At 38.8% G+C, this 144179-nt stretch overlaps 4 protein-coding genes across 14 annotated transcripts; 2 read left to right on the top strand and 2 right to left on the bottom strand.

Annotated features, from left to right (window-relative positions):
• The first annotated feature begins 44646 nt into the window (after positions 1-44646).
• On the top strand, positions 44647-63397 carry IVNS1ABP (influenza virus NS1A binding protein). 2 transcript variants are annotated; one of them, XM_080622889.1, is made up of 15 exons: positions 44647-44985; positions 51305-51560; positions 52328-52454; positions 52783-52952; positions 53035-53110; positions 53823-53996; positions 54383-54508; positions 55871-55978; positions 58091-58217; positions 58769-58993; positions 59134-59255; positions 59433-59559; positions 59640-59771; positions 59927-60100; positions 60586-63397. In XM_080622889.1, exons 3-15 carry the CDS (start codon positions 52344-52346, stop codon positions 60837-60839), a joined length of 1926 nt encoding a protein of 641 aa, XP_080479015.1. In that variant the 5' UTR covers positions 44647-44985; positions 51305-51560; positions 52328-52343; the 3' UTR covers positions 60840-63397. The 2 variants fall into 2 exon arrangements, with proteins under 2 accessions (XP_080479015.1, XP_080479016.1); XM_080622890.1 differs by lacking the exon at positions 44647-44985 and having other exon boundaries at positions 50009-51560.
• Positions 63015-99822, bottom strand: SWT1 (SWT1 RNA endoribonuclease homolog). 7 transcript variants are annotated; one of them, XM_080622883.1, is made up of 18 exons: positions 99283-99817; positions 98624-98698; positions 95112-95170; positions 92667-93414; positions 91121-91177; positions 90420-90549; positions 90197-90295; positions 88405-88593; positions 87737-87830; positions 86342-86478; positions 85374-85525; positions 83900-84038; positions 82680-82825; positions 81084-81292; positions 79310-79438; positions 70648-70714; positions 69686-69750; positions 63015-64087 (listed from the first exon to the last, which is right to left on the bottom strand). In XM_080622883.1, exons 2-18 carry the CDS (start codon positions 98687-98689, stop codon positions 63982-63984), a joined length of 2592 nt encoding a protein of 863 aa, XP_080479009.1. In that variant the 5' UTR covers positions 98690-98698; positions 99283-99817; the 3' UTR covers positions 63015-63981. The 7 variants fall into 7 exon arrangements, 6 of the variants coding, with proteins under 6 accessions (XP_080479009.1, XP_080479007.1, XP_080479005.1 ...); XM_080622881.1 differs by having other exon boundaries at positions 90197-90298; positions 99563-99817; XM_080622879.1 differs by having other exon boundaries at positions 90197-90298; positions 99283-99816.
• Positions 99823-99970: 148 nt separating this feature from the next.
• Positions 99971-122254, top strand: TRMT1L (tRNA methyltransferase 1L). 4 transcript variants are annotated; one of them, XR_013957380.1, is made up of 17 exons: positions 99971-100142; positions 103322-103474; positions 104631-104693; positions 107064-107177; positions 108888-108952; positions 109485-109614; positions 110816-110939; positions 111988-112067; positions 113725-113971; positions 114916-115128; positions 116368-116558; positions 117866-117944; positions 118709-118875; positions 119500-119559; positions 120003-120129; positions 120268-120639; positions 121480-122254. XR_013957380.1 is itself a non-coding variant. In XM_080622885.1 (16 exons), exons 1-16 carry the CDS (start codon positions 100013-100015, stop codon positions 120578-120580), a joined length of 2256 nt encoding a protein of 751 aa, XP_080479011.1. In that variant the 5' UTR covers positions 99971-100012; the 3' UTR covers positions 120581-121311. The 4 variants fall into 4 exon arrangements, 3 of the variants coding, with proteins under 3 accessions (XP_080479011.1, XP_080479012.1, XP_080479013.1); XM_080622885.1 differs by lacking the exon at positions 121480-122254 and having other exon boundaries at positions 120268-121311; XM_080622887.1 differs by lacking the exon at positions 121480-122254 and having other exon boundaries at positions 100137-100255; positions 120268-121311.
• A 2967-nt stretch (positions 122255-125221) lies between these two features.
• Positions 125222-132136, bottom strand: RNF2 (ring finger protein 2; the record flags this gene model as incomplete). Its single annotated transcript, XM_080623044.1, has 6 exons — positions 125222-125323; positions 127749-127920; positions 129063-129335; positions 130096-130311; positions 131504-131664; positions 132050-132136. 6 exons carry the CDS (start codon positions 132134-132136, stop codon positions 125222-125224), a joined length of 1011 nt encoding a protein of 336 aa, XP_080479170.1.
• Between the last annotated feature and the right edge of the window lie 12043 nt (positions 132137-144179).

Raw genomic sequence — 144179 nt, 5'->3', positions numbered from 1 at the left:
GGGACTGGAGCACCTCCCGTATGGAGACAGGCTGAGAAAGTTGGGGCTGTTGAGCCTGGAGAAGAGAAGGCTGCGTGGAGACCTCATAGCAGCCTTCCAGTATCTGAAGGGGGCCTACGAGGGTACTGGGGATGGACTCTTCACTAGGGACTGTAGTGACAGGACAAGGGGTAACAGGTTAAAACTTAAACGGAGGAAGTTCAGGTTAGACATAAGGAAGAAATTCTTTACTGAGATTGTGGTGAGGCACTGGAATGGGTTGCCCAAGGAAGTTGTGAACACTCCATCCCTGACGGTGTTTAAGGCCAGGATGGACAGAGTCTTGGGTGACACGATTTAGTGTGAGGTGTCCCTGCCCATGGTAGGGAGGTTGGAACTACATGGTCTTAAGGTCCTTTCCAACCCTAACTATTCTATGATTCTATGATTCTGTGATTCTTTCTGCAGCTATTATAGATTATCCCATAGCTGTTTCTGGACACTGGTTTAATATTTCTGCCTAGAATGCAGAGTAAGCAGAAATATGGTTTATTCTGTTTATTGGAAGAATTTCGCAAAACCACTAGGCAGGTTCAGTGTCCTGAACATCTGATGAATGGCAGAAATCCAAAATACTAAATACAATCGGATCCACTTCAATGCTAATTGAACTGTGCTACCCACCACAACTTGTTTTGTATACAAGATATATAGTATAAATACTTTCGTGGAGTTGCTATGGGAATAGTCTATTTCTGTTACTCTTCTCAAGGCTGCGCAGATTATTCCCTCAGATTCACACTTAACCTACTCCTTGTGCTAACATTGTGTTGCTGTTTTTAATCACTTGAAAGTTATTTGTTTTAATGACCCGTATTCTGATGTCAACCTGGCCAGAAATCAAACAAGTTCATAAAAACCTGCTTGGAAATAGAAGGTAGGAGTTAAAAACTAGGAATTTGGTTTTTTTTGCCTTGTTTAAGGCTGTGCAGGCAAGCTTCCAGGGAGCAATGGCTGCATCTTGTTGACACAAAGCTGAGCAGACAACCCCCTCCTGCCATTCACGTCTGAAAGCCTGCTATCAAGTGGGGAGCAAGGGGGAGCAAGGCAGGCTGAGACCTGTCCTCTGGAAAGGTCGTTTTTCCCATAATCAGGAGGACAGATAAGAACTGCCCCTCCTCCACATGTTTTGTTTTCAGTTTGAATCAAAGTGCCAGATCTACTCCCGGAACTTTTAAACACTCGTATTTCCTTTTAAATATTTACAGCAGAGCAGAACACAGCACAGGTTTTGGTCACTCTGTTCCAGAAGGGTGTACAACCACTGCACAAACTGTCATGTACAACATTCATGCAGTTTTGGATGCTCCTCACTCCCAACCAGGACATAGCACTGTGCAGTGCTTTTTACAAAGAGCTGGGCTAAACCGTTCCCTTATTTTACACAGATCATTAGATGTGGCCCATCTGATAAAGTACAATACGTGTTGTGTCCCTTCAGAGATACGGGCTGTTTACCTAAGCTTGCTAAAACAGGATTTGATCTGCAGCATGTTGAGCAAATATACCACTGTCTTTAAAAAAAGGGTAAAGGGGAATCTGAGGTAATGTATCAGTCAGCCAACCTTTAATCCCTTAAAAACTCATGCACAAACAAATATGAAACAAGAAGACAGGTTAAGTTTAAAAAGGCAACAAATTATGTCAAAGTAATGTGCTCATTTTCTTGGATGGGGAAATGGTCCATTGGCAGAAGAGGAAGCCATGGAGGTTTCTTCCTCTCACTTGGTAAAGCACGTTCTCACAGATCATTCTTATAAGGAGCTACTGTTGATTAGTACTTTGTGATTCTCTCTATCAGCCACAATTTCTTTGCTGCTGAACAGCTTCCTTGGTGCATGTGGTCAAACTAAACCTCTTCTAATCAAAATAAATGTTGAGGGTTCTAAAGTCAGAAGTCCCCTTTTCTTTTTTTTTTTTTTTTCCAGGGGAAAATAACACAGACAGTTATAAGTATGTTTGATGGTATAATTGTAATGTTGTACAGGGTTGGCAAATACTGCTGCTTTTTGGGTACCAAAGAAAGTTTGCTGGTTTACATAAGTGGATGCATCACTGCGCATACAGTCTATTTGGCAAAATGAAGCCAGTGCAAAATCACCAAGATGCATACTCCTAGAACCTTCCTTGTGTGTGACATCTCCTTCAAGCACCTGCATAAACCTGACTAGTCCTGATCTTTTTTGAATCAAAGTGACACCCTGCTTACCAAGGAACTTGATTCAATCAGTACATGTCATCTCACTTCAGTCAACAACCTCTCCCCTCCGGTCTTTCAGGAAGACCTTTGTACAGCTAGTGACTCCTTTGATCCCTAAGCTATCAGCTTTGGAAAACAGCTACATAACCCAGGTCAAGTAAGGTAATCTGAATCTTTAGATCTTTTACCTTGCTGCTGTTTTGAAGAGCATTGTTTGGGAGGCTCCTTATTAAACATTATACTGCACTGGCTGAGAAATTTCCTCCCTTTGCCTGGGCTTTAAGCATGCAAGGGAATGCACAAGATTTCTGCCTCTATCCCCTTGGTCTTCCTGTCCTGCACTTTCATTCCTTTCTTGCTTTTGTTCCCTCTATTCTCTTTTACTCTCTCTTCCTCTTACTCCCTTCCTCTCTTTCCTTCCTCTCTCTCCCTCTGTTCAATCCTATAAATGCACACACCCAGCCCGTATCCACCATATGTCTTACCAGCTACAGCTAATAATAATAAGCCCAGTATGTTAAAGACTCAACTATGCAGACTTATGTTCTATGAGCCACAGCAAGCAAGCATCATATTTCCCATTTTCAGGGAGATCAGAAAGTCAATGCTTTAAAAGCCCACAGGCGTTCTTGGCAAATACTATAATTCCATTTTCAGATGGGATTTCTACTCAATTAGAAATAAACAAGTATGCAAAACAGCTCAACACTCCCACTCCTACCCCCCAAGTCACAACATCACCCATCTCTATTCCTGCTTAAAATCTACATACATTACTAGAGATGTTTTGCAAATGTGTGCACACAAGCCTCCAATCCTATACTTGTCTATCTGATTTATGGAAGAGTGATGTATATAAACATAAGAATTTCCACAATTGTTGTTATTGACCAACCTTCTACAGGTAAAAGGGTCGTTCAACTGCTGTCAGCTTGAGATGACTAATAATTTGTCAGCAAGAGCAGTAAAGGGAGTGCAAGGGCAGTAAAGGGAGTGCTAACCCTGAAGGAGAGGGAAGGCTGGAATAAGGTCAGCCTTCCAGTAATCCACCACTGGGCTTCACTGGACTGACATTTCTAAGTCACACAAAGTCACCAATGACTTAGGAGGTGGCAAATCATGAGAAAGTATCCACATGAATTTGTACTCTATCCAGTTGCCAAAGTGAAGAAAAAATGCATGATATAAACCACAAAAAGAGCTTCTGAAGGTTCCTCAGCCAAAAGCTTTCCAACAGAAAAGCAGACTTCTAGACATTTCAAATCAGATCAATCAAATAAGAATTTAGCAAAAACTGAAAGATATTAAAATTTCTATTTAAATCTTTTCTTGCCCTCAAATATAATGAAAATGTCAATTTGATGAAAATGTCAGTTTGCCACTTCTTCACTTACCTCTCTTTTCCCAAAAAAAAACTTGTTCCAAATATCTTTTCAAATCTGTTAAAGTAATGATGTTAAAAAGAAAACATGCACAGAAAAACATGTAAGAGACCTAAATATCATTTGGGTGCCTCATCCCAGCTTTTCTTACATTGTTTATTTAGTTAGATCCTAAGATACTGTGAACCTGTCAAAAGACAAAAACTTTTGGTAAGCATTTAATTGTTTAATATTATATTAAAACTGCAAAACTAGTATTTTGATAAGCGCATCTAAATTCCCATAAGGACACAGTCCTTGTTCATCATTAATACATGACATCTTCCTCTGTGTTAGAAGTAAACTACTTAAGACGTGATTAAGGGTATCCACATGGTAAATTATTTGGCTTACTTCAGAGTAATTTTCCCACCTGGGCAAGTCCTAGGTTTCACTGTGTTTTCTTCTTCATGTGGGTAATTGCAGTGGGGTTTAAAAAATAATTGGTATCTCTTTTGCTAGAGATTTCTTTTTTGTTGTTGTTTTTTGCTAGAGAATCTTTTCTATTTTGCTAGAGCAATTTTAATAATGATGAACTCATTTTCTAAGCACAACAGGTTCTATGGTTCTATGATTATTACAAGTAAAGGTTTATCTACATTGACCATTTCTGATGTAACAACTGATAATTCAGTAGGAAATTACAGTGATGTAGATACCTATGTGTGGGCTTCTTGAACGTCAGTCTTACATCTTAAGAGCTTTTTAAGAGCATTTAAGCAGACACTCTGGGTGAAATAAAGCAACTCAAAAGTTGCTTAACCTGTCACTAGGAAATACTGTAGTCTACATTTATAAATAAACAGAGAATTGAAAACCAATTTGAGTTTATTAACTGGAATCAAATTATTGTGTGATTTTCAAAACATATATAAAATCCCATAGTGTGACAGCCATTTAATTGTAACTGGTACTTAACTGTAATGGCATATAGGGTAAAAGTTCTGCATTTCAGGTAAATAGGACTTTACTCATCCAAACAAGTTTTTATGAATGTTATTAGGGACTTTGTGAAACAATCTTACTACAGGATGATGTTCATACACTGAACACAGCATGTTAGTGTACATGCCTTGCTCTTTGTATCACCTCCCAGTACAGTTATGACATGACAATATCTCCAAGCCCTATAGTGCCCCAGGAAATAGAGACACAGAAAGTACTCATGCATTTTATTGATTTAGAGACAACAGTTGCAAACCAGCAATGACAACTGGAGATAAATGTAACCTATATCTGGCAAAGGACACATCAAAAAAAAAAAAGAGAAGTAGGGCAACAAAACCCCATCTCAATTAGCTTTTATTGACCCTGTTGCATAAACAGACCAGATAGTAGCATTAGTGTAGAGCTCTAGATGCATTTTTGTCTTTGTTTTGAGATTGTCTAATGCAGTAGAGGTACCAAGACTATTACATCCTAGCTACATGTGCAACACAGCACAGAGCCAAGCTTAACACACTTAGAACATAGAGCCTAGAGAGAAGCTGAATAATAGTCTGAACACAGGATTCCTCTGGGGAACAAATAACAAATACATACTCAAAATTTAATCTCTAAAGAAAAGCTTTCATCAGCTTCCACAGAATTTTCAAATGCAGACTCCATTTTTAACATTTGTTCCTTTACCAAAGAGAGAGTCCGTCTCTAATTTTTCCTGTCTACAAGATGGCATTTCTAAGCAGTTCTCTATAAGAGCTGTTTCCTTTAAGGAAAGACTAGCAAAAAAAAAAAAAAAAAAAAAAAATAAAAAAAATTCAAAGAAGTACTGAGTTTTCAAATTGATAAGAAGGAGCTAACATTCCTGATCAAAAATGGCACAACACAAGATGTAAACACAGATAAGCAATCTGATCTAGTTCAAGATGTCCCTGCTCATTGCAGTGTGGTTGGACTAGATGACTTTTGAAGGTTAAACTAATCATTATCTGCAGAAGCATTATGACCAGTGCAGAGAGGCTTCACTTCTGTCTACCAAGGGAATGCTCACTGATCGAACACTGTGCCAAATTGCCACTAAAACAACAATATGACCAGAAAATAGTGAAAAGCCAAGAGCAGAAGTGGTGATAATATTTACTGTTCTGTATACAACAGATAACTCCAGCAAGTGGAGTTTGAAAGAGTCACTGCCACTACTTAAGACAAACAACTCCTGACGTGCTGTAGCCAGTATGTTGTTGAAAATGGGCACTGAAGGTGTGACACACAACAGTGCTGAGAATTATCCCCTGTTGGTAAGGAAATCAGCAGGAACACCTGAGTTGCCATACAGTTTAGTTGGCCAACCTGGCAAACCAGTTTACACTTAATGTAAACACAGAAGAGATGCTCACCAGGCAGCTGCAGCAGAGAAGGGGAAGCACAAAGGATGGGTTTTGCTGGCGCAGAGAGCAACAAAGTTTTTAATCTAAGCAAAAATCTGAACTGCAACAAGCTAGCTGAATCTGATACATAAATTACCCTTGTTTTCTGTGCACTCGGGTATATGTTGTCTCCATTTGTTAGAGACACGAGAGAAGTGCTTATCTGTTCTGTGTCTGGAAACAGCCGTGCTTTTCACCTTGTCCAGAAGTTCTTTGGGAAAGATGAATATCGCCTTTTTTAAGGCTTTTTCATGACTTTTGTATTAACCAGTGTTTTCGCTCTCCTGGTGGAAAGTGCATTTCTAGGCATCCATTGAATCTTGCAGCACTGGCCATGTTTCACCTCGAATGTGTCAAGTGTCTATGATACATCAAGCGTTCTACAGCCTTTTGTCATGAAGAAACTGCATGGGATGAATCATTTCTAATGCAGAAAGGAAGAAACAGCTGTTAATCTCTTCAACTGTTCTGAGGTGTATTAAACATGCCAACTTGCCTTTCTTTAAAGCCACTGCTGCTGCAATCACTGTCAGAAATTTGCCTCAAAAAAAGCTGGCAAATTCTATTTCCTTAATCCTCTTACTGAGATACTTTAAGCATAAAGCACTGATTTATTGGCAATATGAGCATTTTCAAGAAATTACAGTAATAGTTATTTGGAAATCCAATATAAAATCACACTCTACAGAAAGTAATCCCAGAGCCCAGTTCTAATATCGTACTAATAAAAATTAAATAAATTTAATTAAATAAATAAAAATAATAAAACTCTGATAATAGCTCTTTAATGATAACTGACTGCTGGAGAATTGTAGATGACTCACACGAAGTGCAAGACCAGAATCAGGAACTTAAATCAATGACTTGATCACCTATCAGAATATCATTTGTATGTAACAGATAGGCAATGTTTTGGCTCTTCTTCTAATAAATATTATTGCAATAATCCTGTAAGTGGTAAGGACCATTACTCATCATATATTACAAATATGGAAAACAAATGCAGCAGTAAGAACTGAAGTTTATCCACACAGATGCACTACAGACAAGCCACGTTTCAGTCCTATCCATTTTAATTGTGCCTTCAGCAGACAATTTCATCAAGGTTAGGCCAGTAAGAGCATGGAAACTCACCAAATTTCTAGGTTTGGTCCTATTTTGTATCCTATTATGAGGACTCAAAACCGTATAGTTGCTTCCACTGAATGTCTGTTGCTGGTTCTGGTACAGAAAGAAAGGTAAAATCTCAAAAAGCAAAAATGGTAAGGGAGAAGGGAATCCAGTATTTGACATTTGTAGTCATCTAGCACTGGAGGACACAGTTCATCCAAATAAGGGCAACTAAAGAAACTGAAAAGATTCAGAAACAAATTGGTGAAATTAGGAAGCCTTCCTGCCCACAGCGCTAATGAGCTTGCTAGACAACTTTTCAACAGACCAAAATCCATGCTGACAGAAGGAAGTTCTTCACATGCAAGCCCAAGCAGCCAACACAATGAAAACTGTGAAATTATTTGCTTGCTATACCTCATTTTTTTCTCACAGCAGGCAGCTGTAGGGCAAAAAGGCCATCAGCATTTGTGATGTAGGATCATGTCCGGCCCAACAGCATGGCTCTTCTTACTGTGTTGCTCCGCCTTTTGGGACTTGAGACAAATTCCCCCAAACTCCATCCCTGCTGAAATACCCAAGTGAAGGACCATTCCTCCACCTTGCAACTCCTGCATCAGCTACCATCGCTGCTCACAGATTCTGCCACTGCAAGACTTCCCTTCAGACTAAGTTTATCTTATGTCACCATCTTACAGGCCCAACTCCCCTGTCATGGACAGAGACAACTCACACTAAATCATGTCATCCAAGGCTTTGTTCAACCTGGCCTTGAACACCGTCAGGGATGGAGTGTTCACAACTTCCCTGGGCAACCCATTCCAGTGCCTCACCACCATCTCAGTAAAGAATTTCTTCCTTATATCCAATCTAAACTTCCCCTGTTTAAGTTTTAACCTGCTACCCCTTGTCCTATCACTACAGTCCCTAGTGAATAGTCCATCCCCAGCACCCTTGTAGGCCCCCTTCAGATACTGGAAGGCTGCTCTGAGGTCTCCACGCGGCCTTCTCTTCTCCAGGCTCAACAGCCCCAACTTTCTCAGCCTGTCTCCATACGGGAGGTGCTCCAGTCCCCTGATCATCCTCATGGCCCTCCTCTGGACTTGTTCCAACAGTTCCATGTCCTTTTTATGTTGAGGACACCAGAAATGCACACAATACTCCAAGTGAGATCTCATGAGAGCAGAGTAGAGGGGCAGGATCACCTCCTTCGACCTGCTGGTCACGCTCCTTTTGATGCAGTCCAGGATATGGTTGGCTTTCAGGGCTGCGAGTGCACACTGCAGCCAGCTCATGTTCATTTTCTCATCGACCAACACCCTCAAGTCCTTCTCCGCAGGGCTGCTCTGAATCTCTTCTCTGCCCAACCTGTAGCTGTGCCTGTGCCTGCTCTGACCCAGGTGTAGGACCTTGCACTTGTCATGGTTAAACTTCATAAGGTTGGCATCAGCCCACCTCACAAGCGTGTCAAGGTCCCTCTGGATGGCATCCCTTCCCTCTGGCGTATCAACCGAACCACACAGCTTGGTGTCATCGGCAAACTTGCTGAGGGCGCACTCAATCCCACTGCCTATGTCACCGAGAAAGATGTTGAACAAGACTGGTCTGAACACTGATCCCTGAGGGACACCACTCATTACTGGTCTCCAGCCAGACACTGAGCCATTGACCACAACTCTTTGCGTGTGGCCACCCAGCCAGTTCTTGAAAGCTTATGTTCTTCTACAGTCTCCTTTCCTCTATGTAACACAATCCTCATGCTTTCAGACTGCCTCATACACTTCATTTTCCATATCCCTGAGAACTCTTACCACCGGCATCTGGACGGCTTTCTTTGGTCCATTTCATTCTTAAAATGCATATTTCAAACACTGAAAACTGAACACCTCTTTCGACTTAAGGCCTTGCCAAAGATAAAAGCTTCTTCCTTGGGACCACTAAGCAAACTTCTGTTATGTGAAAAAGACACCCAGATCTCAGGTGAGATAGACTGAAGGAAAAGTTATGATCAATCGTGTAGTCATGAAACAACACCCAACCAAACAAACAAACAAAAAATTAAATTGCTTTTCAATTCCAGATTTCCTTGATTAATCCTAAGTGTACGAATATATTTTCAAGTATCTGAAGGTATCTCATTAATTATCCATTAAAAAGAATGTGTAATTGCAGATGTCATAACTCTGTTTCACATATTCTGTTACACAGCTATGATTATGGTGATCCCAGACTGCCACAGCAAGATATTTAACTCATTTCAGGCCAAATGTAAAGAAAGATATTAAGATGCCTAAAGATACAAATAGAAATTATTCATATCATTAAAGCTTATGAAATTCAACATGCATATACAAGTATAAACTTGTAAGTGGCTGTAATGAAATATATTATTCATGAGTTCTGGGATTACTGAATCAATATGAACACATGAAAACAGGCACAGCAATAACTAGGGTTTAGATGAAGAGTTTCATAAAATTGTCAACTCGATGGTTGGCAGTTGTCAAAAAAGACAGCCAGGTCTTAGGAGTTGTTACAAAAGCAGTACAGCATGAAACAGAAAATAATGTTATGCCATTACATACATCCACTGTTCTTTCACACAGAGTACTCTGCAAAGCTTTGGTGAAACGTAAGACATTAAAAGTGGAAAAAGCTCCTAAAAGAGCAATGAGGATGATCAAATGTATGAAACAACTTCCATAAGAGGGATGATTGAGTGCAAACTATACAGCACAGAAAGTATTTTATTTAAAGGGGATATTTCAGATGCTTATGTATTAATAGCCTCGAGGAGGTGAATAAAAACCAACCGTTCATCTCTTGCATTGGTTCTTGCGCTGGAAAAGGAGGTGAAGCCAACAGAAATCAGGTTCAGATCAAACCAAGGTTGTCAGTTCTTTCCAAAGCACTTATTCATCTCTTTCTCAAACTATTGTAAAATTTTGTGCATTTACAGCATGCTTTGGTAAAGAGTTGTATAGGCCTACCACAAGCTGTGCAACAAGTTGTCTCCTTTTGCATTTGGTTGTGGAGTTCTACTCAATCAAACCTCACACAGATGTTGTTCTGTACCTTTTGTCCTTTCCATTTGTTACCCTTTCCATTTTTAATAAGCAAAAAGCTTACATGAGATCACAGGGCAACTGGACAAATGCTTATTAAAGAGCTGCAGCTGGATTTTGCAAGATTACAAAATTGACAAATTCCATCAGCCTTGCCTGGAAATGCCTGGGGGGAGGGAAAGCAGACGGGAGAAGGCAGAAGAAGAGAGGGAGACAAAAAAGTATAATGTGCATTCACTCCAGTTTTACTTTTTTCTTGGCATCCATACACTTCTGGCCAGTATAGGAGTCAAAGTAGTGAGCCACACAATAACTCAGTCCAAATCCGCATGTTCATTCTTCTGATGGCTAAAATAAGAGCGAAATCTAAAAAAAAAAAAAGTATATATAGACTTTTACCCTAAAAATTAAATAGCTTTTACTGTTCTGTCTTGAGTTAAGATGTTTTCAGCACCATGCTTAATGGTAGCTAGTAGTTAATAATTAGTAATTGGTAAACAATATGGATAGTATTGGGAATCTTGCTGAACAGTTTATGATTTAGCAAGGTGTTTTGTGAAGATGCATTCTTATGACTCAGTTTTCCAGGACAATTTTTTCCTTCAGGACTCCTTAAGTTTGTTGTGATGACTCATTCCTGTTTACTTATTCTTCATGCTAAGGGCAAAATTGTTTTGTGAGAACAATTGACCAGACTGACAGATTGCCATCAAGATCTAAACAAAAGGGGATGGATGGCTTCAACCTTTCACAGTTTTAATGTTATTAAACAAACTGCCCATAAACTGATCTAAAAGACACAAACCAAGTCACTCCAGAATTTGGGGTGTGTCCAATGTTCTGACATGTATACGTTAAAAGACATCTTACTACCTACCTTTGATAAGGCAAAGGCCAGAAATGTGTGATTTTGTGTTGTAAAAAAGCTGATAAGCACACACAGATGCTTCCTGCTTAATATTGCCAGGGTCTGAAAAAGCCCTCAGCGACAGCAGTAAGACCTAATACTGGCAAACAAACTTTTATCTTTGCTGATATTTTGACTCCTTTGATCCTTTTATTTGAAAACTGGATCAAAAAATTCAAATTTATCTTTATTTTAGGCTCCACTGAGAAAAAACAATCTTTTAAAAGCCATGAAACTTCTCAACATTATATTCTGAAAATAGTTTTTTAAATCCAGACTATTCAGAGGGCAAAGTCTGACTCAATAACAGGACTACTGCACATGCCAGCATTTTTAAAGAAAATGAGGTTCCCCATTGCAGCAATATAAGCTAAAAGCATGTTGTTGACCTTTTTGCCTCTAGCCCTGCACAGAGCAGGTTCATTTCAAGTACCAGACAAGCCTTACAGATCTTAGGACTCTGTCAGATTTACTCTGCCATTTTCACACCAAGAATTTCCATATTCAAAAGGGTAGTGTGAACCACTGCTCCAGTGTTTTTCTATCAGTTAATCAAACACTTTTGCTCACTTCTAATGTTTTCATTTTACTACATTAGATTATGTGTCAGTCTGCTGCATTCATAAATTCTTTCACATGGCAATATTTGGGAAGCAGAAGAATGAAAACTTCCCATAAACAAACAAGCTCTCTACAATCAGGAAGCTAGTAAAACCTTGCCATGGAAAAACAACAACATAAGCCACATAAACACTCTGGTATTTCAAGACTGTGATAAACAAGAGAATTTCTTCATTTAGAAAGAGAACAACTAACAGATCAAAGTGAATGAAAAATATATTTACTGAATGCCCTTTGGAAACTTCCTGTAAGCCTGCACATGAACTTACCAACAGTCATTCACAGTGAGCCAATTGCCATTATGTACAAGTCAATGGTAGCAGCATGCACCTCATAAAACAGGTTGTAAGTTAAATTCTTGCGAGGTCTCATCAGATTCCATAAATTTATAAGGAGACTAAAACAAGTAAATCAAGCTCAAACCCATTAGAAGCAAGAGCTTATTTCAAGTATAAACATCAGTGAGTGACATCGCAGAGGAGAGACTTCATCACAAATCCAATTTACATTGTCTGATCTTCTCCAGAGACAAACACTCTTAATTCCTGGAGAGGTAGCGTCAAAGCAGTTTCCAAAGAAGATCACCTTGTCTTTGCAGGCCAGCCTATCTTTACTAACCCCAAGAGCTGTGATACTAACCTTATCTGTAAATCTGGGTCACTTCTAATTTGCCTTTGTGGTTATACACATTTCATTTATTCTACTTCATGAAAAAGCAAAGCGTAAGAGACCAACAGCACCTCTCTCAAAGGAGGGAAGTAGGAAGGGGCTGCTGAAAACAGTGAGGGAAAAGAGACATTTACTTATAAAGATCATTCTGTAATGACGCTATAATGTAGATTGGCAACAGAACAGATGTTAGCAGAGAAATAGATTGTATGGTATACTTTTTTACAGAATGTGTGATTTTTACATAGTCTTTTTATGCAAGTATTGTGCACTATGTTTTTAGCAAATTTAAAAGCTTAAAATTTGATATTTTTCTGAGCTGCAAACACAGTATTTTGCCACACTATTTTTTGAACCTACCATAATCAAAACTGTTGCTTTCTGTGGCCAGACACTTTGGAAATACAGCAGTTCCCAAAAGTCTGTGGAAAGGTTTATTTTTCCTTTGACTACTCAGACAGTATTTTCTTTTAGCCCTGTCATACTGCTATTTCCACCAGATGGTTTGCTAGTTTGTATTCTAGCTAAGAAGGATTTAACCAGCTTGAATTGATCCTTACAGTTGTCATCAACTAAGTGTTAATGCTCTGACACTGATCTAATCCTTTGGGATTTCTTTCCTCTCTGCCCCTGCCATGCGTTTTGGAAAGGGAGGGAGGAGAACGCTTGTGGTCTTGAGCTGACCAAAGACAACACAACACTGTGCTCCGTTTCAGCAGCAAGGTTACTGGTACTCACCAGGCAATGCCTATCCAGGTACATTCATATGGTGATAAAAATAACTGGGAAAGAGCTTTTTTTATCATAGGAAAACTCAATAATTCAACTGAGGATATGTAAGCTAATACACATGTAAAATTTGGTTTGTCAATTTTTAGATTACTCAGGCTATTTTGTCTTTCAAACTGTCCAAATTTTAAAATTTTCATCTTTTAATACATTCCCCTCTTATTTTTCAAAACTACAATCTCTTTTAAAATAGTTTTTACTCTGTTTCCTTTCTTTCTATAGTCCATATTTCCTATTGTACTCCTGAGATTAAGAATTCAATACACATGCATGCCCTCTGTGTGCATTAAGAACAACTCTTGGAATTTGGGTCATTAGCATATCACTAATCTCTGGAGACTAATTATAAAGTGCATGCCCAATTTATACTGACCTTTTCATCATGAGACTTAGAATCCAACTGAACAATTGATAGGCTCTTACTTTTCACTTCTCACTATCCCTTGGGAAACGAAGGACAACTGAATGCTTCCAGTAAATACAGGTATCATCTGGTGGGCATTTAACATTCTATAAGAGATGGTAACATTTGTTGCTTACCAAGGGAAACTAATATTCAGGGAAAAAAAACCCCTAAACAAATAGAAGAAGCTTCTTTGCTACTAATGGAGCCCCTCCATGGTAAACCTTGCCTCCAGAAAATATTTTAGATCTTTCTTCAGACTGCAGCATTTCCGCTACAGATTGCAATCTGGAAAGCATCTATTTATAAGCAGGATGATAATTCAGAGGCAACATTCCTGCTGTCCTTGCAGGAAAGCTACACATAACAGAGAAATTATTTTGACTATTATTTTTTTATCAGAAGCAGTTTTCTGAAGGATTGATTTAAAACCATGAGCATTATAGAATCATAGAATAGTTAGGGTTGGAAAGGACCTTAAGATCATTGTTTAATTGAGATCATATCTTTTAAGCAAAAATGGACAGTCTGCCACCCCCAGGTTTGAAAGCAGTTGTGTTTGAAATTATTTGCAAATGCTTTGGTTGGTTTAAAATCTTCCTTAGGTAAATTGTCTGAACAAAACCAGACAACCCTAGACATGCTAGCTTTAGTAAATTAATATGAAGCAATTTCGCAGAATTTAGACTGTGATCTCACATCTACTGACTTTAATAACCATTCACCGGTGTGAAAGTAATAGCTTTAGGTGTTTGCAGGTGATTTGCAGGATGAAGTTTTAAAATAAACATTTCCAAGTACTGAATGAGCAATTTCAAAAGGAAATATAAGCGTTCTCTGGTTATGGCTGGGATCCTGAAAGAGCCATTCATATTTTCAGTTTTATCTTCTCTGTCAGTTGTTTTTTCACTTCTTGCTTTAGCATTTTAAGGAGCATAACCAAATATTTTCTTACAATAGGTGAAGTGTATATTTATTCTATTTTCCTGCAATGCTTTTAAGAACCGTCAATAGAATTTTTGCTCCAATTTTCTAACACTAGTCTTCGAGCAGCAACAGGCCATGCAGAACTTCTACCCAAAAATGAAGCAGCTGAAAACATGTTGGTATGATGGAAACTTCAGCAAGACTGAAGCTGTTATGATGAGTTTCCGGTTTTAGAGTTTAGGGTATATTTCTATTCCTATATGTATGAGATTTCTAAGTCCTCTCTTATCCCTCCGCATGTTCATACACGTTGTGTATTCCCTTTTTGTTTTATGCCATACTTAAACTGAACCACTTTTCTTCCCCACTGCAATGCCTGGGCTCTGGCTTCTCATTCCTTCCACAAAGAGGACAAGCAACCACAACTTTTCAATCCACTGCTGTGAATTATGGTTTCCAAATTTACATAGCATAGTTGTTTTTAAGCATGCTCTTGAACAGGGATACTAGAAGATAAAAAGGTAGTGCAATTACAAATGGGGTGAAGGTTTAGTGTGCTAGGACAGCTTTTCTCCATTTTCACATTACACAGAAGTTTCATGTGTACTTTTAGCTCAGAATGACTTTTTTTTTTTCCTGCTGCAACTCTATTCCAAATAATACCTTACAATGTAAAGATCCTCATTGAACTGGGGGTAGGAGGAGACCAGTTTTGGTGGGCTTTGGATCAGGCTGGAACTGTTAAGACTGAACATTTTTATGCCTTAGATCCTTTTTTCCTCCTTCACATAGTAGAAAGTTTGCTTAAAGTCAGGAGTTGTCTCTCCCATCTCAGTTTTTGTGTTCAAGGGCCTTTTGTTATTGAGCAGAAGCTCAGGCAGGGTTTGCAAGGGTCCCAGCTCTGTACCATTCATTCAGTACCCTGCGGGAAGCATCCAGAGACTGAGGCCTGAAGGAAGGTGGAAAGACTTTGTGTTTTAAAATGGCACCTTTCACGTGCCTTTTCTAACCCAAATCTACTCCCAGTCTGAGGAGGAAATATCGCTTTGGGAGGCACTCCCTCACCTGGGCCTTGAGGGTGCCCAGCACTGACCCCTCTCCTCAGTAGGGCTGGCTGCCTGGGGCAGGGGCTGCAGGGGGCCATGGTGCCACAGGAGCTCTACCCTGGCATCACACGATGGAGAATAAGCTCCTTCAGAGAAGGCAAACATGTACCTAGCATCAGGGCAGCTAGGCAAAGGATGTACACTCTGGATAAATCGTTTAAAAACACGGGCATTTTGCTCAGATGCAGATTCCTTGTGGGAATGTGAGTTTCACAGAAAAGCAGATGAATTTCAGGCTGTTCTGTCTGCTGAGTTTTTATTAATGATACCTTTGTTCACCATTTCCATGCGAGTGATGTGCTGGTTGAGTGCTTTCGTGGCAGTTCCTGGAAGGCACATTTTCCATACATACACAGCAGAACAATTTATGGAAAAGGCTGGTTTTCTCCTCTAGGTCTCTGTGCTGTGCCCCTAAACCCCCCACCGCATGAATGCCTGTATGCAGATAGCATGTCTGCTGCTGACTGATGGGTGCTGATACCAACCTGTCCTAAAACAAGTGCTTTTCCCCCTTTATTCCAATGAATAACAGAGTAGATGCTGTCAATGTCAATGTCAACAGCAGGGACAGTCCTACCTAATCTATAATTAGAAACATTTCTAGCTCTTAACAGTTGTTCAACAGATATGATTAGTTACTACCTCTATTTTAATAATCCATAATATCAACTGTTGTCAACTTATTTTATCCCCTTGAATATGCTTATGTAGATATTCACCATACCTCCTGCCACTGAATTCCCCCTGTGTTCATTATGTACTCTAAGCCTATAAATAGAAACCAAACAGTAGCAAATAATCACATGCCAAATAATCATTAGTGTTGGATCTCCATCATTTATTTTATTCAGTGCTGCTGAAAGCCTGGGCCAAAGAGCTCAACTCTTCATGGTAGTAGCTTTGTCTGATGAAATGGTGTTGACCCCCTGATTGATGTATGGTGATCTAATATTTATGGTTTCTCTAATGCAGTGATGGAACTAGCATTTCCCTTAGGAGGAATACTTTCTTATGGTTATGCCCCATCTCCTTAGATTGAGTACCTAGCACTTGTTTCTCTCTGCTCTGCTCCATAGGTGGAGCAGATTTACTTTGGTTATATACAGTACATTTACTTGAAAATGCTTTCAAAGTCATATCCATGATTCTTAATCCCTAAAGACTGTTAATTAAAAAAAATTACTCCTTAACATTGCAGCATTACTTTACATGATGTCAATGATTACCTCTGCTATTACTCAGGACAACATCTTGTGTAAACCTGTTTCCCACAGTTAATAAGATAGTAACTCCTGGTCAAGAAGGAGAGTGAGCAATTATTTTAGTCATATTCTTCACTGAATTTAAGCCCTGACATGTATACTTGCTCATGTTGAATACCACTATGGTTATGGTCTTTTATTCAAAGTAAGTATAAACACATATTATTTTAACCAAACACAGAAATCTGGCTAGAACATGTAGTAACTAAGATTCCTGGTCTTGTTATAACCTGTAACAATCACCAACAGTCTGGTTTAATGTTTGCTTTTATGAATATTCTCCCTTCTGCTCACTAGTTGAAATAGAGAGTTCACCCATACTAGTGGTTGCATGTTGATCTACACAAAAGGAGCACGTGTACAGGATTGTACAGAAAAGAAAAAAGCACTCACACATGGTAAAAGATGTTTTTATCTTTTTATACTCAATGCTGCAGTCTCCCACTTCAAGCATCCTCTGACAGAAAGCAAAAGAAAACACTTCACGGAGCAGCTTGCTTCCCTGCAGGGGGACAAAAATCCAACAGAAAGCAGAAGTGGAGCTATTTCTGCACTGCTGAGAGTTAAAGCCTGTTTGTCTCAATTGTCCCTCACTGGAGGAAGTTCTTCTCCATTAAAACTGTCAACCTGATCTTTACATATCCATTAATGGACTCCAGTATAAAGGAAACAGGGATTCTGCACTCTATACCATAACCCTTTTGTCTGAAAAGTCCTGTGCCTGGAATAGCCGGCAGAGCTCCAAGCACAGCACAGCAACACATACTCTTCTGTGTAAAAAATTCCAGTGGACTCAACAAGTATTGTTTGACTTAAACACTTTTCCAGACCTCTGTCCTTTCTCACCCCTCTAAGACTTGAAATAGTCTCACAATCTCAGTGTCAGTTTAGGTTGATAAGTCCTATGTGGCTCTGAACTAACTAGCTACCCACAGGACCAGAGCTACCTAAAGCCTCTTTTAGAGGTCCTGTGCCAAAAAATATCACAAGTAAATTAAAATACATCATTATTCTATATCCCACTGCAGATACTAATAGGCTATTTTAAGTTTATTCTGGTGAAATGTGCTGTAACTTAACCATTTCAGATACCTTGTTTTGTAAAGTCAACAACAGGCTTTTACATCCATGGCTTTGTTACAGGAATCTAGAGCTCTGCTTTCAAAGGAAATAGCTTTAGGCTGCATCACATGCCATACCTCCATATGGCAAACAGTTATAAAACCCTTTTCTTACACATATCCAGGAAAACTCAACATTGCTGTCAAGGCTGACATAACAGTCTGCTTTATCTCCTTAGTGGATGAACAGATTAAAATAGCCTTTTTCTCACAGAATGCTAACACAGTTCTGTTTCTGTATATAAGCCCATGGATTTATTGCAAATCTACTGATAAAACTAGCACTGTAATAAACTCAGCAGACTAGTGATTTAATTTTTTTTCTCTTTAGAACATTTTAGTATACACTTGGTACCTCTCATTTTACATATTTTTTAAAGTTATTTTAGGAAAACAACTGGTTTTCAGTGTACTCCAACATTTTCTAATTTGACAAACACATCAGAAAACAGACATGAACTGAACAATGCTAATTCATGTATTTGGGCTGAATCTGCAAATTAGAGAAGTGAAATTTGAGTTATATATATGCCTTAACTTCTCAGATGTGCATCTAATAATATCATGCCCAAAACAATTGCCAGCTTTTTTGGCAGTGGTAATGTCTAACAAAAAAAGAAAAAGGGGGGTTATTTATGGCAAGCTTTCAGCAGTTTTTATTCTAATTTCTTCTTCAAAAATTCTTCTTTCTCTCTGCTGTAGCTACTGGCAGGTTCTAACTGTTTTCCCACTGCAAATCCAAGTTCAAGATCTGATGTAATTCTGACAACAATAGACCACACCTTTCTGTGGAAAGTTTCTAAGGTGTGGTAACAATTACTGTGTCTTGCACTTGGAGGGATGGGTAAATAAGTAAAATGCAGCTGAATAGGTAAGTGCTAGTATATAACGAACCCAGATTGAGCTCAATTATCTCGTAATGCTTTTCCTGGAGTACGTTAGATCAACATAGGTTTTAAATGTGAGACTCTTCCTTTAACTCTATTCAGCAACTCTTTTCCATTTTCTGATAATTAGTAAATCCTGGCCTAGATTTGCCAGAGCTAGAGCAGAACAAAGGCAGAAGAAGCCTTCCATAAAGCTAGAAGGAAGGTGTACTTTGTCTTGTTTTCTGTCTCAATGCTTGCTTATTGTACTCCTTTCTTTTTTCATTTGTATGTGGGTTTTAGGGGTTACGTTTTTTAAAAAATTACTTAATTTTCCCTAAATATTGAAGCTCATACAATGATACCACGTTCCTAGGCAGTTGTGCTGACCATCACCTCTACATGATTACACCAGATGTAAGTCTGCACACAAAAACCTTGGCTAGCCAGACATCTGAAGCAGGTTGAAATTCAGGAGAAGGTGGGGTGGATGTTGCGTGTCAGATCCGGTATAGTGATGTTTGCATTCTCCTTTATTACTCATGTACTGACTACCCAGAAATCACTTTAAATTCAGATAATTATAACACTGTTCAGCTCTGATATTTTGCTTTTTAATCCTCCTGTATCTTACCTCCATTTACTGAGGTGATACTGTTTTTAAAGAAAGTCAGTTTAAAAATTGTCACAGAAACTGAAGCCGAGCCACCCAGGAAAGTCAAGATGTTCCATTCCCTAAAAACAGCAAGCAGAATAAATATGAAGAACAGATCTGGCAGCACATTTTGCATTTCCCAGTATTATTCACACTGTCAGCATGTTGGAGATAGTAAGAGAAAATAAACTGCTCTGAAATCTCTTTTCATTGCTTCAGAATAGTCTAGTTTTTCTGTGTATTCAAACTTCTCATTATTCAGACAGACACTCCTAATATTTCACCTCCTTTCTTTGTTTATCCATGATAGCATGATTGAGTATATTTCTCACTTACCATGCAAGTAGGTGGTTTGATTTATGCTTTGCTTTCTGAAATAACTTCCTATGATAGGCTCCTTCTTCAAAACACCATCTCCACTGCACTTTTTATACACAGGCATCAGGTTAGGTACAATTCACATAGTCATTTTTCTAATCCCAGAAAAGGGGCAGTCTGGGTAGAACTGAGCAGTACTTACTCAGCACTTACTGAGCTGTCAGCCACAACCTTGATGTAAGAAGCTGATTGAGAGCCATGGAGAGAAAGGAAGAGTCCAATCTTCAAATCTCTTCAATCCTTGTCCTTTTTACTGAAACATTTGGGAATAGAAATACTTGTTCTTCCGGAATAGAACAGAAATCACATTTCTACATGGTCAGGACAAATTGTAAGTTTTTTTAGCTCATGTCAACTTGAGTGTGAACTGACACTTTTACAGATTAAAGTAATAAAATCTCATCCTTCAAACCAATGACTCTTTACTACTAATCACTACATTTTCAACTAATAAATAAAATTAAATAATTGTGTTTTGCATATGTCTGCCCATAGCAATTTCAGGTTGTAAGTAATATTGCTGATGACTTTGCTGTTTTACAGGTCAAAACAGCAGAAATCTTCCATGATATGGTACAAGAATTTCCAAACCATCTAAAAAATATGTACCTTTGTAGATTAAAAGAAGTATTACATTACTTCAGACGAAAAAACTTACTTGACAGCAACTGCTGAAATAAAGCAGTATAAATACAGGGGGACTAGAACACTGCACTTACTACTGGATGCACACTTCTTGATTAGATCTGCTATTTTCCAAGTACATGGATAGTATTTACTTTACAGATTAATTATGCTTGGAGTGAAAACTTTCTGAAAATTTATCTCTAGTTAAATATCTTAAGTTAAATGTCTAAGTTAATTTCAAACTCTTTTCTCTAGTTATTTCATCACATCCTACTGGACCATGTTTTTCTATTACACATCTTTCTGAATTGGTTTTGCTTTGCTTCGTAAATCTTAAGCAATCTCTAGAGGAAGTTCACAGGAAAGGGATTTATCATGTCTTTTCAAATAAAAACGCCTCTCCTAAACTCTGTTGTCATAACAGTCACAAGGACTCCCAGCCCAGTTAGTGTGCATGTTGTAAAAACAAGAAAAATACTGTACTTAAAAGCTTATGAACTTATAAACACAAAGAGACAAAGCAAATTGTAGGCTTTCTTAATTCGAATACCCCACACAGCTTGCCTAGGAAAAGATATGCTCTGCCACAGCTAAGTGCAGAGATCTGTGTGGGAAGCAGATATTGAGATGAAGTATTTTTATTTCACTGCTCTTCATCTTCAGGTGAAACCACTTGACCTTCTTTGTAGGAGGCCACTTTATATTCTTGTGTATAAAATAGGGAAGATGCAAGTTCACTCTGAGTTTGTCATATACAGAGGCTGTTTTGTAATATAACCTCATCAAAACTCTGCATTTGAGGAATGAAAAGAAAAGGTTGTAGTAGTAAGGCAGATTTTTTTTTTTTTTTTCTGATAGAAATACCTAGCAAGTTCATATTGCTTCATCAGTATGAGACAGCTTCTACTTAGTTAGAACTTTTGTAACCCAAGCTATGTTCAGGTTTTTGTTTGCCCTGCAATCTGGAGCCTTTAGCCTATCACAGATCTGGGTTTTTTTTAACATATTAATAGTTAATTACACATTAATAGTTAGATACCTCTGTTCTCTGATCAAGAGAACTAAATTATATATACTACGTGACATCCTGTTTGCTTTAAAAATCTGAGAGCTCTTCATCTCTTTTGCAGTTGTATTTTCAATATTGTCATTATAAAAATGGATATGTATTTCAAAATGGGTCATGTAAAAAATAAAAGAAGACATACCAGCAATTATGCCCCAAGTTATAATCAAAACCTTGAATGTCTGTATTTCAATGTGTTCAGTGGAGCTATAACGACTTCAGTAATACTTTTTATGGTATTCAATGACTAGAAAATATTTTTTTCATATTCATTCTTCATCATTCATTCTTTACATGCTGTAATATTTTATTTTTCAATTTATACTTACAAGTTTCATCTCAGGGGGCTAGTGGTATTTTCACGTATTCATATAAGCTCTTAGTTTCATAAAAGTAATGTCATGAATTCATGAATAATTGTCATCACCCAAGAGGGATGTGAAGCCTACTAAGTTCTTTTTTTAAAAATTGAATAAACCTTATCTCACACCAGGGATTTTCTTGGTTTTAAGTGTCTCCAATTAATTATTGTTACCTAGAAGATTCATAAGCTATCCAGTATTTCCTGGAGAGACACAGAGGCAGAATTCTTTCAGACAAGGACAACCAGAAAATAACATTTGCTCACTACAGATAATGTTTTTCACTGATTGTGTTAACAGCTAATGCTTCTGACATCTTGAATAATTAGAGTCTTGAAAGTACTTAAAATGTTTCTTTTTATCTTACCTTTTTTCTCTCCTCTTCCATGGTGTCATATGAGATCTGACTATGTATCACTGACTTTTTGAAATGTCCTGGATATGATTTGAAGCCAGGCTGTTTTCACATGAAATTATTTTAATGGATTTCAAGTAAGAGGCTCTTACTACATCTACTAAATATGGTGTATGTTAGCTTCACCTTTCAAACTGCCTGAATGCATGAAGTCTCCTGCAAATTTACAGTGTGTATAGTATGAGGTGATACCTAATTTAGTTTATGCTATGGAAGTCTGATCCAGTTCCCATAGAAATAAAAACATTGTGCTGCCTTAATGAAAATTGGATTCAACCCTAAAAGGGTAGGGCTCTGCTTTTATGAACAGAGTGGAGGTTATGAACAGAGTGGGATTGAGTGCACCCTCAGCAAGTTTGCCGATGACACCAAGCTGTGTGGTTTGGTTGATATGCTGGAGGAAAAGGATGCCATCCAGAGGGACCTTGACATGCTTGTGAGGTGGGCTGATGCCAACCTTATGAAGTTTAAGCATGCCAAGTGCAAGGTCCTACACCTGGGTTGGAGCAATCCCAGGCACAGCTACAGGTTGGGCAGAGAAGAGATTCAGAGCAGCCCTGCAGAGAAGGACTTGAGGGTGTTGGTCGATGAGAAAATGAACATGAGCTGGCAGAGTGCGCTCACAGCTCAGAAAGCCAACCGTATCCTGGGCTGCATCAAGAGGAGTGTGACCAGCAGGTCGAAGGAGGTGATCCTGCCCCTCTACTCTGCTCTCATGAGACCTCACTTGGAGTATTGTGTGCAGTTCTGGTGTCCTCAACATAAAAAGGACATGGAACTGTTGGAACAAGTGCAGAGGAGGGCCACGAGGATGATCAGGGGACTGGAGCACCTCCCGTATGGAGACAGGCTGAGAAAGTTGGGGCTGTTGAGCCTGGAGAAGAGAAGGCTGCGTGGAGACCTCAGAGCAGCCTTCCAGTATCTGAAGGGGGCCTACGAGGGTACTGGGGATGGACTCTTCACTAGGGACTGTAGTGACACAGGACAAGGTGTAACGGGTTCAAACTTAAACAGGGGAAGTTTAGATTGGCTATAAGGAAGAAATTCTTTACTGAGATGGTGGTGAGGCACTGGAATGGGTTGCCCAGGGAAGTTGTGAATGCTCCATCCTTGGCAGTGTACAAGGCCAGGTTGGATGAGGCCTTGGGTGACATGGTTTAGTGTGGGGTGTGCCTGCCTATGGCAGGGGGGTTGGAACTAGATGATCTTAAGGTCCTTTCTAACCCTAACTATTCTATGAGTCTACAATTCTATGAATATGGTATTTCTTTCAGTGTTTAAAGGAAGAATGAAAGTTCAGGAATCTCTTAGTAGAGAGAAAGAGAAAAATAAAGACATAGTATCAGTGAGGTCTGCAGAGATAAAATTATATAAATGCTTTCAGATTAATTGTATCATTCTGACAAATTATGCAAAACCATAGTAGCTGTTACAGCCTCAGGTTAAAATCAAGACACAAAATAAAGATATTTTGTGTGATAGAGACTCTACTGCATTTATGAGCATAACATATATTCAGCTCAGCATTTTCATCTTTTTCATTTTATACCCACCTTTATGATCTCATCTTGGTTTCCCACCCTTGCTTTCTTAACAGTCATAAACCTGCTATACTATATGCTTAGGGACTTTGTGAGGTAGTATGGATTCTGCTTGGAGAGTATATGTTTCGATATCTATGGCACACTGCATTAGTGCTACAAGATAGATGGCTTTTTTTTTTCTTTTAACTCATATGCTGCAGCTTTCATATAGTACTTCATGTAGGGATAAGAGTTCCTGGGGGAAAAAAAACCAAACCTTGGCCACCTCAGTAGAGGTCTAGAGGTCTTCCTGTGCTTTGCATACAATGCAAGGGAGAAAACGGTCTTCCTGAAGTTTCTGACATGCTTTTGCTCCCTTGGATCTTCTAGAGGGAAGTGTAGCTGCTGAAAAAGTTGAATTATTCTCTGCCATTAAGACTGTGTGTGACTGGGCATGTTGGGCTAACTGTATTTAGCTATGAAACCCTTTATGGCTTTCACATAGCATGGACCATACTGAAGCTGTTACCACTCAGTGAGTATGAAATGAAGTGGCATTCATTTGTTTCCTTCTTATCTATAGCTCTCTGCAGCATTAATTAATAAGATAATCAGTGTGTATCCAGATCAACCCTGTAACAAAGCTGGCCCTTAAAATGTGAATAATCATCACTTATGAAATGCTGAAGGAGAATCTATGAAAGCTTCTAATACTTTTGTATTTACAAAAGACAGTGCAGAAAACTTATCCAGAATCTGGATTTCTGGAAAATCATGCTTAAAAAAGACTAATAGCCACCATTAGAGAAAATAAAGTTGCTGAAGCTACAGGAATATACATATTAACTTTAGAAGAAATGCAAACAAGGCACTAATAATAAAGACTGAAAAAGGAAACATAGCTGAGATGGATTTGATTAATACATTAAGAATAACAAAATAATCCAAGTACTGTTGAGTGTTAAGTAATCTTGATTATAATCTACTTCTCTAATGCAGACACACATGTTTACCACTGAACAGCTGTGTTAAACTGTGGATAGTGAATAAAATATCCACTACGTCGAACAGTGAATTTATGTATTTATATAATTCTCAATATTAGCAGTCTATTTTAAAAGAAAAGCTAAGGTAATGTAATGTTTTGTATTTAGGGTCTTTTCTATAGTCCACTGGAGTCAGATGCAGTCTCCCACTGAATCCACAGCACTAAACTGAGCCTTATTAATGTTGTGAGATGTTTCGTACTGGAGAGTGTAATTGCTCTCAGGTCTGTCTACCGTCCACTGAAACAGTGCATTTATCATTTTTCGGTAGGTGAGAAAGTGAGTACCAAAATTTTGACTTAAGCTCTCTACCAGGTTTTACAACTCTGTATTGCTGGGAGGTTGTGGAGAGCAGCGATGACCAGGAAAGATTTGCTGCTGCCCAACCCTCAGCAGCCCAATCTCAGCAAAATCAGAAGCAAATGCAAATTGCTCTGAATTCTCCCACTTGCATAAGGCCAATAATGAGTTTTATGCCATGGATATTGTGTGTGATGGAGCCAGGGAACCCACTGGTGCTTCCCAGCTGTGCTGTGTCTTTTGCCCCTCCAAAGGGAGAAGGGTGGCCAACCTGATACTGCTGATTGTGCAGCTCCAAGCATTTGCCTTCTATCTTTAGCAATGGCATGCTGCCAGTTACTGAAGACCCAAAACCCAAATGAACTGCTAAAGGATAAAGAAGGACAAGGTAAGAGCTGACATGAAACATTTGAAACCATACTCTATTTGCAAATTCTTCATATATTTTGCTCAATGAAAATGATTTTTGAAGAGAAAGAGATAATAGCTGTTTATAAAAATGCAGTATTTGTTATCACTGTGAAATAAGAACAAATCCTGGAAAAAGTAAAATTATTTAAATTATGAGAGAGAAAGTTGAACCCCACAGTTGTGACATTTAAAACTGTAAATATGGGAATGAAGCAAACAAGTGAATAATGCCTTTCCACAAAACCCTGCTCATAATAACTAACATTTTCAGTCCCAATTACCATGCTTTATGTTTAATACTATTGCCACATTAAAATATTAATTTCAAGTTTGAAATGTTACAGAAATAACTCCTTACTATCTGGAGGAAAGATGTTAATTTCAAACAAAATTAACTCACCAGTAAAAAATGGCTTGTCTTCTGTTATGGATGGACTGAAAAGAAATAAAGAAGACATTTTACAGAGGTAAACCGATTTGGAGTAGGGGATTATAGAACCTTTCTGGAGGAATCTGCATGTATTATTATTATTATTATTATTATTATTATTATAAATTATATTTTTTCTGTGTTGCATTAAGCCTATCAACTGTGCATCCAGTTTTGGGCAGCAAACATCTGAGTCTTACTAATAAGAAATACTTCGAATATTTGCTCTGCAAAATGCAAAAGCATTTCAAAGGGAATCATTGTACATATGCCCTCATTAAACAACCTATTTTTCAGCTGGAGACATGTCTCATATTTTGAAGTGTTAATATTTAAACCTATTGTTTTCTTATGTTGAAGATATTACCTGCTGATTGAAACAGGGATCCACCTAAACTGGTCAACTTACTTCAAGTCTCTTTAAGATGTCAGCAATCATAAGATGAGACTGGTAATACCTGCCTCCTTCATGCAAGGATGGGGCAAGGTTTACTAGTTCTTTGTAAAGTATAAATGAAGAATATTAATGGTGCAATGTGAGGAAGACCTTCTTCTTCCTCCTAACCTAACGTAAAGTTCACATTTTGCAGTCTGAAGCTGGGGTGCTTCTGCAGTAGCCTATTGATCCACTGATTCACTCAGACATTAAGGTAAAATAAGCAGCACATATCTGAGTATTTGAACATCAAAACCTCTGCTGTAAAGGGTATATTGATGCCAGATTAAGTAGCCCCCATGAAGTTCAGCTTTCACACTACATAATGCATCTCACATATGAGGCAGACCAGCTCTTTTAGAGTTTTTGCTGGTTTGGATGGCTTTCCTCAGCCTGTCAGCACCCTGAAGGGGAAAATGTACTGTGACATTTTTAGGGCTTAACAGATTTTTTTTTAATATTTTTATTATTTTTATATTCATTCTCAGGAAGTATTTGCACAAGATTTTACAAGCATGTTATTTTCCGCTAAGGAGGTATATTTGTTTATACTCAGATTGCTTTTCAGACTTACAGATCTTTTCCAGCTCAACAGTTAAATCTGAATTACATTCCTCATTCCAAGCTTAAGCAGAACAAGCTAATTGCTAAGAGTTTTCATGAACACAGAGCTGTTAATTGCAATTAGAGTATAATATACAGGAAGGCTGACAAATTAAATTTTGTTATCTGGCCTCAATCAACCCACATGGACTGGGGTTGTAAACTTTATGTCCCATCACATGACTTCTTTGCATATTCCTTGATAGTCAGCCTTGAAAGGCACCAGTTATAATCTACAAGCCAAATTAAATTTTCATAACTATTAAACTTTGGTGGTGATTTGCTGAGTGCCCTGTGCTTGATGCTGTCTTTCACCCTGGAGTAATTTCCCTTGATAAACATTGATGAAAATGCAACCAAAGTTAATTGACACAATTTCCCTTTTTCATTCTGAGTGTACTTGGCTCTGTTTCACTCTGCACATGCAGAAAGATCAGTTGTCTTAGAGACGGACTCATTTTGCCTGAGAAAGAAGGCTCCCTGTTAACCACAACATCTTTCCGCAGGCATTTCCATGACAATCTCCTCCAGTCGTCCAGAAGTCTTTTGCCAGCCATTTCTTACTCAAGGACAGCATTAATCTTGTGGTGGAAAACCTTATAAAAATGAAAGCTCTTGTCACTGCTGGCAGTCAAGAAGCATTCCTTCCCTTTCATGCAACCTTGTAACTTCCCCCTGAAAAGAGGCTTCCCAGAAAACAGATATTTATAACTCTGTTTTAACCAGAAATATTTAGGAGTACTTTTTTTGAAAGGTACTTTTTAGAGGTTTAGTTTATCTCTAAGAGATGTGGTATCAGGAGCATGATAATGAAATGACAGAGTTTCCTTCCTAAACAGAATTGATAGCACTGATCTGTCTGATCAAAGCCCGCCCAGTATTTAGTAACGGTAACAGCTTTATTTGCTTCAAAGTAACAGCACCAGTCGCTACATTCCTGAAGGGTTCTACAACGTTTCCTATTGAGACTTCAAAATAGGAAGATAACTTAAAAATATAAAGGTATTTTTTAATGTATAACTTTGTTTATGATAGCATTACACACAGAGAATATTTTCTGCAGGCATGCCTCCAGCTAATGTATTATTTCCTTGCTCAGAGCCCTCCAAGAATTAGAATGTCAATATTGACTTGTATGAAAGCAGCCTCCAGGGCCAAAACGTGATGCTTGTATAGTTGGAAATTCTACAGTAAAAACATCTTAAGCATTTGAGTGTGTTGCTTTATTTTTTTGGAAGTTAAAAAGCATCATCATCAATTAAGAACTTCTAACGTTTCCCTTCTGTTTTTCAGGAAACTTATTACCATGCTCCTAAAGATTCCTGGGTTTCAGCAATTTTTAAAAGCTTCTATACAAAAATTTCTGATTTAGTTCCCTTCCATTTGCCAGGCACTTATTCCTGTTTTCCTTTTTTGCTGTAGATGAAGGAGCCAGCCTGGTTGCCTTTATTTTGCATGAGCAAAACCACACAGAGATATCAGACAAATGAACTTGCTAAGGAACCAACAGAGTCAAAGAGCATCAAGAAAATTTAAGCATTCAGTTCTCTCTGATCTCATCTGTCAGTTCATCGATCACTGCAACTCCACTGAGTTCCTTCTGCTATGGGAATTAAGATGTCTGGGCACCTTGCAACACTGGGCTCATTGTTTGTAAGCTAAGGGAAATCAGCACTGAGGCATTTTTGAGGGAAAAGAAGTACAGTTTCTAAACTGTAAAAATATAGTAAACTGTATAGCTAACTAGTCCATTCCCTATTTACTGGATCTTCTTTTTTGTTGAAGAAGGCACAGGGGTCATCCTCTCTGCCTCAAAGTTTCTAGATCAGGATATAAAGAAAACAGTAGGGCTTGCCTGTCTTGTTCCTCATTTGGTGGAATTCTCCCTCATTTGAGGAGAATTTATGCTTCTTGAGACAGATATTGGGCCATGATTAGATGTATTGCAGTTTAAAAATAGAGAGATGCATACAGAGATGCACACAGAGATCAGTCCATAGGGATTTACCCTACAGCTAGACAGGGAAGTGAAATGTCGGGGGAGCATTTGTACATTTTCAGCAGGCTGTAGTAAAAATTCCACATTATAAAGCACAGAGAAGGAAGCAGAAACCATGTCTTGGGTAGTACATATTCCCAGATGAGCAGGTCGTGCCAGGGATTCTCTACATCCAGGGGATGAGACAGCAGTGAGCAAATGAATGAAAGTGGCAAAATAGTTGTTTGTGTAACTGAGAGATGATCTGTTCCAGATTAGGGTGTGCAGGCATCACCCTCAGAAAGGATCTGCTCCCTTCAGCCTCTCCATACCATTTTCTCCAGAGCACAAACCAAGGGGCCCGCCACTTGTAATCACTTGCATTCAAGGAGTTATTTCTATATCGTATAAACTAAATTAGAGTAAGAAATTACCAGTTTAGCTACCTTGCTGCTCTCTCCAGTCTAAGCTGGAACTTGAGGGTGGGTGCCCTTCCATGCAGCAATACAAGATTTTCTGTTCAGAGATACAAACTTGGTACAGTTTAACAGTGTAACTGGTAAAATACAATAGCCTGATTCAAAACCTCCAGAAGTTAGTAGAGTAACTCCCATGGATTTCAAGGGGAATTTGCTCAACCTCAGTTTTTTCAAACTTATTTAGGTGCCTAATGGGATTTTCAAAAGTACCTTAAAACATTAAGCATCTAGTTGTGCTGAGAGTTAGGCACCTCCTTTTCTTTTCATTAGATTTTCTTTGGAAAATGAGATGTCTGGGTGACAGCTGCATTTCTAGCGATACAAAGATCTCTGAAAATTGGACTCAGCAGTTTTCAGAGAGCACATGGTATGTCAGGAGGTAAACTCAAGAGCACCAGCACTGTAGTCTGCTGGCTGCAGCTCTCTGAAGCTCATCTGATCAGACTTAGACTTTAATGAATTTTCAGTGCATGAGTACATTTTTCTGACATGATTAAAAATAACTGCAAATAAAGATAACAAAACCAACTCATATCCTCTCAATTCCACGTTAAATTTTATGGAAGAAATAACACATTTCTAATTATTATTTGTGGAATTTAAATTTAAGTAAGTTTAAAGCCACTTTAAATTTTGGCTTTACAAGACCAAATTAATTTATTTTTAAGGTCTTTTTTCATTTTCCATTGTAGCTGAAGATATCCTGTGCACTGTATTTATCTCCTATTTATTTATTTTTTAAATCCCTCCTTTAAAACTCTGTATCCTACACTCTCATTTTTCATGAAAATTTATCATGAAAAAAAAGAGGAGCAGACAGAGTTAGGGTAAATGACACTACTTTATTTAGCTTGGCCTCTACGTGGACCTACATATTTGCATATGATTTGTGAGGTTCCTGCTTTTATCCAGGAACAAAATGGTTGCTAAGCAGCAGCATTGCTTTTTAAAAGGCAGAGCCAGGGCCTGATCCTGCACTGGCTTGTTCATGTGGTTACGCCCAAGGAAGGTAACTTATACATACCTTCCACCTATGCACAAATATATCTGTCTCTGTATAACTCACATAGGCATGTACATGTGTGTATATATATATATGTACATACAGAGATAAACAAGAAATTAAGTTTGTGTTCTTGTATGTATTTCTGGGTGCATTGGTACAAATTGACTTAAAAACTGGTATCTGTCCTTTTAAATGAATTAATTGTTGCCTAAACTGTGGTGGTATGAAACTGGTTCACTTATTTTTGCCTCAGTAAAATCCATCATAAAGATCTTGCATCAGGCCTGTTTTTTTTTTGAGTTTCTCACCAGACTTCAAATATAATGGACAGAAGCTTTAAGCAAGCCAGAGAAGTTAATAATATATAAAAGAACTATCAAGTAATGTCTCAGCCTTTCTTGCATTATCATGCCTCTGCCAATATTTTTATAAAAATTACTAATTTGTTGAAATCTATGCAAGTATGTGAGATGCATGAAACTGTAAAAACTTTTGAAGATTTCGCTCATTAATCCTTCACTGAATTTTTGCATTTAATCTTGAACACAGAAGTCAGGAGAGTGCATGCTGTCTCTCGGCTCACAAACCAGACAAAAGGCCTTAGAGGAGACGAGTGCAGATACACAGATTCCACATATTTGCTGTACAACTAGAATATAATATGATATGTGGATATCAGATGATTTTAGGTGTACAAGTGAGGTGACTTCAGTAAATCCTCTCTAAATTGCTGTAAAGCCACTGCTCCCACATAATACCTAGAACCAGTGGGGTTTTAATCTGCAGAGTGCTTTATACACTCCACCTAATTCTCAGCATTGCTCTGGAGAGACAAGTCAAGCATCTGGGTGCTCGTACATCACCTGGGAAGCGGTCAAAGCACTGCAGTGGCTTTTTTAAACCCATAAGAGGGAGTTAGATTGAGGAGAGGCATCATAAATTCCTTGCTTCATGAGCCTAGCAGTAAATAGGCTGGGCTTCAACACATAAAACTAACTCATAAAATTCCCCGGATGTGGCACAGGTTGCCTGCCAAGTGACTTGGGGAGAATTGCATAGTTTATCCACATCTTGTTTTCTTTGTGTATATTATGCAGTGGTCTGGCTAGGCTCTGTAGGTTCCCGGGAGATACTGTGATAACAAACAGGGTGACATGCATGTACCAAATCACTTCATCTCGGGATCACAGCAGGACTACACATGGGCACACTCTTAGATAATTGTTTTCAGATCATTGTGCTCTCTCTTTTCTCCACCACCACCTGCATCTTTGTGACAAATCACATAGTCACTTGCATTAAATGACAGGGAGGTGAGCATTTTCAAGTGTAACCATAATGTCTGACAAAGAACAGGTAACCTCTAAAACAAGCTTCTGTTGCACTGTCTTTCCCTGTTATTTTTATAATAAGAGACTTAGTGAATGGTTGAGAGGACTGCAGCTTCCTTGTACGACTGGATAATTTTCGGGCATCTGTATTGGGTCTGGCTGAGATGGAGTTAATTTTCCACATATATTATTTCTTCAGTATCCTATAACATTGTGTCAATATTAGAATTTAAAACAACTTTGCAACACAGCCTTCCTAGCATATGAAAACTTTGCTTTGCCCAAATCTCTGGTTCTTGGGAAAACTTACTGCTGTTTCTTTTCGGTGTTGAAAAGCAAAATTGATTTAAAGTATATTTTTCAAAAGCTGGTGGGAAGTTAAAAAGAGAAGTCATACACGTGACTCATGGTCCTGGAAACAGCTGTACTGCTTTTGGTGACAAAGGGCTGGGTTTATGCCTTATGTAATTTCGGGAGAATCAATATGCAGCAAATGTACTGAGTCAGAAAGGAATCTGACCCAAAAATACAAAAAACACTACAAGCTGCCTCATATCTAAATGGGTGTTCTTTGTCTCTCCAAATATCTTACTTTCTGTGATGTCCTCAGAAAAGGGTGAGTGATGCATTTGCAGTAGATTGGGCTGCTTGGAAACAAGTATATTCAGAACAGGTTCAAAGTTAACCACTGCTATATCGTAACAACGTAAAAACACTGTTGGCCAATAAAAAGCTGCCAAAACTCCAAGTTGCACCCAGCCTAACAGCCGGCATCTTCATGAAAATAAAATCTGTAGAGCAGCTATCTTCCTCCGAAATTAAATCTTCAGAGATCTCTGTAAGTACTCTCAAAACTGCTCATTTCTACACCTCCAAAGTCCTAAGGAAACTGAACCAGGAATGTTGGTTGTCTCTCAGACACAAATTCTATTTGATACAAAAAATGTTGGATAGTAGAGTAGCCTCTTCTTCAGTACATATTTGAAATGGTTATATTTGTGCCTGGTTGTAGTTTGTTTCCCAATACTCCTAAACAATGTTTTATCCTGTGTTTACTGTTATAGCATTCTGTTCACATATATTGGGTACTGTGCTACTCAAAACTAAAGCAAATCCAAATATCTGAGACATATATTTAGCAACCCCAGACCCATTTATATAGCAGGTATAAGAAATGTCATTAGGCCAATGGTCCATTCTGCCCAGTTTTCTTCCTCCAACAGAAAACGCTGGTTTGGGAGAGCCCATGCGCCTGACCATTTTCTGTGGTCTTTCCTACTACCAAACACTCACAGCTGTGTTTGGGATATTAGAAGATACAACTCTGCCTATTCCCTATAGCTGCTATTTATGTATCTGGCATCCATGAATTTGTCTAAGTCCATTTTAAATTGGCCTCCATCACCTCCCATGGATACAAATTCTAGAATGTTATTGCACGCCATTTAAAGACTTTCTGCAATTAAAGTGTTAAACCTACCTCTTACTTGTTTGAACATATGCTCCCTACTACTGAAGAATTTAGTGAATAACAGTTCATCAGGTACCCACTGCTGCATTACTTTGTACTTTTTTTTGCCTTACTGATAATGAAAGAACTACAAGTAGACACTTCCTATGGCACTGCTTGTTCTTTCTTCTGGTCTTCTTAAATATCAAGCCAGTCATATCTAGGGATACACTGTATATAGTACTGCCATCCTGAGACTGCAGCCCATTGTAGGTGTAAGTCTTGCCAGTCAGTTAATTGGCCATTCCCAAGCTAACTCAATCTGTTGAAACATTCAGGTTGAAAAAAGTCTTCAGGAAAAAAAAAAAAAAAAAAAAAAGGAAAAAAAAAATATTGTTTTTGTCTTAGGTAATTTTATTCTCCTGCATTACTGCATGTCCCAGCAAGTAATTGCATTGGTGTGATGGGAGGAGGGATGAAAAACAATGGTGAGGCCATAGAGGTTGCTCTTCTCAACCACTTGTTTCTTCAGCTGGATTTGCAGAACTACAGCAACAGTGGTTACGTATAATGAAGGGAAACATGCTTGCCATATTTCTGTTTTGCTATCCAGATCATCATGAAAAAACTCTCTCCATTCTTCCTTATGAATGGAAGTACAGATGATTGTAGAATATGTCCCCTTCACTCCTTTTTTTAACCCTAATTTGCAGAACCCCATAACTCTGTGCCTAACAGAGGTATGTGCTGAAGTGCTTGTCTTATCAAACTCTCAAAGTTTCTGCAGTTTTGCTCCCGAAAAAGATGAAAGGTATTCCAAGTGATCCAACAGGCTCTGCAAGGAGCTATTGTAGATTACTACTCTGTTGTAGTGCAGTAGAGTACTGCACAGCAGCACGAAAGGAATCCCTTCTTGTGACAGCTGATATTGTTATCCTTTCCTGTTCTCCTGAAGGGAAAGTTAGTACAGCTGCAGCTTGTATCTCTTCCTCTTTAGCTCATTCTCTGTATTTCACCAGTTTGAATCATGCATCCACTACTGAAATTATAATGTCCAGAGAAGGACACCACCCATCCAAAATCACATGGCAATGACATGCTACTCCTTGAAACCTGCAGTGTATCTGATTCTCATCCAGTACTACTAGTATTACATCATAAAGAGGAGGCAGAAGGTGAAAGATGCAGGATTATTCTGCAGAGCTGACTTTCTTCAATGACACAGATTCAGGATACCTGTTGTCCATATCTAGGAGTAGTTTTTCTGCCTCTAGATATGGCAGCAGCTGCATCCACAGAGCAGGTGGTCTGAGACAGGAGAGCAAGTGTTTCTGCATCTGTCAGTGAGTTTGTGGAGGAATAACATCCAAATTTAGCAGCTGCTTCTCTGACCTAAACTCTGAGTAAGGGAGGGAGGAGGCAGCAAGGAGCTTAGGAGCATGCAGACAGTTCAGAAGTGATTGGTGTTGAGAGGGCTGGTAATAAATGAAGGGCTTTCAGGAAGTGGAACTAGAGGTGTGCCTGGGCATATGCATGGAGACTGGAAAAAATGACTGGGCATAACAGTGAGCTAAGCAAGTCCTAAATTAGGGAGGAGTCAGGACTGGCAAAGTCAAATTCGTCACAACAGTTTGCGGATGAAGGTGAATTTAGTTTGTAGGTGGAGAAGGGTAAAGGAAAATCGCGGGAGGGCTACAGCTGAAAGGGAAGATGCCACAGTGTTAAACAATATCTCCTTCATTCTGCTATTTTGGTTTGGTTTAGTTTTTTAATTCTGAAATTCAGAAATCCTAGAAAGCTTGAGAGTGTTCCCTTCTTTTATTTCCTCCACCAGACTTTTCATTATGATCATGCCATGATCCATTCTTTCAATAAATATAGTTTCCAGTTCTGTCACTGCATTTTTCAAAGAGGTATCTATGAAGTATAAGAAGATACTACAACAATACTTGCAGCTAGCCAGTTATTTAGCCATCAGCTTTCACTGTTGACTTTAAAATACTCAAGTTTTTAATCTTCTCCAACTGATAATACATCTGTCTGGATATTTTCTGCTTAAAACCATGCTGGGTTATTAACATTCATAAGATGGTCCTCTTCTAAATGGCTATATAAAAAAAGAGTATACATGCATGAGTTACATTATCCTTTTCATCACAACAGGACAATAGCTTTAGGGTGAAAGTGTTGATATAGAACTTGGGTGGTCCAAATTTAACTCACAATTTTGATGCATTCTTCCTTTGGAACTTGAACCAACAACAGCCTTTTTGAGCCTCAGTTTCTTTATGAGATCTATAAATCATTATCAGTTTTGGTGGCAGGATCAGATGTTACAGAGGGGAAAACTTCAAGAAAAGTAACTATGGTAGAATTCCAAATAACAAGAGGGTACAACCTTGATTCACTGATGAAAAGGGAATGACTACAAAACCAAAATGGATCTGACTTCTCTTAGAGATTTTAAAATTGTTTTTGTTTTCAACATTGTGGCTGCAAGTTTTATAAATGGTTATGCCGCTTCCTCTTTCCCACAAACATATTTCAGACCTCATTTCTTTATAAGTGAAAGGAAAAGAAAAGGCATCCCATAAAATTACCACACGAGTAAAGCCACTGGTCATTGTTCTCTCTAATGAACAGTCTGCAATTTATCACCTTGGGTTTTGTCAAGTGACATAAAAGCAGACAATAAATATTACTGAAGGAAGGACATACAGAAGACCATAAATGAACACAAGAAAACAAGAGAGATGAACAAAAGGCAAAACTTATGAGATGAAGACAGATTATCAGTCAACTTCTTTTGGGAAAAAACAAGACAACATTTTCAATTTCTTTTCAAAACTTCAGGCCTCAGCAATGCAAAGTGAAAATGTTTCTTTGAACTGATATAAAATGTGCATTTGCTTTCTTTGCTCCAGTAACAACTAGAATTCACAGAAGTTGAATACACAGTATATATTTTGGAGTGGCTGTATGGTTTTCTTTGGTCTGTGTGTCTTATTTGAATATTGCTTGTAGAAAACCACTGATACATTTTTCTTTTTTTCCTAAATATATATAATTTTTAATGTTAGAGACTTGCATGATAATTAAAAATGTAAAACTGTAAGTAAACCATGATACAATTACCTAAGTAATTTGGTACAAATCAACTCACAGGGTTGATCAGATGACTGAAGTAAATGTTACTAAAGGATATTATTTCATACAGCTACCCAAGGGGCCCGTTCTTGTTCCCACAGAGTTCAAAGATAAACATGCTTTTAACTACAATAGGAGTACGAACTTGATGTTGACTTGTAGGGATGACTGAAGATCTTTGAAGCTGGAACAAAATACACATGGCTATCACACATCAGTAATTATCTTGGCACTATAAACATTTATATATCAGCATGTTACAAACTTTTCATCTTATGTATGATAACAAAGTAACTGAGAGCTTATTGTGAGGGCCAAAATACAGTATTTCATCTTAATAAAAATTGAGTTTATTGCAATAACTTCCTCTCCTGAGTGTCCTAGCATGTTAATGTACAACACATAAGGATGGCATTATGAAATGCACATATGCCTATGTATGCTTAAAGAAATAAGCTGTTTATTTTACTGCAGTGTTTGGCCAGATAACAACACTGTTAATACTCAAGTGTAACACAAGGCAAGCTGTAGCAGTTATCATTCTCTGGAATGATAAAGATGGATGGAGCCAGAAAGTGAGATGTATGACCTTATAATGGAATTTGCAGTCCTTGGGAGACCAGATATATTTGACACTGAGTGTACATTACATACTCTTGTTGCATTTAGTTTATTCCCATCAGTACCCATTATGTTGGAATTTTAAATCTCTGCAGTATTTTTGTTTCCTCTCAAGATTGTTGAAGGGACACTGGTGTTGCAGGAAAAGTATTTCTTGCTTTAAACATGCTCCTTTACAATTTCCCCCTATGCTGCTCTATCTTCCACAAGCCTTTCAATGCTCATCCTATTTACACTTGTGTGCATGTCTTCAAAGTGCATGGTTATTTTGATTATGCAGATTTTCTGTGACTGCATTACAAGGTGTTGGCAACCTAAGGTTGCTTCTGTGCATGAACTGGCTCTTGATTAAATCAATATGTGGGCTGACTAGCTCTAAAACAAGACCACTTTGTTCCTCTTTACTTGTGTTTAAATTGAATATTCTCATTAAGAAAAAAATTGCAGTTACCTGTGTCTTTTTGTTTTAATGGTGACAATTTCCCTAAGTATAAACATGTCACGCTACAGATATTAAATGTGAACATCTCCCATTTAAACTGTTAGGGATTTGCTTCTATTAGCATTGCAAACAGAAGCTATCAGCTAAAAATGAAAAAAGAAAAAGAAAAAAAAAAAAGGCTGGAAACAATGACCTGCTCAGTTTTCAAAGAAAGCATGCAAGCTGGAGAGCCTTAGCTGCCTTAGTCATAATTTTGGCCCAACCATTAAAATGAATCCCACTGCAATAAGGAGAATAATGTAGTCCTTCTAGCCACAAGCTATTGTAGCATTCTTTACATAGCCCTTATCCACTATATCCTTTCCAGTTAGCCCTAGCCACCTCAAGGCTCCAAGGAGAGGAGAGAGATACTCAAGACAAAGGCAGTTACCACCCTGCAGAATGGAGGAGCTGTAGGCAGCAAAGATCCAGCCCCCATGCAGATCTCAGAAGGGAGTGTTTGGGTTGATACACTAGAATTGCCAAAGTTACAGTTAGGGCTGCACTGGAAGCAGTTCAGTATGGCTCAGCACAACCAGCTGTTAAAATCACAGACAGTTCTCCAACCTGCTCTTAAATGTCATTCCTATCATTTGCTTTCTGCTGCAGCTCCCTCTCTATTCTCTCCCAGGTATTTCATCCGTAGAATAGTGTGTAGTGTGCCATGCATTGGACACACACCATACACACATGCAGAACACCAACAAAAATTCTGATGAGTGCAGATTGCCCTGATTTTTATTTTAATGTATTCTCTCTAGATTCAAGAATTAGGAAACTTAGTTTCTGTCAGTGTTGCCAGTTTTCGCACTTTTGTGATCTCAGACAAATCAGACAGTTCTCTTCATGCAGTCCGCTCATCTGTAAAAACAAACAACTACAAAAAGCAAAGCATAAATATAAAATAGTTATCTCCTTCTACACATTTCTATGCTGCTGAATTAATTTACATACAGTTTGAAGGTCTTCAAACAGAAAGTGCTACAGAATTGCTAAGTAACGCAAGTCACATGAAAGTAATCATTTCAAGACAAACTCTAACAGCTAAACTCTACCTTTGGTTCAAAGAGATTTTACTTCTGTGGAAGTGTTCCTCAGTCCTATCTAAACCTACAGTCTATGCAAAGCCATTGTAGGACTTGTCAATGTTTTCAGAAAGAAATCCTTCCAACAAAAGAGACATGTCAGAGATGTTAAACAAAAAAGCCCTACGTTGAATGAACTCATTGGAAATCAAAGAGGATCTACATGTAAGAGGGTTAGTTTTTCAGACACTATCAAGCTGCAGCATAATACAGGGTGAGGACAGTTATAAATTTCTGTGGTTTTTTTTTTTGAAGTAAAGGGTTAGTTTTTAAGATTAATTTATTGCTCTTGATTAAGAACCAATAGAGTTCATCTTTGTCTTGTTCCTATGCACATCTGAAAAACAATCCTAAAGGAGGCTTTCTCATTAACCTTCTGCCTTCCTGCTAGCAGGGATATACAATGGGAATAGCTTTCCTTTCACAGGACATAAAGGTTTTCTATGTTTTTCTTCTTCTTTTTTTTTTTTTTTTTTAATTAAGATAGTCATTACATTATTGTGCCTAAAACATACAAGCAGAGTTAAAGTGCCTTTAGAAATGATGCTACTCTTCTGCTTGTGCAGAGATTTACAAATGCATAGTCCAACACAAATCAAATTTCTCATTAGTTTAAGATGTTAGCATAAATTAAAAAAAAAAATAAAATAAAATTGAAGGCCACTGGGATTTTCCTGCAAATCTGAAAAAAAAAAGAATGTGGCTTGAAAAAGAAAAAACAAACAAAAACACAACACTGAAACAGGAGCTTTGGAACTGCTAGTATAAATCTTTCGCCATTGCCTAGAACATTAAACGGGGCATTTAATTCTCTTTCATTTTCCCAGAAAAGCAGATAATTCACTACCTGGTCATTCCTTCACTCACAGATTTCCATGTTATTTTGAACGATAAACTGTCTTTGAGATGGAGATGACAGTGTATTCCTCACAGCCACAGGAATGAAAGCAGTCTGTCCTGGAGAGCACACATGATCTCCCAATCTGTTAGGATGGTGCTGTGCCTGTTACCAATGTTGTATTCTAGTGTTTCTAATTACAGTCATCACTTAACGACGAGATTAGGGATACAAAATTCTGCAGAACCATAAGTGACAAATCACTGGCAAGAAGCAGCCTTTCCCAGTTGCAGTAGCATAACAGGAGTCACTGGGTCTTTAGCACAAGGGATTTACATATCTCCCTTTCATTCACCTGCATGACCCCACACTAACACAGACTTTTTTTAATTAGAGGCAATTTGGTGTTTGTTTGTTTTCCAGAGATTTCCTAGCAATATTATTCTTAATATTTGAAAAAAAAAAAATTATTATAACTGAAAATTTCTTTTTTTTTTTTTTTTTTTTTTTTTTTTTTTTATGTTCTGATTTTTCATTAGGACCAGAGTGAAAGTAATGATGTAGTTGGGGGGGGAGGGTGGGGTGGTGGTGAAAAAAAAAAGAAGAAAAAGCAAATTGAGAGCTACTGGACTGCAGAGCAGGCAAGAAACATATTTTGTGAATGCAACACCCAAGACAAATAGTACAAAGTTCTTACTTGGATGCACAGTCAGAAGCTGGCAGAAAGCTTAAGGGTCACAAAGGCAAACAATTTAAGAGCAAACTGTTTTACAGCCTTTTATTGTAACACTCTGAACAGGATGTTTCAGCCAAAGAAACTATTATCCTTATGGAAGCAAGAAAGACATACAGGTGTACCGAACAAGTCAGTGTTTTTACAATGAATAAGTAGGATATATTTGCGAATATCACCAGCCAGCAACCATAAATTAATACAGCTGGAAATCATGGGAGCATTCGTTTAATTTAAATTAGTCTCCAGTCCTAAAGAATCAAAAAAACCCCTTCCAGTTCTACAAGAAAGCCATGAACTTGATACTTTTTTTAAAGATTGATTCCTGATCAGAAGCCCTTGAGCACACATAGTCCAAAGGATCAGGCTTTAAGGAAGTCTCCTTACAGTGTCTTCTCTTTTGATTTGTTTGCTCAGAGAATGATAGGACAGATACTGCTTTGTGAACGTGATTATGCAGTTTACAGACACACATCCATACTTTCAAATTGGTGTTACGTCTGGGTTAAATACTGTTACAACTGTCCCAGCCAAAGTAAAAATAATTTGTAACATAAATAAAGATAGTATATCCATGCACTCTGCTAAGAGTTGCCTGGTGAGAATTATCTTGAAAGCATTATAAAAGCTATAATTTTTCAAAAATTGTAGCTATTTTCTCTATGCAAGATGTATTTGCAGCTGAGAGCTCCCATGAGGCTTCATCCTGAAAGCTGTGTCTTTGAGATTGCAGGATTGATCCTTCAAGGACAGGTAGTCAGGAAAAGGTTGGGGTTTTTTTTAAGACATTAACTAGCAGCTCTGTCAGAATCCTCTGTACGTTTCCTATGGACTTAATCCAATTGAATTAATAAAAAAAGACTTCTGTTTGCTTAATGGAAATGAGACAAGACATAATTTATAACCTTGGTGTGAAAGACAGCCTCTGGCTTTCTGTCCAACACAAAACTATTTGAAATCAAGAAAAGTCACTGTAGTGGAAGAGTAGTGTCTTCTGAAATGAAGAAAAAAAGTTGTTTACATTGTTTAAGAAAGATGAACAGACACTTGAGAGAGAACCTGCCTTTAAAATTTAAGCCCACAGCTATTAAAATTGGGTCTTTAAATACTCTTTCATACTACATGTAAATTTCCTACAATCTTTGTTCCTAGGTGAAGAATTCATCCAAGATTATCATTGCTTTGTCCAAGAATAAGGGAAGGAAAGGAGATGACTGCCCTCCTCAGAGTAGCTCTTACCAGACAGCCAGATGGCAAGCGATGTGCCAGAATTTACAGGAAAGAGTCCAACAAAGATTATTAATTCCAACACAGCCTCTACACCCCAAACACCATTAAAATGTCACTGCTAAGGACTCTGAGAACCAAGGCACCAACAAAACATATTCCACAGAAAGATTTCTGTAACCTTAATGAATTATTGAAAACCCTTCCAAAATGCAGTGAGGAAAAATACGGAATGAGCAGATCAGTATATGTGATAATTATGAAGAATACAAATAGCCTTTAACTGCAACGTATCTATAAATATCTATATATGCAATACATATATATAATAAATGATATTTCTCTAAATTGTATTTGGTTTCACAAAACATTTTGTTCATTCAGAAAAAAACAATTTTCTTTTTAGAAGGAAACCGTGAACCAAATCCTTGGCTGGTAGCATACTTCACTGAGCTATACTAATCTGTGTCCAAACAGAAATGCTACGTGAAGCTACATGAAGATTTAAAGAAATTGCGGAGTGGCTTAGGTGAAAAAAGGTCGTGTTCTTACTTCTAGCACCAACATATTTCTTTTACATTTTCTCCACTTTTAGTGCAGCAATCCAAGCCACATATTTTGCTCTCACCAAATGTAGTATTTCCCCCTCTCAGGTAGTCTTCATGACTAAGCTTTGGTGGAGGCAGAGTTTGATGTTATGACATTAAGCCCTTGCAATATCCAGAGTTAACAAATTCAACCTTTTCTTTAGACATTAGATATTTAGATGAGACAGGGGGAGTCCATTATAATGAGACAGGGCCCAGCAGAAAAGCCACATCAGAGTCAGGGTCACCTACAAAATGCCTGACTTAGGAGTAACATACTATTTGGAAGACAAGCAAGAAGGCTTTCCAGGAGAGGGCTTTCCATTCATTAATTGGGAAGACTGTATTTTCTGTGGTGGGAGACAAAAGGTATGCAGAACATCCAGAGCCTCCACAAGCGCAACTTTATTATTTATTTAGTTTTTTTTAAATACAGTGTTGTTAGATGAGTGATTTTGTTAAGGAAGTGTTCTTGACGTTTCACAAACACTGTTACAAGGAAGGACAGTTGTCAAACCAGGAGATCTAAAACCCTAATGAGCATCACTGCTCTGGTGGCTGCAGATGTTCTAATTAGTTTTTCTGGTTCAGCTCCCAGTGATTTAACTGTGTAGTATCAACCCAATCCCACCTTTCAATAAAATGTTCTTCAGAAATAAATTAAGGTTTAGAATAAGTTTCATTGGGAAGTATTGCAAAATATCTAGCAAATTGAAATTCGGGTATTTGCATGTTACAGAAGACTTTTCCATCGTCACAGGAAATACAGTCTCATCTCAGCTGCAACAATGGTGTTTTCATGATGTAAACCAATTTCATGTTGATTACAAAGCAAGAAGCAGATAAAAAAAACCCTTCTTTTTTCAGTGGGAAGTGAATTTGGGTGATTGGAATGCAACCAGCTCAAATGAGACTCTGCCTGAGCTCCCAGCTTTGCCATAGTTCACAAAATCCAAAATGTGTTCCCTGTCATAGCGATCTATGTGAAAAGAACTGGAAACACCCATCTGTTAACTCTGTGCTGTCAGGAAGATGCTACGCTTGCTCTCTGATATCACTTGCAGTGGCCAATAATGAAAATTGATGGTGATTCATACAGATATCTCCTTTCCTAAGAATATTTAAACAGCAGCTTGCGTAATCCTGAGATTTACTTAATTAAGAAACATCCTGAGCACTGTTTTATTTGATCATAGTTCCTGTCTCTTGCCTTCACCTCCCTCTCAGCTTTACCACAATGCCTTTCATTTAATGCCTTTCATTAGCAAGGCCCTAAATAAGAAGGTTCATTCAAAAAGAAAGCAGAGAGTGGAAAGGTAGGCACTGAGGTGTGGCTAGTGATTTAAAAACCAAAAGGAGAAGGGAGTGGAAATGTATCAGGGAGAGGTGGGACGCTGAGACAGTCCTGTTTACCTCCGGCAAAAAGGGAAGCTGAAGGCAGGGGCTCAGCTGCAGCATGGGCACTGTGCTATCATATATGTCTCCAGAGACGGAGGGATTCATGTAGGTGAGGAATATACCTAAAGCTTAATGCCTCTGCTAGCTTCTGGTGAGACAAGACCACTAATTTTAAGCATTTTGAAGCACTTTCTGCTTGAAACCTCAGTATCATCCAACTTCAGTGTTTTGAAATATGCTTCTTCAGTGAGATTCTTGAAGAATGTTGAGAAATGGTGTATGACATATATGATAATATTTACCATTTGACAGCTGAGATGCTAAAGCTGTATCTAACATAATCTCCTACAGGTCTCTCTGTTTCTGACCAAGGCAGCCTCTGAATAAGGAGAAAGCACACAGGGAAATGTACCACTGCCTTCCAGGTGACCTTGGCATTTTAAATCAGGAAGCAAGCAAGAAACCTCGGACTTCATCCAGCTCTAGCTTGTTTTATTACAATATTGCAGCAGCACTCAGGGCCCCAGCCAGGAATCAGAAACCCATTACACTGTTTAGCATGCAAGTGTATAACTAACAGACTTCAAACACCCCTTATTTATCAGCAGTGATGCTTTAAAACAACTTTGCCCGGCAAGACAGGATTTATTGTGAAAAAGGGTGAGATGGAATTGTTCATCCAGAAATGCCTTCTCCAGAAGGATTCAGGGGTGCTGGAGCCAGAGGCAGGATGGAGCACAGTCTAGCCGCCCGTGCACACAGGACAGGCTGCGCATTAAATATGGTAATTTTTGATTAGCCAGATATGACTCCTTGAACCACAGTTCTGAGCAGTGAGGAAGCCATCGCCGAGGAGAAAAGGCAACACTAGTTTATTAAACCAGACTGAACCGGCAGTAACGAAGGCGGCGGTGGTTACTCGCAGCCACGTGGCCCCGCGCGGCACGGGCGGCTCAGTTCCAGCGCCTCCCGAGCCGGCACATTCTTCCCCTCAGCCGCACCGAGCCCTTCCAGGCCCGTCCCGTTCTCCCGCCCCGAGGTCGCCAGTAACGGGGCCGCCAACGACGGCTCCCTCAGGAAGGCGGGCCGCGTACGCAGCGCCCCCTTCCGCCCCTCCACCGTCCACCGACCCACTTCGGCAGCGGAGGGAGGGGCGCGGCCGGACTTATTTCTCGGCGGAGCGATGCCGCCCTCTTGAGCCTGCCGGTCGCCCCGCCGGAGGCGGAGGGTTACGGGGCGCAGTGCTGCGTCGGCGTAGGCGGTGTGGCTTCAGCTGTCGCGGCGGCTACCTGGGTGTCGTGCTTGTGCTTGCCACCTCCGCTGCGGTTCGCTCCCGCCGCCCCGCCAGTAGCTCTGCGCCTAGTTCCGCTGTCTCTGCGCTCTCCGCTACCGCTTCCCGGCGGGCTGGGGCTGCGTCTGCGTCTTCGTCTTCGCGTCGGCTTCCTCCTTAGCCTGGAGGCTCCCAATATGTACAGCATCGTCTGTGCTGAGAGGCACCAGGTACGGCGGGACACCCCGGACGGCCGGCCCAGACGCGGCCCGCACCGGCTGTGAGGGGACGGGAGGCGGTATGGGGGGACAGCGGGCACTGTGGGGCCGGGGGCAGCTGGCGCTGCGCCGCCACGGCCCCGCTGCTCTTTGTTCGCCGCTCGGCGCAAGGGTGGCGGCGGCCCAAGGCTGCCGGCGGGTGGGGCGGGCCCCACGGTGGCGGGCCTGGCCCGCCGCACCGTGCCCTCTCCGCGCCCTCGGGGGGGGGGGGGCGGGGAACGCGAGTCCGGCTGGCTCCGCGGCTTTTTGTTGCTTATTTGGGCCCGTTTCTCAAGGGCTGGCCACATTTCTAAGTTGCCGTGCTCTTCAAGGCGAAGTTGTGTGAATGCTCTGAGTGGTGTGAGATGGATCCCCTCACAGCTACCTGCCTTCGTCCCACGGGGTGTACCGCGAGGGGAAGTCGGCGTTGCTGCCGTTTCCCCGCATGGGCACCGGCAGCTGGTTGGGAATGCCGTGTAGCTCCCAGGCCGGAAATTCAGATGTTCCTCATGCGGGTGGTTACTGTTCCAAGGTCAGGCGTTGCCTGCGCGCCTTTCCAAGCCACGTAGTGGCACCTTCCTTAAACCCTTTATAGTAAGGGTAGGAGGGGGTAATGGGAGAAAGTGGCAGAAATCCTGGACTTTGGAAAAAATAGTTGTTTTGGGCTGAAGAACATGTGCAGACAGCTGGTTGCCAATGTCATGGTCCTCCCTGCCATCTATACCAGTTCTAGGAAGTAGGCGATAACACAGTGAAAACAGTGGATGTCAGTCCACCTGAATGCTTCTGGAGAAAGGTGATGAGTATGAATTCCCAGAAGGGGGTTGGGGGGGGGGGGGCGGGGGAGGAGGGAAGGAAGAGGTACAGTATTTTTGCCTGCATACACAGAGTTTGAGCTCGTTTTTAGAATTTTTCAGAGGTGTTTCAAGGTAGAAAATATCTTTTAATGGGCATCTTCACTGCTCCTTCACCTGGGGTTCCCATAGACATAAAACCTGAATTGGTTACAGTTTTATGCAGGGTGGAAAACTGTTGATGAAGTGAGAGGTGAGGCATCTGAGTTATTTAAAAAGGAGAAGAATAGCAAAACTGAGTGGTGGTAGATTAGTGGAAATTCAGTACCATTTCAGTCACTTTCCTTGTTTGTTGTGAAAGGGAGGATTTTTTTTATTATTATTTTCCACTGATGGGTGTGTAGACACCACATTTATTCTCTTCTGGTAAGAAACCAGGCAGGATGTGGTGCTTTGATGGTGAGATGGGTTTAATTTTAGAAAGCAGATTTTGTAGCCACAAGCCTAACTCTTGGAGCAGAGAATGCAACAGTCAGGGAATACTTTCCAGTTAGGAAATGGTACTTTAGCTACTGTAAATAATTTTGTTTGTCTAACTTTATTTTCTTCAGCTAAGTTCTTAAGGAGCAGGAGATGGTAAGATGGGCAAAACCTGCCCAGAATGGGGGGTGTGAGACAACACTGACACAAACAAAAATCCACCAGTTTGGTGGTTGTGTGACAGAGGTTTGAAGAAGGTGTGTTAGTAGAAAAACAAACAGAAAAAAAAAGGGGGGGGGAGGGAAAGAGCTCAGATTTTAAGAGTGCATATGAAGCAGAAGGCAGAAAAAGAGGTATATATAAAGACTATGACGACACCAACAAAAAAGTACTACGTGGGAAAGGAGAAGAGGAAACGGAACCAGTATGGAAAAGTGGTGTAATGAGCAGTAGTAAGACTCGGTGAAACAAAAACGCAGTATCAAAAGAAGAGGGTTGGGAGGGGAAGGGATAGCATTGGAAGCTGTACTGAATGGGCATGTGGTGTGCTACAGGTCAGAGTTGTAGTTGGAACAGCAGTAACATTCAAACATGAAACCTGCTTCTCAATTTTTTTTAAGTCGACATACACAGATGTGTGTTTGATAGATCTTTCTAGACTTGCTTTCTATGGAGGATAGTCCAAGAATTACATCTTCTTGGACTGCATCTAAAAGATTTTGAAAGATGTTCGTAGTTCTTCTTCCTTCCCCTTCAATTCTTAACCAGTGATAGCAAATACACTTTCCCTCTCCCCTCATGGTTGAGGTGGGAGAACAACTAAGCCTTGAAGTGAAATAGAACAGTTTTGTTTACAAGTCACAGTTATCAATGAGACTAAATCTTTAGTGGATAACAGTTGAAAAGTGAATATGCGAAACAAAAGTTGTATAAATTCTGTGAGTCTTTCAATCACTGGTGTAAAGAAGGTGAGCCTGTTTAGTGGTGTAAAGTATGTTGTTATATGTCTTGGTCCATGGTGTTTATCTAGAATGCAAATCTGGACATGAAAAGATTGTGTGTTTTTACCATAAATAAATGCTAATGTATAAAAGAGAAATTTTGAGGATGCCTGGTTTTATCTTCTGATAGAAGTAACGGATTATGAGTAGTTGTAATTGTGACCTACGTTTCTTCTGAACTGGGCCACGAAAAGCCAGAAAGTCCACAGCAACTAAAAAGCACAAAGTGTGTTAAAAGTATCTCCCCTTGTTGATCTATTACTTGTGAGTTGAAGAGATACCAACCTTTATCTGACAAAAAAGTTTGGGCAGAATTGGTACAAAGCAAGGCTTTTGTTTACTTTTATAATGAAATACTACACATGGAAAGTACCAATGGACTATATTAAAGACGAGAGTTATCAGATGGGAGGAAAAACAAATACTACCTGTGGTGTTAGGTCATGGCCAAGGTGACTTTTGCCTTAGTATGTGGCTCTGGGACCTGTTGTCTTGGCATCTCACCTGAGACCACAGCTCATGTGTCTCCTGAAAGTGGCTCTGCAGTGGAGAGTCCTAGGGCAGGTTTTAGATCTCGGAAAAATTCAACAGTAAATCATCTTGTGGCAGGTTTCTTAAATGTCGAAATGTTTTCTGCAGTAAACAGCTGTTCAAAAAAAATCGCAATGAACACATCCTAAGTTTTAAACACATTAATAATTAATGTGTTTAAACATGAAATATAACAATTTAAAGTGTATTAATCATGACATTTACTTGCCCTTATAACAGAGCTAATCATATTTCAATAGTATTTGCAAGATATGTGTAAGAGGATAGCATAGTGAACGATGAGAAGACTTAGTATCGTTATTTAGGTGAATCTTCTTAAATGTACCTCTAAATGTATATACAGTGAAATGGAAAGATGAGCTTAAAGGGAGAAAAATCCTCTTCTGGAAGTCAGTTATATGTAGTGAATTTATCTCTGAGTATATTATGAGCCATGACTCTTTCATGGTCCAGAGGTACATACATATAGCAAGTGAAAATATCAGTCTGTGGATAACAGTGTTTAGGAAACACAGTTATGTTTAAATCAAGCAACTGGCCAGACATTTGAGTACTGCATTCCTTTAGTTGAGTACAGCTGTTATCAGTGCAACGCACTACATGAATGCTTCATGGCTTCTGGCCTGTCTCAGTCCTTTGCATTGTTAATGCCTAACATGATTTTACACCTAGCTTTCTTTACAGTGAGGGTAGTAAAATACTGGCACAGGTTGCCCAGAGAGGTGGTGGATGTGCCGTCCTTTGAGACATTCAAGGCCAGGTAGGATGTGGTTCTGGGCAACCTGATCTAGTTGAAGATGTCCCTGCTCATTGCAGAGGGGTTGGACTAGATGACCTTTGAAGGTCCCTTCCAGCCTAGACTATTCTGTGATTCTATGATCAACTCTTGATTGAAGGTGGCTCAACAGGAGTATCAGTCTTAAATATTAAAACTAGAATGAAAATCCGAAGTTTATATATCACACTTATTTTTTGCTTTATTTTAAAAAATAAATACAGGAAATAGACCTGCTCTCCGGAATTTTCTGAAATGGAATGTGTTGTTTCCATTCTGGAATGCTAATTCTCTAGCTTTAGCATGTTTAAATAAGCATGTTTTGATTGAGCTTGAAAACTAATGATTTCAGAGGCATCAGACTTCATACTTTGTTTGGCAGTGATCTGTAAACATCATACTTGGTTTAAAAATGTAAAACCCAGGAAAATTACTAAAAAAGCAGCTGGCAGTTCTTGATGTGGTGAGCTAGAAGGGATTATCAGCAAGGGGGCGGGGGGAGGTAATTGCAAAGTGAGTTAGAGTTTTGAAGTAATTTTAAGAAAGGAGTTTGTTTGCCATACTTGTTTATAACCTTTAATGCAGAAAAAAATGCAGCATTCTTGGCTTTTCATTGAATTTTGGCTTATTGTCTGGCTCTTGTTTTGGCAGTATATACCAAACTAAACAGAATGCACAAAGTAATGAATATGCTTGTGCTATTTAATGCTATTTTGAGTAGGAATATTAGCTATGGGTCACATGTAACAGTACTGAAACTTTTTGGCAATAACTAAGACACTCAAATTCTTAGATACTCACATTGGACAACATGATTAGGTGCATGAACGCAGGATGTGTGGGATTGACTTCATGCACAAAGGAGGGCTTTAAAAGACAAATCTTCCATTTCAATCCAGAATTATTTTGGATGTCTTTTTTAGGTCTTGAAGGTTGTAAGCAAGTACATCAGGCAAAGTTAAAACACTGCACTTGTTCTTCTGTTACAGCAGAATGTGACAAAACATGCCCAGAGATGTAAACTGCAAGAATGATTCTGGAATTTAGTTGAAATTGTTGGAATAATTGTCATGTAACTCAGTGTTTCAGTTGAGGTGAATCTTTGGGGAAAGTGCGGACATGAGACTGTTTCTGGTTTTGAGAAGTGAAACTTCTTTAGAAACTGGAATGGTTATACCAGTTGTACCAACAAGAAAAATATTGACTTCCAAATGCTTAGTTAAATATTTAGTAAACAGAACTTGGTTTCAGTTTCATGACTTGCCTGTAGGATTATAAAAAGAATATATATTTAATCCATGAGATTATTATTTTTTTTCCTAGCAAAGTATGCTGACATTAAAGTATGTTGTAGAAAGTTGTAATCCCCAGGGTACTGTTCCTATAGTCCGTCCTACATTTCAGGGGTACTAAATCCAGACAGACACCACTGTTGCTCTGGAGCAGTTGTTTCCTTTGTACGTGTTGTGTCTGTTCTAGTAGCCAAACTTAATATTAATTCTTTGTACAAGGTACTTTCAGCATTGCAAGAAGCTGTTAAGGATAGAAGCAGTTTTCTGATAGACCTGGTATATAGTGGGATAATGCCCCCTGCAGCTCTTGACAATCAGCCTCCTGCTTGAGCTGCTGATCTACTTCCAGACCAAGGGCAGTGCAATTCCTGCCAAAATGATCCCCACATGTAAGCGCTGGCCAGGCAGTAGGGTCATGAGGCTGACTTTTCATTTTTGACGAGGAGAAAAGAGCTGCACCTCTTCTTAGGAAACCTGATTCCCAGTGTGGCATTCATTCTGCAGATACAAATATAGGTTTGAAACTGCAGTGGGAAACTCAAGTGGATGAAGTGATTGATGTTTTCGTGAGGTGGCATCAGGGTCATGGAAAGTTCCAGAGTGGGTGTTTGTTGCCTGTTCCCTCCCCACTGCTGCTGCTCCTCCTCTTCTCTCCTCCACCCAAAAAAACCCAGCATAAACAGCCCATCTGCAGAATCCCAGCAAAGCTACTCCAGTTGCAGAACTTGACCAGAACATAACAGTGTCTGTTTGCAGGGTAGGAAAGAGACTTTTTTTTTTTTTTTTTTCTCCAAAAAAGTTATCATTGAAATAGTGATTTCTGACTTTATAAGGGTTTTTTTTTTTTTTTTTTAATTTGGAAGTACTGGAGATATGCTTAGTCATTTCAGACATGTCCTTAATCCATCTCCAGTCCATTTTAGGCATTCAGCAGAAGAAGGATATAAGTAGATGGGTACAGGAAAAGCAAAAGGTAAGAGGCATGTGGATTGGTTTCTTTTTTTAAAATGTAGTAATTTTTTGTTGTGTTACTTAAGAGTTATCTACTATTGTAAGCAGCAATAATGATCTGGATATAGGAAGTGCTGAAGATTAGAGTTGTTAAGGAATTATCTAAAAATGGAATTCAGCTGTTAGAACTTTTTCTCTAAGCACAAATTTAGCCACTTTTGTCTCTGTGGGTATAAAATTGGTGTGGTTGACTTCTCATTAGGCACAAGAATGTATTGGTGTCAATAGCGAATTTTCAGGCTTTTTTCTGGGGGGTGTGTGTGTGTGAAGAAAACCATGTTTGTTTGGGCCAGGAACTTCTATTTAAGACAATATTAAAGTTTCACCTGAAATACATGATAGTATTCTCTACTGTCCTTTTACTTTATGCCTTCTCTTTTATTGCAGGTTATGATGCATGATTATCACAGAAGAAATTCATGTCTATAGCTTTTAAGGACTTTATTACATCATCTTCAAGCCTGATAGTTTTGGAATCCATATTGCATCTTCAAAGACGCATGTGCAAAGACACATCTGCTTTTGCATTTCAACAAACATCTTCCCTGTTAAAAGATACTGAAATTAAAGTGCTCTGTTTAACAAAGTAATACCATTATATTAAGATCTCCCAGTTAAAATTTTACTATCATACATTTGCTAGGTAAGTTGATACTGTTAGCTGTGTATAAAATAGTTAATACTTTTTCTAAAGTTCTGGACTTTAAAACCTTTCTAAACTAAAACACAACAAAAGAAAGTGTATACAAGTGGATAATGATCTTTGTAAGTAATATTATTGTTGCCATTTTAGGGTCAAATGCTTTCAGTAGTAAGTGAATTTAAAATAAATGGATTAACACTAGAACTGGGATGGGGGATGGTGTTGCCATTTTTGCTACTGATTTTTGCTCTCCTCTTTTTCTGTTTTGGGGTTTTCTTGTTTAGTCTCATCTTAAGAATTTTCTTAGACTTCAGGTGGAAATCATTGCTGGTAACATTATTAGTATCCTACGTGTACTTTCCTTTTAAAATGTTGATGAAAGTATACTTTTGCATATATTAGCAAAAAAAGAAAATCTGCCAAATCTGGTCTTTGTTGAGGGGAATGAAGCTTCTTGTGTAATCCAGTGGTTTTCAGCTGGCTCCTATGGAGATAGCAGAGATTCAGCATGTAGTTTTGAAGTTGGTACCTACTGAAGTGATGTGAATATGTTAAAAGTTGTGGTTTCAGTTGCTGGAAACTATTAATCCAGCCAATCCAAAGGTGATCAACATGAGCTGATCAGCAGTAGGACTTCTGTAGGCTTTTTGAGATGATTTTTTTTTTTTTCAGTTCCTCATGAATATTTGTTTGCAAGCAATGTGTTAATAGTACTTCGATACTAAAGCAAATGTTGTATCTGTAAGCTTTATATGTTGTGTTTTCAGCCATACCAACACAAAAATGATTCCCAATGGATATTTGATGTTTGAAGATGAAAACTTCATCGAGTCATCTGTTGCCAAACTAAACGCTTTGCGCAAAAGTGGTCAGTTCTGTGATGTCCGTCTCCAGGTACTTTTTTTCTGTCAGGGCATGATGATTGAATGCGTTGGGGTTTTTTGTTACGTTGTGTAATGCTATGTGCCTCATTGACTGTGTGGCATGAGATTTTAGAATCTGATTTTTATGAAAAATGCATACTTTAAAAATCCCAGACACACTTTGAGAGAAGCAATGCTAATATTTTTTCAGGTGATGTAAATTGGAGACAGTATCGATTTGAAAAATTTATTTGAACTTTGACATTCACTTGGGTAGGCCTTTATACTATTATAATACAAACGTAGTTTAAGAAAATTCTTACCAGCATGTGGGTTTCTTACTTGTGTTTTAAATAAAGGTATGTGGACATGAGATGTTGGCGCACCGAGCCGTACTAGCTTGCTGCAGTCCCTACCTGTTTGAAATCTTCAATAACGATAGTGATTGTCATGGAATTTCCCATGTTAAATTTGATGATCTCAATCCAGAAGCTGTTGAAGTTCTGTTGAATTATGCTTATACTGCTCAGTAAGTAGTTTGCATAGAAAGTAAACAAAGCAGACTTTCATTAAGAAAAATCAAAATAATAAATATTAATTTTTTTTAATAGGTTAAAAGCTGATAAAGAACTGGTGAAAGATGTATACTCGGCAGCAAAGAAGTTGAAGATGGAGAGAGTTAAGCAGGTATAGTTCCCACTTCTTCCAGAAATGTATTCCTCTTTCTCAAGCTGACTGCATCATGCTTTTTGGTGTTAATGAGACAAAAAATTATGTTTCTGTTTAAAATGTGCTCAGTGGATAAGCTTCTTTAGATGTTCATTAGAATTACATTGTTTAGAGTGGCATCACTATGTATTATTTCCACTTGTGTTATCTTTGTGCTGAAGGATTCTCTGAAGTTGTGTATTTGTGCACCTGTATAGTCCTGGCTGGTTACTTACTTTCAGGTTTGTGGAAGCAGTGGTGTGCTTGGTTGCATTGGGGTCATAATTAAACCTGTAAATCTGTGGCAGTATGTGGAAAAAGAATAATTCACACACTCCTGAAGGTATGCTTGATAGCGCCTGACTTTAAGAATACTTTCTCTTGCTGCAAATGGGGATACCTTTGACAAGGAAATAGGGATTCTTATCTTCACTTGACTGCAGATAAGCAGTTTTGAATAGTGTTCAATAGAAAGGCATGGGGGTCAATGTATGCGTGAGAACTTTTAAATGTGCATATCTGTATGGAAGGTAACATTTTGTTTACAGCTCTAGCGCAGGGAGAGGATGACAACAGTCAGTCACTATTCCGCAGTTAGAAATAAGATATTGTTATATGTTGGGAAGGATAATTGAAATGTATAACAATCTTATCTATGTATAAACTAAGATGTGGCCCTTTTTTGTAAAAGGTTTGTGGTGACTATTTGCTCTCCAAGATGGATGTTCAGAGCTGCATCTCTTACCGCAACTTTGCAAGTTGTATGGGAGACTCACGTTTGTTGAACAAGATTGATGGCTACATTCAGGAACATCTTTTACAGATTTCAGAACAGGAGGACTTTCTCAAACTTCCACGGTTAAAGGTTAGCTTAAGCTTGTAGATGTCCTTCTGGTATGCAATTTCCAAAAAAGCAACCCAAGGAGCAACTATTACAGCTTCCTTTTGGGGAACAGGAACAGTAAAAGTCAGTAGGTGCACTGACTTTTACCAGCAATGTGGATATTCTGGATCTGTTAACCTTAACAGCAGAGAATACATACTATCATCCTTTCTGAGCATAAAATGTAACTGCAGATGTACATAAATGTGCTTTCTAGTTTCAGTGGCATGGGCTGAAATCTCCTTGTAGCTGGTGTTTTCTAGCTCTCTGGTAAAGCAAGAGTAACGTTCACTATATAAAGTACAGTATGCAACAAATACAAGGGTAATACCTATAGACTAAATCATCTTTCTCTCTTCTAATTAAAGCTTGAGGTAATGCTGGAAGACAATGTTGGCCTACCTAGCAATGGCAAACTGTACACAAAGGTAATCAACTGGGTACAGCGCAGCATCTGGGAGAATGGAGACAGCCTGGAAGATCTAATGGAAGAGGTTAGTCTTTAAGAAAATGGGATTAAACATTAAAAAAAAAAAAATTAATATGAAGGATGATCCCATGATCCCTTTTTTTCTTTCACTTTTTTAACTATGACCCTAAAGAATTTAAATTTTACTGTAGGTACCCCTAAGCTGAGAAACTGGGGGGGTGTTCAGGTGAGCTGAATGAACTGTTCAGTCTGGTCTTCCTCTTTCCTTTTTTTTTTGCTCACTATGTGCTGTATAGTAACCTCAAAGTGGCATGTATCTTGCTTTAGAACTGGGGAGGTGGTACTGAAAGTTGCTGTAGATTCTTGATGTTTTCCTTTGCAGGTTTTGCTTGTAAATGCAAAGTAGGTAAAAGCTTCTAATGGTTGTTCCTCCCCATTGATTTATCTCCCCATAGGTTTATTAACAAAACTAGGATACCAAGGCTGAAGAACCAAGAAGAAACCTCAAGTGTATTGACACGTACAGAAGCAGCAGTCCTGCCCCAGTTCTCCTAAGAAAATCCGCTGTGGGCAGAGAACGATGATGATGCTTTAATGGTGTTTACTTACTCCTTTACAGGATACATTATTTTGAAAGTTGTGTGTTTATTAAATGGCTTTGCTCATGAATACTTATACTAGATATAGCCTGGGCAGTGTTTAATGGAAAACTTAGTGGGGAATCTAAATTTTTAATTGGCTAGAGACAATGGACCTTACAAAATCCCCTGAAACATCAACATTTTCCAAGTCTGTTACTAGAGGCACAAGTGATCTTCGGAAACACTTGTATAGGCAAAAGTACATGTTGATACTGTCGTATATTGTCAAGTGTATATTTCCTCTTGGAAAAACTCATTTTAAAAGCTTCAATCATGTTCAGATGCGTTTCATTGAAACAGTTGCATCTGATGTTTATTTGTGGAAACAGTTTCCTCAAGAACTTAAATTTATGTTGTTTTCTCTCATTCCCATACCTTTCTTTTAGAGTCCACTCTTGGCTTCTCTTAACATCTTTTGATTGAGATAAATGTGTATTTTTCAAAGCAGAAAACTTGTTTGCGGGGATAGTGAAAATGCTTGCATGAGATTGTGAATTTGTGTAATTCTGCAAATTAATGTGCTTTTTGCTTGTCTAATGTTTCTGTGCTGGAAAACCAGTAGAAGTCCTTGGAAAATGAAGATTTCTCTCAAGCTGAGAAAGTAAGGAACCTCATCCCATGTTTGAAGATTGCCACCATGACATCTGCTTCCTTTTAGTTTTGTCATTCTGCTAGATTGAGATGAGATGACAAGAAGTATGCTGGCGACTGCCTTTTGTAATCTGCCTGTAGCTAATAGCAGTGGAGACAGTAGCCATATGGGTATTCTGTTGTTGTTTTTGCAGGTTCAAACGCTGTACTACTCAGCTGATCACAAGCTGCTTGATGGAAATCTGCTAGATGGACAGGCTGAGGTGTATGGCAGTGATGATGACCACATTCAGTTTGTGCAGGTACAAATTGCAGACAGTCTCAGGTAACCCCAGATAGACTGGAGCAGTTTACAATACACCTGAAGTCTTGTGTACTGTTAGCAGAGAAAGCAGCAGTAGCTTTAATGAAGAAATAGGTGATGAGAAAGTATTGTTCTCAAAACTGCTGGAGGCAATGATTTAGTCTGTGTTTCTAGTTTTTCAGCAGACTGACTGTGCAAGTCTTTGCAAAACAGAGTGCTTGAGGTTTGACTTCAAAATAAATCTTAGGCTGTTAGAAGAAAGAAGAGGTAGAAAAGCAGCCAGCTGTAGCAAGTCAGCTGTGGCTTTGTAGACATATTCAAGAGACTGTAAAGAATCACGGAGTGCTTGGCTTGCAGTGGAGAATGCATCTGTTAAATTTTGGCACAGAAAAAGATCCCAGACGTAAGTTCTAATGCTTCAGTTGTCAACGTCCATTTCTTTTGTTCAGCTGCACTTTAATGTGCAAGAGAGATTTTTAAAAGCAGCAGTTAAGTAACGTCTCATCTGGAGATAGCCAGTAAGTCAGTGTTGTGCTGAGGGTTTTTTTGGTCTGTTTATTATACTTTTTTTTTCCTTCCTAGCCAGATATAATCATTCTCTACTCTTGAAAAACACACAGCTTAGCACTACAGAGGCTGTTTAGGAAACAAAGAATAATAATGGGCTAATAGATGCAAATTGTCAGTTGCTTTATACAAATTAAGGTTGTTTAAATTCATGGAGTTAGAAGCAAATATGTTGTAATATTTTAAAGCATGACAGTGGAATATATTGATGCAAAAGTGATTTCTGAAATTTTTAGCTAATGTTTATGTAAAACACTATCCCAGAACGTGGATTTTAGAAGTGAAAAGAGAGGAAAATGAAAAGGCAGTTAATTTTCCGTTTCTTACTAGTAAGCCTTCACCACCTTTGGCTACTACTTGCAATAGATGCTGAGACATGAATGGTCAAAAAGTTCGTTTTCAGAAATAAGGCCAAGAGTTCTCAACTTTTATACAATCCTTAATGATAGTAAGAATTGCCAACTTCAGCCATTCTAAACAGTTGAGAAAACTAATGCCAGAAAACCCATAGATGACAGCCCTGAAAAAATTGTAACTCTTAAATCTTTTAATTACAAAGGTTTATAATTTCTGTAATTGTCGAGGCAATTTAAGGATAAGAATAAGCTGTTAATTGGATGAAGATTCGGACATAACAAAAATTTCATCCACAAAGGAACTTATTTTCATGGTGAGCTGAGTATAGCAATCAAACTCCCATGTATAAGCTTATCTATGAGTTAGATGATGTATTTCAAAAGTGATATGACAGTTTCTATACAGATCAGACTCCAGGGAACTGCAAGCATTGCAGACTTGATATTGTTGTCATAAACTTTGCTGCTAAACCGAGTAGACAGAACATTAAAATTTTGTGTTTGGTTCTTATGATTCAAGAAAAAAATGAACCACCCAACCAACTGTGCAGTGTGCTCTGAAATGTGAGGGGGGGGGGATGCGAGAGGGTGGGATGTCATAGTTGAGCAAAATAATGTAAGCTATAGTATAAATGTAATTGAAGAAGAAAAGAAAGCAGAAATCTTCTGTTAGGTATCAAGGGTGTATAAACCAAGAAACAGCTAATCTGAGCACAGAGAGCAACTGAGGCGAAATAAATTTGTCTTCAGGGAATGAAGAGAATAGTTAATTCACTTCCAAATAGCATTATATAATTAACCCAAGTTCCAGAAGCAGAGCTTGTGAGTGAGGCTTCTAGTTTGTATCTCAGTTCTCTCCAAATGGATGTAGGTTTTTCCTTCCATTTGAAAACCTTGCCAGTAACTCATACTCTCTTCTAAGAATTTGAAATGATTTCTAGTTAGACACCAGCAGTATAAAGCTACTGTCACAGGATGGAAGGATTACCAGGGTAAGATGTAGGGTGGTTTTTGGCCACTGTTGCTGAGTAGGCAAGATGTTCTGTTGAAAATGTAGGTGTGCTATAATTGATGCTCTGCGGAGGTGGTAGCCTAAGTGTTCGTTTGAATAGTTATGTTAGAGAAGCAAAGGAGGAAGGAGGTGTAGTCTTTGGCTAGGTCTCTGTAGCTGCCTTTTGATTTTGCAGAAGAAGCCACCACGTGAGAATGATCACAAGCAGATTAGTAGCAGCTCCTCTGGAAGTCTTTCTCCAAATGCTACTGTTCAGAGTCCTAAGCATGAATGGAAAATCATTGCTTCAGAGAAAACTTCAAGTGAGTAACTGGGGCAGGGTTTGTCTAAAAGATGCATCTGGTGTTGTATACCTACCACTTCCCCCTCCCTGGGCATTCTCTTCAACATCTGTAAGGAATGCAGAAGTACCTTTTCTTACTGATGATGCAAGTCAAATTTGCCTAGTAATCTGTGGGATGTTTCTAACATAACTGGGGCCTAACTGGGATCCCTTACATCTTGATTACTTATGTGCAGGCTGTCCCAAATCCCACGGTGTATGTAATTTACCCAGAAAGTCCTAAGGAGCTAGGCAGCCTCTAATTTATGGAGCTATTTGGTGTATGTGCGCAAGGCACCTTTCTTTTAGCACATCTTTAGATTGCTGTCTTATGTCTTTGAACACTATATTAATAAGCTAAACCACATATTTTTCAGTAGCTATGCCAATACTTGGAACCAGTAACAAGAAGAAATAAAGTTTTCACACTTACAAGGGGAGAAGCATAATCTGATGACTCTAGTTAGTATCTACTTAAATTCACCTAAAATTTTATTATATTGGTGGTCTCTCCTTTGCTTCTGACAACAGGTAACACCTACCTGTGTCTAGCTGTTCTGGATGGTGTGCTGTGTGTGATATTCCTGCATGGCCGTAACAGCCCACAGAGCTCTCCCACAAGCACACCACGACTGCTGAAGAGTCTGAGTTTTGAGCTTCATCCAAACGATGTCATTGAGAAGCCCATGTCTCCAATGCAGTATGCTCGCTCTGGACTGGGCACAGCTGAACTTAATGGCAAACTGATTGCTGCAGGTAAAAGAAATAGTAACAATTCTTCAAACAACTTACTGGGTTGGGAGTGGGAGGGCAGTTGCTATACTGGAGTCAGGGTTCTTCAGTGTCAAAACAATTGGTCTTTGGAAGTGTGATATCATATAACCTTTTGCTTTTAGGTGGATATAACAGAGAAGAGTGTTTGCGCACAGTGGAATGCTACGATCCGCAAAAGGATACTTGGACTTTCATTGCACCAATGAGAACACCCAGAGCTCGGTTCCAGATGGCAGTTTTAATGGTGTGTGTTGGGTGGAGATCAGATGAAATGTGACTTTATGTAAATACAGGTGGGACAAACAGGGCAAACTTTACAAAATGGTAACAGATGTTGCTTAACTGTAGTTACATAGTTACTAAAGTGCTAATGATTTTTGTTGTGTACTTAGATGTGAAGCATCTTATTTTTTCCATTTAGGGGCAGCTGTATGTTGTGGGTGGGTCAAATGGTCACTCAGATGACTTGAGCTGTGGAGAAATGTATGAGCCAGAAATAGATGACTGGACTCCTGTTCCAGAACTGAGAACCAATCGCTGTAATGCAGGTAAACATTGGTTGATTGAATGGGTTTTTTAAAATATATCCATTTATTAGCTTACCTATTATCTTTTCCTATATGAATAGGAGTATGTGCCCTGAATGGAAAACTGTACATTGTTGGTGGTTCAGATCCTTATGGCCAAAAGGGACTTAAGAACTGTGATGTGTTTGATCCCATAACAAAATCTTGGACAAGCTGTGCTCCCCTCAATATCCGTAAGTTTGTTGTGTAGTAGGGAGGGGAGGAGTGATTGCAAACCTGCAGGTTTAAAACCAACCAACACAAAAAACTGTTTAAATATCAGCTGCTGTGGCATGGTTTTAGTGCATGACTTCTGTGCTGGGCTGTAACTCCTGGCATTTGATCATAGGGAGACATCAGTCTGCAGTGTGTGAGCTGGGTGGATATTTGTACATAATTGGAGGAGCAGAATCCTGGAACTGCCTGAACAGTGTAGAGCGTTACAATCCAGAGAACAACACCTGGACACTGATTGCACCCATGAACGTGGCTCGGCGAGGAGCTGGAGTGGCTGTCCGTGAGGGTATGTTTCCATGTGCTTAAACCTCTTGCTTGATGCTTAATGAATCTTTCATGTTAAGCTGTGATACAAGTAAAATACAAAGCTTCCTTCCTTTCTAGCAAGGAAACAATACAGTAAGAACCTGGCTATGTCTGCCTCCAATTTTAATTAAAAATTGTAACCAGAAAAACAAAAAAACTCTGGTTTTTGTTCTGGGGCATTTACCCCTACCCGTTTTCTTTTCAAAACATCACTGTGCAGTTTCTAGAGCTGCATCTGCCTGACTTTGAACACTGCACTTACTCTGAAATAACTTGCAGTCAGCTTGAATGATCCAAAGCAGATCAATACTGTAACTTCAAACTTTAAGTAAGGCAAAGGTTTCTAACAGAAAACCTGAAGTTCCTTCATTTTGGCTTAGTTTGTCTGCCCTGAAAGGAGGGGCTGTGTTTGGTGACACAGGTGGTGTTTAGCAGTGAAACATTCAATTTGCTTCCTTTTGCTAGGAAAACTCTTTGTTGGTGGAGGCTTTGATGGCTCTCATGCGGTGAGCTGCATGGAGATGTACGACCCTGCTAAGAACGAGTGGAAGATGATGGGAAGTATGACTACTCCAAGGAGCAATGCTGGGATTACGACAGTGGCAAACACTATTTATGCAGTTGGGGGATTTGATGGCAATGAATTCTTGAACACGCTTGAAGTCTACAATCCAGAGGCAAATGAATGGAGCCCCTACACAAAAATTTACAAGTTTTAAGCAAATTAAATTCTCTCTTCAAACTAACAGGCTTAGTGATGTAATTGTGTTTTAGTTGAGGTACACATGTGAATAGGGTTGGGGAGGGCATAGATGTTGCCAACAGCAACACAGAGCTTTTGCATATTGCATATTAATGTGCTGTACATATTTGTTTCGGAAAGAATATCAAGATGAAGGGGGTTTGTGTATTTTTCAGCTTTGGTTTAGGGTTGAGTTTTTTTAAGATTTTGAAGATAACACAGGAGAAACTGGACTGGGCATATCATTGCAGGAGCTTCCCCCAGTGTTTGTTTTGTCACTTTGCACATTAGATGACTTTGCCTGTAGGATGTGTTCTCGGGGCAGGAAGTGTAAGGTTTATGGGGGATAGTTTTTTTTCCATCAGGCCTTGTTTTCCTTCAGTAACTGGAACAATCTGTAACAAGAAGCCTTATTTAAATAGATACAATGGCTATTTTTTTTATTGAAAAAAAAAAAAGCTGACATACCTGCCAATACCTTATCTTTTATGATTGCCTTTTTATAACAGTTTTTATATACTCAGCAGAGTATTTTATCTGTTGAAATGAAAATGGCAGATAAATGGTTACTGAAGCAAAAAGACAACCTTGGAGTTCATAGAGACTGAGTGGGACAACTGATTTACCACTGTATGTGAGCTTCAGAGCTTTTGCCTCTGCTACAATATTGTAACTTAGTATGCAACACCTTTGTTAGAGCTGAATAGAGTTTCTGAACATAACATAGCTGTGACTTTCTAGGGTGGGGAAATTATTTTGGCTCCAAATATTTTGACAAAAAGGCAGAGGGTGTTTTCTGTACAGCAGTTTTGTTACTCTGGGTGAGCTAACCTTTGTAAAACAAAAACTTTGGTGTGCGGGTTTTCTCATGGTTATTAAACTGGCCAGTTGGCAATGAAAATGTGTTCATCTGGTTAGTAACTGTCTTAAGTTTATTTTTCTAATATTACAAGCTGAAAGGGTGATAGAACACAACTTGACTCTGTATGTGCTCAAAGTACTATGTTTTAGTTCACTTTCTCTATTCCTATGGATAAAATGTTGGTTAGGATGATGTCTAATGTGTAGTGCTGCACATCTAACTCTTGGTGCCAAAACTAGCACTGACTGCTTGCTGCTGATGCAAACACATTAAAGGTACCTTTTGGGAAATCCTTGCACCACAGGACTGCAGTGGTGTGTCTCTGTCCTCTTCTTTAACAAGGTGTAATTTTCAATAAGAAGGTTGCAGTGCTGTAACAGACCTTTCAAATGGATGTAGCTACAGCACAAACAATGGATGTTTAACTGAATCCTCTTCCTCAAAGTAGAAGAGGGTTAAAGTGTGATGTACACCTCCTACCAGCAACTTGAGCATTACACTTACTTCTGGAGGTCAGAAGGCTCAGCTGTTGGCTGAGGGGGATCTACCCCCTCAGAGGCTGCTCTCAGGCTCAGTTTACTAAAAGCTGTGTGCAAATGAGTGTGGTGCTCCACAGGTGAGATGAGAAAGGGGCCAAAGTGAACTTGAAGAAAGTGCATTAGAGTATGATGAAAAAAAGCACCCCATACTTTTATGAGGAGCTTGATCCTGTGGTCCTCAGCATTAAGTAAGTTTAGGAAATTAAGCTACACCAGTGACAGCACTAATTTCAGCAACCATCCCATTCTTAGTTCAGCTTTCTGATCCCAACTCTAGTTATTTCACATAACACCAGGCAGTCCTGCTGAAGGGGAAGGAGCATGAGCAGACCACAACATCTCTACTGGATGCAGGAAACCATCAGACCAAAGAAATGTACTGATTATTCCAAGGTGTAAAGCTGGATGCATTTGAACAGGAACAGTCAGTATGGGAGTAAGTAATACGGTACTTTTCATCTGTCAGCTGTCCTCCCATGCAGTGTATCAAAAGTAGATGTGACAGACATCCATCATGTGGTTAAGCTGATCCAGCTTCTTAGATTTGGGATACAAATTACCAATGTAAGCTTATTTGTGCATAACTAACTTACCTCAATGCTGGAGTAAGAACTTGGATGGAAATAGCCCTTAAAATGCTTTTTGCTCCAACAATAACTCCACTAAGCTGCTTCTGTCTGACTTTGAAGTGTCTGGGGGCAAGAACTGTATCCACAGTAATTAGGCAAAGTGAAAACAGCTACTCAGAGTGTAGAATTAACAGCCATTTACTGTAACAATAAATAATATGTTTTCAATGAAGATTTTACAAATACATCCAAAAGTTAGTATCAAAATGCTTCTAGAACTCTGCAGTCATCTCATCTCTGTACAAATACATAGAAGAGGTAGCTTCAAAGGCCACAGAAGCACTGAAAATGGCTTTTAGAAAGTTTCCATGGGCTTAAAGCAGTTTTGGAAAGCAACAAAATCAGTTCAAAAGAGGGTGGCACCTGGAGAGCAGATTTCTGCTGTATGAAGATTAAGCAGACATTTTAACAAAGGAAAAACATCCATTTCCTCCAAAAGAGGACCAGGACAAACATACCTGCATGACAGTGGGGGTTTGTTTTGGATTAAAAAAAAAAATAAAAATCTCTCTATATAAATATATATTAGCATAAATCCATTCCTTTCTTTCCCCATCTGCTATCATCTCTTTAAGTCTTATGTATCCTGTAGTTCACTACAGAGGCTACATACTGCATCTGCATGTTAGCCCTTCATGTCTGCAGGGTTAGCAAGCATTATGGGTATCTGGCCTGGTATTCAGCTGCTTTCCTTTCTGTCCTTTCAGAGCCCCAGGTGTCACAATATATTTTTTTCTCACTTGTCACTTCAGCAAACAAATGCCTTACATGGATTTTCCTATACAACAATTAACAGATCTAGCTCCAAATGTTTGGAATTCAGAACACCAGTCCAGCACATCTGCTGTGCACCAATTCCATTAGCTGGTGATTCTTAGCAGAAATCCTTTTATTTCATGTACACCTGTAACTAGTTGCTTGGGTTTTTTCCTTCAAATTAAATACAAAACAGCACCATCGAAAAAACAGAAGGCAGATTTTTTTGGGTCCTCGAATATTTCCCTCACATAACCCCAGAGAAGTTAGACTTTGCCTGGACAAGGGAAGCGCAGGGGGTGAGCAGCACAGCTCCAAACCTTCACCCAGGTGTCACAGCCAGCCCCTGTTCTTGGCTTCCGTCTGAACTGATGCATGGCACTGCTTAATGGTGTGTTCCAGCTGGAGTAGCTGGCAACATCCAATTTCTAACCTTTTCCTAGGGAAGAGAAGATAGAAAGGTTATCAAGACCCTATGGACCCACTTTATAGACAGGAATCTGGCCCTGTATTCCTTTAAAACAAAGTTCAAAGGGATTCTAATACTATGCTTTAATTCTGTCAGAAACAGAGAACACTTGGTGCCTCTGGAAATCCAGACATATTTTTATCTTTATAACAAATGATCAAGTTTATTATGGAGCTGAGTAATCATTACGTGCTCCCAGCTGTATCCTGCAATGAAATCTTTAGAAAGGAACAATTGAAGGGCCACACTGCAGTCATCAGTTCAGTCTTCTTAACCCAAACCTGAGCCTTTAATTATAAAAAGTTACTGGTTTTTACCCACTGTGTTTACACCGAAAGTCAACTACACATTTCCTACAGGTTTGTGTGTTGCAGATAGATAGAAACAAGTTCTCTCCACAGTTACAACATTGTCAGAGACTGATTTAGGCTTCAGGAATAGTGTGACTTCAGTATTCATTGGGCGCAGCTAGTCCTGTTCCTCTCGCACTTGCTCGACATCTGTCATTTCCCTGATAATCTGTGGAGTGTCACCAGTCAGAGACAATATTTTACAAGCTTATGCTTGCACAAGTTAAATATTGTTTAAATTAGCTGGTCATAAAGTGACTTATGGTCAACTATTCAACATGGGACACTGACAAAAAAGTATTGTAACATTTTTTTGGAAACTGAAACCTCCCCTAAGCATGCATTTACAGTAACCACAGGGATTCCTGCCTTGGAACATATGTGAGGCTGGCAAACGGTGCCAAATGTTTAAATAGCAGCCGGTCTAGTTGAACGCATGAGAAACCTCTCTAATTTCAATGTTCTTCTGAAAGAAAGCAAAACAAAGCTTCCATCCCTCAAGAGTGCTTCAATAGTTGTTGGCATAATGACCAGATCCATGATGTTGTTTCCCTATGTCCAATTTCATAAAAATCAGTGGGCAGACACTGAACTGCTGCAGGCCCTGGTGCATTTTTATTTACTCACACAGACTGACCAGTCTTCCCTGTGCAGTTTTGCCTATTTCCCCAGCTGTGAAACGGCCAAAATACCTGCTGTTGTTTTTCTATTTGAACTTGGAATTAGATGGTAAACTAAAAATGGTTAATGATAAACAGCAAGAAAAAAAAATCCCAAATCCTCATTTCTATACTTAAGCTTGAGTATTCTGCAAACATATTTGCTATTGCAATTGGTGAGGGGAAAAGGAAAATAAATCAAAACTTGCCACGCAACCGCAATATTATACATATACATATATATTTAATACAATTCAAATTAAAGGATGCTTTTAAAAAGGAAATGCACTATCTTCCCAGTATGTTTTGGCTCTCACAAGTAACGGAAGCTTGGCAGATCAGCCCAACAGAGCAGATGAATTCTATCACAAGCAGCAGTCTAAATGTGTATCATTTCTCAGGCAATAATCTACAGCACTGGCACAGCTACACTGACAAAAGAACATCTGTCCTCCTAATCACAGAATCACAGAATCCCAAGGGTTGGAAGGGACCTCAAAAGATCATCTAGTCCCACCCCCCTGCAAGAGCAGGGTAACCTAGAGTACATCACACAGGAACTTGTTCAGCCGGGCCTTGAATATCTCCAACGTAGGAGACTCCACAACCCCCTGGGCAACCTGTTCCAATGCTCTGTCACTCTCACAGTAAAGAAGTTTTTCCTGATGTTCACATGGAACCTCTTATGCTCCAGTTTACACCCATTACCCCTTGTCCTATCACTGGACTTCACTGAAAAAAACCTAGCTCCATCATCCTGACACTCACCCTTTACATATTTGTAAACATTGATGAGGTCACCCCTCAGTCTCTCTTCTCCAAGCTAGAGACCCAGCTCCCTCCTATGTCATTCACCAGCTAAAAACTGTACCTTGACTCAGTTTTGACACAGGAGAGTTAAGTACCACTGAGCAGCCAGTAGTAAGCACACAGTGTACTTGGGCTATCAGTCAAATCTGAATACAGAGTAAGAGAGAAAAATCAAGATGCCTCAGTAATACAAGTTATAAACTCTCTGCAGCAGTGAGTGCCTTGAAAAGCTTTCACTAAGAGCTCTTAAAACTAGCACAGAAAAATATCTCATCAGTTTCATTACCTTTACCTCAATCAAAATTTTCCCTACATCATTCTAGTGGCCACTGAGTAACAGTTAAAATGATAAATAGTATGATACTACATGCAGACTTTTATACCCAAGAACAGTACAAGAGGTGAATCAAACGTAGCTACTGCATTAACTAGAAATAAAGCCAATCAGGCCAAGACAGGCTGCTCTTGTACCTTCAGTAACACACTGGTGCATGCTGGATTGTGGATAACTTCCATTGAAACACGTGACACCACTGTGCGACACCTAGCTATGCCAGGCTGGAAGAAAGCGGCATACACAGGCACTGAAAAGGGCTCTCAAGAATCAGGAAAAAGGATGAGGTTTGCAGCTGATGCAGCTAGTACTCTCAGAGGGCAGTCCTGTGCTTCACTGCCACAGCCTGTGTATCACGACAATATACTAAACCATTGCTCTGACAACACCACACTCAGAATCTGGCCTCACGGCGGTATGGCAAGGAGAGGCACAAGGTGCTCTCCCTGGCTAGCAGGGAATGCCCGGCCATAGGGATCGAGCATGCTGGCAACCCTGTGTTATGCCCATTTCAGACCGGAGGCATTGGCATCTTCCCAATCGCCAGCTAACACAGTCACCTCAACCTCCTTTGCTAGTTTATTATAAGACAGATGCATCAGGTGGAATAGCAAGAAGAGCAGTACAAGAGTCATGCATTACTTTTAAGCAATCTACTTGGACACCCAGGCCTCTGTAAAATAGATTTTCTCAGTTCTGACAAGATCATAGGTTTGCAAAAAACATTTCTTTCTACCACTTACATCAAACTGTCCACTGCTCAACAGTGTACCCTGGGTAACTAAGTCTTCACATTAGCTGCTTGCCATGCAAGCTACAGCGATCTCTCTGAAACTTCCCTTGCAACCCAGCAACCCTACTGCTCACAGTGCCCACTTGAATGGGGAGGGAAGGAGGGAGGGAGGAGGAAACAAGGGCTTTAACTAAACCTCCCTTAGTCTACGTAATTCTTCTGCTGAAGCAGCTCAGGACTGCAGCATGTTCCCACTATTCAGAAGGCAAAAATCCAATCCAATTAAGATTCTCCAGGCTAGGATTTTCATGGTTTAGCACGAGGTGTCTCTACCCATGGCAGGGGGGCTGGAACTAAATGATCTTAAGGTCCTTTCCAATCCTGACTATTCTACAATTCTATGATTTATCAGGCCTGAAGAATCTGGACTGAGGAAGGAATCAGTGGCCAGGCCTGACCTTTGCCACCTTTGTATAATCCTGCCTCTTTCCTCACAGGCTACTGCCTTGCCCCATAACAGTGACGTGAACTGTGACAGATCTAACTCAGTAAAGTGGGTGATTTTTCTCTTGTTAGATAATCTCACCAGATCTCAGTCTCTACCAATGTAAAAGACAGGGGACATGTGAAAGCAGGGGGGTAGGGAGGGGAAAGAAAAGGGAGACACAGGGATACAATGTCCCACCAGAAAAGGAGAGGTGGGTCAACACTACCCAGATCTACGGAAGAAGACTGAAATCTACCAGGCAAGTTCAGAAAAAATTAAAATGAAGTCAATTAAGAGTTTCTGATGGAAAAACTTATTTTGTGAATTTGCTGAAGATGCAAAGAATTGTTACAGTGGATCTCTGGGGCACTTTGTTCCATTTATATCCTAATGATCTGGACTCTAGTCCTTAGCCAGCATCCTCTAAATGCTGCTATGATACCAAAGCCCATAGTAACCCTTAGGGATACAAAAGCAGTGAGAACTCTGCATGCAGCTTTGACTATTTAGCTCCAAATAGTCCCCTTCCTTCTCCAGACAAGGAGAAACCCTTTGGATCAAATTCTCAAGATGAGAGCACCTTCGCATTTCCTGAAAAAGGAACAGTGAGAGTACAAATATTCTAGACAGGAATTTATCTCAAAGAGAATTAACAGGCCAGGCTGAAGTAAAAACGTTCACTGGTAATTAAAGCAAGGGGAAATGCTTTGTTCAGCATGTTTCTGCCAAAGCACAAGTAATTCAGCCTGCCTTAAAGCAGTCTCCTTTCCTGTGCTTTTGCTCTTGGCACACCTCTTTTTAATTGAGTGCTTTTAAGATTTCATTTAGCATCTCTGTTTTACTGGGTGAAGTAATATTTTATTTCACTTCTGTAATACCAAATAGGTTCATTGCTGTAAGAACTAAGAACAACAATTAGACATAAGTAGTACTTTGAAAATCTGTGGACTGAATTTATAGCAACAGATCTTAATCTTTGCTTTATTTCCTTTATATGTTTTCAAAGGACATTACTTTCATGTAACAAAAATGTCATCGTCACTCTGTACCACTCTTCCAGAAAATCAAAGCTCTGGTGAGAATGTTTGTTTTGGCCATGAAACCTACTGTGGCACACAAAATTCACAACAATGGTCCAAGTACTCAGGTTTTCTGATAAAATGCAGACCTAGGGGCATCTTTCTTTTCAAGCATCCAGAAACTCTAGCTCCCTGGCTACCCTTAGTACAATACCAAACACTGTATGTACGCTGTAGATTTAATACAGACATGATGGAGTTGTCCACAAATGTTTGAAAATATGAGAACTACAGAAGTGCTGGTCATCAGCTCAACACAGTTAAGCTTCTGAACTATTTTTCTCCATTGATACATAGTTGAATCACTCCCTCCTGCATAACTTTTCTCTCCTGACCTTGCAATTTACTCTTTCAAATTCACAGAAGATTTAGGAAATCAGTATCAATGCAGGGAAAGGAAAGCTTTTTAGAATCATTTGCCTACTCAGATTAAAATAATCTGCAAGCCTTTCACACAGAACCACATTTCAAATCCTGGCAAATTACAACTTGCTCATATCCATGTAACAGCAACGTCAAAGAAAATACTTACCTGCCTTTTATTATCCACTTAAGATTTATTAAAGAAAATCTTACGGCATTTTAAGAACCTCACAGGACCTGGATTTACAAGCTCTCAATTACACAAATTCAGAAAAAAGACTCTGTATGAGCCAGAACCTTTACTGTAAAGAACTGTAATGCTTGCATGCCACTCATTTTTAGATTGCTTTCAAAGCCTTTAACTCAGCTCTACAACAGAACATTTATTTTCCTGTGGCTGAATTGTGAAAAAGCCTCATAAAATGGAAACAAGGACTTGGAATCTTATGTTTGTTTCTCCTTTTATTCTAACTGTACTTACAAATGGCTTAGTAACACACAATGGCTTAACTTACGACTTTAATAACGATGGCCACAATGTAACACAGCAACTGCACAGCAGATATGCCTAGTTTTACTTGAGAATCATTTGGCTTTTTACCTCACTCATCCCCACTCATCTTCCATATGCCCCTCCTACAAATGACAGCTTTTTATTTATCAGAATTATTTCTCTTATGGTACTTTGGTTAATCCAGTACACGCTAAAATGTTGTCTCAAACCCCATTGGATGAGGTCAGTAACTGGCTTACCGATACATCTCGTGCGAAACACACTCATAAAGCTCCTCAGCAGTGAATTTCATACTGTTATTTACCTAAAACAAAGAACAAAGAATTAACATAGTAATTTACCAAGTATCACATATAGATTAAAATTATACAGCTGGTGTAACAGATGTGGTTAACATATTATCTAACAGGCTCTCAAGTTGAGACACTACACAAAAGTCCTGCTATGTATTATAAAATCTAATATTACGAACATAATCGCATATAATGGGTGTGATAGATATTACTCCAGCTCCATTTTCTAACTATTCTGCAGGAATCTAAAAGACCTTAAATAAATAAATAATTCTTTTCCCCTTCCTAATTTACCCTATAGCATATTAAGTAAATTCTGACTTGTGTTAATTCCATAAATATAAGTACATGCCCAAACCCCAAATATATTTTCCTGTGTAGGAGAGGACCGCAAATATGAATACATAATATACTGAATAGAAAAATACCTCTATTCTACTGCAAACATTCATTTCAATTTCTCTTCTTAAAATCTTTAAGCACAGATTAGTTAAAATTTCATGAATAACTGGTAATTTCGATTTATATTTTTTCCTCTGAACTGCAGCCAATATTTTCCACAGAACTACTTAATGCAGTGTGCTCTCTCTCTTCTTGAAGTGACTAGATTAGGGATGTTTTGATGACTCCAGCTTCGCGGCTTTTTACTCTCAACAGCGAGTCATTCAGAAGAAATGAGCGCTCAGAAAGTCACGCAAGCGACTCAAATACCAGTACAGATTCAAATACCTTTTGGTAGGTGCCAACCAAAAACTGTGTTTTTATGTCCAATGCGTAATAAATGAGAGCAAATCTTCAAAATTCAAGCTTAGTGGAAACACAATGATGAGACACCCAAGCTCATAACTACTTTAAATAAAAAACTATAACTTAAGTGTATCTGACAAAACTTGAAGAAAACTTCATACCTCATTGCTTATAAGGAAGTTATAGAGGGCCCAAATATCTTGGAAACTACTGGTTGGGGTCAAAATTCTGAAAAATAAAAGGTTTGGGGTATTTTAAGCAAGTATAAAAGAATTCTATGGCAGAGGTAAAAACAGTCAGAAATGCTTCATGGGAAAAAAAACCCCAACTAATTACTTTCTTTAAACAAAAAGTAAATTATGATCATTGAAGAATTTTCCCTTCCACCTATCCCTTTCCACTCCTCTAAAAGAATTAAATGAGCTTATTATATCTGGGAGGACTTTCTATGAGGGTTTTTCCTAATTAAAAATTCAACTGATGTTTTTATGACCAATTTCTCCATACAGACAGGAAGAAAACCAGCAATAATTAAAAGCCTTTTGTTTCACATAAGCAAAGCCTGCTGTATTGATGTGGAACGACAGAAAAGTGGCTCGCAACACAAAACTTTCCCACACTAGCTAAAGCTTTAACTCATTCCCTTCAGTATTTTGATGTGCAGCTCAAATGCTACAATTTACATACCATTTTTGCTACTTCTAATAATAACCAATTCCCACCCACTGAGAGGTGAAAGTGGGATTTGACAGTTGAAGAGAGGTGTCTTTATGAAGAACCCAGTATCATGTGAAATACTGCTATTTTATTTAGCCACAAATGCACACAGCGGTCAGCGACATCTCAGCCTTCCCCAAAATGTAGTCCTCGTTCACCATATTAAACCCGAGACACCACCCAAAGAAAAAAGCATCAGCTTTGGTGTCTCTGTAAGGCGTTGTGAAGTTCTGAGACATGTACACTCTTTTCTGCAAGGCTTCATAAGTGACCCAATAAGGAAATTATTCTCTCAAGAATTAATTATCCCAATCTATTCCAGCAGATGTGATTCAGTTATACCTCAGCATAACTTCATTTGCATACACTATGAAAAAAAGAACCCCCCAAACATTCAAAATGTACATTAGAATCTATATTAAAAACAAGTAACACTTTACATATATTAAAAAATAATGATAAAATGCTGCCTTAAGTTTTAAGTGTAATTAAAGACTAAGAAAATTATTGGATTTGGATTGGGGGGTGTGTGTGTGAGGGGAATAATCTAATAATTTTTTTGGGAAGCTCTATTTACTTTCCTATAGGAAAGTACCCACATTCTCCCTACCCTCCCCTTTACAAACTGTAAGTCTTCATAAATGAATTAATTACGAATTGGAAAACAAAACAAAATGCAAACAAACCCACACAAAAAACCCCAACATAAAACCCCAGAAAACTAACAGAATAAGTTAAAAATCCCAGTTAAAAAAGAAAAAGGCACTGTCTTTTAAACAGGCTGGAAGACTGACACACCACAGGTTTTATCATAACTAGTAAGTCCACTGCTTATTTTCATCATGATTTTACATAGGAATCACTGTTACAAAAATCAGTCCCACATTCTTTCCCCCTTCATAAGAACATGCACTCGGAACTTTTTTTCTTAAACTAAAACACTTAACCTGCCAACTAAAAATCAGCAAGAGAACCAACTGGCCACTTTTCCTATAAATACCTCGAAGCCTTCAACCGCTGCCTCAGTGAGAAAGCCATCAACTTTGACAGCATAAAACCCCAGCAGAGACAATCTGGCAAATATCCTTTGAAATGCTGGGAATCTTGGCAGCTTGAACTGCATCACAGCTAAGATTCCCACTGACCAGCTCCGTGTAGCCATTAGCCAGCAACCCTGTCTGTATGTGACAATACATCAGCTTTAGCTATCAGACCAGTCATCCGCAACACAAACGAGTATACCTAAGCCTGGGAAAGTGAGATTGCTATTGCTGATGATTTTTGTATCACTATTTCATGCCTTCCACTTTATGAAAAAGGAGGAAAACTTGCACACTTGTTTTAATAAAACTGAATGCAGAACCATAAAGAACATTAAAGGTAAGATATTACTTTACTGATGCCCATTACATGTTGCTACACAATATGCCAGGGCAAAATATGTTCATCACTGTATTTTTCCTGATGTGCACATACGCAAGACTGCTGGATATGTAAGAGTGCTGCCGTAGTTGAGCAGCATAGTTGGGAAACCGAGCCAGGTTAAGTTTTCTATAGGAAGGATGGAGAGTGAGGGGAATGAGCAGCTGGTGAGAGAAGGACCTGTATTAATTATGGGCTTCTGGATTTTGTTGACGGAAAACGTACATGCAAGCTACAAAAAGGTGAAGAAAGAGACTGAGTGCAAAGGCAGGATTAAATTGTGCTGCCCTTCTCTTTGACTATAGGGCATCTCCACATGGCTACTTCTCTGTTCACCTGACTTCTAACCTTCCAGGAGAGAGAAGTGGCTAGAAACTTCAAGTTTCACTCCATAGTTCTTAGCAAGGCTACATTTAAAGAAAACTAATTTGAAAGCAATTTTCAAAGCATATTAGACTATAAATCTAAGGTCATATTTAGACCCCTGGTTTTGCACAGATCTTTAAATGTACTGTATGAAAGCAGCCATATGCTATCTACGTGTTCGTTCCCTTAACACCATGAAAGCACCAGCACTGCACATGCTCTATTTGATCTTTTCTCACTAAAGGGAGCACTTTTCAATACTAGAGAACCGGAATCTTGACACCAGTTAGGATGCTGCAGACTTAAAAAATATTCCATTGAATTTTCCTAAACAATGCACCTTAGATACTCAATAAGGTACCCTTCTCCACTCTTCTTATTCATTTTTCATCAGGGCATCAAATTGAAAAATCATACTTATTTTTCTACTGATGATCAAAGCATATTAGCAAACAGCTAACAATACTGGTTGAGCTCACTGTAAGTTAGCAGACCTCAGGTGGATGTACAAACCAGCTGTGCTTTTGGTTCTTTGGGAAACGAACAAACAAAAACTGAAGTAAAATAAGCATACAAGTAACAATGTTAAATCCTGTGACTTATTTCATGGTGTTTGCTGGGATTATGACAACAATTGCTTCTGCGTAACATGAAATGAGAAGTCTTGACGTTTGACTCAAAGTATTCCAATATTTTCAAATAAAAGACATGCTGTTTTCAAGGAAGAACCACTGCTACACATGGAGTACTGAAAAGAAGCTGGTTGAACGAAAAGCTTGCACCATAACTTCCCCCACAAATTCTTAACAGGTCAGCATTCATAAAGCATGCTTATTGCCGTTTTCAACTAAATAGGAAGTGGAAGACAAGCTCCACTCTTCAAATATACTTTTCTGCAGAAATCTGCAACACATTTCTGTTTGCAAAGAAATGACTTCACACCGCCACTGCTGTCTACTGGTTTTAATAATTTTGTGTTCCTTTCTTCTCCAGTAGCCACAATTCTGTGTTATGTGAAACAGAAATTTTAAGAGATTATGTACATTGGGAAATCCGGACGTGATTGCACGCACATCAACTCTGCATTCACCACTTCATTAAATCAAGTTGATCTCATTTTCACCAAAGTTTCTTAGTGAAATCCAGTCTGCCTCAGCTATAGAACTATGACAAAAGAACACCCTCTAATAATACATGAAGCAAATGGGCTCTTACGTAAATGCTCCTAATGAGTAATGTAAATCTCAGTATTGTGACCACTGCAATATTAGCCATTGCTTTTTCTTCTCTCAAAACATGACATCAAAAGGATTTCAAAAGCAGAGAGCAGAAAACCACTTTGCCTAGCTGTTGTGGTTTAAGCCCAGGCCGTAAATTAGAACCACGCAGTCTACTTCCCCCCCACCTTTTTTCCCCCCACTCCTGGAGGGACGGGGAGGAGAATCGAAAGAATGCAGCTCCCACGGGTTGAGATAAGAACAGTTTAGTAACTAAGGTGTAATACAAACCACTACTGCTACCACCAATAATAATAATGATAAAGGAAATAACAAGGAAGAGAATACAACCGCTCACCAACTGGTACCTCACCCCCACCCCGCAGTGATCTAGCCCTTCCGGGAACTCTCAGTTCTACATCCTGGGCATGACGTGCTGTGGTATGGAATACCTCTTTGGTTAGTTTGGGTCAGGTGTCCTGTCCCTGCTTCCTCCCGGCTTCTCCTCCTCCCTGGCAGAGCATGAGACTCACAAAGTCCTTGGTCAGTCTAAACATCGGTGTTATCAGCTCTGTTCCCAGGCTGAAAGTCAAAAACACAGTGCTGCAACAGCTACTAAGAAGGAGAAAAACTGACTGCTACTGCTGAACCCAGGACACTAGCCTACCAGCACAGCCATGCAAAACCAAACTACAAAACGACTCCATGTTATGTACTTCAACGCTGATTTAATCCAAACATCACGCACTGAGCAGGTGTTGGCAAGGATGCTGGCTGACATGAAATCTGAATTACCACTAAAATGCAATTTGTTGATCAACCTAAACCTATAGCATGGTTCCAAGCAGTTTTCTTAAAATCTTTAGCATGAGGTATTGAAGAGCGTGTCATAGAAAGACACAAAAAGTTACTATGGGTATCAATGGCTACACAACAGAGCTTAAGTATTGTTCTTGGGACAGAAGGGACAATGGATAGAGTCAGACTTAATCACTTTGATCTCATAAGCAGTAGAGCTTTCCAAACCACTCAGAATGGTTCTTTACCTACTGTCCTGTTACTAATTGGATGCTTAAATGCATGTATGGAGAGTAATACATGATAAAAAAATGGAAATTAATAGGAAATAGCTTATGATGTGATTCCTCACTTGTGCATTGAGAAGAACTAGGAAACAAACAAAGCTTATTCAGAAAGGATCAAAAAAATAACTTATAAAATAGAAGGGAAAAAAAAAAACCCTCAACTTGCAAGACAATCTGGCAGTGAAAGCAGGTCAGCCTGCCAGCTGCTCACAAACACTAAAATCCTGGGCAATGACAAGTAAAGCATATGGATAAAAGTCCTATGAGACTATGTGATAATCACAAATCTGGGCAAACCCCTGTACCTCAGCATTTGCCACTGAGCCATTCCTCTTTAACAGTTCTATGTAATTGCCTGTGGCATAAGACTAGTAAGACTGTCATAAAGCATTAACCAACTCAACAAATCCATGTAGATAATCAAAAAGGCATATGGCTTAACTGTATAAAAGTCAATTCAACCTGTTAAAAACCCTATTTAACCTCACTGTCAGAATATCAGGAAGCAAAAAAGATGAGAAATGGAAAACCAACCTTCTATGTAGCTTACTAACAAATTCTCATGACACTGCACTGCAATAAGGGACTCAAACTGGCGTTACAACGATCGATACATGCCGGAGTGTTTTTTCAACATCAACCTATTGGGGAATAAGGGATTTTTTTCCAAAATGAAGTCAAGCTCATGCTTTCTTCTATTGTGGAAGTACTTCAGATGTCAGATCCTAGTGCTGCTTTGTCTAGATGCCTATTCTCTAGCTTTACAAGGTCAGAAAGGACTGTAGCTTTTATAACACTAACTCATTTATTCAAACTTTTCTGCTTTTTGGGATGGTTTAAAGGCAACAAGGCTTAAGCAGCTGCCACAGCATCACCTCTGCCCTGCACCTTGCTAAGTGCTGGCCAATTTCAGCTGTATTTGACAGAGGCAGAGTACTTGAAACTTTTACACTTCTTACAGCTTTCATTAAAATAGGAGGAAGTGTGAAGGACAAATTTCGGCCCTGGCAGCAGAGAAGGCTGTAGGCAAGATTAAATATAAAAGGAGATGGCAAAGAATCCATGTAGGAAAGGAAATGCTAGAACTAGGAGAAAACCTTTTGTCAGATACTACACATGTTCAACTTTGTCAGACATGATAATTAAACTAAAGGATACAATACTACAGAAAGATGAGCTCTGAAACTGCTATTACTGATGTAAACTGGTTGATTTCTTAGTAACTAAGAGGATGTTTCTGTATCAGTGCTGACACCTGGGAATGGACATTTCTACACACAACACTTCTCCACAAGATGCTTTACGGCTCATCTAACCGTAATCCTGCTCTCAGTAGTGCCAGTCTGTGTGGTTAAAAAGCTCCATGGACACCGTAAAACCTCCTCTTGCTCACAATTCACAAGTTACACAAATTATCTTACACATCCTGTTCAGGGATCAGAAGATAGCTGATGGGTAGGTAGCACTGTCAGCCATATCTACCCCTAAGAAAAGGAAGAGTGAACCATGGTCCATGCTGTATAATGATTCAATGTGGTATTTCCAACAGTCAATTACTCATTCATATCAAATTGTTTACTATGGGACACTGCACAAAGCCCAGCACTTTGAGGTTGAAATTTACATGTGAAGTAATTTAACTGTTCTTCTTTAGTGGGTCAAGAACATTTCAGGTTTTACCTAAGTAAATAAAAAAATAAAAATCAAACAACTACTGATAGGAGAGTCTGATACTTTTTGAACTAGGAGTTAAACTCCATTTTATTTCCAGAAGGAGACTGCATGTGGAAGTAGAGCTCTTAATCTAGACTTTATGAAAGGAATTACTAAATGCCACGGCAGTCTGAGAGAAGGAAGACAATTCTCTAACTAGACACCATGAAAATAAAATATTAGTTCCTTTACTGATCACCTGAATAAACAAAGAAGAAACAGTTTCTCTGCATCAGTAGAATTCTGTTTTTAAATTAGTAAAACTGTAAAGCTGATTTTAAATTATTTAATCCCAAAATATTCAATTTAGTGATCGGTTCTGGTACAGTAATGCTTTCCTGCACTACTGAGATCTTATAGGATAGTTTTAATACAGGTGATGCTGTATTAGTACAAATATTTAAAAGTATTGTAACTAAGAATACATGCGGTAAATTGTGAGTGATTTTAAAGTTGGCTTGTGAACAATTATTTCTGACAGCAGATGAAAAAAACCAAACTATAAATAGCTATCAATTCACCGAAGACTAAACTTTCTTTTTCTTTTCTGTTAACAAGGATTTCTTATCTAAAAGTAACTTGAGCAGGAAACATGACAACACATATAATTCCCTAGGGGTGCACCCAGACCTTTCAATCAGAAGTTATATTTACCCAAGCGAAGACAGAGGCTGGTTACACACAGTTCATAACCACACTAGTTATTGTCTTCATTTTAGAGCTGAAATAATGTAAAACATTTATGGCATGCAGTATTCTGCAGTATAAATACCATTCTGCTACCAATGTTGTTAAAGGAAGAAGCAAAGATAATAGTATGACAAAAATACAAAAATAGGGTAAGACGCAAAAAGCCATTAATAAGACTTTTTCCACAAAATAGCTTTTTTAAATTATTAATTTTTTTTTTACTATCTATATTTGTCATAAACATGGTCTCTGACAGAGGCTCGATGACCAGATTTGTCATAAACATGTCTCTAGTCATGAAGAACTGCTGCATTAGTTTCACTGGCAGTACCACTAACGTAGGTTTGTTGGGGTTTTTTTAATGAGGAAAGGTGTTATTACACACATTTATCTCAAAAACTGTGATTGTGCTTTTCTAACAATCTGGAAATCTGAATTTTTAATGCAGTTGCACTTTCAATGTAACTGATTTGTAAAACTTCCAAACTTTCACAAATCAGTTTCTCTCTCCTTTGCTCTGGACAGCAAGGAATAGAAGGTAGAACAAAAAACAGTTTTATTTTATCACCAAAAGCTGTATTACATCCAAATATTCCAGCTAGAGCTTCTTCACTACTTTTTCTCCAGATACCTCCTTTTCTGCAATCATACCATTAGACTGACTATAAGCCACTGGAAGGTACTTTTCCAAAATTCAAGAAAAATAAGTATACTGTAAGTTCAGTTTTAGAAAAGCTGAATAACTCAGGCAAAACGAGCCTCACCCTTCCTTTTGAGAATGTCAGACTTGTTTAAATACTCTGTAATACATACAAACCTACAATGATTCATAAATATGACTTCTGACTCTCGGAAAACCTACCCGGAAGTCTGGAAGCTAAATATCTACACTCAAGACGAAACCAGAAGGGTACGTGTTACAGTCTCTTTGAATTCCTTGCTCCACGATGCCACCTACTGCAAATCTGAGGAACAAACTCGAGGCAGGCATTTCCAAATGCAACCGTGCAGGAAAATTACTCCACTCTGAGAATCCTCCTGGATGCCTAAATAATATATTTCAGTTTACGGGTACAAAAGAAAACTTTAAAGAGTACTAAAGGAGTTTTTAAAGCTATTTCATCAGTGTTACTGAGTGTCATGGGAATCACGTGGAACAGAAAATAGTCTCTCCATTTCAAATAATGTCACTTGACAGAATCCTGTTTAGCTTTGATCCAGGTATTCTAATGGCTCTTATCAATAATATATATCTTTTGTACAATAAATTTCTCCAATATTTTTACTTTTACAGAACTCTTGCTTAAGGTGAAATACAGGAGTTAAGTGGCTTTCACCAAAAAGAAATACAAAATGTCTTCTGGTATCACCACCATTTCTCTTTGAAATGATTTATCCCACTATTAGTGTACTGTACAGAAAATAATCAGACCTAGAACGCAGGCTATAATGCTACTGATGCAGGGATGGTCTTTTATGCCTTTTTTTAATTACTGACAATCATGCAACCACACATAATAAATTGTAGTTTGGCATCAAAAGATTTCAGTGACTTTTATGACTTTAGGTGACTCTTACTATTGCTAGCTGCTCTGAGGAGCTTAAATGCTTACCTACTAATTCCTTCACGGATATCATTAACAGCTGACATCAGTTTCTGCAGACCTAAAAGAGCTTCTTCAAATGAAGACTTTGCAGTGACAGTTAACGTGCCAGGGCTCAACTTTTGGAAGATTTCAATACTAATATTAAAAAGAAACAAAGACATTGAAAAGCTATTAATAAAAATTATCAAAATACAGAGAAACCCAGTATCTACTGTATGCACTGTATTTTGACTATTAAAAAAACCCTCCAAGGTCAAATGTAAATGTATAATAAAACCACATTATCTAAAATAGTCTTATAATAAATGGTAGAAAGACCACACCCTACAACTGTACTTCTCTGTTTAAAATTTTCCTTAAATTCTAAAAATTTTTCCTATTCTGTAACAGTATTTTACCTCTGACTTATCATTAAACTTCACTTCAGAACGAAAGTCTTAAGGCACAACCTGCATACAACTAACTTTGCCTCTTTTAGAAGTGTTAGGTTAAAGCAACAAAGTTTCCATCAGTTTTTCAAGCAGCTTCATTTTCCAGATTTACTCGAATGGTCTTGACACCTTCCCTGCAATGGTTACACTGGGAGGATGAGCTCCAGTGCACTCATGAAGGATTATGCCCACAGGTGCAAGGTAAGTAGTACTTTCTTGACATGAGCAAGAAGAGTGTGAAGTGACCTCTGATTCTAAAATTTTATCCTCTTTTCACAGTATGGTCCTTAACAGGTAGTAAGAGCCAACAGTTCAGTCGCCTTTTCATTATAAAGTGGTACACTTGAAAGAGCTGTTCCTCAATGCCTATATGAAACCTTCAAATTCACAGTTAGTATTCCAGTAATAGACCACATTAAGACTGATCTGTGCCATACAGCTGACCCAAACACCACACCAAGCTGACATCAATTCAGATTTATTTGCACTGGTGTAAGCCAAGATGCTGGTGCAACTGTATAGTACATTCAAATGCCAGTGTAGAAATGGCATTGGTAGAGTTATTACCACTGTTTATTAGGCGAGTCTGTAACAGACGACTAAAAACAGAGCTCCTCTGTGAACCCAGCCCCTCCTTCAAAAAGATTTCAGATTAAGACTACAAAAAGAAAACACAGTATCTATTCAGATTTTGTGAGAGTATCCAAAAGTATGGCATCTCAGTGATTTTCAAGCAGATTTTTCAAAAATAGCCAAAATAAAAATAATAGTAAATCATCTACAGTTTAATTTCCTGCAATTTCAAGTTTATATGAGAAAGGAAATTCATCACTAGATTCTGCATGTGGATTTTATAGAGTGAAAGATTTTGCTTAACAAGAAAATATACTGTATATCAAATTGATTAGTTTTTTTTAAAAAAGTAAACTATTTTGCATAAGCTACTATACCTTGACAGGACTCGGAAAGAAAATAACCACAAGAAAAACTTAGAGCTTGAATGCCTCTTTATCAATAAAGATGAGATTTCCATAGATGAGCCATTTGTGGCTCTTACAGAGTTTTCAACACCATCCTCTCAGGTAACTTATTTCAGCCACTGTCCAGAAAAAGAGCAGTAGACTAGACAAAACACTGGCTGTATCCACACAACAATTTGCATGCTCCTAACTCCTTTGTGTGACAAGATGAATGATTTTTTTTTTTTTTTTTTTATAATTTTGATTAATTACATTACTAACAGCATCTTCTCTAAAACGGGGGGGGAAAAAAAGGCAATTTCTAAAGTGTGCTTTTTTTAAAATTATCTAAGGTTACATACAAGTTTCAACTTCTTCAGCATAACATACCTGTACAAGTTTATTGTATTCCATACACCTTCAAGGACTGACCAGATTTCCTGGTGCCTGCTTTCTTGAGATGCATGAAACCTTGGAAGTAACTTTTTTTCTTCAGAGCTTTGTAGATTTGGTGTCATTGCTTCCATTTTTTCACATACAGCATTTTCTGAAAGAACCATGATGTCTTCTGATAAATCCTGCTCACTGTCTGACCTCACCTTATAAAACAGTTTAGCAAATAAATAATGAATGCATTTGGCTCCCAATTTAAGAGAACTTGAACACTTCTACATCTTTTTTAAAGCAATGCTCAAGAAAGCAAGACTGAACTCTTCTCGGCATAACCATCTTTACTAAAAGATGGTTATGCCAAGAAGATATGGTCTCTGCATCTAAAGCATCTTTCAGTCTTTCACTAAGTCCTTCTTCTATATGTACATATTGGTATTTATACAGATAGGAAACTGAAGCAAAGGGAAACCCTATGCCAAAGGTTCCCAGGCATGGCAAGCAGGCATAAACAAGAATTGCTTCTTACTCTACTCTGTATCACACAACATTTTCCTCTGCAACAGCACAAAGTATTTACAGTATGTTATCATTTGGTAAACTGGTTCAGAAAATTTGTCCAGCTTAAACAGATCTGGCACAACCTAGGCTGTATAAGAGCAGTTCGTTGTGAAGTCAAACAGTTGCCAAGACACGTACAGGACAAAACCAGTTTTCAGACAGAAAGCCTGCTTCATATAGCAGCACAGTTCACAGAACCGTGGATTAAGTGACTGACTGCAATGCACGCTGAAGTTACACACAATAGGCAACCAAGATTCCCCAGATCATCCTTCATCTCCTTGATCACCTTCTTCCTTTCCCTTGCAGCTTTCTCCAAAACTGAAAAGAACTTTTTACGATATTCTGACCTGCATTCTTTCCCATATACATGAATATTTCAAGTCATCCATGCTCATTATCCCATTTTCATGCCATTACATATGAAACTAACAGTAACCACAAACCAAGACACCAAAATTTCTTCCACATCAACTCAGAGATCAGCTGGAAGTAAAGACATGCTTCTCAGAACACAAAAGGTGTCAGGACATCCCCCCAACTGACTATCACAAAGCACATGATAGAACAAGTCTTTTCTTCATGCGTAGCACCAGAGCTATCAAGACAACAAAAGCTGAAATAGCACACTGGAACATATACTAGGAATAATAGTATTGGACCAATGTCAGAACTAGAAACAACAATTTTAATCTTCAACATCCTTTTCCATCAGCTATAAATGCAATAGAAAACTAAGACATTTTTCCTGAAAAGAGCTAAATAATGTTTTTCAGTCACCCTCCCAGTACTAACACATTTATATTAGGGGAAAAACCCAAACCAGAAAGTCTACCAACCATATACATAAAGGCAGATATCTGCTACATTAAAAAGTTAAATTTGGAGTCTAGAGTGAAAACACTCTAGAAACAATATTTCCTGCAATAATTCATTGAAATTACAGAAATAATTTAGAAATCTAAGCTAGGTTTATAATACAAACATAGAGCAATTTGAAGACGTTAGCTGAACAAATACTACAGCTCCCCTTACCTCTGTAAGTGTTTGGTATAGCTTATTCACTTCAGCATAAGCTTGGGGAAGTACACCATTGTAGTCTGACCTTGAACTGAAAGCATGGAATAATTTTTTGGATTCCTGGAGCAAGATACGCACTGTTGAAGGGTCAGCTGGTTTACCTGGTATTTAGACATTATTATGGGGAGTGGAAAAAAAAAAAAAAAAAGAAAGGCATATTTAATAATCATTTAGCTGAACTGAAGCACATAAAATGCCTTGAAAATAGCTTAAGTATTACATAAAACATTCTCAAGAGACATGTGTGAAACATATCACTTCTTAATCAAGTCTTCACCACTTATCCCAGGATCTGGCAACAGGATCAACTGCCATATCTGAAATAATTCTGCAGAACATATCCCCAAAGCAGTATCTAAAAAAAGGTGTGTCTGTTCAAAGCAAATTCTTAAAGACACCTTTAAACAAATGAAAGGGTTTGTTTCAGGGTTTTTTTGTTGGCTATTTTTGAAAACAAACCTCCCTACCCTCATCTACCATATTTAAGCAGTCGTTACTTCTCCATAATTTACTTGGCAAATGCAGATCATTTTGCCATACATAACATTGCGGCAAAGGAGAGAGAAAGATTATTTGCTGTTTAAAAACAGTTTAGAGATTTTGGTTACCATTAATATATATATTTATTATATATATTTATATAAATGTTTATCCCCCAATTTTTGCAGGTATATAAGAGACGTTTGAAATAAATTCTCACATGCCTGATAATGTCCATCCAAACCAAAGCCAACAAGAAACCCACAAGCATTTCAGAGATTATTTTTTATTATTATTTTTGCAGTCATATTTGGACCATCTGGGACCAGAGCCTGGATACACCTGAACTTGGCATAAGCTCTCTCTCTTTTTAATACAATTCATAGCTCATCAATTTCAATTCAATTCTGGCTTTAAGGCTACAAAAACAGTGTTGGGATTTTGTCACCCATCCAGGGAATAAATTGCGGATCAATGGAAAAGTAGATGAGACTGCCCAAGGCATGGCTCCATTTGGAGATTCTTACATTGAAAAAAGAAAAAAAAAAAAAAAAAAAGCCATAGAGAATGGAACACATTACTATTTTAACATACAGAAGTAGGTACTTTGAAAAGACACATACTTTCGTACTTACTAAAACCAGAACAGTGTGACTTTTTTATAAGTCACAATTAACATTCTCAGAGATTCTTACCTGTACAAAGGTGTTTATAGAGACATTCAATGGTTGAAAGCAAACTCCTTGGCACAATATAACCAAAAACAGCCACCCAGTGTTTTCTGTAACACTTCAGCAAGTTTGCTAATGTCCATGGTGGCTTCAGATACAGTATCTGAAAGATAGTATGTTATAAATTCAAAGGCTGATTTTCATATAGACATAATCCTATACATTTAACAGCTGCTCTGTTCTTCAATAATATTATGATTTGTGCTTGCTGGAGTAGAACTTCAATGATTCCTCAGAAATATGCTATATTCAAATTTAAGAAGTTTATTATTAGAAAAGATTTGATTCAGCAGCAGCATGGATTAAACAGTGATGCTCATATAGAAGCATTTAGTGTACAATCATTTTCATGATTTTTGGTTCCCCTTTCCTCAAAAGCTCCAAATATTCCAGTTATCTCTTGAAGTGATTTAATGTGTTATTTGTGTACAAAAGCCAGAACAGTAAATATGCCTTCGATTGTCCTATCGCTACAGTCCCTAATGAAGAGTCCATCCTCAGCATCCCTATAGCCCCCCTCAGATACTGGAAGGCTGCTATGAGGTCTCCATGCAGCCTTCTCTTCTCCAGGCTGAACAGCCCCAACTTTCTCAGCCTATCTTCATAAACGAGGTGCTCCAGCCCCCTGATCATCCTTGTGGCCCTCCTCTGGACTTGTTCCAACAGTTCCATGTCCTTTTTATGTTGAGGATGCCAGAACTGCACACAAAACTCCAAGTGAGGTCTCACGAGAGCAGAGTAGAGGGGCAGGATCACCTCCTTCGACCTGCTGGTCATGCTCCCTTTGATACATTCCAGGATATGGTTGGCTTTCTGGGCTGAGAACACACACTGCCGGCTCATGTTCATTTTCTCATCAACCAACACCCCCAAGTCCTTCTCTGCAGGGCTGCTCTGAATCCCTTCTCTGCCCAACCTGTAGCTGTGCCTGGGATCGCTCCAACCCAGAGCAATCCGACCCAGTATCTGCATTGTAACCAATTTTGCTGTGAACAATTTTATCTACAGGGTATCTAAAAACACACATTCCAAGGAGGAAGTGCCTGAAACAACAGTACCTCAATATTACATAAAATGTGAGGGAATAACTTCTTGAAGGACGTATTTACAATGCAGTGATTTAACCATACTAAAAAAGCCAAAATAGAAATTTAATGCAGCTAATAAAAACATTTCTGAAAATTCACACTGAACAGCCACCATCTCCATTACAATATTATTAAAAGACTATTATACTATGCAGTCATTACTGGTCACATAGAATAATCTTGTCACAGAATGAAATAGTAAAACTGAGCACAGAGCTATTTGCTATCACTGAACAGGTATGTTAGTGAACTAGACGATTTAACTGTTTGGCTTAGTAAGGGTATCAATATAGCTAAAATACCAAGGACACTCAAACCTCTTAATATAGTAAGATGACATAAGAAACCACCTCTATCCATAGGTTTCCAAATGCGATTTTCATTTCAGTCTCCAGAATACAAGATAAAGCTTCTCCTAAGTTTTTTTCAAGGTCTGGAAGTATGTCTGGGCATTGTGCAGTAAGACTAGCATCACCTCTTCCTGTTTTGTTGAATTCTGTATCTGTCAAGCCAATGATAATAGAAGGTACTTATTGCAACTGTTTCTATATCTAACTTATGTTGATAGTACATAAATAACTTATACCCATAAAGGCAGACTACATTTTATGTTATAAAGCGGATGGTCTACATCTAATTAGGTTTCAAGTATTTCTAGTTATACCCACCTGTACTGTGGGCATTTTTAATTATGAGCTACTAAGTAAGAAGATTAATTTCCCAAGAGCTTTATTCATTTGTGACATTACTCTGCATTTCTTTTTTCCTTAAATAACTTTGACTCGACTACATACAGCCAGTGGGGTTATCAGTGAGTATAAGATCACATCTTAATACTGTAAGCTTGATTTCTGTCTTTGGAAAAATGAACAGGCAACCCAAGAATCAAGTTCTACTATTGGAGGTAAAGATATTATCACAACACGCAAGGAATGATCTTAGCATACTGAATTTTATAACTACTAAGAATAGGACCCAAATTTGCTCAGCTGGAAAAACCTCTCTTCAGACCTAAAAAGTTCAGGATACCTTTTAAATTACTATGAATACACGAAATTCATGCTGTTTTTTCTGTGAACCAAAAGTACATCCTATTTGAATTTCCCAGAACACAAGAGACAGATGTGTTAATAAAGGCCTCCAACTTTCAGAAAACAATTTATCTTTGAAAACCAAAATTTGCCCCAAACAAAAAGCATTACAAAGATTCAAAGTATATAAAAAATGGTTACAGTAGAGACTATTCTCCCTCATCTGCACTGATTATTATGTGTCTGAAAAACCAGCATATGCATACATTCACATTAAACAAACTTACCACATTTTGTCTGTTGCAACTCAAAACAGTTCTGCTGCATGTTTACGTTCAGATTCTGTAGAACAGTAACCAAATCAGCTTTGCAGAATGCCTTGACCTCACTCACAATGGCTTTACTACATAAATTTTTATCATCCCTAGGAGAAGAGAATTGTTGACATAACTATGACATTACATTAAAAGAAGCACACTGAAAAGATTGTCTTTGGTAAGCTTATTTTGTGAGCTTCATTATATACAAAGCTTTCTTTCTCAAGCAACTAGAAGCAGTTAAAAAAAAAATCAACCAGAAAATTAAGTGAAGCATCTATTCTGAGAAAAAAAAAAATAGAATACTGAAAAATGTTTCTGGCTTTATACTGCTTTAAGAAAAAAACAGCTATAAATACTACAGCAATGATGCTGAGTTGTTATAATCTTTGAATGCAAACAAGGCAATAATTCTAAGACAGTAATATCTTATACAATTGCTACATTAAATTGTAATTTTCAACACTATTTTTTACTGTTCTACTGGTTCAATCATTGTTCCAGACGCCACTCTGAAGTATATGCTGCTTCAGCAGTACTACCACAAAGATGCAGTAAAGTTGGACCCTAGGTACTTTCTCAAAAATTCCCACTTACATGGATAAAATGTATTTTAGATGAAAAGCACATCTGAAGTCACCTCTCGGTCTTTACTCAGAGAAACCTAAATCATTATCAACAGCCCTACCGATACTGTGACTGAGATAGTATTTTCACCAGCAACCTGATCCACATGTCAACTTAAACTGATGCAGTGTCTTAACCCTATTTACTGATACGATGCAGGAAATGGTTCTAGCAAGGATCAAAGTAAGCTCTTTACAGTACCTGTCAAGAGAATATTAGCCCTTTAAAAACTAGCTTCATGTGACTTGTATAAAATTGATAATCAGTACTCAGAAGTCAGCTGTTACACTCACAAAACAAGAACAGAGGCCATCTTCCCTCTTTCTAAGATTAACCCCTGATGATGGTTATCACTGTTCCTAAACAGGTGAGCAGGAACAAATTATCTAACTGGATTTCAATCATTAACAGAACTACTTTTTTCCCATTTTGCAACTCCAGTAGTATTTTTATGAGAAATTGGGATAAAATCTGAGAAAGCTATGCTTTACAAAGATTTAAAATTGAATACTGAATAAACCTAATTCTACTTCAGGCCTAAAGCATGTGCAGCTGGTTAAGCCTACAATCTTTTTTTTTTTTATTATATCCTTCTACTCCAGCTTTAAAGAGGGTGATTGCTCTTCAAAAAGCTTACTTTAGAAACAGATCTTCATTTTAATATGATTTGAAAATAGTGTATTTGGCATGAGACTAGCCTCCACCTCATAAGAGACCTAAAACCACACAGGAACTCACGTGCAGAGTAGGACAACAGCTTGAGGAAAGAGGTTCTGATACTGCAGACAACATTGTAAAACACGATCGTCGTTGTTCTCATCACTCAGGCCATCTGCAAATTTAGTCAAAAATGAGCTGAATGTTCAGGAGTAACTCAACATAAGAAATTCTTCAGTGTAGTCACTGTACTGTTTATAAATTTAATAGTCCCCAAAGAAGGACAGAGAAGTGTAATCTAAAAAACAAATCTAAGCTTTGAAATATTAGGTACTACTCCACTCAAAAATGCTATGGTTTTGCCAGAAAAGGTCACGTGAGCCACATGTAATTTAAGTATGTTAGATTTTGTGATGACCGAGTCAAGCAAAAGCACACAACATATCCTTAGCTCATAAGTAACGGTAATTAGATGAATTTTCATTAAGTAATCTCCTAGTAACCAACAGATGTAGCTAGAAGTGAGAAACAACTAATAAACCAATAATGAACAAAGCACTAACGTGAATAAAGTATTTGCACGCTATAGCCCTGAATGTGCTCTGACGGCTTCTGTAAACTATTCCCTAATTTTAGTTAGCAACCTGCAGAGTGAAGACTGTATGAAACTCAAAATTTAGTGCTAAGGTTCACACCAAGCAAACCACAATGATTAAGTACCCAAAACAAATTGATTGCGCGTATATTACATATTTTTTGAGAAGCAAGCTGCATGGATTGTCCCCACAATTTTGAATCTTGGTTTTTGAGACACATGTAGATGAACTGGACTGCAGGGATAGCTTTGTCCCGAACATGCTGCAGCATTTTCCCCTTCTTCAAGTTGTCCAGCTCTTGTAGAACAACCCAGGGAATTATTAATGTAAGTCTGCCAACACCTGGAAGGCAAAAAAAAAAAAAAAAAAAAGAGAATACAACCAAAAACCAAATACATTTTAAAGAGCCACTCAAATTACTACAGATAATTAGATAATTTTTAGTTCAAATATTGTATTTATGTAACTTGACACTTTTTTGGCCAGTAGTTTTCATATTCCATGCTCAGGAGTATTTAGCATTAAAAAAATTAACAACTGAGAAAGGCCAAGTTCCCTCTTTCTAATTTAACCTCAAACTGGCACTACATTGGTTACATGTAAAAATTATAATATTGGGCAAACAAAAGGAAGATATGATTTTAATCAATAGACTGCTTAAACAACAGTATGTAGCAATATTATACAGCATATTTGCAGTAATTATCACCTTGTCACAAATTAGCTGTAAAATGGTAAAACAATGTGACAGCAGCTGAAGTAACAGGCTGAAAATACCTGAATGATTATGACAGTCAATGTGCCAAAACAATCATCAAATAAAAGGGGCAACAGTTTTTTCTAGTTTGCCAACCAGCATTCCTAAGACAGGAATAGGCAGTACGAATATTGGACCATGGCTGCATTTGTACGTAAGTACAGTCTGAATTTTAAAACCATTATATTTGAAATACACCGTGTATCAGAAATTTAATGACTGAATTTAATTTAATGACCCTATTGGTCCATGCAGGACAAAAACTGTTTTCCTTCTCATTCACAATAAGAATGCCATTTTGAAAAAAAACGTTAGCATCCATCTGCTTTGTAATAGAAATATCAGGAATCAGCAACCTTCTGAATATAACGGGTCTGATGCAGGACCAGAAATTGAGAGCTGCAATAGTCTAAAAAAGGCATTCCAGTGTACACAATGTAACGCTTTTCCTAATATGGGAAAGAGAAATACAGTATGATACAGTCTTGAAAATTACTCAGGCCCTTATTAATGTTATTTTCCAGGTGGTCAGAATAAGTGTATTCATTAACTGAAAGTATCAAACAACCTTACATATTCTGATAGATGCCAAATATGTCTACCAACAACTGACATGCAGGATCCTAATCCTGCTAACATTAAATTACTAAAAGCTTCACAACATATTAAAGCCAAACATTACAGCCAGAGTCTGCAATTTGAATTCCTGAGAAATTGCTCACACGTTTTGTGAATTCTGTGATCTTCGCCAAGACAAAAATAAAAAAAAAATAAAAATGCTGACTGCTTATCAGATTTTAAATGTTCTCAGATTTGTAGGAAATTAAAAAAAAAAAAGTTGAAAACATGATTACTACCCGTGCATTAAATGCTTCAAAGTATGTTTTTACAATAGGCAAGACGTACTTACCTCTAAGAATACATACATGTTCATGGGAACATTGACCATGATTCTCTATGGGTATGTAGATATAAGCATAGTAGGTTCTACTTTCATAGCTGAACTTTCCTTGAGAGGCAGCTTATTTGGGTTCACAGAACCTGCCTCTTAAGCATGAACTTTCTGTCTCTATATGAAACCCGCTGCCTTTTAAGGAGCCCAAGTTAGTTTTTCTTCACATAGCCTGAAGTTCTTACAACATCTCTATTTTCTTAAAATGACATATTGATCACCATGTACTCACATACCTGGTATATTGTCACATTTCAGGGATTGGACAAACTCAAGGTGACTAATCATTATATTTGTGTCAATCACCACTAGTATGTTCAGACCAGAAGTAAAAGCTTCTGGGGAAAAAAGAAAAAAAAAGTTGAGGAAAAAAAAAAATTAAAAATCAGTTGTGCACTCTCTATTCAGAACATTAGCTACTTGCAAGTAGATACCAAAGATCGTCAACCCATGACATACCAGCAGAAACATTTAAATCCTGCTCTGGAAGATCTATTTCCATACTTGTAAGTTCTCCACAAGTCTCTACTACAGGCAGCACCATCCTCTTCTGAACACGGGCAACATGCAAATCTTCAACTATCTGCATCTACAATGAAAACAATCTGCATCAATTTTAAGTAATCCCATATGAATTGTTCCCCAAAAAGATACTTTCACATGAATGCTGTTAACACTGACTAAAAATAAAGCATGAAAAATTTGAAATTGGTACAGCAAATGTAAAGTCATGAGAACCTACTGCATATCCTCTGCTATAAGAAGCCCACAAAAGAGATCAGAAATACAGCCCCAAAGGAAGATTTGTTTCTGACATTTGTACCTAGTACCCCAAAACTTTTTTCCATTTTTGCCTCATAGAGTTTCCTGACTGGCATTTCTTAGAAAATGTAACTTTCAAGTTGGAAAAGAGACAAGATAGAAAATGACATAGATGCAAGTAGCTATGTTGGTGCTCTACATTGCAGAGAATAACAGAAAGCCAATCTTCAATCTCTGAAAGTTCGTTTAGTATTTGAAAAAAAAGCTCCACATTTTTTGAAGTACAAATCACAACATAACAATGCAAAATATTAGCAAAGGTCAGGGAATTGTCCAGCTACACAACCTCAGTGCCATGAGTTTTTAATGCAACATAGAAGCATTAAAGTATTGCTAACCTCTTGGTCTGTTTCAGCGATCTGACTGTCTTGAAGAGTTGGAAAGACTTCAGAGTTCTGTAGGAATTAAAAAAAAAAAAATAAATACCAACTCCACAAAATATCAAGGAAGACTGAAGAACAAATAATGTCTATGTCAAAGAGTTTTGAAATACAGCTCTTCAGAGTTAAGTAAGTACAGCACTAACGTTTTGGACAGACTTTGTGTCCTCACCTTCTTGGTAGGTGTCAGATGTGCATGAGACTTCAAAATTCGAGAAACAAGTAGGAATGGAAGTAGAACATCTATCAGTCTTCTAGAGAACAATGAATATTCCCAAGTGAATTGAAGAAGTAACATAAAACATATTTTCAATATCCATGATGAAGCATCTACAGCATCCTTTCAAAACGGCTTAGAATCTACAGCATACTTTCAAAATTGCTTTTATTTTCAAATAAATATAGTGGATTACACTGTAAGCCTATTTTTCCAATCTCTTGTGGGCTTGTGACTATGTTATTCTTGTTCCGGGCAAGAGAATTCTTGCTCTGGGCAATACACTACAGACACGGATTTAAAAGAATGATTTAAGCAAAGGGTCACTAAGATGATTAAAGGACTGAGGCACGTCATACAAGATTCTGAAAGAGCTGGTACTGTTTTGCCTAGAGAAGAGAGAGTCTTATCAATGTTTTAAACATCCGATGTGAGGCTATTAGCAGTGCCCAGTGGCAGGAGAAAAGGCAATGGGCAGAAACTGAAACACAGCAAATTCCGTCTGAACATTAAAACCTCCATTCATTTCAGTAGAAGTGCTTAAACAAACTTCCCAGGGAGGTTGTGGAGTCTCCATCCTTAGAGATATTCAAAACCTGACTGGACAGTCCTGGTAACATGCTCTAGCAGACCCTGCTTCAGCAAGGGGGCTGGACTAGATGAGCCCCAGAGGAGCCTTCCAACCTCAACAATTCCATTATTCTGTATGTCATTAATATCTTTGTGTATGCACAAAATGATCATGCTACCTTAAAGTGAACTGAAATTACGAACAACAAAAAGTAACCATGCTCAAGATAAAGGTCCAGAGTCAAACACAAGCTAGAACTCAGAAAAAAATCAATTGCAGCCAAACATGAAGTTCTGCAGGAAACATACAAATTTAGTCCTAGACCTACAAAAAATTCTCCTGGCATCACTTTGTCAGCAATGAGCACCTGTTCAGCAGGCAGGTTTTCATTGGTTCAGTTTATTCACTCAAAAAATGATACAACCATGTCAGCCCCCCCAAAACTGAGTTAAACCTAAATGGAAGTATTCCACATCCCTTAGCAGCAACACTATGAAAGTGTATGTGCAGATACAATCCTAACATGCAAGATCTTTATTCTAGTTCGGTTAACCATTTAGCAGAGAAACATTTTAACGTGGTTTAAATTGGGATCAGAAAGATCCATCTGGTTAGCTATGAAATCCTTTTCAAAATCTGTAAGAAGACAGTCTGCTTAGATAAAAACTGCCTGTCCTTCAGAAACTAGCCTGAAACAAAAATTGCATTCTCATTACCTGCTTAAAACATAATGATGTGGCTTCAAAGTCCTTTTTTTCTTTCTCTGTATTACCAGCAGCTTTATCGGAATTGGCATCCTTTTTCTTCTGTTTACAAGAGTCCCATCGTTGTAGTATTTCAGTCGAATAGTGTGAGGGTGTATGTTTACTCACATGCTGTTTTTTCTTAGAAAACTCTTTACATTCATCTTCATACTCTTCTTCCCAAGTACTAGATAATGTATTTGGCTTCTTAGTGAAAGACCTATTATCATGCACAGTCCTTGTAGAGGTGTCAGAGCACTTTTTTGGACTTCTGACATCTTCACTCAATTTTTTTCCATCTGCCTTTTTATGTGGTACATGTGAATCATGGACAGATGACCTAATTTTTTCCAACATAGTTTGTTCCCCTTTTAACTTTAGTTTACAAAGTTCAGCTTTCTCTGTCTTTTTCTTCAGTGCCTTGCTCCTCTGAACCGCAAAGCTATAAAGCTTTTTTCCTTCTGTCCCACCAAGATGACTTTTGTTGTAACTTTCCTTGCTAGTAGTCACTACATCAGGAGGGCGCATACTTTTTCCATGTTTAATTTCTCTGGCTTTAAATTCAATAACTATTTTCTTTTGCTTTTCAGTTTGGATTAAAGACTTGTCTGTGGTTTTGTTTCTATTTGAAGATTTTCTTCTGGATTTTCCATCAGTGCCATGAGAACTATTAGAACTTCGGTCTTGCTTCTCCTCTTGCCCATCTTTCTCTGTTTTGAATCTATAGAAACATTATGAGAAAAGAAATGTAATCTAGCTCAGTTAAGGCAAGAATAAACAAAGAAAAAAAAAAGTCTGCATTTGATTTAGGCAGTCACACCTAAGTATTTATGAGTACTGGTTCAGTACGTTCTTAAATATGAACTTGCAGCAATACCTGTGCTGTCTGACACACCATTTTTAGTATTTACATTTTTTTTCTAGCTGTTTTAGCTTATCAAATTGAGAAAAAGCTTTTTCTGCATTAGTTTAAGATGCCCTTCAAAGACTAGTTTCATCACAGATAATTTTTAACAGCAGTTTAATGATATGAGGTGCGTCACCCTAAAATTCAAGTGTGTAGCAGTTCAGCTTGGCTGCCAGCACCAAACACTGCACAGCTTTCAAACAGTGCAAATAGACAGACTAGAGAACCAGGAAAAGGAGTAATTGATGGGGACAATTTTACAGAAGTAGTGAATATGAAAATGGAATTGGAAACTTTCTTAAAGGTTTAAAATAATCCAAAGAAAGTTTCCACACTGCTCTATAAGTGTTGTCAAAACTGTTGGGGAGGTAAAAACCATTTGACAAACTCATATAGGACAGGTAACTTAAATGCACAGATTGCCATTACAATTTCAGACTTAGGAGATCCCTACCTGGTTCTTAGAAGCTGGAAGAGTATAAAACAGGGAAAATAATTTTCTACTTGTCTTGTTTCACATATTCCTCCCTATGCAAGCCCTACTGGCCACTATTAGGATAGAGTGCTGGACAGAATTCTGGCATGAACCTAGCTACTGTTTTATGGTTACATTTTACTGCACTAACAAACATGTTTAAAAGCATGTGTACATGCAGCTAAATATCCTGAAACTTACAATTCCAGTTAAACAGAGAAGCTGCAACAAGATTTCACCATGATTAAGAAACAATCCATAGCCAGTGTTCAAGGCCAGATTGGATAGAGCCTTGGGTGACCTGGTCTAGAGTGAAGTGTCCCTGGCTCATGGCAGGAGGGTTGGAACTACATGATCTTAAGGTCCTTTCCAACACTAACTACTCTATGATTTTGATTATCTGGCTATAAGCCAGGCAGTATCTTGCCTGGATAATATGCTATTTGCCATCTGAGGATTCATGAGAACCTTCTCGCTTTATATGAAGTAGTTTACAAACATCTGCTATACTCAAGGTGAAACATTACTTTCTTTGCCTTGGAATCAATTACTCCAAGCACCAGGAGAAACCAATGATTTCAGAAATACCAGAATCTAGTAAAGGTATTAAGTTCACTGCAGAAATACCCACTAGACTTTACTGGAGCCTCATTTGCTACCACAACACATGTACTATGCAATAGACCAACAAGACAGTACTCAAGACAAAGGAAAAAAAGATATTTTTATGACAGCAGTATTGGAAGGATAAAATTTCTACCTCATCTGAAGTGTAGCAGCATACTACACCTACAAGTTAAAAAAAGTAATTTTTTTTTTCAAGTAAGAGTTAAAAAACTGTAATTCTAAACCCCCCCAAACTGCCCAGCTTAGACAGGATCCCCTCATTAATGCAACACCAACACCATTTTATCAGTTAAAATACCATATTTTATTTGGTGAACAAGTAAAACAAAATTCTTAAATTCAGTCTTAAAAAAATAAAACAATAACAGACTTTTTTAAGCAGTTCCACTTAATGGCAGCAATAAATTACCTCTGAAATTCTGTCTCTCCTTTCATAGTACGGTTATAAGATCTTATGTCTTCAATGTTCTGAAAGAAGGAAAAATCCAAGGGCTTATAGAGGAAACTACAGTTAAAAAAAACTTCGTAAGATTCAACAAGCTATTACTTCATACAAGATACAGTTTGATTTTGAACAAGTTAACCTTGAGAAAGGCAACCACATACCTTGCTATAATTTAGTATTTAGATTTTGTCTATTTAAGAACAACACAAGGGGAAAAACTGAATGCGTCACACAGTCGTGGGGTATAAACAGAGAAAGCTCAAGAAAAACACATTTAGGATTCATGTGTTTCATATACTTTACACGTATATTAATATGCAAATATACATTTTTGTATATTTACAAAAATTCTTAGTGACAAAGAAAGTGACCTGAAGACTGCTTCCAGCTACCTACTAGGTAAGGCCAAAGAGGATCTTTCTACAGGAGGTTTTTGTGCAGAAGATATGCATTATTAATTTTCATCAGATCTATTAATAAGGTGGAACAATGTGAAACTGCAGTTACATAGACCTGGTTAAAAGTGAAGATAGTCCCCAAACAAAGAATTCAAACAATCCTTATTTAGAAAGCAGTCATATTACTGCTTGACGTATCTATATTGCAAGCTGTCACATGCATGTTGTGGAATAACTGGAAGGCAACTTTGATCAGGTCAGAACAGAAAGCAGTTTATTATTGCAGCTATGGGAGAGAACAGAAAGCAGCAAAATGACAGACTCTGCTGATATGAATTCTGCCAAACAGGGCAGTTAATTTTCTTTTTTTTTTTTTTTTTTTTTTTTTTTTTTTTTTTTTTTACACACCTTTGGGTTTGTTAAAGCCTGGAAACTGAGCTTGTCTCAAACACTGCTTAAGCAAGTTTCTCTCAAATACTGCTTAAATTGAGTTTGTCTCAGATACCATTTGCATTCAACCATGGGAGGCCTTGCAAGAATTATCATAAATGAAGCAAACAAGGACCTTAGCTTTCACTACTGCATCAGCAGGATCGTTCTCACCCACTTGTTCGAAACTGATGAGTCTCCACAGGACTGTAAAAAATGCTGACCTAAAGGATAGGGTCAAATAGGGGACACCACAATATAAGGGACAACAACCACTCATGGGACCTTGCGGAATAACACCCCAAAGAACATGAACATAAAAGGGCAGGGCTCTCTCTCTCTCTAGTTTGTTAAAGAGTTTCAGCGTCTGGCCTCATTTGTGCCTTAATTCCAACCACACACATTGACTCCAACCAGGTCTGAGTCACATATGTCTTCCGACCAGGTTGAGACAGGGTTGTATGACTTTGTTTTCCCAAAACTACAGCCTGGTGCAGCAGATTACAACAAAGAACAGTACTGGATTACTTCAGATAAGGAAGCTCCAGACAGCACACCCTTCAGCAAATAATTTACTCCTTCAATAATTGGGTCATGCTGACTCAGTAAGGCCATTAGGTCAATGCTGCAGGGAGGTCCTTAAAAGACCTATGAGACCTTAGCTATTTTACTTCCACATTAGAAAGCACTTCATGAAAACAAAAGAGTTGCAGAAATCACTGGAATCCTGATGAATTAATTAAATTTTGAGAGCTTCTACCTGTGGTTGGTTCTGGAGTTGTGACAGCAGCAGAACCAATAGAGGCTGTTAAAGGCTACTGCCACTGAGAATCATATCCATGCAACTTGCTGCAGGAAGACCTGTTCAACTTGATTATCATCAAAAGGCATCTAAGGGGTTCATTGGTTTATTAACAACTGTTAACTGGCAATCAGTGAACTATACACTCATGACCAGTACCAGCAATACAGCAGAAAAAATGTAATAACAGACAATTACAAAGGGATACCAGATCAGATGACTTGGTATGTTTGTGTGTACTTCGGCACACACGCTCATGCTGTTGAAGACGTGGGTGCTCCAGTTGTATGCATAGCCAAACCACTTCCTACAATCTGCTAATGCAGTCACTGGTGGAGTGAAAGGCCTCCCATGAGGTCGCATACACACACTCACAGTGTGGAACCCTACATGATGCCCATCCTGTACTTTCACTCCACCAGCTAAAAGCAAACAGGCCTAAAGTTTTCTGTAATCTGTTGTCATGCTTATACCACACACACATACAAACCAAAACAAACACACAATCCACTTAAATAGTTACTTTCACCTGTAAGAGCTCAAGTTACCTCTTATACATAATATGATCACACTGAAGAAACAATTGCTACTATTCAGAGGTTTCCTTCTTTTTAATGTTATTAGTTTGGGTTCTCACTGTTGCTTATGCTGATCAATATCTGTATATAGCAGTATTTAAGGTACTCTCAGACCAAAGTGTCACGCAACAGTTAAAACTCTGTATTCTTCAAACTGGTATAGGCATTAGGAATGGCAATACAGCTAGAGTATGACATTTTAAGCCAAGTTTTTACCCTCTGTATTACACAAGTAAAAAAACAAACAAAACAACCAAAAAACATAAAAAAACCACCCCAAAACCCAAGGCAACAACAACAAAAAAAAAAAAAAAAACCACAACACTAACAACCAAACACAAAAAAAACAAATAAAACCCAACATAAACCACACATCTTAGGATAAGTTAATGCTAAAAGACAAATTGAATAAGTAATTAAGGAGAAAAAAACAGTTGCAAATATTTGGCTTTTAACAACATTTTCTAAGAAAGCAGAAGGCTTCTAGCATGTATAACTCAGTTTATAAGGCTATAATATCACACTCATTTATACACACTTCCAAATGTTTTTTTGAGACATTTATGGTAAGACAGTTAAAAGCTCTCTTCTTTCACACATACCTTGCAAAATACAAGGGAAAATAAATCTAGCAAATATTAAGTGTGGATTTATTTGATATATACTACACTACTGGCAGGAAATAACTTCCCAGAAGGCAATACAAGTAATGAAAAAAGAATAGGAAGATACATACACACATGACCAAAAGATTATCCCCCCTGTAGCACCTGCATTTTCCAAGTGATTCACTGAAAGCTTACTCACTAGATACAAATATGTATCAGCATATTCTAAGAATTTCGGTCATTGATTTCTGTCTCAGTGGTTAAAATTAAATATTTGAGAGTTACTTGGGAAAATGTTGTGAAGTACAATTTGTAATTAATCATAAAATTAAGACATATGATCCAAGATAAAGAATAATCCAGCAAAACAGCAGTGGTTTTAGCAGTGGTTTTAAACTTAACTTAGATCAATCATAAAAATACACTAAAAATAAAAAATCTTTTGTTTTCTGATACCCACACTACTCATAACCTCTGGAGAAGAAGATCTGTTTATAACTTGCAGTTAACTTACCGATTCAATCCTTCTGCTATTTACAACCCCACCTTTAAATTAGATTTAGCCTTCTATCACAAGACTGCTAAACAATTCATTCTCTTCTCTTGAATGCGGGGTTTTGAATTAAAATAATCATCATAGTAACAACATAGCTGTTCCTACTTTGTCATCCCGGCCATCCAAACTGTCTTCCTTTCCAGTTAATTTCTTCAGTTTCTTTTTAGACATCTTCAAATGCTAAGAAAAACAGTGTTGCCATTATTATTTATTTCAAGTTATTTCCAGCTGGTATAAAAATTAAATTTTAACTGCCTATAGAAAAAAGAATATTCAAATACTCTTATTTTCTCATTACAGAGCCACAGCAGGTTCCAGAAGATTTTAACAGTAATTACTCACGTCTAACTAACTAAGAGAACTTCACAGGAAAAAATAAATAAATAAATAGAATGACAATTACTTTACCACCTGCTCTAGAGACACACATTTTGTACCGGCAAACATACCAAACCACTAGAAACAAACATCCTTTAACAGTTAGTCATACAAACATTAAGTTTTAAGCAGTTCCAACTATACAACTCTTGCTTTCGGCCGTTTCCCACCCTTCCTCTGGATTAGGTATAATATCGTGACATCTCACAGCAGCTACGCCACACTCTACATAAACTAGCCCTGCGAGCTTGCCGCGAACCAGGAGAGGTTTGAGGGCTGTTAAGAAAGCTCCACCAGAAGCTCCCAAAGCTTTAGAGGTGAACAGGTCAACTACTTGAACAGACAAGCCACAGAAGGAGCTCAGCCATATAACAAGGAAGACTCACTAAACAGAGAGCTCTTTAACGCAGTCGTCAACATGGGCGGGTTGAAGTGACTGACGAAGAGTTACTGCTCCGCCACGACCCAAGAAGCTGCAGCCTCCTGCCCCAAAACCCACGCGTGAAGAAAAGTGCAACTACAGGGTGACTCCTTCTGGCCCAAGCCAGAAGGCCAGCTCGCCCACCCTCGGCAGCTGCCGGCACGTCCCGTTCCTTCCCTCTTTCGATCCCACAGCAGCAGGGCCCAGGAGCGGCTCCGCCTCACAAGGAGCCAGCTGGGACGCACCCTCCCGTGGAAGTGGAAACCGATGCGGACAGCGGCTCTGCACCCCCACCCCGCCGGACCGGCCGGCCTCAGGATGGCGGTCCTAACCAAGGGGTCTCAGGAATATCCCGAGAGCAGTTCCGCTCCCGGAACTAGGAACTTCCTTGACAAGGAATTGCTCACCGCACTGCTCGCCTGCAGAAGCAGCCACGGGCCGGCCCAGCGCGGCCTAGCCTAGCCTAGCCTAGCCTAGCCCCTCCCCACCGCGGAGCTCGCTGGGCCAGGCCCCGGTTCCGCAGGAGCTAGAGTCTCAAGGAGCTCTGGGAAATGTAGGCGGTGCGGGCCCGCCTCTTTTCTTGCTGTACGTGCTTGGCCGCCCGCCTCCCAGGCGAGCGGTGTGTGGGTACGGCGGCGCGTTCCTTTGCCTCGATTTGTCTTCCTTCGTCCGCCACTGGGCTGTCTCCGGAGAAGATGGCAGCGGAGGAGGCTGCGGAGGCCTCGCTGGCTGGGCTGTCTCCTGAGCGGAGGCAGCCAGGGCTCGAGAACGACGACGACGAGGATGAGGAGAACCCTGAAGGCGACGGCGAGACCGCAGCGCTCAGTGAGGGCCGAGGGGGAGCCGAAAACGGGCGGGTGGGAGGCCAAGGCAGCGTGGTGGGAGCCCGGCCTTCCGTCCGCAGCTCTGCGGGGAGCAGCTGCTGCCCTTCTTCCCGGGTGCGCGTGGCAGCAGGCGCTGAGGGGGGTGGGCGGGCGCCATGCGGCGGCGCAGGAGGGAGCCCCGTGAGGGTTTGAATTTACAGCCGGGCTCCTGCAGCCGCCTTTGTGCCCTCTCCGTTGTCCTTCCACCTGCACCGTGAAACCGCTGCGGGGTGAACGGAGCTCGGTTTTCCCAGTTTTACCGGCTTTGTGTAGAATGGTGCCGGTGCGGCGCAGGCGGCGGGGTCGCACGTGGTCCTTGCGGCGGCCCGGCCCGGGGCTGAGCCCCGGCGGTGGTCTCGGTGCTCGGGGAGCTTTGCAATAGCAAACCAGGGCTTCTCTCGCCCTTTTCTCAATTCGGTGAAGTTTTGTTGATCATAATCTTTTATTATTTCTAACCGCGGTCCACGAGGTCCCTTTCCAATCCTGGCCTGCTGGAGGCGGGATGGGGATGCTATGTGTGCCGTGCCGGCGCCTTGTGTGCCCCGTGCGTTTTCTCCTCAATATTTTCAGCCAGATGCGTTTAAATTGGTTGTGTCGGTTTTCCAGCCCCCCAAATGTGGCATCGACGCCAGGCAGTAGTTAGAGTTGAAGTGACCAGACTCTTCCACTAAAAAAAAAAAAAAAAAAAAAAAAAAAAAAAGTATAATTTAGGGATTTTTGAGCATTTTTCTGTTTGTGCGCAGTCAGTGGTTCCTGATGGGCATTTTAAAAATCCTGCAATCTTGCTTCAGTAGCAGCCTGATTTTCTTACTCATTTAATGTGAAAGTTTCTCTCTTTTTATGTAGGTGTATATATAAACTATATATGTGCATACACTTTCAACTATTTTAACCTAGGCACTTGCTCTGAAGATGCAAACTTGTCAAACTGTCGTGGACTTAGGTCGCTGCTATGCTCTTGCTATGCGTTAACCATGTTTTAACTTTTTCTCAAGAGTACAGGTAGTCAAAATCAATCATTGTTCTTACAGATTTATTGCCAAAATCCTTTTGCTTTATTTTCTTTCTGTCTTTGTATTAATAAATTGTGTAGAAACTATAACCAGGCATCTTGCAACTTTTTAATTGAGAAGTAGGCAGGAAATACAAGTCTCTCTCAGGTGAGTTGTCAGCTTCGAAATAAATCTGTGAGAAATAGAGCAATGCTTTCTGAATAGAAGTGCTGGTCTTGATAAATTTTAAGGTACATAAAATAATTTTACTCTGTGCTTTTGGCTTTCTAAACAGTTTCTTGGTAGCCTCCCTTGTCTTGAGGTATTCCTTGAATGTCCTCTGAGTTTTGTTGTTTGTTTTTTTTATATATAATAGCAAAGATTTGTATCCAACTGCAATGCTTAAAAGTAAGCAATTGAAAAATCCCAGGGGAGTTATAAGAACTGCTGTAAGATTGTTCCACCCCTTCTTATGTCTTCCCTAGTGGCCAGGAGTAGATGGCTAGGGAAGACTAGCAGAACAGAGCAAGTACACATTAATGCATCCTCCGGAAATATCTTCAAACACAAAACAGTTTGTTATTCCCAGTTGTCTTGAACCAAAGTTCATATTTTCTTGAAGTCTCACAGTGGATTTCTGATCCACAAAATTATCACTTTGGCACAGGTAAGCTTGCAGTATCCACAGCAGCTTGTGGCAGGGAGGTCCACAGCATTAACACTAGGTCGCGTAGAGAACATTTTTCTTCTCTGGATTTGTAGCTGATACCTCCATGGAGTACGTCCCAGTTGTGTTGGAATAGACAGTGAGTGGTTGGCTTCTCTGCTTTCTCAGCATCCCATGATCTTGTAGACATCTGTCTTATCCAGGTTGAAAAGTCTTCTCAATGGCTAAGAAGTGATGCCATAGCTTTGTTATTTCTTGTTCCCCTTTTTGGAAACTTTCCTTGTTCTACCTGTCCCTTTGAAGCTTGGGGATCAGAGCAATATCTTTCAGAGTGCTGGTTGAACGTGGCTTTCAGCATCCTTTCCTAGTACTTCTTGACAGCCTCCCTTCCCTTGTCTTGAGGCATTCCTCAAAAAAGGATGCTGGGGAGGGACTCTTCATTAGGGACTGTAGTGGTAGGAGAAGGGGTAAAGGGTTAAAACCTAAACAGGGGAAGTTTAGATTGGATATAAGGAAGAAGTTCTTTACTGTAAGGGTGGTGAGGCACTGGAATGGATTGCCCAGGGAAGTTGTGAATGTCCCTGGTGGTGTTCAAGTCCAGGTTGGACAGAGCCTTGGGTGATACGGTTTAGTGTGAGGTGTCCCTGCCCATGGCAGGAGGGTTAGAACTAGATGATCTTAAGGTCCTTTCCAAGCCTGACTATTCTATGATTCTACTTCCCAACACCTGGCTGTGAGGAGAGAAACCTACTGCTTTTGAGGATTTATATCTCTTACTTTCATCAAAACCGTGTTTTAAAATTGCAAAGTGGTTTTCCTGACTGGTGACGCTCAGTTCAGAGTCCATGCATTGGCCAGGGAAATCGATATTGGGCTTTATCCCCAAGTTCACCACATGACCTTTTTTCTCAATTTATTGCCCAATTGCTCAGCCTCTTAAGTCTCCTTTAAATTCTTGAGTCACATGTAGGCACATGAGTACCCCACAGAAGTAATTCATTTGCAGATGCTAATGTCACCAGCACTTAACCCTCATCATGGCCCCTGATGGTAGCAAATTCCTTCTTTACTCCTCTCCTTTCAGATTGTTCAGCTAATCATAAACAGTTCTAAACTTCTCTTCTCAAATTTTCTTAGTCACTAGTATTTTGTTATGAGTATTTAGGCCTCCTGCTTGCCTGCTTTGTCCTGCTAGCACTGCATTTTGCTAGAAAATAGCATGTAGATACTACTTTAACTTCAAATATCTGCTGATACAGATGGGTGAATAATTTTGCCTGTCCAGGATGGCATTATTTCTCAGAATGAGCAATAATTAATCTTGTATTCTTCTCCAACATAGTATTTGTGTATTCCTGTTCTCCTTCACACTTGTAATCGGTTTTGCCTGTTGGAAGCACCAAATTATTGGAAACAAATATATTAGTATAATTCAGTTCTGTCAACAACCCTCTTACTGTTTTTTTGTCTGATTTTATTAAGATGGCCTGATTGTCTCTGGAAGTGTTAAAAGCAACGATGTGGATGTGAAAGTTGCCATGTCAGAACTGAAAACTGATGAAAAAGGAATGGAGCAAGAATCCGCAAGGGAATCTGACAGGAACATTTTGGATGTATCATCTGATTATCCAAGAGGTTTGCTGATAAACTCTTAATATGTGTGTTGTGTGCTTGAGGAAAGGAGGAGAAAGGTAGAATTAGTGGGAAGAAAGGTAAAGGGAATGTGAAATCTCATTTCCCATACATCCAGTAGGTATGATACTTTTTCCCATGCATCTAAATAAATTATTTTCTTAAGGTGCTGACAATCTCTTTGAAATGAGGTGTCATTTTCCGCTTACTAACATTTCTAGAAATCACTGCTGAAATTGACACATATATAGTGACAAGAAAAGTCGGGGTTGGATGAGGTATGATTTACATTAGGCTCTGATGCTAAGGGCACCATAGATGTCAGAGAAAAATCATTGGTACCTAAATGCAGAAATTAAAAGCTAGGAATTGCTTTTAACCCTAGCTTTAAAATTCACCTCTGTATCTTAAGCACATTAAACAATTGCTATCTTCGTTTCACCTAAGAAACGTGAAGACAAGTCTTGTAAACACACTGTAAAAGCTTTAAAATTGCTATAGAATCAGTATTACCGTAAACTGTGATATTCTGTATGCTAAAGCAAATAGAGCTGATTTATTGGATAAGCCAATTCTCTTGGTTTTAGCAAATGCTCCACTGTTTCCCTTGACTTATAAGTTAAAAAAACAGAAGGCAAATTTAAAGGTTAAACACTCCTAAAGAAAAAAAAAAGTGATAGAATTTAATGTATCCTGGCTATACAGTGAATAATTATTATTTACGATTTGTCTACTTCTAGCTATTATTTCAATTTTGCAGACAGTTTATAGAATGTTTTTATAGTGCTTTGTGCATGCTTTGCATTCACCTAACAATGCCGAGCATTAAAATCTGAAATAAATGGAATGTGACTTTATTTTTTCAGCTTGTTTTTTCTTTGAAGCAAGCAAAATGAAGGTCTTTCCAATTAGAGAAATTTGATGTGTGTCAGCATTAAGAAGAGCGTAGAAATACATGAATCTTGTTAAAGAACCATTCTAGGGATTAGTTTTGCAGTCATTTTTTCTACCATGGAATTTAAAGGACACAAACAAATATTCCACTTGATACTGTAGTCATTCTCTAATAGTGTTAGATTTTAAATGCTGCATAGAAAAATAGCAGTAAACTAAACTTTTAACTAATGATGTTTAACTTCTAAATATCTCTGCTTTTTAGAGAAACACATTTCAATTCAAAGACATCTTGCTGATCTAGAGAAATTAGCTGACGTGAAAGAAGGTGAGTTTACCATGTCAGTATCCCAGAACTTCATGTTACAGGTATTTACATTTTTTTCTTAGTTTTTATTTTTAACACATTACATATATATTTCTAATGCTTGATGACAAGGGGTTTCATACAAAATAGCTTTGTGATTTGTTCCTTATCAAATTTTGTATTCTTTCAGTAAATTTAATACTTTAGTGATTCCTTTCCATCTTTTTCCTCTGCATTGTAACATTCCTAGTGTTGACAGTGTGCATTGATCAGCAGAGTGTTAATTCTACCTATTCATCAGCAGCTTAGTCTAATTTTTATTTTACTTCCAGTGCCAGAATAACAAGGTGTCCTGGGTTCAGCAGTAGCAGTCATTTTTTCTACTTCTTAGCAGCTGGTGCAGTGCTGTGTTTTTGACTTTCAGCCTGGGAACAACACTGATAACACTGATATTTTAGTTGTTGCTAAGTAATTTTGACTCCGATCAAGGACTTTCTGAGTCTCATGCTCTGCCAGGGGGGAGAGGAAGCTGGGAGAAAGCAGAGACAGGACACCTGACACAAACTAGCCAAACGGGTATTCCTTACCACAACATGTCATGGCCCCTATATAAACTGGGGAGAGTTACCTGGAAGGCCCAGATTGCTGCTCGGGTCGGGCTGGGTATCAGTCAGCGGATGATGAGCAATTGTATTCTCTCCGCTTGTTATTTTCCCTATCATTCTTATTATTGGTAGTAGCAGTAGTGGTTTACAGAGGGAAGATAATTGTTGTCTTTGCAGTGTTTAAGTGTCAGTTTAAATAAATATGTATTCTGTTTGGATGATTGGGGGGTTTTGATTTGGTTTTGTTGGGGTTTTTTTCCCCACTTTGTATTAATTTCTGAGCCAGTTCTATGTCAGAGGATTGCTTTAAGACTGCAAAGTGGTTTTATTACAACTTTAAGTGTTTATCTGATTACATCTATATATGAAGTGCTGGTAATGGCAGCCCTTGCAAATGAAACTAGTTTTTATTCATAGATCACAAAATCATCAGTGTCCATGTGAGCTCTGTATCCTAGAGCTCTTGTGCCTGAATCATCTTTTACAGTGGCCATTGATGGAAATAATAGCCTACCTCCATGTCTGTTTAATTTTACTAACAAATATGCTAAAACTTCTATAGAGAGTTTGTTCCATTTTTAATGAGGAGATAGATCATAAGTATCTCACAAGTTTGGTACTTGTATCTGTTCTTGAGCTGAGTGATATGTAAATCCACAGTAGTAGGAAGAAATGTGTTATACCCTTGTCTATTCTCAATAGGTTTGGTTATTTTTTAGTTCTGCCACGGATGTAGCATTTTTTTGCCATGTGTGTTAATGGCTTGACTTGTATGTATTACATTGCCTTGTGTATTTGATACTTAGTAAATCATAACTCAATAAAATAGGCTGAGCGATGTTAGAGAACACTGGTGATTTATTTGGTGAGCTTCAGGCTGCCTTTGTTGGCACCGCTGGCAAGGGACTCTGCATGGGCATAGTAATCTACTTATTTAAAAAGTCATGAAGGAATTGTACTGTTTTGCAAGTCTAAGACAAGTAATTGTTGTTATAGATGCCCGTTTTGCATGGTGCATTTCAGTACTGCTCTAACACGTAGAATCTTTTCTGCTAAGATCAGCAAGAGATTGGTTGACATTCAGCAGTCTTAAGCCCCAGCAGCAGATGTATGCATGTTCTGATATGTAATCCCTGTGTACAGCTCTACAGCATTGGTCTCCCAATAGCTGGTTTTTATTTGGGTTAGTACTTTAACACCTTTGATTTCAGATAATCTTGCCTTTGCTTTTTTGTCCCTTACACAGGATTACTAGGAACTGGAATTACTTTAACATGGAGTACATTCTCTTTTTTGCAGCTTAAAAAGATAGGAGCTGCTTTTTTACCTAAAAGATTTGGGAGAAGGAAAGACAGAGTCTTGTTTTAACCTCTTCAGTTGGGTTGGGTGTTTTTTTGAGACATTGCGAGTGTCTAGACTTCATCCATAAAGTTGTAATTATAATTTAGTTGTATATTATAAATAGTTGTAATTATAAATTCATCCATAAAGCTGCAATAATTTTACTTTGCCGGAGTAAAAAATATAAGAAAACAAAAGCTAAAGATTGTAGGCATTGATGATCTTCAAAGTAATAGTGGTTCTTGTCTTTATTCAATTGAAAAGTGGCAATGCATAAATTTGAAGTTTGTATGTACCTAAATGGAATATACCCCTGGGAATTAATCCTTAACTTCCATTGATAGTACCTTCATTCTTTTTTCCTCTTAGCATGCATTTCTATTAACATGAGTGGTAACAGCATTTCATATGTTTCTCCTACTTTTTTGTGTATTTGTATTTTCAGATGAAAAGAAGCCTTGTCCATTGTGTCCTGAGGAGAAATTCAGAGCTTGCTATAATCATAAACTTCATCGTCACCTTCAGAATTTACACTGGAAAGTTTCTGTTGAATTTGAAGGTAATGTCAGTCATAGAATCATAGAATAGTCAGGTTGGAAAGGACCTTAAGATCATGTGGTTCCAACCCCCCTGCCATGGGCAGGGACACCTCACACTAAACCATGTCACCCAAGGCTCTGTTCAACCTGGCCCTGAACACTGCCAGGGATGGAGCATTCACAACTTCCCTGGGCAACCCATTCCAGTGCCTCACCATCCTTTCAGTAAAGAGCTTCCTCCTTATATCCAATCTAAACTTCCCCTGTTTAAGTTTTAACTTGTTACTCCTTGTCCTATCACTGCAGTCCCTAATGCAGAGCCCCTCCCCAGCGTCCTTATAGGCCCCCTTCAGATACTGGAAGGCTGCTATGAGGTCTCCATGCAGCCTTCTCTTCTCCAGGCTGAACAGCCCCAACTTTCTCAGCCTATCTTCATAGGGGAGGTGCTCCAGTCCCCTGATCATCCTCATGGCCCTCCTCTGGACTTGTTCTAACAGTTGCATGTCCTTTTTGTGTTGAGGACACCAGAACTGCACAGAATACTCCAAGTGAGGTCTCATGAGAGCAGAGTAGAGGGGCAGGACCACCTCCTTCGACCTGCTGGTCATGCTCCTTTTGATGCAGCCCAGGATACGGTTGGCTTTCTGGGCTGTGAGCGCACAGTGCTGGCTCATGTTAAGTTTCTTATCTACCAACACTCCAAAGTCCTTCTCCACAGGGCTGATCTGAATCTTACTTAAACAGTAAATACTAGAAGAAACTCTGGACATACAGGACGTTGTTGTGTTTTGTCTTTTTAAATTCCTCTTGACTTCCATCTTGTTAACCAGCTTGGAATAAGAATCATATTTTGATGCAGTGAATTTTGATCTGGGATGTAAAATGTAAATGTAAAAGAACTCTGTATTTGACATGCAAATGAAACAATTGCTTGGCATGCCATAAAAATTATTATAACATTTAAAATACATATGTAATGAGAATTACTTTAATAAAAGTTTTGGTTATATTGTTAATAATCAGACATGCAAATGTGATCATTTTTGCCTTGTTATAAAGATTCCATAATTTCAGGTAAGTACTCAATAGAAGTATTTATTTGGTATTAGTGTTTAGCAGCCCTGTCTATTTTTAACAGGTCTGCTTGTAAGTTGCTTTAAAATCCCTACAAGAACTTTAAGAAGGAAAAGAAAGTGAGCAGTGTGTGTTTTTTAAAGAACTAGGTGTACGGGTTTGCAGGCAATAAAATGACTAATTGGAAGATGGACAAGATTAAAAAAGATCAGACTGGAGTTCTGGTTTTGCATGCAGGTCATCTTTGTTGTGCTGGATGTTCTTTGTTGTGGCTTTTTAACTGTGGAACATATGTTTTATAGGAGTCTTTATACAAATCTTTTAGCTAGGTTACAATAATTTTGTAAAATACTCTTAAGTAGTTTTGAAAGTTATATACTGTATAGCCTGAAGACTCAATATAGCTTTGTAGGTTGCTGACGTACTTACTAAAATGAATAGCTCATATGTAATTTTTGTGCATTTTAAATCGTGAAATGTATAATTAGCTGATAAATTTCCTTGTGCAAAGAGTGAATGTACCAAATAATTGACAATGTTCTCTTACTGCTGTCTCATGACAGTGTTTGGGAATCTTAAATGAGACCATTCAGTATAGGTCAAACTACATTGTGTTTACTTACTGTACTGTGATGTGACAAGAACTTATTTTCCAGGGTACCGAATGTGCATCTGTCACTTACCTTGTCATCCAGTGAAACCAAATCTTATTGGAGACCAGGTAAAAAACACTGAATCACAGATATGCTTGTTACCCCACAGAGTGGGGAAAATGGGTAGGGGAACTTCTGCAATCTACTTAGTTGCAAAATACATCTTGCTGTCTGGTGTGGGATACCAAAACTTCATCAGTCCAGAGTACAACTATTTGATATAATCCTTGGGTAGTTGAATGCAGTTGGATCTCTTATTTTGGTGTGTAGCTGCCTAGATTATGTTGGAGTAAACAGCAGCTTTGTGTGGAAGAGACGAAAGGTTCATTAGGCCAAGCAATGGATGCTTCTCAGTTCCTTCTCTGTGTGCTGAGTGTATGGAGTATTGGCAGGATTCAGTTGGATGCGGTGCTGTGCCAGGATAGCTGTGCTGTGTTGTGCTGGCCCTGCGGGTACGATTATTTACAGTCTCTGTAGCTGTAGATTCAAAATATTTTGTATGCACTGGAGGTAACAGAAAGATGACTTCATATGACTGTGTTCAGGTATAGCTCCGCTTTAACCATGTTTATGTATTCTGAAACTACATGTATTTTACAGACATTTTCGAAGATGGGAGCCCATTACCATTGTATCATCTGTTCAGCAACTATCTCACGAAGAAGTGACATGATAGGTCATATCAATCGTCATGTGAATAAAGGAGAAACTGAATCAAGGTTTATTACAGGTAGATTCTTACTTACATAAAACATTCAATACTTTTATATGTAGCATGTGTTGAGAATTAGTCTGATTTCTTTTTAATCTCTGTGTAGGTGTAATGATTTTTCTCTTGATACACTATAGTAAAGATGATTCTGGGAGCCATGAGGTTCACACGTCTTTCTGTTACCAATATGCATTTAGGAATAGTAGTTTAGTGTCTGGACATCAGTTTGAATGTCTGAGAAGTCATAGTAGAGCCATCCCATATCATATTCCATACCTTTAACTAAAACCTGTTTAGATTTTATGTTGTGAAATATTGTTCTCTGTATGGTTCCCTTCAGAGCTCTTTGTAAAGAATGGCCCATTTGGTATTTCCTGACAAAATGCATGTGGCTACTTCTCCTTGCAGGGAGGGGAGAAACTTAGAGGTCAGATATTTCATGCTTTGTACTCACTTCAGCAATGCCTGCGGACTATGAACATGGAACATGTGGTAGAGCGGTTCATAGATAGGCAATCTGTGTGTTTGAAAGCACTGAGATAGGCAGGCTGAGCACTGGAAGGTATCTAGTTGGTAGACAACAAGTTTTTGCTGGTCGTTCCTGGGTAAATTTTGCTTACCATTAGACTGGGGACAAATTGCTCAGAGGAATGACAGCATGTGTTTACAGCTGTCAAATCAGTTTTGCCACAGGCTATTTTATACAAAGCTTAAGTGCTGAAATTGGCCCTATACTTGTGCTGTCTATACACATTTCATGAAGATGTTTGATAACTTACAGAGGTTAGATCAAGGTATTTTGAGAGGATTTTTTTTGCAGTTTGTTGATCTGTATTCAGGATTGTGTTGATAGGGTTTTAATTAATTGGCAATGTTTCATGTTTGAACATGCAAAACAAATGTGCTAAGCCTCAGGTTCAGGGGATTGCTTTCTTAAATTTGTGTGGATACAGAGGAGCCCAACTGAGAAACAAATCTGATGTTTTATGGGAAGAAAATTGTGGTGGAGTTTGATCCATATCTGCTGTTCTTAGGACTAGAGGCTAAATTGTTGCTTGCTTTTTCTCCCCAACATACTTGTTAACTGATCTATGTGCTTGCTGGATTACAGCGTGAAGATTTCTTGCAATATGGGAGCATATTCCTAATTTAATTCATCAAATGTGTTAATGTCAATTCTCACTAATTCTTTCATTCCCTCATGATTACTTTCTTCCAGTTCCTGCTCCCAAGTCTTCTCTAGAAGTGCTGAAAGAGTCGGCCACAGATGTGCAGGTTCTTCCCAACTACTCCACACCTCATAAGACAGATTCTTATTTTAATCCTAAAATGAAACTCAACAGGTAAGAGATCAGAGAGTGGGAGGATGTACCAGAGGGGTGCTGAGTTTATAGTGAAAAATACTTGTGCATTTTGAAAAGCAAACCCTGCAAAACTTTTGTTCAGAGGGCAGGAGAAAGAGATTTCCATCAGAAAACTCTTCATGACAAATAATATGTAAACCCAAGAACACTATATGGGAAATATTATAATTTCTGAAGCAATTGAAGTATTTTTCTGCAATGAGTAGTTTATGGAGAGTAACAGAATTTGAAAGGAGCACACTTGAAAACTAACTTCATTGTGTACACTTAGTGTTTTTCTGTTCATCTCCACAAGATACTATGGATAGTCACTGCTCTCTTTTTTCTAACTGAAGAGCAGCATACCTATAATTTACACTTTTCATATTCTAGGCCTTTTTCTCTTGGGACTCAGATTCTCTCAAGTGTCTTCTCACTATTTCCATTAAAAAAGATGAAGAAAGAAACATTGCCTTTCTTTGAGGAGAGTCATAAGTGGTGTCTGTACCACAAAGGAAGGCTGTGAGAATTGATGCCAATGTGTGGAACTGCACTTCAGCCCATGCCAACCTCTGATGTTCTCAGTGCTGTTTATATTTGAGCTTCCAGATTTAGCTCAGATATGTCTGAAAGCTGAGGCATGCCTCTCGTGAAGCCCATTGCAAATCACAGTATGGCCATGTCTAAAAGAACCAGGCCTGTTCCTCAACACAGTGGAATTTCATTGCTCTTCAGGACATATTTTTAAACACAGAGCTTTAGTAGGGTAGTATCAGATTGTACTAGGAAAGTAGGAAAAACAGTATTTACTTTTGAATGCTAGCCACTTTTTCCAGTGTTACGAGTAATTAGTGAATTGATTCAGGATCTTATCATGTGAATGTCTGCTGTAGAATGGAATTTGTTCAGGATAGTTGTGATTTTCAATTTACAATTCTTCTGCGTAAAAGGTAGAGTTTAGGTTAGATGTTCTAGTTTTATATTCAAGGGAAATAAATAAGGAAAAATACTTCTCAACTTACTATGACCATTCCTTTTTCTTTTCAAGGCAATTGATATTCTGTGCACTGGCTGTTCTGGCTGAGGAACGTAACCCTATAGAGTGTTTGGATGCTTTTGGTGCCACTGGTAAGGTCAATTTCTTTAATCTTTCTTTAATCTTTTGGCTAATATTATTCAATAGTATGAAGCTGCAGAAATCAGGAGTAACTGAGGTTTAAAAGTATTTAAAAATACTGTGAGGTAAATAATACTTTTTTTCCTTAGGCAGTCATCAGCTTCCATATAAAAAAAATAGCTGTCAAGAGCCTGGTAATAGGCCTTTTTAGAAGACTGTACATAATATTAAATAAAGTTTATTGGTCTCCTTAAAATCAGTAACCTTAAGGGGGGCCATGAAATGGCATCTTCCTAAACTTGCGTCCAAGGTCACACCTATGTTCTGACTCCATGGCTGTGAAATTTGGCTGTAAAATCAACCTGTGGTTTTAAAATGGTGATGAATCCAAGCTTCTATATCGGAATCATCTCCTAATTGATTACAGAAATTCTGAACATGAACTATAAATGTAAAATAGTTACATCAATGTCTTTTAATTGTCTGGAACTAAAATCTGAAGAGATCTGGATTGCTGCCTTATTACTAGCCAGCTACTGTAAACTTAAGGTCATAGTTGAGAACAGCAGGAACTGCTTAGCATTTCGTATAAAAATTCTTGATAATGAATTCATCACAATTCTGAACTTGGCCAGACCTCACCGTACTTCCTGTCCTGTACTTATACATTATAATCACAGGCTTGTCCTGGGTTCAGCAGTTGCAGTCATTTTTCTCCTTCTTAGTAGCTGGTGCATCACTGTGTTTTTGACTTTCGGCCTGGGAACAGTGTTGATAACACCGATGTTTTTAGTTGTTGCTCAGTAATGTTTACTCTGACCAAGGACTTTCTGAGTCTCATGCTCTGCCAGGGAGGAGGGGAAGCTGGGAGAAAGCAGGGACAGGACACCTGACCCAAACTAGCCAAAGAGGTATTCCATACCACAGCACGTCATGCCCAGGATGTAGAACTGGGGGAAGTTACCTGGAAGGGCTGGATCACTGCTCAGTCGGGCTGGGTATCGGTCAGTAGGTGATGAGCGGTTGTATTCTCTCCCCTTGTTATTTCCCTTATCATTATTATTATTGGTGGCAGTAGCAGTGATTTGTGTTATATCTTAGTTACTGAACTGTTCTTATCTCAACCCGTGGGAGTTACATTCTTTCGATCCTCCTCCCCATCCCTCCAGGAGCTGGGGGAGAAGAAGTGGGGGGAGTGAGAGAGCAACTACATGGTTCTAAGTTACTGGCTGGACTTAACCACGACAAGGCTTTACTACAAGCAGTAGTAAACACTTGGGAGCAGCCTGAAAATGTTCCTGTCACTTACTCTCATGTCGGTGTTTTATGGTGGTCTGTCATGGAAGTCTTGTCTGCTATACTGGAGTGTTAAACAAGACAAGGGGCTTTCTCACAGATTGTGGGTCCAGCTTGCCACAAAAATCACAGTCTTTCAGTCTGCCAGTTACCATACAAGAATGTGACAGACAGATTGTCTGTTTACATACCCCATTATCACTGTGTTGAGGCAGAAGGTCATCAATACTTTTTTGCAGGCATATGATGAAATCCGCATCACACACACTTCCGTATTATAAGTATTTAAAAGGATGAATTTTTTTTCTTAGTAAGTTCAGCAATCCAGAAATCCTTATTCTGTCACAGAGTTACAATTCTGTTTTCCCTTAGGTATAATGGGATTGCAATGGGCAAAGCACCTCGGAAGTTCTGTGAAAGTTACGATTAATGATTGTAATGAAAATTCTGTGACAATGATTCAGGAAAACTGCCATTTAAACAAAATGAAAGTGAAACTGAACATTAAGGAAGAAGACCATGATGAAGCTGTGGGAGATGAAGAAGGAAATACTGACACCATTGAGGTGACAAAAATGGATGCCAATGTTATAATGCATTTGAGATCATTTGATTTTATGTAAGTGTTGAATGTTTCTGTTAATAATTATCTGGTCTGATAATGACACACCCTACCCCATCTCCCAGTGTATGATAATTGGGAAAGTTGGAATGAAGAAAACAACCAACAGTCAGCTGGTATTTTAAATGTAATTCTGTTGTCCCAGAAATGCTGTAGGAATAGAACTTTAATCTTCATTTGAAATCACTGGAAAAAATACTAAGCCCTTCTGACATCCAGGGAGGACTGTAAATGTACATGAAAATTTTAAGCCAAACTTTTTTTATATATATAGAATTTCATTATCTGTTTTATAAAGTGTCAAATTAGTCTTTTTTTTTTTTCTTAAAACTTCTAATTAGTTTAAAATTCATAACTTTGTATGCTGTTCTGCTGCTTGTTGCATCTCTTGCTTTCATCCATTTTGCAGCATATTCATTTTCAGTTAAAGTAGGCTAACTTTTCCAAGTTGGTTTTATAGATGTATACATTTAAAACCTATACAGACATCAAAATGAGTAACTGGGAGGGGCTTGTCTTGATTAACATCCAGGTCTAAGCTGCAGGTATTCAGGATGAAAACCGGCCTAATTATTTAGTACATAAACTAGAATGCATGCATTTGAAGATATTTCTGTTTTTAGAAGCTTCCCTTTAAGGATGAAGCTAAGCATGAGGGCAATATTCCTGACTTGAATTAGTCAGTGGGTCAGGATGCAACAAGAACTACTTGCTGGCTTTGTGGTAATGTGTATTTTTCAGCACAGTGTTTCCATGGGCCTTGCAATTTGACACTAAAGTATTTCAGAGTAATTCATGAGAGGTGTGCTGAAAATTTTAGTCCAAGTTTCCTATTTTGTTTTAAATATGGCCATGGGCAAACTTTATAATAACAGTGTTTTCCTCAGTTTAAAGCGAAACTCTTGAGCATTTGTAGGTATTGAGTGGCACTTTCTTTTCAGCCATTTGGACCCCTTTGGAACTTCTGTGAATTATCTGGATTCTGCCTTTAGAAATGTGAGAAATCTTGGAATTGTGTCATTGACATCCACAGACATCAGTTCTCTATATGCAAAGGCTCAACATGTTGCCCTACGTCATTATGGATGTAATATTGTCAGAACAGAGTACTACAAGGAGCTGGCAGCCAGAATAGTAATTGCTGCTGTTACAAGGTACTGCTAAATCAGCTCAAATTATGGTAAAAAAGTTATTAGAAAGTTATTAGCCATAAAAAACCTGACTGCTGCTGTAGCTTGTGCATGTTAGTTTCCAGAGCTCCCTAATTTTAAAAGCCAGACATCTTGTTCTGAAATTAGTATTTCATATTCTTCATATGCTGGTATGAGATAATCTAAATTTTAAACTAAAGGACTGGGAAAGGTGAAAATGTGTAAATAGAGTAGGGGGCTGGGATGGTGAGGTTTTTTGATGGTGGTAATAAAAAACTAATACTCAGATTTGCCTTTCTGCAAACTCTTTTATTCCTCTGTCAATGTTGTCATTTTAGTGCTGCATAGGGCTTTGTAAATATTAATTAAGCTGCTTGAATGGCTTCTAGCTAAGCATTAGAGCTAAACTTGCTTCAGTGGAAACTGATGTTCACTTCAGATCCTTGTGCTTGAGGTTAAAAAGATAGATGTAATTAATAACTTGTGAAAGTACTTATTTGCATAGATATTCTCAGTAAATTCAGTCTGTTAAATAAATGAAGACGTAAAACCTGGTTCCTAATTTGGAAAAAAAAAAAAAAAAAAAGATATAGGCAAGAGGGTGTGACAACTGCTCAGGAAGGATGGGGAGGAAATTAAGCATACAGAGGTCTTAGAATGCCAGAGTACAAATACTGTCCTGAGTATGTTTAGATTTGTGTACGTAAGGCTGTTCCTTGCAGAACACTCGTAGATACAGACATGCTGCTTAAGCAAGGTTTTAATTGTGTTCTGGGTTACGTGCTCAAACTCCCTGAAGATTTCTTCTTTCTTCTCAGTGCTTGCCTACTCAGGAACTGTTGGCTTTCCGTCCCGCAGTCTTTATTCAATTAACATGCAATGACTTACCATAATGTGTGCCCCCTTACATTTGTACATTCTTGGATTTTTATTTAGTTTGTATATGATTTTGTTACAATATTCTGGCAATAGGTATTTGGAAAGAAAGATGATGCAGGTGGCAGACCAGTATTTCTAGACATGATAAAAAGATGTAAAGAAGATGTGTTTAGCTTTCCAGCAATGAGGCAAAACTAGGCACTTAAGAAACACACTTTCTCCTGATCACTTTCTCAGCTCTTCAGTATCTCCTTCTAGAAAGTGGATGACCTCAAGAATCTTGCAGCAGGTTCAGGTGTCCGTGGCAATGTTAGTCTGCTAAATTCAATGCAATTTGGTTTTGTGTTTGTGTTTTCTTTGTAGAGCTGCAGCTCGCTGTAACAAAGGCATTGAAGTTTTACTTGCAGTAGCTCTAGAACATTTTGTTCTAGTAGTGGTCAGAGTTTTAAGGGGACCATCCCCTGCAGATGATTCAGCCAAGAAAATAAGATACCTCATCCATTGCCAGTGGTGTGAAGAGAGAATTTTTCAGAAAGAGGGTAACATGGTAGAAGGTAACTGTTTTTTCTTTTGCACTTTCTAGAAGGCCTGATTCCTGTATATCTGTTTCATGCTTTAGGCCTTGTTTATATTTACATCCCTTTAGTAAAGTAATTATTCCCTTTAATGTACCAGTGAGTATATTATATGAGGCAAAGAAAGTATGTCTGCCTCACTGTATGATGTGGAGAAGATATCACACTTTATGGTGCTGGGTTAGATTAGTTGTCTGCATGGGTTTTGCTGTAAATGTACTGGATTTGTTTCTAGACAGGACATACTTCTAAGTAGTTGTAGCTGCTGAAGCCGCCAAAGCTGCCAGCTGCCTGATACCTCCATGGATCTGGCTTCTCATGAAAGGGCATAAAAAGTGGCGCAGTCTTTGCTGCTGTTTGGTTCTTATATACAGTGGCAGCTTGATAGATTTCAGTGTCAGACTGCTTTTCTGCTGTTCATTTCAGTTACCATAATATGTAGTGGACTAAACAGTATCACTTCCCCCTGTACCTGTACGTGCCTGATGGAAGTATCCTGGCAGGTGTAGTAGGAAAGGTGTACACTATTCCTGTAATTCATGTAACAGTGGTAGATGAAAGCAGCCTCTAGGTTAAAAGTTGACTGTTCATAGGCTCTATACACAAGTTAGCAGAGGTAGGAGACGAAAATTAAGCTAGCATGTAGCTACTGGCCAGATGATAGTTTGAATGAAGATAAAATCAAAAAACCTTGTTTCAAAGTTTTGGTTTCTTGGATATCTTAACTATTAACTGTGGTGTCTGACTGCCCCACACATGAGCATGCAATGAGCTTGTTACTACTAATTGTTACTAAAACAATTAGATACTAAGGACAGGAATGAATAACCAATAAGTACAGTGTTATAATAGAGATCTTAATTAGCAGGTGAGTTGTTTACTTAAAGATTTAATTGCGAACAGGCTGACTTTGGCTTAGAAAACTTGTAGGTGGGCTCTATTTTGTAGATGTAATTGGCTGTTTTCTGTCGATATTTACTGTTAATTTGGACAACTGCTTCTGTTAGGTGTAGGAAGGCTTATTATTTCCTTTCCAGTCAAAATCTGCCAAGAAACAGGGGAAGTTATATGACTTTTTTTTTTTCCTCAATGTTTTAAGAATGATTACATATCAAATCATCACTAAATTCTCATAAGCACTGCTTGGCAGAAGTGAAAACGTGTCACACTTCTGCTGTCTTGCCCTTCCAAATACCTTCACTGAAGTAAGCTTCTACTTCTTATCTGTGTCATCTTTCTCCAGTAATGCAGGCATTGCTGACTATTTTCCTGTTTTTCTGTGGTAGAAAACCCTTACCAGCAGCTGCCTTGTGATTGTCATGGCAGTATGCCCGGGAAGACGGCAGTGGCTCTTGGTCCTCTCTGGTAAGTTCAGAACTCAATACAGAATTGGAGAATAATTCGGGCTGGAAGGACCTCTGGAGGTCAGCTGTTCAGTCATAGAATAAAGATGCAAGTCTGCTGGGTAAGGAGGTACAGCAACTGGGAGGAATTCCGGAAACATTTAATTGATATGAATTTAGTAGTGTATTCAGTTCTTGCTTTTGTTAAGAGAGTTCAAACCAGTTAATAAACAATAATAGCATCACTTTAAATTTCAGATTCAGTACAACTGATGTAATACCTCCTGCACAGGAGAACCTGCCTGTGTGTGTTCCTCTAGTTGGCAGATGTTAAGCAACTCAAGCAACTCTTTTTTCACTCTGTACTTGCGGAGAATTTATTTAGCAAATCCTTACATGTGCTGACAGTAGTAAATAATACACTGCTCGGTAATTAATATTTAAATCTTCTCTTGTGAGAAGCAAAAATAAATCTCTTTTAACTTTTTTTACCATTTCAAAGTAGTATTAACAACAGCTTATAATTGACAGTACCCTTCTTCTCAGGGTAGAGTTACTTTCTCAACATAGTAGGGCAGAAATAAAATTGCCATTCCCGAGATCTCCAATTTTTTTTTTTTAATGAGACCAGTGTTACTGTCATTACAAACAAAGTACTTCAGTATTGTTAAGAACACAGTCAGTCTGATAACATAACTGCTGATCAATTTGGGCAAGAGGTTTTTGGAGCAACTTTTTTGCTTTCATTCAGAAGTCTCAACTTTTCATCTGTCTTGCATTTCGTAGGTCAGGACCCCTCTTTAACACTGGATTCCTCAGAAGGATGCTGTTTGAGGCTGTCCAGTATGGTTTGGATGAAGCTCAGCCACTTTTGAAGACATTAGTTTGTGAAGCAGAGTGCACAACTTCAAAACATTTTTCTACCCATAGTCCTTATGATGAGAACAAACAAGGTAAGAAAAATGACAGACTGTTCACAGAAAGAACTGGCTTTGTGGTGATTCAGAAAGATGTTGCTCTTTGATAACTTATTACTAACAGCATTGTATCCATGAAATTGAATGCAGTGTGGGCCTTGTCAGCTCTTGTCAGGTGGTCTTTGGCAGAGCACTGGATTTGGACATCTGGAATCAGTGTGACAGGTCCTAAACCAATTATCATGCAGGCAGGTTGACTGCCATGAGATCCAGTGCATTTCCTGAAGGAGATGGAAATACTGTGTCTGCTAGTTCTTTAGTGTATCCTGATCCTGAGCTGAGGGCATGTGCTGTTGGGATGAGGAGACTCCAGCTGGCATGCTGTGCATACTCTGTAGGGACTGCAAATCAGTGTGCAAAAAGAAATGGCTTTCTGTATTGGAATGCTGTTCTACTCTTAAAAGGAAATCGCATTTTGAATATTCCCTCTAAATTCAAGTTACTGAGAGTTAGTATGTAAAAGTTGCCTATACGTATACTTCTTATTACACTTCCTTCTTTAGGCTAGAATGTGGTATGTTTTCTTTATGTTTAACCAAGGCATTTTGCCATTTTACTGTCTTATAGTGGAATTAATTTTGGCTTTTAATTGTATTCTAGAAGAGTGTGGAGTATATATTAAAACACTGAATACTGCTGCAGAATCCTACTTGCTACAAGGTAAGTAGATCATTCTGGTTTAGCTGTAGCAGTTTCAAATCAAACTATAGTTTAAGTGATGGGTAAGCCAACCTAGTGTTCACTTACTTATTTATTTTTGTATTTAACAGTACTGCTATGCAGGAGTATGGGGCTTTTTCCCCCACCAAATACTGATCTTACTTTATCTTCATCCAGAATCATACTTACTGATAAATGCAGAATGCTAAATACTAAATGCTAAATACATGAAGCCTACTTGACTCACTTCTTATTACTGAAAATGGAATGTTAGCTAAATTCAGGCTGGATTTCATTCAACTCTGCAGAATGCTGTCTTACTTGACAGAGGTGTAGTTACTATGTGGCTTTTTTTTTTCTATGTACTGTCTTTGGCTTTACTGGCACTTTTTTGTGGTCTCACTGGATGTTCACTGGTTTCACTGTTATTTTTTGTGGTCCAGGAAAAAGAAGAAGTGAGGAAGTGATTCGAAGTGCAGCCAAGAGACAAAAATCTGAGAACAGTGCTGAGCACCCTGCATTTTACTACAATATACACAGACACAGTATTAAAGGAATGAACATGCCAAAGTAAGGGTTTTGTTTAACTTCTGGCCTCATATAACAACTGATACATAACTTGTATTTAGTCACCCTTACAAGCATCAACTCCTTTTTGAATTGCTAGTTTAGTTTCTTTTTTACTTTTTGTTTGTTTCTTTCTTTCAGGTTAAATAAGTTCTTAAACTATCTCTCTGAAGCTGGATTCCGAGTAAGCAGAACCCACTTCGATCCTATGGGAGTTCGCACGAATGCGCCCTTGGCACAATTTAAGACTATTCTTACGAAGTACAGCACTCCTACATACACGGCAGGACAGGCAGAAGGCCCTGTCCATCTAACTGAAGGTGTCCTGGCAGAACAGGTTCAAGCTGCTGCAGCTGTCAAGGCAGAGGATGTTGAGTTTCTGGAAGACAATAAATCTGGAGTCACTGCTGCCATGTTCACAAACGACTACCCTACTCACTGCGCAGCTGATTAATGCAAATAATTTTGTTCATAGATGAGGATATTGCAGACCTGCAGTCACACCCTGTTGAAGTAAGCCACCACTTCTTACCAAACTGGATTTTGAAAATTCGAGTTATCTGCTCTTTTGACAGATGCAGTGGAATTATGTAGCAGAATTTACCCCTGATCACAGCGTGTGTGTGGTCAAGGTACTGTTACTGTGAAAAGGTCTCAGAGGCGTTTACTTGGATTTATGCTCACATCCACATTCAAACTGAGGCATTGTGACTGCTACCGAGTGTTTGTTGAAACCTTATTGCTAGCACAGAATGCAGAAGAGTGGATGGGGCCAAAAGTCTTTAAGCATTTCTGAACATGAGGTTAATGTGAAATTGAATATTCCTAAAATTACTCATTCCTAAAACCTCACTGGTTACAATTCAGACGGGGCTCACTTTAAGATGGTAAAATAAAACAGAATAAAATGTTATCTGAGTTTAAGCAAGTTAGAAGGTTCTGGCTCAGGGCTTCTAACTCCAGATTGCACATGTAATTTGGCATTCAGTTCTGTTTTCATTGTTCTGCCTTCAAGCAAGGACCTAGCACAGGTGAGAATGGAATAGAATGGTTACACGACTGTTACTGAAACTTCCATTTATAACCAAACTTTAGTGAATTGTGTTAGTCACTCCAGCTAGTTGTTTGGTTAGAGATTACATTTGGTTGAGTATTGCAATAAAGGTACAGTGACAAGGCACCACAGGTTGGAAGTTCTGCTATAAATTTGTCAGTAATACAGTCTTAGCGGTTAAAAAGATCTCATCTGTGAATGAGCAAAGATGCTGTGTGTTGGTAGTCAGTTCTGGTTTCCTTAAATACATGGCAACATTCCAGCCAAATAAGCTTGATTTTGTGCTTTCTTTCCCCCAGACTTTGTTCAGATACCTCCATATATTCAGTTTGGAACAACTGTCAGACTTGAACCAGTCATTCCAGTTTTTCACAGGTTTGGTATTAGGTTTATCTAAGAACAGAATGTGAGAGGTTATTACTTACCCATCTCTGAAGCTTCACAGTAAGTATTTTTTCTCACACATTGAATGCCAATCAAGAGTAACATGACTGATACACCTCTGATTATGCAAAACTTCCTAAGCTCCTACAAGGCTAGAATGAAGTTGCTGCCTCTTAGGCCATCTTAAACTCAGGACTGGGGTGGTAGTGAGTTATTCTCATTCTGGCCTAATATATGTAAAAGAAAAAAAAAAAAAAAAAGAGGAGATTGCCAAAGGAATCATAGATTGCACTTCAGTAGTGATACAGCAAGTTTCCTTCAAAAATTGAGTGCTTATAGTTCTTTTCTGAAGATAACTTGGGATCAAATTGAAAAGATAAATGCAAGAAGAAAAGTCGGTGTTCCCTTGTTCAGATTAAGTGGAGACTGTTGGAAGACTTTGTTTGCAGACAACACCCTGCTTACTTTAGTGTTAATATTTAAGTGGGATACAATCAATCATAAAGTCAGTTAACTGGAGCAAAAAAGAATGCTCCAATTACAGTAAAGTAGGCTAAAAAAAATTTAAATGAAGCCTGTTGTGGGAAATATTTTTTATTACGTTCACAGTTCCTCCCAATAACAGTATTGTGCACCTTTTCCAAGTCAAAGCAACTAGTCCTTGATGTTTGCAGATATGCACAAGGAGGGGCACAGAAAGTGAAGTTCAGGCTTTTCCGTACAATTCAGGCTTTTTTCCTCTGTCAGATGGCCAGAAGCCATCAAAATCTGGGACAAGGAGATTTGCCTGTTTTAAGTAAGTGACTAGCAGAAGGGGTGTTTGTAACTCAGGCCTATGAGGACTCATCTTTCTCTTCAATAGATGACTCAGTTGTTCAGCAGGTAGCGTCAGTCCTGCAATAATTATTTAACAGAACACTAGTGTTGGTTCAGGGCTGTTGTTTAGGGGCTTCTCTTTTTTATTTTTCAATTCTATTACAAGGTATGATTAGTACCTCAACCCAAGTGATATGTGCCAGTTATACTACACTGTTTCTATTGAAGCTGCTTAATATACAATTAAATGCAACCAAAGCTGCTGGGTTTAACCCGAGTGCTGTGAAAATCCTTCATCCTGTTTCTCATGGTACAGAATATGATTAGAACAGCAGCACCTATGACTGGTAAGTGGTAAAGCGGCTATCTTTTATACAGATTTGCATTTCTCATTCATGGCATGCAACATGCACAGGAGCTCAGCTGGTTTCAATGGACTAACTGTGCTGGGAGCCAGACTCAGATCAACACTAGTAAGAAGTCAGGTGGTCCCTTTCTTTTGGACAATCACAAAACACAGCAGCACCAACAAACAAGCAAGAATTGTCCAAAGGGTTTCCTTCATGAATTGTAGGAGGAAGCAGCACTGGAATTTCCAACAGGTTATTGACAACATTTTTTCTTTTATTGTCAGTTTGACAGTTTCAGTGTGACTACTTGAATGCTAGAGCTATTAGGCTTACATGTACCTAGCACACATTACGTTCTTAACATGGCTTTAAAAGGTGGAAGGGTAAAATTGTCTTGAAAACAAAGGTTTATAGGAGTAAAGAGCCACAGTGCAATCAATGGTTTAATCAAACAACTACATTATATATATATATAATATTTAAAGAACATAAATATTCAATAAATTCACTACCACATGAAAATAAAAGCTTCACATTCTCCCACACTGGGGACAAAGTGACAGACACCTCCTAGACAGACTGCTCAGCTTCACAAACATCTCTCTTGCTTAAGGGACTGAACATTACCTTAGCTATCACAATGGGAAGGTATGCTGCAACTAATCTAGAAGATTCCCCATAAATTTTAAAGCATTTATAATCACTGCTCCCTTCCGCCCCCCCCAGATTATATTTAGTGGACATGCACTACTAGTCTACACAATGCAACATTTCACCAGAAATTCATGAACAACGTAGTTCCTTAAAAACTGCCCCCTCTGTGTTCTGGGGCCTGAAAACTTCCATTTCCTGTCACAAAAAAACAAAGTCTTTCCAGTAAGAGAAAAAAGTTACTCAAAGGAGTATGTGCAGTTTTCACATTGGGATACAGCTGATATGAAGCAGCAGTCAGAATGGATGCGTATTCACAAGTGCTAGGCTTGAAAGACACAAGCCGTGGAAGGGTACTTCTTTACGTACCACATGCCAAAACCAGTCTTAATTACAGGCAAGAAGAAGGAGCAATACCATATGGTTTAAAATACATTACTTCTCACCCATCATAGCAACTTTTCTTCTAGCTTCAGGTGCAAACAGATGCAAGATTCATCAGCAAGTCTTAGAGCAAAGGAAATTCACAGTGACATGTTTTCCCTTAAAACGAAATGCTAATGGATAAAGCGACCCCAATTAAGTGGCAGCAAGGTCCAGAGGGAGGTAAGAGGAATTTAACATGCAAATGAACAGTAGCTACTGGACTTCATGCAACAGCCTACTGCCAAGTTTTAAAACTTGAACCTAAATTTAAGACACTAAATGGTAAACTTTGTCAAGTACTAAAATTGTCTTCCAAAGTGCTAAACCACATTTGTTAAAGCTATGGTTAAAAAAAAAAAAAAAAAAAAAGAAAGAAAGAAAAAAAGTAAAAGAAAACAAACCTCAAGCAGCTTATGTCCTCCCTGCTCAAACTGAAGTCTGGAGAAGCTCACAGCTGGGGTGGTGGGGTGGCACAAATTCCATGAAGCAAAGCATTTTGATGTTGCATTATGCCCATGTGCTGGAATTTGGGGTATTTGCTTTTTTAAAAAAAACCCAAACTTTTCAGAACAGTTCTTCGCAGAACATTATAATACATTCACAATAAAAATCTGTTATTACAGGGAACATAGTAGGGCTGTAAAACTTCCAGATTTTCTTCAATTAGGCTTGTGAGGACACTACACCATAGACCACATGGGAAGCTGCAGTGTGCATCAAGACTGACACGTTCTACATGGGAAACTTATGGGTTTGGCTTGTTTGGGGGTTGGTTTTTTTGACTGGCTTGCTTTTTAATGGATATTTCAATCTCATGAATCACCTTGCACTGAAGTATCAGGCCTAGTAAACAGTAAGGTTTTAAAGTGTCAGTTTTCTCACTACATTTCTGTTCACAAGAAAATGACTAATTGGATTACTTCTAGCTGCAAGACTATCAGAAATCCTTTACCAATCTTTTCTATGGATAACCATTAGCAAAGTACAACATTTAACACATTCCTTCGTATATGTTACTATTGAATCGACTTACTTAGCCATCCAATGCTCAATACTTCACAGAGGCTACTATAACTGTGTCAAATGTATTAGAAATCCAGATTTACCTGGACAAAGTAAGACATTCCAAACTGGAACACTCGTTCAGTTATCATGCATTAGGAACAAAAAAGCATGTCAAACACTGGAATGCACTGGAGAAGGTCATTTAGTCTCCTAGGGAAAAACCAAAAGCCCAAAACAAAGACTAAATTAAATACAACCCAGAATACTGTCTAATCATATTAATAAGTATACTGGGAGCCTGAAGGCATCACGTGTATTGTCCATGAATGTAATGGTGGTGCCTTCTTTTAATATTAAAGAAGTCATAGCTATAAAAAGAGTTAGTTCCATCTCAGCTTTCCAGCACAGCTTATTTATGTTCCTTTGTTGGTGCATAGTACAGTTCCATGGGTTTGTTCACTTTCCAGTACTTCTCACTGACCAGTTCCAAGGAAAAGGACCCATTTAATACCTAGAAGAGAACACCAAAACAGAAATAAAATGTCTGATGGTTTGCAAGGGTAGTGCTGTAGAAAGACTGTTTAAATTATAGAGGATTGTGCCAGCTTAAGGAATTCACCAATAATGTGGCACAAGTTATTAGCTAAACACCAGGTGTCAAAAAGCAGCAATGCAAGCTGTTGTGAACTCCTGCTGATCTCACTAAAACAGCACCCAAGAACATTTTTGCAAAGTGAATATAGCTGTAAGAAAACTTCAGTTTTTCCTCTCTCTGCAAACAGGGGACTAGTAGATCGTATTTACACCAGAAGCATCTCTGCTTTTGTCTTAAGGGACAACCTCTAGTCATGTTTGAAATAGACTCTTAATGCAAAGCATCTGCTTATCTCTGGTTACTTGGGACATGGAGAAGGCCGACATATTTAATCACTTTTTTGCTTTGGTCGTCATCAGCAAGAGCTCCAGCCGCACTGCCCCAGTCACAGAAGGCAAAGGCAGGGACTGGGAGAATGAAGAATTGCCTGCTGTAGGAGATCAGGTCTGAGATTGTCCAAGGAACCTAAAGGTACACAGGTCCATGGGACCTTATGAGATGCATTTGCGAGTCCTGAGGGAACTGGTGGATGAAGTTGCCAAGTCATTTTTCCCTTACATTTGAGAAGTCATGGCAGTCTGGTGAAGATCCCACTGGCTGGAAAAGGGCAAACATAACCCCCATTTTTAAAAGGGGAGAAAAGTAAGACTCAGGGAGCTACAGACCGGTCAGTCTCATCTCAGTGCCTGGCAAAATCATGGAGCAGTTCCTCCTGGAAATCAGGCGAAGGCACATGGAAAATAAGGAAGTAATTGGTGATAGCCAACACGGCTTTACCAAGGGCAAATCATGTCTGACAAATTTGGTGTCCTTTTATGACAGGTTGACAGCATTGGTGGATAAGGGAAGAGGAACTGACATCATCTGCCTGGACTTGTGCAAAGTGTCTTGACACTGTCCCACGCAACATCCTTGTCTCTAAACTGCAGAGGCATGGATTTGATGGATGGATCTCTCAGCGGATAAGGAATTGGCTGGATGGTCACACTCAAAAGAGTTCAGTTGCACTCAAAGGTTGCTGGGTGGAGACGAGTGACTGCTCAATGTCTGGGTGGAGACGAGTGAAAAGTGGCATTCCTCGGGGTTGGTATTGGGACTGGCACTGTTTAACATCTTTGTTGGCAACATGGACAGTGGGGTTGAGTGCACCCTCAGCAAGTTTGCTGATGACACCAGACTCTGGTGCGGTCAACATGCTGGAAGAATAGGGATGCCATCCAGAAAGCCAACCCTGTGCTTGGCTGCATCAAAGCACATGCTTGACCAGCAGGTCAAGGGAAGTGATGCTCCCCTTCTATTCCACTCTCATGAGACCCCACCTGCAGTACTGTGTTCAGCTCTGGGGCCCCCAACATAAGAAAGACGTGGACCTGCTTGAGTGAGTCCAGAGGAGGGCCACAAAGACGCTCAGAGGACTGGATCACCTTTCCTATGGAGACAGACTGATGGAGTTGTTCAGCCTGGAGAAGAGAAGGCTCTAGGGAGACCTTACAGCAGCCTTCCAAGTACCTATAGGGGGCCTACAAGTCTGAAGAAGGACTTTATATAAGAACAACTAGTTACAAAACAAGGGGTAATAGCTTAAAACTGAAAGAGGCGGCTTAGATCAGGTATTAGGAAGAAGTTCTTTCTTGTGAGGGTGGTGAGGCACTGGAACAGGTTGCCCAGAGAAACTGTGGCTGCCGCATCTCTGGAAATGTTCAGCACTAGGTTGAATAGGGCCTTGAGCAATGAGGGGAGTGGGAACTAGATGATCTTTAAGGCCCCTTCCAACCCAAACCATTCTATGGTGCAATTTTATGATTAATCATATGACTTACTTTATTCAGATAAATGCCCAGGCTCAGAGATCAATCTAATTGAGATACTGCCTTGTATCTATATTCTGAAGTCAGAAATGACAGAAGTGGTTCTTCCCTAAGCATACTCAGCTGTCTCATAGTGGAACTGCGGAAGCCTACATGGAAGCGGAGAAATGCCACCTTAAAATAGACGCTTCCTAGTGCTAGAGCTATCTGTTCTTGAAACAAGATTCTCAGATGAAGTAATATTTTTTTCTCTTAAATTTTAACTCTAAAATAATAGCATAAGTCAGCTTGTAGTTGCTGTCATCACTACATTTTCTGAAAGTAATTTATATACATCCTTTTCTACTACCAAAGCTTTTGCTGTACACTTTTCCTTAAAAACCAATTTATCTGTGTCTCTAATAAATAATCTGCTGCTATGAGTTTTACCTCTAAGCCAACTGCAGAAAAGTCCAGCTGAGTGGATTTTAATGAGATTTATATCAAAGATGTACTGATGCTCAGTGTTACTCTTAGACACAAGTTCTACTCACAGTGAACTGCCCATTGGCAGTAGCAATGTAAATGGTATACTGCTTCTCACTGGCTGTGTCAAGGTTCATCTGGTTTGATTCTCCTTTGCTACGAAGCTCCTCCAAAGCCAATCTTACTGCTAGGTACTTGGACAAGTGATCAACAGTGGCATTGCCTGAGGTCTTGATGTATCTGTCACAACAACCACAAAGATAAACAGACATTTGAGTTGCAGGTATGGGAACAAGAGAGCTGGAACACCCCTAGATATTAAGCATCAAGTGTGAAAGGCCTTTGAAGACAGTTCACTAACAAGAATTATAATCGCTTTCATCCCTGACTTGCAAGCAGCTTACCAAATTCAATTGCTCCTAAGTGCCCTCACATCTTTTTGACACTTCTCCCACAGGCCCTCCTGCTCTTTTCTAGAGAGAAGACAACACTGCCTTGTCATCTGCTCAGAATTAAAAACCTTATAACAGGTTCTCAAGGGGTTTTGAGAGCTACTCACAACTGCTGAAATCTGATCATAGATACAGTCTGAAGTCTCTGAACAGAAAGCCATGAAGGTGCCAGAGCTATACATGAGACACTCTCTGCACCTCTGCTCTTTGTTAAAGTTACTTATTGTCTCACAATCTGCTCTCACTTCAAGTCTTTATTCAAGAATTAAAGGCTGACACAAATGCTGTAGAAGCCTCTCCCAGAAGCTTGGCTTTCTTTTTGCTTTTCAGCACAACCCCAAGAATTCCCTTGCAATTCCAAACCAAAAAGAAAAGCTGGCTGAGGCTTATAATACATTTAAACACGCTACAGAGATACGTTTCATCATGACAGGAAGCCAGGAAGAGACCTGAGGAAAATATGAGACTGCTCATTGCTGTGATCCAAAATTTGCAGTCTGTGCTTGGACTGGATCGTGAAAAAAAATGCCAGGAAAAGCTTCCAGCCTACGAAACCACAAATCCTGCTGACACATAGCTGCTCTGAAAACTGCTGACACAGACAGTTTGTTTATTCCCAAAGAATCTTAGAATAAGTAGAAAGGGGCTGATACCATCATCCTAGTACCTACTGTGAACTGCAACACTACAAACTCTTAAAAACATCTTTATTTGAAAACAAAGGCTTAGACCAGATTGTTACTGTATTTTTGATAATCATTGAGCAGTACCATCTACCTGACTTGAAACAGAAAGAAAGAGCACACACAGTTAAACAGCATGTGGTATGACCAAAAGTAAATTGAGTTTTAAAAGCCCCAAGAAGTGATAGAAAACAAAATCACCAGAAAATAACAGCAGCATTCATGAAGAGGAATAGAAGATATTTACCTTGTCTGTGCACTGTCATCATTCTCCATGAGGGTCGGATGAGGCCTGAAGACTAATTCAATTTCACTAGCACCATCCATTACAGGGTCTATTGCCACAGTTGTGTTGTTATTGTCCAGTTCTAGCCCAGAGTCATCCGATGTTTTGGTTCTCTTATTACTAGGCCCCGCTTCCTGATTGCTGTGTGTTGAGGCATTGCTACAGTGTGAACTGTCGCCATTATCTTCTGCACCACTACCATTCTCAATCTGTTGTTTCTTGCCCCTCTGCAACCTGATCAGAAATAGGTAAAAATAAACACTAATCCATTGTAGTGTATGCACAAGCTTCAGAGATATATAAACAAAAAAATAAATCCATTCTTACAAAAAAAAAAAAAAAAAAAACACCAAACAAAAAACCAAACTCATAGACTCATACAGATTTTTTCCTATCCCTCAAACATCTTTTAGACATGTTACAGACATGGGTTTAGACATGTTTAAAGATAATTTTTAACTTCATATGGTTATTTTCAGGAAATTTGAGACCCTTATTTTCATCTAAATATGAATACGTATGTGATTAAAAATACAAATGACACCATGCTTCACCACAACATAACATCTGGGGCCTCCTTCCCAGCTGGCTCTCTTAGATTTAAATACACACCTAGAATTTCACTACTGTGTGAACAACACATAATCCAGCCTTGTGAATTAAGTCACAAGTAAAACATAAGTTCTGGTGTTATGTGCACTTATTTGTATGTAATGGTAATATGTTGGAACAGGATTAATTGTATTACAGTTTATTATCTAAAACACAATAGCCATAATTTGGTAAAGCTAAAATGAAATCTATCTACATCAGGCTGCCACAGAAGTTGCAGGGAGTGATACAAAGGTTTCTATCAGTAGATAAAAGGTTACAAGCTATTTTGGCAGACTTCAGAGGAGAGAAATCTCAAGCTATACAGGGAGTGAGGACAGACAGTGTTTTTAGTGTTAAGGTAAACAAGGTTACACATGGTTAAATCACATGGATTACATACCTGTTCATAGCTTGAATCTTTAATCCTTCCTCAATGCTGTGACTTAAAGCTTGCTGGTTATTGTGCTTGCTGATTCTTGCTAGCACTCTCTCCTGATGAGCTTCATATTCATCTCGGCTTGGATAAATTTTACTGATGAGAGCATCAAAATTGGGATCTGGTCTCAATGACCTTTTTGAAACTAGCTTTTTACGACACGTGGGACATTCTTTGTTGCTGGACATGAACAAGAAGAAAACAATACTAACTGTCCAGCAAGAACAAGTCTGTCCTGACATTGCAATTCTTAGTCAAAGTGCTCACTAACACTGAATATTTATAGCCAATCTGGAATAGGGCTTCTATCTTTTGACAGATCAGGTAGTTACAGACAGGTATTTAAACAAAAACCCCAAACACATCTCCCTGCTTCTTGGGGGGGTTTGTTTGTTTTGTTTTTAAAGTATGTTTAAACAAACTGTATTTAAGAGTTCAAAAGTTCCACTCTGCAAACCAGTTCTTCCCTTAACCCTGTGACTGGATTTTCACCTAGAAAAAATGCATGTCTAGTGAAAATTATATTAAGGCATAGTCTTTCTAGCACTTACATGACAAAACAGAGATTAAGGAACCTATTATATAGTTCAAGCAATAACTACTGCAAAAAAAAGAGAGCCTTCTCCTTCCTAACATTTTGTTCCCATTTAACTAAAATGCCAGGTTCACACAATGTTTTTCCTGTTAAAGGGAGAGGCCTCAATAGCTGAAACATTGGCGTCATTACTTTCTTGTTTCTCTCTGATGTATTTTTGCTCATTACTCATCAGAATTTAGAGGCACAGCAAATTAAGTGTGAACACAAGTAATTGCCATTATCAAGAATAGATGCATCATTGATTTAGTTACTGTTGGTTACCTCAGAATTTCACTGCTTTTGGGGAAATGTGAACTTCTAACTGAAGAATACAAGAAAAATTATTTTTACTTTATCATAAGTTGTTTCAGTACCAAAGCTTGGAAGCAGAAATACAGTTGAAAGGACACACGATTTGCAATTTATTATTAGGAAAAGGAAGAAGAAGGGAAATGGGACTCATTTTTGAAAGTAATGCGTATTTTTTTGTTTTGCTTTTACTGGATCTTAAAAAAAAAAAAAAAAAAAAAAGAAAAGAAAAAATATAAAAGAGGTTTTTAACTCCTTGCAAGAAATTTATAGGATGATTTTTCTCATGAGGAAACAAACAGATCTAGTCTGCCACAGATAGCTGAACACACAAGAATGAAATATGGAAGGTGTGCTACACATTCAGAAACTTGCAGGGCACAGGTGCGTAACTGTTCCACATCAACACCCAGGACTTGATGGATTTCCTTGATCACATTTTCATCTAAAGTGAAATCCCTTTTCCTTGTAATGATATTTACATACCCACTCCTGAGGGCTGTAATGATACAGTCAGCACAGAAGCGATGCAAACATTCTTTTGTTGTCATGGTGTTTTTTAACATATCCAAGCAGATGGGACACATCAGTTCACTGTGCAGGCTCCTGGGTGACACAACTATTTCCAAGCCATCAGTGATTGCTTCCTAACATAAAATAAAGTACAAGTTCTTTAATGGAATTTAGTAGCTTTTTCAGAAAGATTGCATGTTTTCCTATTTCTTTGAACAGAAACACAGTAAAAAGACAAAAAAACCAAGACACAAGTACAACCACATCACGCATACACACACATGCAGATAAAGAAAGAAAAACAAAAAACCAACAACTTATTTTTTGGTTGATTGGTTGGTTTTAATATCACGAGAGAGGTTTTGTTTTGGAAGGATTTTGGTTTTAAACATGGTATAATTTAGAATAGGCAGTTTAGAATAGGCACTTCTAAAGGACAATCTTACACATCAAGCTTCAAGTTCCAAAAAGTATCTTAAAAAGCCCTGCCATAAAGGCCAGCTGTTTAGCACGTATTACCTGAGGCGTTCTTTGCAATTCATACAAACTGAGCTCCCACGTTTTGCTTAAAGGTTGTGTCCCATTTGTCTGCACAGCTTGAGACATGGCTGGGAAGAAAAAGAGAAACAAGTTGCACGCTCCTGTACATTTGGCTACAGGAACCAGCTGTCTCGGGCAGGCTTCTCTGGCAAGTGCGGAGTTACAGGAGTCTGTGCCAACAAAGAAGAAACACAGGAGGAACCCTTGTTCATCGGTGTACCAGGCTCCACTTTGTTACAGATGGCTAACCCTGTGCTCTGTACCACTCCAGAAAAATTAGAGGGAGTCAGTCAGCCATGAACACTTTGCAAAAAAATCAATTAAGGCTGATAAACGAAAGTGACACAGAACTGAAGGCCGTAAAATTTGGCTGTGTGATGTGAAAGCTGCAAATGCCACCTGATGTGGAAAATATTCATAAAACATCCACTTACAAACGTGCATGTGGGTCAAACAGGGTCTACTTCCTAACCAAGTGGAAGGTCAAGATTATACACAGCAAACTAGCTAAACATGTTCACTGGAAGCACGCTATAATGCTTTTCTTTTTCCTCCTGAAAATACGTCATCAGGGGTTTCCAATCAGAATTTTAGAGAATTCTAAAGGTCAAGTAAAACCTGGGTAATTTCAATCAAGAGCTCCCATTTTACTTCACAGTCCTGCTGGGCTTCAGTTGATGTGCACCTGATTTGCAATGACCTGGGGAGGTGGGGGAGGATGGGGGTGATGAGAAGTTTTTGAGTTTCAGAAACCCAAATCATACACACATTATCAGGTTTTTTTGTATCATTTTTTGTATCAGTAGTGGTAGACAGATACTTCTGGAAATAGGGCTAGAAATAACTGCACTCAACAGATGACAGATACAGTCCACAACCACTGCTGCAGAATTTGCTCACAGGGGGAGGAGAGGAGACAGTCATCTCCATCTTTCCCTTAAGGCAGGAAAACTTACCCCACACTGTGTGGCATGTTTAAAGAATAAATGTAACCATGTAAGAAGCAAGACTATAACCGCTGACATTTCTACTAGGTGGAAAAATCAGAGTGCTTTCTCCCTTTTTATAACTTTTTTTTTTTTTTTTTTTTTTAAACGTAGGTTTGTATGTCCATACCATCCAAATCAGCAGCCAAATGCAGAATCTACTGGCATCTGCCAGGTACGTTATAATCCCCTTTCCAATTCATCAAGTTCTATAAGAAAAGGGTCAAACTCTCTGGAGAACAAGGTTGCTTTATAAGCTTTAATTGATTGTTGAGGGAAAAGCAATAGAAACAGTGCAGCAAAGATTATTATATCTACTTTTACCCAGGCACAGAAACTACAGTTTTCTCACCTTATGAAAAAAGGAGAGGGTAAAAAAAAAAAAAACCAGCCTGACAAAGTAGCCAAGTCCACTATTACGTCTAATAAGCAATAACGGTCTGAAGATGTGTCAAAAGAAATAATTAGGAGATGACAGAATGTCAACTCCAATTTTTACTATATAAATATTGTGCCCTAAAAATGCAGTTTACTTGCCACGAGAAACATGTTCCTCTGTGTGGATCAGAAAAGTAAAATCTCACCTCCCCATTAAAAGTGACAAGCCATCACAACCCAGCTGCAGACTGTCAGCTCTCAGTCTGGCCAAGCATTGGGCTGTCCTGTCAGGATTCAGGGCATTTTATTTAAATTATTCAGAGGTATGAATTTAATTATGGTATTAAGTGACACATCTCAGTAAAGAAACAGCACTGAAAAACATACTAGTGGCAAATAAAGGAAACAGTATTTCTGTGTTCTAATTTCCACTATTATTTAAGGTAATTCCAGGCATATAGGAAGTTAAATCCTCTGGGATAAGGATTTTTATTATGTGTTGTTGACAGTCAATTGTTGTAACATAGGCCCAACATTATTATTCCGTGTCCACACTGGATACTGCTCCTGAGTGTTTTTAAAGCTAACATATTTAATTAACTATTATTCCAACTACTAAAAGAAATTTGTGAAGCTGCTGATCATTCACAGCCCTCCCAAAATCTGCTGAAACATACAGTCAAGACTGCAGCAAAGACAACTAAGTCCCACTAAATCCAACCTGCCTTAACAGAAAAGCCTGCTCCAAACATTATGCAGCTCTATCACAGTAAAGAGCTCATCTAAGTGGCCTCATAGTAAAGACAGATCACATGCACAAGTAACTTCTTGCCTAAACTTGCAGGCCTACACTTGCTAACAGAGAAAAGCAGCTCTCCAGGTGCCAGACTGTCAGCAAACCTATCAATCTGGAGAACAAGTGTATTAACAGTACCATTTATATTGCAACCTTGCCTACAAGCTTGAGGCTACACTGCAGAAGACATGGTACAAGTGTCATGATAAATAATTGATCAACTTTATTCTACAGGCTTCTAATCTGAGATACCAAGTCCTTTGTTCTCACCCTAAGGTCTGCAGTAATTCCACTTTAAATTTTTTAAGGAGGAAAACCCTGGCCTTAAAGCTGGACAGATTCACACAATCCCCTTCATGACTAGTAAACACTTCCTCTGCCTCTGGTATGTCCAAAGTCAAAATCTGAGCATCAGTGGAAACACAGTCAATTCAAACATGCTGATCAGATCTTTTCCACTTCCTAAACAAAGATGACCAGATCTCTTCTTCACATGTGCTAGCATTAGGAACAATATGAAGTCAGGTACTCCCTGTGAGCCTTTTCTCATCATTAGGCTTTTGAAAAATCTTCTAACACACACCACAACTTTTTAAGTTTTATCAATTTTTACCTTTATGACTTGTATATACCCTCTTGATATGAGGAGAGCAATCAGCCACACAACAAGGTGATATAAGGGGGAGAAGCCACATTCCTGTAGGCAGATCAAACATCTTTCTCTCAGAGCCATTAAGAAGTCCTAGTTGTTGTGATTTATGATATAGCCAGAGGACAGTATTCTAAGGAAACCTGCAATCCTTCAGACTGACTCAGTCTTCAAGGCACAGTAAAACTCTTAAGGACAAACTTAATAATTACAGAGTATGCACATCTGTCACTATCAAAGCAAGAGCTGACTGATATAACCAAAAGAATATATTACAGATCTGAGAGCCAGAAACACTATGAATCTCTTCAGGTTTGATTCTTTGTCACTCCCCAGTTCCAAACAGCATCTGAAAAAAGGGAAGCAAGCTAACATTCAGTATTTAGTCATAAAACTTGCCTAGTTGTTTAGTGTTTTTTATAGAAGAAAACTGGAAGATGAGACAGAGAGATTGCTAAAGATTATCAGAACATGTAAATTTTGATTTCTTTGTACCTAGAATGTTTCCGAGTTCTCCACATTGCCAGAACATCAAAACCAAAGTAAAACAAAACTCACCTGTACTGCTTTTAAGGAGCTTTGGAAACTTTTGATTAACTTTATACAACCAACCTTTATCCACAAGTGGAATAGCCCCCTAACTAGAACTGAGAGATGAGCCTGCCAGATTCAGTAAAAAGCACCACGTAACTTCATTTGAAAATCTTGCTATTTAATTTGGATTTCCTTGGAAAACAGGCTTATGCAATCTCGCTCCTTGTGCTAATCCATCTGCAGACTATTTTGTAAAGCAAATTTGAAGACAAGTAGCTGAGGTTTAAAAATATAACAAAATAGACCTTGTTCCTGAAGGAAAACAGAGACAGTTACAGAAGAAAATAACAGTATGAAAGACCCCACCAGAAAAGCCGCTCTGATCTGCCTACTTACTGACTGAGGAATTTATGCCAGCAAGTCCTTCCAATGCACTTAAAAAAACCCTCCAGCAGACCAACATCTGCACTTGTCACACCACATCCACTTTACAAGCTCTTATACTGGAACACACTTGATTAATTGCTCCAATATAGTCATGAGTCACAGCAGGCTGGGCATTTGGGTATCCCATTCCTGAAACTGGCCAGTAAATATAAATTCCAGCTGGCAAGAAGTACCCTTCAGACCACTCAGAGCTGCAGATAGGCTGGTTGCTCTTGCTACAAGGCAGCCAAAGGAGGAGCTCAGCAGCAGCATGTCACTGCTCCTGCTCTTCCCTACTTTACCATTTCAGAGGTTTAAACCACCCTGAAATTCATCGATGGACTTATCTGCCATTTGGGAAATTTTGAGATTTCCGGAGCTCTAGCTTAGAACTAACCTTGATCGTGGTCCTGCTTTAACCAGGGAGACAGGACTTTCTATCAGATGCCATCAGAGACCACTCACAACCTGAATTATCCTCCAAAACACTTTGCAGTGCCTATTTTAGCCCAGGCAAAGGCTAAAGAGCAACTGCATGCATGGTTGTGTTAGCACACCGTGAAATCAGAGAAATGGTGGAATGGCACCAAGCAGCTGGAAGAGATAACCATAACTATACCACGTAGCCACAAGCTCATCCTCCACAGTGGGATAGGGAGGAGAACTGGAAAAAAGCTAAAGCCTATAGGTTGAGTTAAGAAGAGTTTAAAAAATAAGGTATAATACCATACTAATACTACTAATAATGATAATAATGAAAAGGGAAATAACAAAGAGAGAAACAAAATTTAAAAAAAAAACCAACAAATAATATGATAGTCAACACCATTGCTCACCACCTTCTAACTGGGGCCTGGCCCATCCCCAAGAAGCAATCAGCCCATTCCAGGTAACTCCCCCCAGTTTATATACTGGGCATGACGTGCTGTGGTATGGAATACCCCTTTGGCTAGTTTGGGTCAGGTGTCCTGTCTCTGCTTCCTCCCAGCTTCTCATGTCCCTCCTCCCTGACAGAGCATGAGAGACTGAAAAGTCCTTGACTGGGGTAAGCATTACTTAGCAACAACTAAAACATCGGTGTGTTATCAGCATTGTTCTCTGACAATCCAAAACACAGCACTGCATCAGCTACTAGGAAGAAAACTTAACTCTATCCCAGCCAAAACCAGGACATTGCTATTGAGCTCAAAACAGTGTACTGATCTCTGATACTTTCATTAAAAAAAAAAAAAAAAACCAAACAAAAAACCAAAAACAAACAAAAAAAAGCAAAAAAAAAGAAAACCAACAACAAACGAAAACCCACAAAATAAAATAAAAAAAAAAAAAAAAACACAAAAAAACAACCACAAAACCAAGAGAACCCCACAACCAGACACACACACAAAAAAGAAACACTTCTAAGGATAAAAACTGCATTAGGTTCTTTTAAAAATTTTTTTTTACACAGTATTAAATCCTTAGAAATCAAATGATCTCTGTTCCGAGTTTTATGAGATAAATATTTAGACTTAAAACAGTAAGAGTTTGACCTCTATTTGCTATGCCAAGTTCAACAGCACCTTCAACCATTCCTTTCCACCCAACCCCCCCATGGGATTAGTTCTTTTAAAAATAGGTATCATAGTGCAGTTACTCGGAAACATAACAGGATTAGAGTTTTACGTTTTACTCTCTGATACTTTAACTAGTATTGAGGACAAATTGCATGTTTTGACAAACTATTCAATTCAATCATTCATTTAAATTTATTCAATTAAAGCATTCTAAAATATAACATCTTTTTGCTTTTACTTTCTTGCTAAGCGCTTGATTTGAAAATAACTCAAATATTTCTGGATAGACATAATTTGAAAGAATTTATCTTCACTGCAGTTCACTGGCAGCTCAGACTGTACTCTAGTACTAGCTGTTCTAGATTACAACCGGATGTAAAGCAATCTAGTGCTTTTAGTATTTGCTCTTTTCTGAAGCTTTTTTCATCTCTGGATCTCAAAATCCCTGGGAGACAGCTGAATCAGGTTCTGGCCTGGAGCTCATTTTGTTCCCAGCTCTGAAATTAACTGCTCAATGATCCTGAACAAGTATGTCACTGCATTTGTCTGTGCCTCCCCATCCTCTTCTGCTTGTTCACTCATATTGCCACCTCTCCTCATGTTGTCTCCCAGCAAGTTTATATTGCACTCACGATAATTATATACAGATCTCAAAAGGGCATAAACTTGAGAGAGGAATGTCTTACTAAAGTGTTTTTAGTTCATTCAGCTATCAGTCCTTGTCTTCCCAATATCAAGTTCAATGTCACAACATCACTTACTGGGAAGGTTTTAACTTCTTTGTATTTGTGAATTGAATTCAGTATTCTGGGATTGAGTGCACCCTCAGCAAGTTTGCCGATGACACCAAGCTGTGCGGTTCGGTTGATACGCCAGAGGGAAGGGATGCCATCCAGAGGGACCTTGACATGCTTGTGAGGTGGGCTGATGCCAACCTTATGAAGTTTAACCATGCCAAGTGCAAGGTCCTACACCTGGGTCAGAGCAATCCCAGGCACAGCTACAGGTTGGGCAGAGAAGGGATTCAGAGCAGCCCTGCAGAGGAGGACTTGGGGGTGTTGATCGATGAGAAAATGAACATGAGCTGGCTTCAGTGTGCGCTCGCAGCCCAGAAACCCAACCGTATCCTGGGCTGCATCAAAAGGAGCGTGACCAGCAGGTCGAAGGAGGTGATCCTGCCCCTCTACTCTGCTCTCGTGAGACCTCACTTGGAGTATTGTGTGCAGTTCTGGTGTCCTCAACACAAAAAGGACATGGAACTGTTGGAACAAGTCCAGAGGAGGGCCATGAGGATGATCAGGGGACTGGAGCACCTCCCGTATGAAGATAGGCTGAGGAAGTTGGGGCTGTTCAGCCTGGAAAAGAGAAGGCTGCGTGAAGACCTCATAGCAGCCTTCCAGTATCTGAAGGGGGCCTACATGGATGCTGGGGATGGACTATTCATCAGGGACTGTAGTGACAGGACAAGGGGTAACGGGGTAAAACTTAAAACAGGGGAAGTTTAGATTGGATATAAGGAAGAAATTCTTTACTGAGAGGGTGGTGAGGCACTGGAATGGGTTGCCCAGGGAGGTTGTGAATGCTCCATCCTTGGCGGTGTTCAAGGCCAGGTTGGATGAGGCCTTGGGTGGCATGGTTTAGTGTGGGGTGTCCCTGCCCATGGCAGGGGGGTTGGAACTAGATGATCTTAAGGTCCTTTCCAACCCGAACTATTCTATGATTCTACTAGCCATGTGTAAAGTCATGTTCTCTTGACACAATCAGTTAACAGCAATGCTAACAATGAAGTCAAGCTCATTAATTCATATTCAGAGTTGCAATCAAAACACAGAGCCTCTGTAGTGCAGCTCACCTCCAACATGCAAGGTTCAAGTTGTCAGCCTTACAGCCATCAAGAGATAAGATGTGATTTGGTATCCATTATAATCTCTTACAGTCATTAAAGCCCCATTTAAAATCTTTAGGAGATTGTGCTATGGACTCATAGCATGAGCCACACATAAAGCAACATAACATACGATAAGCTACTAAAAACAAAATGAGAAAGTATTTGCCATGACTAAAGGCATATCACAGAATCACAGAATATTAGGAATTGGAAGGGACCTCAAAAGATCATCTAGTCCAATCTCCCTGCCGGAGCAGGAACACCTAGATGAGGTTACACAGGAAGGCGTCCAGGCGAGTTTTGAATGTCTCCAGAGAAGGAGACTCCACAACCTCCCTGGGCAGCCTGTTCCAGTGTTCCGTCACCCTCACTGAGAAGAAGTTTCTTCTCAAATTTAAGTGGAACCTCTTGTGTTCCAGTTTATACCCATTACCCCTTGTCCTATCATTGTTTGCCATTGAGAAGAGCCTGGCTCCATCCTCGTGACACTCCCCCTTTATATATTTATATACACTAATAAGGTCCCCCCGCAGTCTCCTCTTCTCCAAACTATAGAGACCCAGCTCCCTCAGCCTCTCCTCATAAGGGAGATGCTCCACTCCCTTAATCATCTTAGTTGCCCTGCGCTGGACTCTCTCCAGCAGGTCCCTGTCCTTCTTGAACTGAGGAGCCCAGAACTGGACACAATATTCCAGATGTGGTCTCACCAGGGCAGAGTAGAGGGGAAGGAAAACCTCTCTTGACCTACTGACCACCCCCCAGATGGACAGAAAGAATAAACTCCTAAGTTTTGGGCAGCAAAATTCATAGGGGAAACTAATTCTATACTGACAGCATAAAGCCACAGCAAACAGATCACTAATAAGAGGTCACTTCAGAGAAGTTTTGGGATGTTCACTCTTGGAGACAATCACACTCAACTAGATGTGGTCATGAACAACCTGATATGATTGACCTTGCTTTTACCAGGAAATTGTATTAGATGATCTCTGGAGATCTCTTCCAACCCTAATGATTCTAACTATAGGGTTATCTCACTATCAGGGACGTTTATACTTAGCTTTGCCATATAGAAAGTGACAGAGCCAAGAAAAAACAATAGCAACTAACATTAATCAGCCAATAAAGCACTGCCATAATAGAAAGCTGAAGAAACTTGAACAGGACCTTCTCACACTCCACACACTTTTTACAATCTATGTGGCTGAATATTATATGGAGATTGTCCTTACACACAAAATAAACATCAGAAGGATTCTGGGGTACTACAGTGACCACTAGCTTTATATAAAGTAGAATGCATTTGTTTGAACTGTGTGAAAACAACAAGGGAATTCAGATCCCTAATCCGTTTTAAAAAATAATCAGCAAGCCCGCTTAAGGTGGGGGTTTCCTCCATAAATACATTATATAATCATAGGATAATAGAATAGTTAAGGTTGGAAAAGACCTTAAGATCATCTAGTTCCAACACATAAAGCCATTTAAGAAAAAGAACACTTTAAGTATCTTCTCAGAACTTGTGGAGTCAGCAGTGAAAGCCCCAACTGGGTATTTCTGTTTAAATTGGAAAACTAACAATAAGCCCCAAAACACCATAAAAATGTTTTCTGAGAATACAGTTTCTCCTGTATGTACATTTAAACTGACCAACAGCTAGCAAAACTGCCTTGGGTTTTGACCAGCTACTGAAAAGCAGGCCTCTTGAGAGCTGAAGGTATCTGCCCAAATGTAACAGTCGTAGCTGTTAGAATAGAGCTGAGTGGCAACAGATTGGTAGTCAGCCTGCAAATTCAGGAAGATCTGATATAGATTACAAGATGAATGTTACCAAGAGAATAGTTTCAGCTACCATCACAGAACACCTAAAAGTACATTCATGGGCTAATTTCAAAATAATTACCAAACACTTTATCAGTTAATACTCTATAGTAATGTGAGCTCCTTTGGAAACAATTTACTATGTTTAAAATGAGTGGTTAGCAATGCTTACGCAAAGCCAGTGTTTAATATACTTCTGTACACATTAACTAGAAGCACAATCAAAGCCAATTAAAAGACTATTAAAGATGCCAAATTAATGTAAACAATAACGCTGAAACTTCAAGTAGCAATTACATGCTTCAGAAGTCAAATCTGATAACAAACAACAAGTATTTAGACCATGCTTTCCATCCTTATAATACATGCAACAGACACATCCTTGGACTGTATTTGTGGCATAGAAACACCGAATTAGAGAAAACAAACAAACAAACAAACAAAACCAAAAAACCAAGCACACAAACCCCAAAACAAACAAACAAACAAAAAACCAAAACAAAAAGCCAGAACCAGAAACCAACACACCAGGAGGGAGAAGAGACATGTTATTACATGCTCCATGAAAGAGATGAAAGGAGCACACCAGCAACACCAGGGCAACAGTGTTGCTGGGAAATAAGGAAAGAATCAGATTTTTGTCAGGGCATCATCCTGAGGTGGGCTTTGCCAGTGCATGTTTAAAATCATCTGCATCATTACAACCCTACCTAGCACATTCACTCCCCAAAAAATCCTCACAAATGCCAGCACAGTCCTTCCCAAATACCACAAGGAAAGACAGTATTACCCTTATGCTCTCCTGCAACCAACCAAAGCTTCCAGCACATTGCAGGAAGCGTCTGCTCTTCCACTCTCTCCAAACCTACTGCAAGAGTTAAGAAAATGTCAACCTACAGAAGAATTCCCATCTACCTTCATTGCAGATTCAACTGCTGCCCTTACACACTTCGCTGGACAACTGAATGATGGTATAAAAACCACATTTATGATTGCTTCAAGGCTGACATTATAACCTGTACCTTAGGAAAGCTATTAGCCATAAGACATGCAGTTAAATATCCTCTCTCCTTTTTATTCAGGCCCATTTTAAGGGGTTGTGTATTTCATTCTTAAAAAGGCAACTTGGAAACCCAGTTGTGAGCTAAACAAAATAAACAAAAATCAAGTATGAAAATAAAGAACAGCTGGTACCATCTTGAGGCTATACATTACTGTAAATAATAATGTATATTAATGCAAGCAATCTGACTGCAGTGCACATCATGGTGAATTTTTAAATGTGATGAAGCAATTTAAAGCAGGTCTACCCTTTCACTACTTTAAGTCATTCCAGTTTCAGTTACTCTTGAAGGATATGGGTAATGCACACTGAGAAATAGGCATGATGTGATAAACATCCTGACAATCCCATTTTAACAATGTTTGCATTGGTTCCTTGTCATACTATTTTCCTACTTTATTTACATAATTAAATGAAGAGATTAGCAGTCAAAAGTTTTGATCAATTATATCAACATAGCCCCACTATGGCTGAGAAAACAATTTTGCTATAATAAAACCAGAAAACTAACATTAAAATGAAGCACAAATTTTACTTTCAGATGAGTACATCCAACTCCCACAGAATGTTAGATAACTGATCGACTGGCACAGTGAAGAAGTTACAAATACAATAAAGCTATTTGTACACACATGAGTGCCAGATGTCCCCCACACTAAAGGTTGTGCCAAGTTCTACGTTTAATACAAATCCAGCCTCTTTTGTATGAAAAAATAACATGTTCTCCTTTTCTTTATAATATTGTGTCACCAGAATGCATACTAGGAGAAGTTGCAAGTATGTATCTCTACAGGCTGCTTGAAAGCAAAGAATATTTAACACAGTTTGCCAGATTCTCATTTGCCACTTAAAATTGAGCCTGTATTTCTCAACACGTGAAGTTCATTCAAATCCATTATACAGGTCATCCTAGAAAGAGTCATACTTTTTCCTTTTATCCCATTACTTTCAATAACAAAGCTTTTCATCTAGAAGAGACTCGATTACATGAGAAGGTACTTTATGGTAACTCAGCACTGAAGTACATAAAAATTAGGGAAGCTACATTCATTCCCAAAGCAAGTATTATAAAGCTCTGCATTTTCAGATGACCAAACTGAGGAATACAATTCTGTCAGTCTGTTAAGAGCAGTTAGCAAAGACAGACAACCTCATTTCTGCCCTAGAGCACCAGCAGCCAGGAGAGTGTGAAAACAAGGGGGAAAAAAAAAAAAAAATATATATATATATAATTAATTCAAGACCACAGACTCAAAAATGTCCCAAAGCAGCCAATAAAACTCAGGAATGCGGAGAAATCTGAGGCACCAGTGCAGCTTAACAGCCTCAACAGTCAGCAACACTACAGATGGTTTTCCAGCATGACTGTCCCTCTCAATCACACTACTTCAGAGTTTTTAGTTTTCCTCATAACTAGCCCCAAACTCACGTTTTTCCACAGTCTGCCCCCTAAACTTAATAGGCATTTTTCTTCAAAATAAAATAAAAAAAATCCTTCCTTGAAAACCAAGTAACAAAACCTAATGCTGTAATTATGGAACATCCATCAAGCTACTGGACAGATGACACCTGACAGACGGGAAAAAAAAAGTAACACTACTATTGCTGAAACACACTATCTTGCTAGCACATGGTCTTTTACAATTTCTTCACTGTATTTATTCTCCTAAGGAAGAAAGCATTTTGCCTGGTGCCTTAAGATGTGGGATCTTGCAGTTAATTGCCATTCACAATTTACTGGACCTGAAACGAATTGACCCATGGAGTATGGCAGCATTTCCAATCTGAACATCAAGCTGCTCACCCTGGCCTTTAGAAACATTTGTGCTACAACCTCATACAAACCATCTGCTATACGTATGTACACCTATGGAAGAATTCAATTAATCTAGTGCTAACAGAAGTGACCAAAGAGAGAGATTCTTTCCTTTTCGGATGGCAAGAGCATTAAAAAAAAATAAAGTATCAAATTAAACTTTTCATTATACTCAAGGTGGTTTCATCCCAGTGTT

Source organism: Psittacula echo (assembly GCF_963264785.1).
Source record: "Psittacula echo genome assembly, chromosome: 7".
Lineage (NCBI taxonomy): Eukaryota > Metazoa > Chordata > Aves > Psittaciformes > Psittacidae > Psittacula > Psittacula echo.
Note: the sequence above shows the minus strand (reverse complement) of the source record. Positions and strands in the feature narration are given on the sequence as shown.

Excerpts from the sequence above, each read along its gene's own strand:
- IVNS1ABP (XM_080622889.1), top strand. The coding sequence starts at position 52,344 with ATGATTCCCAATGGATATTTGATGTTTGAAGATGAAAACTTCATCGAG. Across the intron at positions 52,455-52,782 it reads TCTGTGATGTCCGTCTCCAG|GTATGTGGACATGAGATGTT; the intron begins GTACTTTTTTTC and ends TTTTAAATAAAG. Across the intron at positions 53,111-53,822 it reads AGATGGAGAGAGTTAAGCAG|GTTTGTGGTGACTATTTGCT; the intron begins GTATAGTTCCCA and ends TTTTTGTAAAAG.
- SWT1 (XM_080622881.1), bottom strand. The coding sequence starts at position 98,689 with ATGTCTAAAAAGAAACTGAAGAAATTAACTGGAAAGGAAGACAGTTTG. Across the intron at positions 95,171-98,623 it reads TGGATGGCCGGGATGACAAA|AACATTGAAGACATAAGATC; the intron begins GTAGGAACAGCT and ends TCCTTCTTTCAG. Across the intron at positions 90,550-91,120 it reads TCGCTGAAACAGACCAAGAG|ATGCAGATAGTTGAAGATTT; the intron begins GTTAGCAATACT and ends TTTTCATTGTAG.
- TRMT1L (XM_080622885.1), top strand. The coding sequence starts at position 100,013 with ATGGCAGCGGAGGAGGCTGCGGAGGCCTCGCTGGCTGGGCTGTCTCCT. Across the intron at positions 108,953-109,484 it reads CAAATCTTATTGGAGACCAG|ACATTTTCGAAGATGGGAGC; the intron begins GTAAAAAACACT and ends TGTATTTTACAG. Across the intron at positions 109,615-110,815 it reads TGAATCAAGGTTTATTACAG|TTCCTGCTCCCAAGTCTTCT; the intron begins GTAGATTCTTAC and ends ACTTTCTTCCAG.